The sequence below is a fragment of the Talpa europaea genome, assembly GCF_964194135.1.
Source record: "Talpa europaea genome assembly, chromosome: 11".
In the NCBI taxonomy this organism is placed as follows: Eukaryota; Metazoa; Chordata; class Mammalia; order Eulipotyphla; family Talpidae; genus Talpa; species Talpa europaea.
In genome coordinates, this window is record NC_140078.1 from 9,139,272 (window position 1) to 9,282,039 (window position 142,768).

At 48.7% G+C, this 142,768-nt stretch overlaps 5 protein-coding genes across 6 annotated transcripts; 4 read left to right on the forward strand and 1 right to left on the reverse strand.

Moving 5' to 3' along the window:
- Nucleotides 1-5,016: 5,016 nt before the first annotated feature.
- Nucleotides 5,017-19,474, reverse strand: SLC2A10 (solute carrier family 2 member 10; the record flags this gene model as incomplete). Its single annotated transcript, XM_084246612.1, has 9 exons — nt 5,017-5,095; nt 5,688-5,823; nt 7,241-7,363; nt 7,835-9,121; nt 13,187-13,368; nt 14,637-14,679; nt 14,889-14,940; nt 19,186-19,243; nt 19,338-19,474. The coding sequence occupies 9 exons, from the start codon at nt 19,472-19,474 to the stop codon at nt 5,017-5,019; spliced, it is 2,097 nt and encodes a 698-aa protein (XP_084102738.1).
- On the forward strand, nt 19,425-22,807 carry TP53RK (TP53 regulating kinase; the record flags this gene model as incomplete). The annotated part of the gene is made up of 2 exons (XM_084247530.1): nt 19,425-19,755; nt 22,329-22,807. Exons 1-2 carry the CDS (start codon nt 19,473-19,475, stop codon nt 22,805-22,807), a joined length of 762 nt encoding a protein of 253 aa, XP_084103656.1. The 5' UTR covers nt 19,425-19,472.
- Nucleotides 22,808-34,630: 11,823 nt separating this feature from the next.
- Nucleotides 34,631-95,404, forward strand: SLC13A3 (solute carrier family 13 member 3; the record flags this gene model as incomplete). 2 transcript variants are annotated; one of them, XM_084247528.1, is made up of 13 exons in its annotated part: nt 34,631-34,741; nt 61,112-61,377; nt 63,369-63,532; nt 70,836-70,902; nt 73,433-73,618; nt 75,411-75,536; nt 80,260-80,352; nt 81,058-81,162; nt 84,630-84,727; nt 89,814-89,926; nt 93,864-94,025; nt 94,520-94,657; nt 95,228-95,404. In XM_084247528.1, the coding sequence occupies 13 exons, from the start codon at nt 34,631-34,633 to the stop codon at nt 95,402-95,404; spliced, it is 1,806 nt and encodes a 601-aa protein (XP_084103654.1). The 2 variants fall into 2 exon arrangements, with proteins under 2 accessions (XP_084103654.1, XP_084103655.1); XM_084247529.1 differs by lacking the exon at nt 70,836-70,902 and having other exon boundaries at nt 75,494-75,536.
- An 8,305-nt stretch (nt 95,405-103,709) lies between these two features.
- Nucleotides 103,710-109,665, forward strand: OCSTAMP (osteoclast stimulatory transmembrane protein; the record flags this gene model as incomplete). Its single annotated transcript, XM_084246613.1, has 3 exons — nt 103,710-103,753; nt 106,336-107,338; nt 109,240-109,665. 3 exons carry the CDS (start codon nt 103,710-103,712, stop codon nt 109,663-109,665), a joined length of 1,473 nt encoding a protein of 490 aa, XP_084102739.1.
- An 8,944-nt stretch (nt 109,666-118,609) lies between these two features.
- LOC311179403 (thyrotropin-releasing hormone receptor-like) lies at nt 118,610-123,267 on the forward strand (the record flags this gene model as incomplete). Its single annotated transcript, XM_084246614.1, has 2 exons — nt 118,610-119,395; nt 122,857-123,267. The coding sequence occupies 2 exons, from the start codon at nt 118,610-118,612 to the stop codon at nt 123,265-123,267; spliced, it is 1,197 nt and encodes a 398-aa protein (XP_084102740.1).
- Nucleotides 123,268-142,768: the final 19,501 nt, after the last annotated feature.

Consider the following 142,768-nt stretch of genomic DNA (forward strand, 5'->3'; position numbering starts at 1 on the left):
TTCCAAGGTTTCGCAGAAGAGCAGAGAGAAAGTGGAACCCCAAAATCCAAACAAGTATTGCAGGGGCACAAGAATGCAACTAGATGTGAGAGCAGGACCTTTTGCCTCCAGTTTGGAAGCCCCAAAGGCCAAGAGTAACCCAATGGGTACAAGTGCCTCCCTACACCCCGCCCCCCACCTATAAAGGAATTGCAAAATGGTCAAAGATTGGTTTTGAGAACTTAGTTGAGTGCCTACCCTGAGGAGGTTGGGAAAGCCGGCAGGAGGGCTGGTTTGAGGGGGACATGGCTTTGGAGAATCTGCTGGGAGTCCTTCAGGCATATCCTTGCTACCAGTGCTACCAGTGCGCTCTCTGTGGTGGAGAGAGCGATATTCCAATTTTTTACTTAAAGCCAAGTCAGAGAGATGTGGGAGAGCTGCCTAGAAAGCTTGTCCTATGACTCCTGGGCAGAATGGTGCCAATCCACGTCTAGAAAGGTCTAGAAGTTTGAGATTGTGGCTGCTCAGACTCCACAAATGATGGGCCACTGCCAGCTGCAACAGGAGGTGACTCTAGGGTGCGTCCACAGCATGAGTTTCTTCCAGAGACTGGTTCTGAACCTGAGCAGCTGGCGGGGAGCACCTGGGATTCCTGGCGGGAAGACTGCCGGAAGCAGAGGGACCCTGACACAGGTGTTGGGCCGTGGGATGCCAAGGGTCTGTGGCGAGATGGGAGTGGCCTGTCAGAGGAGACGTGCATCTTTTAGCAACTATTCAGAGCTTCCTGGTGGGAGGGAGGGTATTGTCAAGACCCCCAAACACACACACACACACACACACACACACTAATAATAGAAGGAAGTAACCTCACATACTCGCTGAACCCCGAAAACACAGTGCAAGTCATAACAGCACCAGCAGGTGCCTTCCCTCTGGGGTCAGGTGGGGGTGTGGGGAGAAGCAGTAAGAGTGGGGGAGGAAGGAGGGTAACATGAATGAAGTTTGGAATTTCAACAAGACTCAGTATTTTAGTGATTGAATGTAAACCATTACTCTGGATGTGACTGGCAGACATTTTCCTGTTCTCTTCATGGTGTTGCCATTTACTGTTTACTTGAGAGTGAGCGGAAAGGCCACAGGATCTGCCCAGTGATCACACAGGGCGGTAGAGAGCCAGTCCCGGTGCGTGTGAACAGAGGGAAACAGAGTGGGTAAGTGTGCCCTCTGATGCCAACATCCAGGAAAGTGCAGCCATGAGAGCAAGCTCGCAGACACAGCAGTGAAATGCCACTATTTAACAGGGAGTCTTGGCTTCTCACGTGGCACAGAATGAGGTTTCAGATCAGGTTAGAGACAGCGGGACCCTGGACAGCTGCATTGCTCAGGTGCTCCCTGGGTGTCATTTGGATTGTCTTAAAAACTTAGTCCAGGAAAAGCTGGTCTGACCCTGGGCACAAGGGCGTGAGAAGACTTTTAGTGCTTTTCAGCTCTGAAGACCTCGGTGAAGAGGGCACTGAGGACTTGATTGGGAGTGATAATTGCCTATCTCCTGCCAACGGCTCCCTGAGCAGGTTTCAACAATCAAGGGCGTAGTGAGAACTTATTTTGCACAAAGTGCTGTGAAGATACTTCTCAGAAGTATGGTGGAGAAGCTGGCATATGTCGGGTCTCCCACCCCGTCAGTCACATCTAATGGCGAGATGGCCTCAGACAGAGCTCGCTGGATCACATCTCAGTAACTACCGACCCAGCCTAGCAAACGCAGAGATTTGGGATGGCATGAGACCCCAAATCTGGAAGAACTTAGCAACTACACGGTGCCAAGTCAAGGGAGAAATATGCGCACAGAGAAACCAGAACAGCGAAGAGTGACAGGGAGAAGAAAGGAAGAAAATGAAAACACTCTGTTTCCACTGGCAGATCAGTCTTTGCCAGGAAAACTGGAATGTTGACTTGGTACACACATAATTCAATTTTCTACACACTCAGAAGTAAAGAAAAAGCCAGACACTGGGAGAAATTGCTGATATGATTCTTAACATCTATATGTGAGCTTAGCCTCAAGCCATATGCTTGATAATCTAAAAAAGGCAAATGCCACAGTTTACGTACAGTGTGATCTCAAGGATGTAAAAAAATAGCTCTCTCCAGAAAGGTACCTACATTTTTAACTAACTTGATTTATCATCATCGACAAAAGATTAAGTAACTAGACATACAATGTGGCGAGCCACTGCTGGGCATGAGCAATTTTAATCTTTGATCCTTCCATTTGTCAGTGTTTTGCTATTTTTGCAAAGTGAAAAAATGTCTTTTAAATGATTTTTTAAACTTAACCTAATCCTTTCATTACAGCAACAAGACACATGAGCCTGAACTCACATAATAAAAGTTTCTAAATGGGGAGCAACTCTACTTTCCCATCTCACCAACACTCCAAGATCACGCTGACTTGAAATAACTGCTGCTAGAATTTCTTGTTTCTACTTTTTTTAGGTTGTTGGAATGAGGAGCTGTGTGGCATCTGCAGCCAATCCAGGTCTTATAGGAAGCGGCTGCTACTCTGCGCCACCTAGTGGCTGGACTTCAGAATGCAGGCCCAGCGCGCCCGGATCTTCGTCAAGAGGAGGTAAAAATACAGTTTACATGAAAGATCACAAATTTCAAAAGTGTGTGTGTGTGTGAGTAAATTTTACTGCGATAAATGGTGTGTTTGTTGCACAAAATTTCTAAATTTGCAAATAATAACACTTTATTGTAAATACCCTATTGTAAATTCCACAGAGCCCATTAATTCTCACAGAATGTTTTTGTTGATTTTTTGCCAAAGTCTGGCATGCAAGACAAAGCCATGGTTTGACAAAATTAGATTACAAAACAGTGATTGATAACAATACGACCCAGCACAAAGTTGCTTTCACATCGTGGCAGAATTAGTACAGAATTAGTACATAAATGCTGGTTGAAATTTTTGCTTATGAAACAAGTAAATCCAAAGCAAAACATGGAAGATGTAGCTCGAACTCCCTCAGCAGCAGCACGAGCAACTTGTTTGCTGAATTACATAACAGGGTTTGAATACTGGAAGAAGAGCCCCTCGAATTTTTTTGTGTCTTTCACAAGTTACAGTTACAGACTTGACCCTTCTAAGTTTAATTTGCATTATGGGTTAACATTTTATCCCTCACGTTCTTCATACTGGAAAATCAGCAAAACAATAAATCAAGCCCTCGTGTGTGGTGTGTCCCAATCTGCGTGGAATAAATACTCTCCCACGGCCAGTTTCAAGTGACCAATGTGACGTCATGGAACGCAGACCCCCCACCTTGACGTCACCGAGTGTGGAACAGGGAGGCAATGCTGTCTCCTTTGGTCCCTCCCAAGCTATAATGGATGTACGTAATCTCAGGAGCACAGCTAATAGTAAAATATTTTTAGTACTTATTACCTCTGCTTTTAGTATAATTTATTTGATTTTAAATTTAAATAGTTTATTTTTTTGATGGGTGTGTTTTATGACGAGCTTGCAAAAATCCTGAATGTGTAACAGTCAGCTCTCACAAGGCAGTACAATGGGTCCGCGAATGATGTCTTTTTGTTCAGCGTTGTTTTGTTATATTTGTGGATAAGGAAAAAGCATCCCAAGGACATTGAAGGAAATGGTGATTCGAAAACCTGCTTTTGTGATGTCATTTCCCTACCTGCGTTAGTGAGGACTTGCCCAGGCTACTCCACCCCACCAGGGATGTAAGGGAAGAACCCAGAAAAGAGAGAAGTTGAGGGGCTTGGCAACCCCCAAGAGCAGGCATGGGTGACAAAGCACCTTTTGTCAGTCCTCCTGGATTTACTCTAACTCTTCATCCTCCCAGAACCCAGGATCCCTCCTGCCTGGTCCCTTCTAGCAACCGCTGGCCTGAGCTACCTGCTATGTCTCCATCTGACTCACCTTTGGGAGATGATCCTTTACAGGGTCCAAAGGTGGGGAGCTGGGGGTTGAGGGTGAGCAGAAATCCCCCAGGTCCTGACTAGCTGAATGGGACCAGCTGGAGAAGCTCTTAGAGGGAGTTGGGGATCAAATACACCCCCACATGCATAACCATCACCCTCCTACAGATGTGGAAACTGGGGCTTGGCCTTGATACTTACCGGAGGTCAACAGCTGCCGAAAAAGTGGGGGCAACACCCACAACCGGGTTGATCAGCCTCCAAACACACCTCCTTTCTGCAGAGCCTGGTCGCAGCCTGAGCTCCCTGCATGCACCTTGATGGCTCTTGGATCTCTGAGCACACCACCCTAGAATTCTGCTCCCCTAATTAAGTCTTCCATCCCCCAAAAGGATGACGAGCAGCTGGAGAGCAGGGCCCATGTTGACCATGTGTTGCGCTGCCAGCATTGGGAATCCCAGCTCACTGGTGTCAGAAGGGAGATTCAGAACCACCTGGTCCAGGTCTCCCATTGCCCTTATGGGGGAAACTGAGGCCAGTTTCCCCTGTTTCACAGTAACGACAAGGGCCAAACTAGGACTAGAACTCAAGTGTCCCATCAACTAGTCTGAGTGGCTGGTGAATGATGAATAGTTTCAGTAATATTTACCCAGGGTTGAACAAGACTGAGATGCACGAGTCCAACAGCAGACTTCCCCCTCGCCAGAGAGGGAAGTGAGCAGAGCATGGGGTTTTCAGCTGGACATCTGGGCAATATGGAGAAGCTTCCTGTCACCACTGGTGCCCTAGAGACTCTTTGAGTAGTGCAGGGAGCAATGGAGACTCCATCAGATGTGAAGTGAGGCAGCGATGCAGTCACTGGGGAAACTGAGGCAAGAAGGCAGAGCCTCAGGGACCTTCAGAGTCAGACTGAAAATGAAGATGTAGGTCTTCGTATTCTTCTCCCTTTTCCCCAGCACCACGTGTTCCTCTGGGGGAGGGGTAAGTCTCAAAGGACCACCTGGAGCTTGTGTCCCCAGGCCCAGGGAAGCAGGACATTGGAGATGGGCTACTAAGGCCACGGTTCCGGCATCCTCGGGGCACCTGGCATCCTCAGGGGCCTGCAGAGACCTCGATGCGGCTGTACTGGGCGCCAGCAGAGCTCTGCCTGTGGCCAAAGCTCAGGGTGAGCCTGTCAAATCGAGAGTGAGTGGGATCGGTGAGTGGCAGGGCCCAGGGAAGATGGGAGTGGCCCAGCCCCTGGGGTCCTCACCCCACTCCACCTCCACTCCTACCTGACCCTCCTGTCTTCTCTTGCCTGGACTACCCAGCGGTTCCCCCGGCCTCCCTGTCTACTGTTGCCCCCTACAGCCAGTTCTCCCAACCACCGTCACCCGGGGCAGCTGTGACTCTCCTGCTAGGAAGGGGGACATCCAGCCCCCCACCCTGGTTTCTCCCAGGTCATCCTTATAATATTTTGTTTCTCCAAGCTTCTATGACTCTTACGATTCTGTAGTTTTGGGGTTCTGCTTTTCTAATTCCTATGATTCCATAATTGCATGAGTTGGGTTGAAAGTAGAGGAAACTGCTTTGAAGACACAAGCCAACTCACGCAGAACAGCTCATGTATGAAGACAGGGCGAAACTCAGGGCCCAGGCAGTAAGAGAGCAAGACACAAGAAAAGGGAATGTACGAGAACTGAAATCCTAAAGCAAAGTGCTTGGGGGTTTGATGACACTGTTCTTCGCCCCTCCCCGCCCACCCCTTACCGTGCCCCCCTTACCGTCTCTTCTGGAATTGCTGGTCTATCTCTGCCAATGACTGGCCTTTTGTTTCAGGGACAAACAAATAGATGAAGCCCAGGCCGAGGACAGCAGTCAGCCCGTAGAGCAGGAAGGTCCAGGACAGGCCGATGGTGCCTGGGAAGAGGAGGGCGGGACTGTGGGCAGAGGCACAGCCTGGACCCAACTGGCTGGTTCCAGGCTGAGCACTGAATATCAGTTCATTCAAAGAAGATTCTCCAGAAGGTCGGTTTGCAGAATGACCTGCAGGCTGCTGGCTAAGTCCCTTAGAGCAGGAGTAGGACTGGATGGATGGGGGCAGGGAAGGAGCCGGTACCCAAATCCACAAGCACACCAAGGCGTCCTGTATTTACAGGAAAGCCCACTCACCCGAATCTAAAATGCCAGCAGCAGCATGTGTGTGGGGGTGCAGCCTTAGCAAAGCCCAGCTTTAAAAAAATCTCAAAAACTCCATGAATTGGTTATCCGGTGACTGTGCATTCAGGAAATGAGTTTCAGTCAATTTGGCCTGCTCTGGTCTGGGAGACCGGACACAAACCTCAGCAATCCAGGACAGGGCCCGAAACCAGCGCCCCCTCTTCCTGGAGCTTCAAGTGGGGGCTAGGGGCTATAGGCAGGAAACATGTGAGAGCTCTCCTGCTTCAGAATGGGGACTCAGGGCTGCAGAGAAGAGAATGGCCTTGGAGAGGGTGGCCAGAGCCTACACTGAGGCCTCCAGACACCCTCTGTTCCCTCACCCAGAATCTGTTCCCCTCCCTCCACCACAACCATCAGGGCTGGCTTCCAGGGTGGAGGGAACAGATGGGGGCTGGCATCCAGGGTTAGACCTGGATGCACTGCTTCTCCCCTCCTTCAGCCTTTACTCCCAAGTATGTCAGTCAAGCCAGCCCCCTCCCTGACCAGGCCTAGAAAGACACAGAAGGCTTTCTGGTCATATCTTCTGTTGTGTTTGTTCCACAGCCTCCCCTCTCCCTCTCTCTGACACCAGCACCCCAATTTTCCTTTGGGGAACCCCCCTCATTCTCAGTCCATGGCTGGGGCCTACCTCCTGGCTCCAGGATGGGTATATACCTCAGGCCTGGGCATCAGAATATTCCAGGCCTCCAGCCACAGTGGTTGGTTCAGGGATAAGCAGATGATCTCGCTGAGCCGGTAAGAGTCAGTCCCAAGCCCATGTGAGCGAATCACAGGGGAAGAGACACTCTCCTTCCACAGGGCTGCCAAGCTGAAGAGGTCAGCTGGCAGCCATCTTTGCCACTCGAGGTGGGTCTGCCTGAGAATGCAGCCACAGCAGAGTCGGGGGAGTGAAAGCTGCCAGCAATTTTGTTGCAGCCTCTGGCTCAGCCCTGTCTGAAGCAACCACACTCATCTTAGTGATTTGAGACAAAAACATTCCCTTTGGTTCACAAAGTGGTTAGTACTAGATTTTCTGTCACTTGTCACTCAGCAAGTACAGGAACCCTGGCTCAGTCTGGAAGCAGCTGCTCCTGGATGAGGAAGGAACTGCAGCAAGGAACGAGGTCAGAGGACTCACCGATGAGGTCGAGGAAGGAGAGGCTGATGAAGAGGTTGGCGGCCCAGTTGAAGCTGTTGCAGAAGGCAAAGGCCCTCCCTCGGATCTCTGTGGGGTAGATCTCACTGAGGACCAGCCAGGTCACTAGGACAGGAATGCAGAGAGGGCTCTTAGGCACCCGTAGGGACCTGGGGCCTGGCATCCCTGATCCAGCAGGCTGCCCTCAACCATGTGACCCCAGCGGAATTTCAGGCTCTTGACCCCAAATTCTCCTGGGCTGTTTGCCCACAGTGCTGTAAGAATTCCTATAAGGTAACCAATCTCCTCTGGATCACCCTAGTCATTACATTCCTTTCAAGTAAACCCTTTCGAATGGGGCAAATTCAGGTTTCATGAAGCCAAAGGCTTACATGATTTGGAGGCCCTCATTAAAAAAAAAAACTCATATGTAATTAGGCCTCTCCCTCCGGAGGAGTCTTCAAGCAAGGAGGAGCCCTAAAGAGTAAGCTTCACTGGCATCATGTCAAGCCACTACCCGTGACTGATGTGGCCCCCAAGCTTCCCACTACGAGGGGTAGAAGGTTCTAGAGTCTCTGCAAGAAAACTCCCACTTACCTGGTCCAAACCCGAAGGAGAAGGCGCTCACAAAAACCATCATGCAGATGAGGGCAGCCCAATGCAACAGGGCGTGCTCTGGGGCAAGAGCAGGGGGTGCAGGGGAGGCGGTGCTCAGGGTTGACAGGGGATGATGCGCTGCGGGGTCCCCAGGTATGGGGTGGAACTTGGTTTGCTCAGAGGTTGACAAAACTGGCCCCCTGTGGTTCCCACTGGTTGTTGGCAGCAGAGGTGGAGACTCCTCCCTTGGCAGATCAGAGTCCCCAGGGAGGCTTGACAGCCTGGTGACATTGGGCGTGGCCAGGCAACTTGGGCCTGTGTCCATGGGCATGGCAAAGCTGACGAGGCCTATGCCACTGACCGACAGGGCCATGAGGGCACAGCCAGCTAACAACAGGACCCTGCGGCCAGCTCGGTCCACCAGCCCCATGGCGGTCAGGGTAGCCACTACCTTCACTGCCCCAAGCCCCACAGAGGCCAGCACAGCTGAGGAAGCCCCGAGGAAGCCAACGGAGCGGAAGATGGTGGAGGCGTAGCACAGCACGTTGGGCTGCCCTGTCAGCTGCTGGAAAAGCACCAGCCCCAGCCCCACTGTGGTTCGTCCTCGCATGTTATCCCGTGCCCTGAAGAGGTCCAGAAAGGAGTACCCTGGTCTCCCCAGGCCCCACCTGGGGGCCTCCCCTCCCTGCAGGGGGATGAGGTCCTTCTGGGCTGCAGCCTCAACTGTACCAGCAGGAAGAAACAAGAGGCTGAGGGACTGCAGGAGAGCGGGTGCGGCTGCCCAGCCAAACATATGCCTCCATCCCCAGGGGTCAGCAGCCAGGGCATAGTTGAGTGCGTAGGACAGCAGGATGCCCACAGTGATGCCTGTCTCATAAAGAGACACCAGCACGCCCCGCTGCCGTGGTCCCACCAGTTCTGACACGTAGATACAACAGGCCATGGAGGAGAGAGAGATGGCAAAGCCAACCGCTGAGCGGCCCAGGACCAGCCAGGCTAGGGAGCCAGCCAGGCCCAGGGTCAGGCTGCCCACAAGCAGCACCGCGTTGCTCCCGAGGATGGCTTGCTTCCTGCCGTAGCGGTCGATGAGGAAGCCCCCGGCCAGTGAAGCGAGGAGAGCCCCCAGAAGCAGGCTGCCCACTAAGAACTCCTGCTCCAGGCAGCTTAGTCCAAAGTCAAGTTGTAAAGGCAGGAGGGCACCTGATATGACTGCCAGTTCATAACCAAAGGTCAGGCCACCCAGCAAAGACACAGAGGCACATAGGGGCAGCAGTGGTGGTGGCTGGCCTGGAAAACAAAGTGATATGGGCAGAGTTCAGAATGGTTCCTAGCTGGACCACCCATCCATCCAACCTCCATCTCTTAACCCATCAATCCATCCCTCCACCCACCCCCCATATGCATCCATCTATCCCTCAATGTCATCCATCCATTCACCCATCCACCCACCCAATCATTCACAAATTTATCTAGTACCTACAACATGCCAGGTAATGTTCTTGGGGTTGACAACAGGACCCAGGATGTAAGGTCATGATATTTTAGTAGCAACAGGCATATGATGAACAAATAAATATATGACTTCAGGTGGTGATAGTTATCATTAAAAAAATAGAGGGCAAAAGGGACTGACATGAAGGATGAGTTCCATTTTAAACAGGATAGCCCACTAAGGGATCTCTGAAGAGAGAAAATTTGAGCAGACATCTGAGTAAAGTGAGGGTGAAAGCCATAAAAATCTGGGAGACCATAATAGACAGAGCGGAGAGCAAAAACAGAGGCTCTGAGGCAGGACAGTTTGGGCTGCACTTGAACAATAACTATTATTATTTTTTTTAAGATTTATTTATTTATGCATACAAGAGCTGGGGTGCAGGCCAGAGATGCAGGGGGTGAGAGGATTCACCAGAGACAGAGAGGGGAACAGAACAGGCAGACTGACCGAAGTACACTGCTGAGGGGAGCAGCGGGCGAGGCAGGAGAGGTCTGCTGCGCCATGTGGGTTGCTCCCTGGCTGGCCAGGGATCAAACTCAGGCTGCGGATTGCTTCATAGGGTGGTGCTCCAACCCTTTGCACCACCAGGGAGGCCCGATCAATAACTATTACTATTAATGCCTCGTCCTTATATAGTAGTAAATGCCAGACCCTGTTTTAAGAGCTTTACACGCATTTCTTCCTTTGGTTCTTACAACAACCCTATAACTATAACATAGTATTGTTAGCATCATTCTCCAAGGCACAGAGAGATTTGGAAACTTTCTCATGATTGCACAGCAAGTAAGTCACAGAGCTGATGTGGCTAGAGAGTGCACTCTCCAGAGTGCTGGAGCCCAGTGAGACTGACAGAAGATGGTGATGCGCGGGTCAAGGAGGCAGGAATGGGATCACGTGGGGCTTTGGAGGGCGCGAGGACAGTGATGAGAGGGGTCCGATGATGGTCACCAGCGCATATGGACATGAGGCACTTAAAAGGTGGCTGTTGTGACTGCAAACTACATTTTAAATTTTATTTAATTTTAATTAACGTAAATGTAAAAATAACCACATGTGTCGAAATGGCTACCGTACTGGTTGGCAGTTATGGCGGTTACCCTTAATTTTTTTTAAAGATTTATTTATGCATACAAGAACTGGGGGTACAGGCCAGAGATGTGGGGGTGGTGAGAGGGTTCACCAGAGACAGAGTGGGAAACAAAACAGGCAGAATGACTGAAATACACTGCTGAGGGGAGCAGTGGGCAAGACAGGAGAGGTCTGCTGCACTATGTGGGTGGCTCCCTGGATGGGGATCGAACTCATGCTGCAGTGGCTGCGGATAGCTTCATAAATTGCGTCTCAACCCCTTGCGCCACCAGGGAGGCCCAGTTACCCTTAATTTTTAATTCACATACTTAAATGTAAATACTTCTGGAAGCATCTAGAGTAAACCATTAGTATCTATCTCACCCACTCCCACCCCAGACCTGACGAGTTTATAATACTACATTACCAGGTTTTGGCTTTTCTCTGGAGCAGGCACTATTGTGAGTGCTTTATGTGCAATAACTCATTGAATCCTTACTACTGACTACTGATGAGCTGGGCTTTTGTGTTATTTATGAATGAGTGAGCTCATGATCAAAGAGGTGAATGAGTTGTCCAAGGTCAAGAGTAGCAAGCAGCTGAGCAGAGATTCAAAGCCAGGCAGTCTGGTTGACGGTCCACGGTCCGTTAGCCACTCCACATGGAGATGTTAAAACCTTGGCGTACAAGAGTTTGCTCTGTTCTTTCTCTTTTTTTCTATTTTTAAAGAAGATTTATTTATGTATACATATAAGAACTGGGGTACAGGCCAGAGGTGCGGGGGTGAGATGATTCACCAGAGACAGAGTGGGGAACAGAACAGGCAGACTGACTGAAATACACTGCTGAGGGGAGCAGCAGGTGAGACAGGAGAGATCTGCTGCGCCATGAAGTCAGCTCCCTGCCTGCAGATAGCTTCATAGTGCTGCGACTTAACCCCTTGCGCCACCAGAGAGGCCCTGCTCTGTTCTTTCTTACTGTGCTTCTGTCCTTCCCTGTTAGGCAACATTTTTTACAGGGGGAGGAGTTTCATGGGTGGAAGATTCACCACCCCCCCCCACTTTCTGCTCACCCCTCTCTTCCCCCACCAGTGCCCCCACCCATGGAAATAGCCCTCTACCAGCACTCCCTGGTGGCTTTGTCCTTCCTGTTCATGACCAGCGGTAAGCACTGGGGAGATCCTGCCACCCAGGGCCTGTGCTTTCTAACACCCCAGTGCTCTCCCCACCTTCTTATGTTTCTGGCATTTAATACCAGGAGGGCAGGTTCTTTCAGGTCAAGGGAGGCAATCAAGTGAAAGCACAGAATTTGTTTGCCTTTGCCTGGGTTCCTCTGGAGGTGAAAGGGAACGACGCCAAAGGGTTCAGAGGTGCAGCTGACGCCCACAGGTTCCACTGGAAAACGCATCCGTGCAGATTCGAGTCCCATTGATAGAGGACCCCAGCTCTGCCATAGAAGATGCTTGGTAAGCAGCTCTGGATTAACTTAGGGGGCACAAAGGGATAGGAAGGGCAGGTGCCAACAGCCAGGGCCAGGCTGAATGCCCATTGACCTCTCTGGGCCTCAGTTTCCCTCAGTGCCTTGGTGGTTAACAGTGTGGTCTCTGAGTCAGAGCTGGAACTGCTTTCCAGTTGTGCTATTACCCCCTCCATGAGCAGTCCAGGCGTTGGGGATGCAGCCTGGGGCAGAGTGCTGGAATTCTATCTGGGATTTCCTCTCCAGAGCTGTGTGACCTTGGGCAGCTCGTTTAACCCCTCTGAACCTCATCATCTATAAACGGAGATAACAGTAATACCCACCTCATGTGCCTGTCTACCTTACAGCCCCTGTTAGCTATTACGATTCTCCATCAAACAACCCAGAGCGAATTTTTAAAACACAGTTCAGGCCATGCTTAGTTTAGTTCAGTCCCTCTCCAGTTTAAAGCCCTTCTCTAGTTTTCCATGACATTTGGCATAAAACCCAGATTTCTCACCAAGGTCTACTAATCCCTGCACACTCTGGCCCCACCTACCTGACTGCCTTTCTACCCTTCTCCCTCGCCCACTGTACTCCAGTCCCTGGCTGGGCCACTGCCTCAGGGCCCTTGCACTTGCTGTTCTGCCATCTGGATGCTCTTCTCCCAGGTCTCAGCAAGCCCACTTCTGTGCGCCTCAGCTCCAGTGACTCCTACTCCAGGAAAGGCCCTGTCTGCTCACATACAAAGCCCAGTTGCCGCTTCACTCTCCCTCACGCCACTCTATTTTATGTGTCGCAGAGCACCTCAGTTCTCGAAGGGCATTTGTGTTCATTTATTGAGGCTTTTGAATGCAGAGAGAAAAACAGAAACCGTGGGCCCCTGCAGCAGCACAGCCATTGCCCACCCCCCCCCCCCACGATCCTAGATTCAAATCTTTTCTGTCTCTGCTGAATCACGTCCAGGTCAGCTTTTGCCTGTTTTGTTCTGCAGGCGCCGTGGGCCTAGACCAGTGCCCAGCGCGCAGATGTGCTGCCGAGCTCATGAGCTTCTATTTCTTTAGGTACAAAATAGGATCCGTTTCACGTGCCTGGGACTGAGGACCCCATAAGCACTCAAAGTAAGTAACCAGCCCTCTCGGGTCACTTTTTCTGGGCAGAAAGGAGAGGGGCAGAAGGAGGGAGGAAGGAAGTGCGCCCAAGTTCCTTCCCAGCCCCCAGCCGGGGCCTCCGTCCTGGCTCGGCCGCCGAGTGGGCGGAATCTGATGGGGGAGGGCGCGGGGCGCGCGCTGATGGGGCGCCGGCCCGGGCGAGCAGGGCCACGTTAGACTTACCCATGGCGAGCGGGACGGCGAGGCTGCCGGCTGGGGGGCTGCGCGCATCCCCCGAGGGCGTCCCCACCTCGGCCGCCCCACAAACTTTCCGGCCCGCCTCTCGCCTCGGTCCCTCCCTCCCGCCTGCCCGCGGGTAGAGCCGCTGCCACGTCAACCGGCCTTGGCCCCCGGCTGTCCAGGGGCTGGATGGAGAGACAGGAACACCCCCTGCCCGGCGCGGGGATGGCTGGGGGTCCCCACCTGCTATCCTTCCGGGGGTGCTCCCCCTGCTGTCATCTCTGGTGGTGAGGGTGGGGTGGGGGTCCCCATCAGCTCTCCTTCCTGCAGGAAGAACACGTCCTAATGACCACTGTCCAGTGCAGGCTGCCCGCATGCTGGCTCGCTCTCTCTCTCTCTCTCTCTCTCTCTCTCTCTCCCTCTCCTACACTGACCATGACACTCACACCCTCTCTGACCACTCAGTCTCCCCTGGAGTCACTTCCCTTCACTGGACATTTAGATTTGGGCACCTCCCACTGTCCACATGTGCTGGGCCCTGGGCTTGGACTGAAGAACACGACAAGAGTGGGGTTTTTTTGTTTGTTTGTTTGGTTGGTTTTTTTGTGGAATTTACTTTCTCCTTCAGGAAGAAGAAAAACAAATAAAGAGCCAGAGAAAACGGCAGCTGGTGGTACAGGCCAGGCGGAGAATGAAGGCAGGGTGAGGGGTTCAGGCTGAGGGGGTTGGCAGGTCCAAGCAGCTGCTCTAACTCCGGATCTGGGAAGGGCGCTCTGAGCACGGGATAGCTGAGCTGAGAACTGAAGTTCCCGGCAGAAGGAGCAGCAGAGGCCAGAGCCCAGCGCTGGAACTGAGCTCAGGAATGTAAAGAACAACAGAAAGGAAGCCAGAGCACAGGGTTGACAGCCGTGGAGGGAGCTGGGCCGAGGGAGGGGATGGCGGGGGCTGGGTCATGTAAGGCCTTGAGATGTCAGGAAGGAATGGATTGGATTGGATTTTATTCCAAGTCACACGAGAAGTCATCAGGGAGGTCTCATGGGTTCTAAGGAGCAAGGGCAGAAAGCGGCCCGCCGGGGAGGCTGTTGGGAGGTGAGAGGTGGCGTTCATTTGGACTAAGGTGATGGGAGTAGGGAGAGAAAGGTAGGCAGATGGGAGACAGACTGGAAAAGGACCTACATCCTGGGAGAGGAGTGGCTTGGGGTGGGGAGAGATCTCAGCTCTCTTTCAGAGATCTCAGCTCTCTTTCAGCAGGGTGACCTTTCAGGTGCCCCGTAGGCATCCACGTGGAACTAGGGGGCGGTTTGATTTCTGAACTGGGAGTTCTGGAAAGGAGCCCAGCTGGGGACACCCCCACTAGTTCTTACTTGTTGGCAAAAGCACTGCAGGCTCGGCATTCACGTGGGCACAGACTTATCTACCTTCCCTAGGAGTGTTCACACATCCGCACACGCACCCAAGGGCCTCAGCCAGCACGCCCCGTGCAGCTCGAATGTTGGCTACAGGCCAAACAGGAGAGAGCCAGGCCCAAGCCCAGGGAACCCACATACAGTTCTGCAAGGAATAATAGCTGGAGCAGGTTGAAAACATGGTCCAACGTTCTCTGTCTCTTCCCTTGAATCTAGGTGGGTCTGTGACTATTTCGCCAGTAGGGGACGCAGAGTGACATGGGGTGGCAGCCGAGCCTGGGTCACAGGGACACTGGTACCTGCAACCCCAGGCGTCCAGGTAAGAGGTCCGACTTCCAGGAGGCTGCCATGCTGTAGGGGAAGCCCCACACACACAGAAGGCCATGTGTGAAGGCGTCAGTGGTGGATCCAGACTTTATGTCAGCCCAGCACTGTTTCAGAAGAAGCCTCCAGACATCAGATCTTTGCAGGTGAGGCCTTGGACTTCGTGGAGTTGAGACAAGCCACCCCTACTGTTCCCAGTCTAGATTCTTGACCCAGAAATTCCATGAGTATAATTAAATGGCTGTTTCTAGGTGCAAAGTTTTGGAGGAAATTGGTCTGCAAAATTCTGGAACAATAACTTGGATGGAACAATAATTACAAACTTTGAAGTATGTTACATGTACTAGTTCACTGCTAACTGCCTAGTAAGATGGGACTATTACAATTTACTCCCATTTTATGAATGTTACGGAGGCAAAGGGGGGGAGTAAAGTAACTTGCTTGTGTAATAAACAGAGAATAAGTAAGATGCGTAAACAGTGTGCAAGGACACATACTAGTCCACAGCTGAGCTGGGCATGAAGCCCACCCCAGTTCTGAAGAAATCAGGCCCTGATCTGTCATACCCAACTGCCTTTCTGGCATGGACAGGAGTCCCAGGAGGCCTCCTTCATCTGCAACTCTCTGGAATTGTCCACCAGGAGGCCGGGCACAAGACCTGGGCTCTCCTGTCCTGGGAGACAACCTTCAGAAGTTCTGGAAAAAGGCACGAACTCTCCAAAATTCTTTGTTCTCTCTGGCTTGCGTGAAGTCGTGAGGACGAGGATGTCTGCGTGCTTGTTGCAGAATCTCTAGAGAACAGAGAATCCTTCTTCCTTTGTTGCCCCAAATGACAAAGGAAAAGTTTTAAGGGTACTTTGGTAGGCATCTTCAAAAGTGGCTTCCCCTGAGGGTGGCAAGCTCCAAGCATGTAGCAATTCCTTTCTCATCAATAGAGTGCAATGAAAAAGTGACAATGGCCTTTTAGAGGTCAGGTTATGAAAGACAGCAGTCTCCCTCTTGCTCAGCTGCTCCCGACACTCACTCATTCTCTCTGGTGAAGGCCCCTGCCTGAGGAAAAATTGAGGTGGCCTGGAGGCAACAGCCAGCATGGAACCAAATCCTCCCACTAATCAAACAGTCACACAAGTAAACAACAGATTCTGTAACAATGCAGAAGAAGAGAGAGGTCCAGGGGACACCGCAGCTTATGAAAGTTGAATTTTCCCTTCTCTGAGAAGTCAGGGAGGTCCTCCCTGAGGAGGTGACATTTAAACTGAGAATGGAGGGATGCCTAGATGGATCTAGGCAACAAAGAGAGGAAAGAACACTTCTGGCGTGGGGCAAAAGCTGGTGCAAAAGTCTTGTGCCAAGAGGAGTCTGATAAGAATGAGAAACTAAGAGGAAGCAAATGTGCTTGATGGTCACAGGGCAAAAGGGGTTTCATGGGCAAGGAGTGTGGAAGGGAGATGTAGGGGTCCCCTGGAGGACCATGTGCGTCTCTATTCTAAGCACAATGGGGGCCCATTGAAAGGTTTTAAACTGGGTTTCCTACCATAGAAGCCAGAACCAGTCTGACCATAGGCAGTCTGTTTGCACAGTGTATTTTCCAAAGGAGGGGTTCAGACCTGGTAACCATAGAGATGGTTATATGGATGCTAACAATTGTGATAATGGGGCCACAAACTTGAGAAACTGGATGTTATAAATAGAATTGGTTCTGGTTGAACTCTGAGTCTGGACTGGAAAGCTGCTGGAAACCACCTTGTGCAAACACAAAGGGTCTGGCGTTTGAAACCCTGTGTGTGTACGAGAGGCAGGGGCTGCAGAGCTGAGGGTGATGTCATAGCAACCCTGGCCAAAGGCCTTTCCTCAGTACTTCAAAGAGAGTTCCATGATGGAGCAGGAAAATGAACTTATGAAAATTACCTGCTCTCCACCAGGCACCGCTTATTTCATTTCTATAAGCAATTATGAAAGTAAAATTACTTATTCTCATTCTGAAGATGATGGATTTGAAACTTGAAGAAATGTCTGGCTGCCTCCCCCACAGCTACGGCCAGCTCCTTCCCCCTTGCTCAGAGAGCTGTCTCCAGCTGTAGAGGCTGAAATGCCAGATGCTCACAGTTCCAGCTTCCTGCACAGCCAATGTAAAGACAGGTGAGCCCGGGGTAGTCCAGGCCCTGCCTAGGAAGTCTAATGGGGAGCGGAGGGACCTCCAGAGCAGGTTTTGTCTGAGACAAAGAGAGGTGAATAGGGGAGAGCACCAGCCTTCTTTTTGTGTCTTCTTATGACGCATGGAACTTCAGTGGCCATGTTGTAACCATAAGATGAAAAGGGTAAAGGCCAAAGCAAGATACTGGGGCTGGTGAAGACAATGAATCTACACATGAAGGTGGAAAGATCTTGGGTCCTTCATAAAGTGACTGAAAGATACCAGAGACTCCCTACCTCTTAAAATACTATTCTGTGCGATAAACAATAAATGAATTGCTTATCTACCCCAATTAAGCTAATTGGGTAATCTGTTACTTGCAGCTTAAAATAGCAAACCATGGAGGTCCAGTAATTGTCCCCACTGTCATCATCTTCCAAAGCTGTAGCTAAGTCCATGGCTGCCCTGCTAGAGAATATGTCTTCCAGGCCCCTTTGCAGCTTGGATCACGTGGCTTAGTTCTGACAAACAGGAGGGAGTGGATGTCAGTGTGGCACTTTGGATCAAGTCCTTAACCGCTTGTTCTAAACTGCCTCACCCCTGGCTTCCTTCTTGCCAGCTGGAGTTGGGAGGAGAATAGATTCAGAGAAGACAGCAATGAGTTAAGGATGACAGATCTGGACTGTGATGTAAGAGGAATAAACATCTCATATTCCAGTCACTAGTTTTAGGTTTTTTTATTAAGCAGCTTATTCTGTACCTTAAGTAACATGGTAACAATACACACAGCCTGTCAGTGATAGTAAAGTCAGGTTCTTGTGAACTGCCTTGCTCCTATGTCTGAGCACTGGTGGTCAATGCATGGGATAAAGGAGGGGCTGCTACAATGAGACATGCCTCCAGGGTTCCTCCTGGACAACACACAATAGGGAAGACGCCTTCCTCTCTGTATAGCGCATGTCCCTGCATCTAGCACAGTTAGTGTTCACTCAGTGTATGTTTGCTGAATGAATTAGTAAATATTCACTGGGGCAGATTAGTGATTTGATAGGCAACCTGAGTTTTCATGTGTGCAAAGTTTTGTATTGTATAAATTGTTATAGCCTGTATTAGCTTTCCAACTGATAAAACAGATGCAAACAGTAAAAGTTTGTTGGCTAATCTCTCCCAATTCAGTTAGTTCTGTCTCCTCTGGAAAATTTTCCTGGATCCCACGGCCTCTGCAGCCTCACCATCCCTACCACCCTCTGAGTTTCAACTGTGTTTTTCCTGGAAGATGGTTTTTGTATTTTAGCCCAGTTATTCCTGACTGCACTCCACAGGCTGTAGCTATTATTACCCCAGCAGTAAGATGGTGGTGGCACATGGTGCATTATCTACGTACGCACAGATCTGCCTGGTGTGAGCCTTTTATGGATGGGCATAATTTAGGCAGCAAGAGACTAGGAAAACTTCTGGGGGTTCAGCTCCTCGGGATCAAGCAAGACCCCCGAAAAGACCAAAGATTCCGAAAATGTTCTTCTGAAGAGGCACCAATGTTGTAGAAATAAATTCTAGCCTTTCACCCAGGCAGAGGAAGAACAAGCGGTACTTCAGGAATGGCGAGGCCAGGAGAAGCTTTATTACTCATGCATGAGGTCCCAGACCTGGGTAGCCCCGTAAGGTCTGAGCACCCATTTAAAGACCAAGGGCTCCTTTTATAGTTGTGTCCATATCTGTTGTGTTGATAACATCGTTTTTCAGCAGGCACAACCATGTACAGCAAAGTCTCCAGACTTTGGCGGGGGGGGGGGGGGGGGGGGGCAAGAAAAGGGGGAAAAGATGCAGGCATTGGGGATGGCCTCAGAGACACTGCCCCGCCTCGTAGATAAGAGCGCTGAGGCCCTGGCCATGGCTCTTGAAAGGGAAGGAGCTGCAAGGAAGCAAACTTGTTGATGTTGCCTGCATTGGAATGTTCATTGCACCTGGGCTGGGAGTTCTGCTGGAATCTTCATTCTATTCATTTACTCAATAATATATTTTCTCATCACCAAAACTCTCCTAAAAGAGCCAGAGATTTAGGAGGCGGGGCTCATCAACACCAGTCGCGCCAGTCACCGTGAGCTTCCACAAGCAAAGCGCTGTTAGCCGAGAACTACCGAGGGTTTACGGAGATAGCCGAAGAGCTGGGAGGCGGGGCCCCAGAAGTCTTCGGGGCTGAAAGAGCGGAGAATTTGGGAGGCGGGACCTCTTCTACAGGGCGGAAGTGTCGAAAGGGGCCGAGCAGTTCCGGAGCGGGCCGAAGCCGCACCGACAGCTTCCGGAGAGAGCCGACAGCTTCCGGAGAGAGCCGACAGCTTCCGGAGAGAGCCGACAGATTCCGGAGAGAGCCGACAGCTTCCGGAGAGAGCCGAGCGTGCCCGAGCGGCGGCGCGGCGACGCAATCATGGCGGCGACCGGCGCTTCTGTGACTGAGAAAAACGAGGAGCCGGCGTTGGAGGCCGAGGCACTGGCCGCGGCCCGGGAGCGAAACAGCCGCTTCTTGAGCGGTCTGGAGCTGGTGAAGCAGGGCGCCGAGGCGCGCGTGTTCCGCGGCCGCTTCCAGGGCCGCGCGGCCGTGGTGAAGCACCGCTTCCCCAAGGGCTACCGGCACCCGGCGCTGGAGGCGCGGCTCGGCCGGCGACGGACGGTGCAGGAGGCCCGGGCGCTGCTCCGCTGCCGCCGCGCAGGTGAGGGGGCGCTGCTCCGGGGCGTGGGGGCTCCCCAGTGACGCGGGTACCGCCGCCCCGCTCGGGAGCGCGGTGGGGGCACCCGGAGGCCCCGGGACCTGAACTCCGTGCCTCGATTTACCTCAGTTTCTCTATTTGGAACTTCCCCGTGGCTTTCCACCGAGAAGTGTCATTTTTTTTTAAGATTTATTTATGCATACAAGAGCTGGGGTACAGGCTAGAGGTGTGGTGGGTGAGAGGATTCACCAGAGACAGAGCGGGGAACAGAACAGGCAGATCTACTGAAATACACTGCTGAGGGGAGCAGCGGGCGAGACAGGAGAGGTCTGCCGCGCCATGTGGGTAGCTGCCTGACTGGGGATCGAACTCGTGCTGCCGAGGCTGCAGACAGCTTCAAAGGTTGCGTCTTAACCCCGTGCACCACCAGGAAGGTCCAAAAATGTCGTTCTTTCACACCTCTCTCAATTAAATCTTAAAAAGCTGCTTGGCCTGACAGCTACGCTCATTGGTCCTGGAGTCTTGGCACCAGGCTCACTTCCAGGCCTGCCGCTGTTGCTTCCCGTTGAGCATGTTATTTAACCTGAGCCTCGGTTTCTACGTTTGCACCATCTCAATTTTTGATCATTAGCTCTTCATTATCACTCTTGAGCAGATGTCATAACAAGTATTTGCCCAGAAGTCAGCTTCACTGGGTGCAGACACTGACTGCTGCTTCATATGTAGCCACTCGCTGCAGTTTTCCTCACCTATAAAGGAAAGTCACAGTAGCAGTGCCCCTGCCTCAGGAAGCCGTGATCAGGTAGATAGAAAGGTCTTTGTTTGCCACCTATTATGTTTGAAAGTGTGATTGGCATTTAGTGCTTAGTAACTGCGGAATACATGCACCATAACCCTCAATCTCGACCTCATAGGAGAAACTGAGGCTGAAGTTGAAAATCACTTCCATAAGGTTACAGTGAGTAGGTGACTTAGCCTGACTCTCAGCCCATATCCCTCTGACTCAGACACCGACTTTGTACTCTAATACTTCCTACCTTCCTTTCATTAGTGCTTTTGCTGGAAATCTGGAGGAAGGTCAGTATCGAGTAAGCAGACACATCTCCCTGTTGCTCGGACTTAAGTTGTGTTCATATTTTCTGTTTCACCTCTCTGGGATATAAGTTTATTAAGTAGGGATCATGGCTGCCTGTTTTCCTCCGTATCCCCAATTATGTTTCCAGTATCTAGAAAAGCATCCTGAGCATGATTGACATTCAGTAAAGATTCACTGATTCATCAAACTATTGGAGTTATTGTATTCATGTTATAGAAGCAGAAATGGAGGCTTAGAGGAGTTAATGTTTATGGGTATACAGCTAATAAAGGAGATGGAAGTAGAACCCTCTCTTTTCCTGCACTAGAAGGATGTCATGCAGATGAGTTAGAAGTGAGGCTTCTATTACAAGTGATAGTACACCTTTAACAAAGAGTAGATTGAAGAGAAAATTGCACCTTGGGTTCTTAAGAATGTGTGTGTGTGTGTGTGTGTGTGTGTGTAGAGGGAGATTCTGTTTCAGCATGAGGGACACATAGGGCTCCAGGTTTGGGACAGATTGAAAGTCCTGTAATGTCATTTTTTTTTTAAATAATAAATTTTATTTTTATATTCCCCCATACAATTGCAAACCCCCCATTCTGACCCCAATCCCTCCCCTCCCGCCCACCACCCCCCAAAGTCTCTGGTTCATAGTTTTTTGTTGATTTTGATTTTCACTTTCTTATAGTTATTCATTTTCCTGGTCCCTTATTTAAGTTTTCTAGATTCCTGCTATGAGTGAGACCATCCAGTATTTTTCTTTTTCTTTCTGGCTTATTTTGCTGAGCATGATCCCTCCCAGCGCCATCCATGTTGCTGCAAATTGCATGTGTTTATCTTTTTTGAATGCTGAGTAATATTCCATGGTATATATGTACCACATCTTCTTGATCCAGTCATCTATTTTAGGGCATTTGGGCTGTTTCCAAAGCTTAGCTATTGTAAATAGTGCTGCTATAAACATAGGGGTGCAGGTGTTTGTAATGTCATTTTTAACGTGCAGTTGTTGAATGCAGATATCAAGAGTTTGAACAGACAAGACCCCACCACTAGGAGGATGAGAGTAACTACTAGGACCCCCATGAGTGAGGAGACCCAAGATCACCAGCCTGTAAACTAGTCCCATGGACTTGACATGCCTGCAATTCTGCAGCCTTTTGGAGACAAAGGGGACTGACTGAGTGGTTCAGGAAACAAGGGGCAAAGAGCAAAAGAAGTAAAAATATTCTTACAGTGGCGAGAGGCCCGAATGAGGGTCCCATCCATCGAGACCAATTAGAAAAGGCTTTGTTTGTAATAGGGGTCCTAGGCCAGGATGCAGTTTCTTTAAGGCGTCCTGCCTCCAGGAAGTCTCTCCTTCCTCTCTGTTTTCATTTTCCAGCCGGCCCTGGAGCTCAGCTCAAGGTTGTTGCTATTACTCATCTGTAAATACAAGCCTCCGAGAGAAAGCTGGATAAGTGTTTTTTCTCTTTGTGTAACGCTTATGTCTTGATTGCAGGAATAGCTGCCCCTGTTGTCTTTTTTGTGGACTATGTTTCCAACTGCATATACATGGAAGAAATCAAAGGCTCAGTGACTGTTCGGGATTATATTCAATCCACAATGGAGACTGAAAAAAAACCCCAGAGTCTCTTTGGCTTAGCCAGGACTGTTGGGCAGGTTTTGGCTCGAATGCATGACGAAGACCTCATTCACGGTGATCTCACTACCTCAAACATGCTCCTGAAACCCCCCCTGGAACAGCTGAACATCGTGCTCATAGACTTTGGGCTGAGTTACATCTCAGCCCTTCCAGAAGATAAGGGAGTGGACCTCTATGTGCTGGAGAAAGCCTTCCTCAGTACCCATCCCAACTCCGAGACTGTTTTTGAAGCTTTTCTGAAGAGCTACTCCACCACCTCCAAAAAGGCCCAGCCAGTGCTCAAAAAACTCGATGAAGTGCGCCTGAGAGGAAGGAAGCGGTCCATGGTGGGGTAGAGGCGTGTGGGGCAACCGCGGGCAGTCGAGCTGTTCGCGGGAAGTGCGCGTGCAGGAATGCTGCAAGCCCAGGAGCCCTAAATAAAGGCGTTGCGCTGCTCTTGAGTGCTGTCTGTGACCACGCTTGTAACGGGTCATTATCCTCTGCGGTCGGCTGCGCGGGCACTCACGTGTACATGAGGGATGTGGTAGGCAGAGCCGGGGAACAGACCAGGGCCGGCTTCCTCACTGGGGCATGTGTATCCAGGTATCTGAACATGACTTTAAAAAGCACTGAACCATGTAATGAGAACACCCTTTTTTTCAGTTCTGGTAAGACAAGGACAAAGTCTCATGGGTGACAGCAGGCCTGCGGTAGTCCTCTAACCCAGCTTTTTTTGGGGTGTCTATGATTATCCTCATAAAATCTACATAGTGGGATGTGACCAGCATTTTTAAAATGAACTAGAAACTAGAATCATCAGAATTCTTTACAGGTGGTAGTATTAATACTGTCTTATGGAACTTGTTTCAGATGTATATGGGGATCAGGATATGCCCTGGTTCTGATGTAAAATATATTCCTTTTGGAGCACTGGGATTTGGGGGCACCTGCACGTGGACGATAATCACTGCTGTAAACTAAGAAGGGGAACTCTGGTCTGGTGCCAATAAAATTTTATTTATAAAAACGGTGGTTTGGAGGCCATAGTTTGCCAATTTGATTTTTAAAACTAAAAATACTTTCTCCTTCAGTAATTAGATACCCCCTTAAATTTGTGCTCCAGGCAAGTGCCGCACTTACCTCACCCCAATCTTAACCCAGCTGTTGCCGACAGCTAGAACCTGACCCTGGGAACTCATGTTCTTGCAAGGGCCAGGATGTCCCAGGATGCCTTTGAAAACTGGGACCTTCCCTTGTGTCCTGAATTCTGGACTCTGCGTGTCCAAAGGACGGAATTCCCTTTTCTCCCAACCTAGAGGAGTGGCGCTCTCTTGCCACTAGAGGGCGCCAGTCACTGTTGTTCTCTGCAAAGGAGTCAATGAGCCGCTTTCCTTCCTTTCCTCCTGCACTTCTGTCTGTCTGCTCTCCACCCTCCTTCCCCTCTCTCTTCCCCCCCTCCTTGTGCTCTCTCCTTGCAACCTGATCATTTATTTACTCTACACCTTAGCTGACTAGCCCTATGTGGGGAGCGCCAAGTTAATCACACAGGATGTAGCTGAAGGGCAGACGTGGGTGTGTCTAGTCCTCTCCTGTCTTAGTCTTGTCATTCCTTCTTTCACTTCATCACTCATTCACTCACTGGGTATTTACTGAGCATCTTGGCTCTGCTGGAGCCCGAAGAAACTGCTGCCATCTCGGAGGCCCCCCTGCTTCTTTCTCCAGACGGTGCTGTTGTGGGAGGTTCCCCCACCTCTCCTTCCGCCTCTCTTTTGGGCCCTGCATTCTTCACTCAGCAGTCCCACTGTCATAGCCACATTCTGCTACTTCTCTGTTCAGAAGTGTGGTGGCTCCCCATCCCACATTTCCGTATTGACATGGGCCACCCCTCCACCCAGCACCTCTGAACCTGAGTGTCCTCTGGAAAATGGTGCCTGACAGGGGGAGCTGCTGTGAAGCACTGTCCTGGGTCAGAATCCTCAGGAAGCAGATGCTGAGATGTGGTTGAGTATGTAGAATGTTTAGTAAGGTAGACCCTTGGGATAAACCCCTACACAAGGGAAGGAAGCAAGAAAGAGAGAGGGGAAGTGGTTCATCTGGCTCAAACCAGTTCCAACCAGCTCAAAACTGATTTCAGCCAGATCAAACCAGTTCCAGCTGACTCAAACTATCCAGCAGGATCAAACCAGTTAGTTGGTTCAGAGCAGTTCCAACCAGATCAAACCAGTTATCACTGGTTCAGACAGAAGCAAACCGGTTCCCACTAGTTCAGACTGGCTTCAACCAGATCTGTCTGATTAGAACCAGTTCCAACCAGCTCAAACTGGTTCAAGTCACCCCAATCCCTATCCTTCCCTATTCCTTCTGGATTCATCATCACGCTTTTTCTTCTGTTCCTTTATAGATTTTCAAATGAAAGGGAGGTGTTTATTACTCTCAGACCCCTTCACCCTTAAGCTGCTTGTGTCAGTAGGCACTTGAATTTGCAACCCCTAAAAATAAGGTGGTATCATCTCCAGGTGGTATCATCTCCTTTCCATCTCTAAAGGAAATCTCTGGAACCCAGTGCTGGTTACCAGGTGCATGTGGATCGTAGGCTTCTTCCGGCAGCACGCAGGCTTATGATAGGTGTGCTGTTCTGTGTTGTGAATATGGGATTAGAACTGCCCACTACCTCCTCATCGCCACCCTCTGGCTTAGGCAAGTGATCTTTTGCTTAAATCCTTCCAGCTGCCTCCTTGGTATCCCTGCTTCTGCCCTCATCCCCCCACAGTCTTGCTTTCCACTCAGCATCTTGGAGAATCCTATTTAATCTCAATTCAGATCATGTCATTTCTCTGTTTAAAACATTCCTGTGTTTCTACCTCACTCAGGGCCAACAGACCCACCTGCCCTTACCCAACATTCTTACTTTCGTGAGGCCTGTGCTATCGCTGTGCCCTGGCATGCTCACTTTGGGTCAGCCACCCTGTTCCCCCAATAGCTGGTGGTGCTCCTACCTCAGGGCCTTTGTACTTTCTGTTCCCTTTGTTTGCAACACTGTTCCCCATAGATCACACGACTGCCTCCCTCACTTCCTTGGTGCCTTTGCCAACATTGCTTTGTCTGAAATGCCTCCTAAGAGCAGCCCCTATAAAGGTAATGTAACAGGGTGGTCCCCAGGAAAGGGGGAGGTTCCAGGTTCCCTGCCCCACCCAAGGGAGGGTGGGCTGCCCCTCTCCTTGCCCTATAACAGTAACACTCCCAGCCCCAGCTGTCCATCCACCTCCCCAGCTTTATCTTTGGCCGCTTCACCCCACCTGCTGCCCTTCCTCTTCACTTGTTCCTTTGCTTTCTGTCTTCCCAGGCAGGGCCTTGTTTGCACCACTGCTCTAGCCCCAGCATCTGTAATGTGCCTGGAGTAATAGGTGCTCCATAAACATTTATTGAGTTGAATTCCCTCCTACTAGCCCAGCCTGCTCACTGGAAAGAAAATCAAGGAGCCACATGAATCTTTTTCCCAATGCTGCCCTTCCTCTACCCAGCCCTTCACCCCCCACACACAACCCCTCCTCCACCTACCCACAGTTGTCTCTGCTGGAGGCATAGCAGAGTGTGGTCCTGGCCTGCAGCTTGGAACAAAAAACAGTCAGAACCCTAGGGGACTGGTTCCGATCAAAGACCTCGTCATGTTTGTAAACCTTTACTCTGCCTGCGAGAGGGGGTAGGAGATGACCCAGAACCCGAAGTTAGTCGAAGCTCCAGGCCAGGAAAGTCCCGGGCTTGCCCCCTCGCCACAGTGAGGAAAGGCCCTGCGAGGCTGAGCTGCTGGATGCCCCCCTCCAGGGTATCTAAACGGGTGACTGATCCCAACCCCAGCTGGAGGCCCACTTGCTGGGACCTGCTTCAAAGCCAATATTGCTCTTGGAGCTGCAGAGACCTTGACCGAACTGTCACACTGAAAGATGCTGACATTGGTGCAGGGCTCAGTGGGGGACGGGGGTGGGGGGTGAGGGGGGCACTGAGCCCTTTCTGTGGAGGGGGAGGAGAGACTGTGCCAGCGCTCCCTGCACACTCTCTCCCTGGCCTTATTTGTCTTGAGATACACTATGTATTTCACTCATTTACCTTATTAAAGAATACAGCAGGCTCTTGAGTAACATTTCAGTCAATGTTGTTTCTTATAGTGTAGGGGAGAAAAAAACGAAAACACTCCCTGGGGTCCACCGTCTGAGGGAGTTTGCACCTCCTCCCCAGTCTGCGTGGGTTTCCTCCAGGAACACTGGTGTCTCCCCATCCCCCGGAGATGTGCACGTGCGGGTCATCGGCAGGTGCCAGTCGTACCAGGCCGGGTGAGGGGGGTGGGTGGGATGTGCCCTGAGATGGAAGGTCCCCAGGGTGGGTCCCACCTTGCACCCTGAGCTGCAGGGTAGGTTCCTGACCCCACCTTGACCCAGAATAAGCTGCTTGGGAAATGGGTGAATGAATACATATAAATGATTGTGGATGCTAGCAGTGTTTTGGGTCTTTTTATATAAGTTTGATGTTTTTGTGGCCAGAAGCATGCTGTCAGGACTTAACTCCTGTTTATATGAATTAACCTGCAGTAAAATTGGTTTTGTTTTATTTCATTTTGCTTAAAGTCACACCAACAGGGCCCGTGGCTTGAGGACTCCCTGTACCACGATGGGAGATCTGTGAGAGCAAAGGCTTGTCTTATCGCCCGCACCAGGACCACGCCTGGCACATAGTAGCCGCTGAATTAATATTTGTTGAATGAGTGATGTTCCAGATTTTGCTGGATGTTCATAATAATAAAATGCAATGATAGAGAGCACGTTCGATTACTCAGTATCAATTGAATCTCTGCTATGTCCCAGCCCCTGGGAATGTGGCAGGGGATAATTTGGACCTTGTAGAGTTTAATCTAATGGAGAATCATTTCAGACAGTGAATCACATTGTGAAGAGAACGAATCAGGAGATTTTACACAGAGCGAGTGGTGTAGAATTGAAAAGGCCGTGCTTCCTCCGGTGAGGTGGTTATGGAGGCCCCTCTGATGGCGCCCAAGACCTGAGTGAGGAGAAGGAACTGGCTGCGGGGTGGCGGGGAAGTAGCAGAAAGAGATTCACAGGTAGAGGGAGCAGCCAACGCAATTCAAGTTGCACAACGAACGTCACCACGGGGCGGCACACAGTGATTGAGGGGAGGCTGGTAGGACATGGGGTTGAACTAGGCAGGACCCCATCATTCATGTAAGTGTCCCACACAGTGCTTGGCACGTAGCAAGCCCCTAACAACTGGGCTGATGACTATAATTCATTTATTTGTACACTTTCCGTAGACTGTCCTTTGCTACCAAAAATGGCGGTTAGTGGTGGAATTTCATGGGCATTTCATTGGAATTTCATTGGAATTTCAGCTCTATCATCCACTAGCTATGTGACGTTGGACAAATGTCCTAATCTCTCTGAGCTTCAGTCTCCTCCTCTGTCCAATAGGAATTAAAATAAATGGTTGTCAAACCATCCATTGGCTGTGGAGGATCTTTAAGAATCCCCCTGTACTCTCCTTCCTTTTCCATTTAAAGGAGGAAAAACCAGAAAAGGGGCCCGTGGATCCAGCCCTGGTGCTGCGTTTCCCCTGCAGTGTTTGAAGTCCTTGTCTCCAGCCACATGTGTAACTGACTCTCCTCTTGTGGGAAGCCCTTGGGCAGGGGAGAAAAGTAATAGTGGCAGTGATAGTGGTCTATTGCTGGGTAACAAGTTGTTCCAGAAAGTAATGGTACGAAACAACCATTTATCATGCTCGTGGGCTCTGTGGGTCAGAAGTTTGGACAGGAGCGGTTTTGTCTCTGCTCCACTCACCTGAGACCTCAGCTGAAACAGCCCAAGGTCGGGGGCTGGGGGGGTCTGAAGGCTCATTCGCTCCGCTGCAGGTAGCGAGCTGTTGCTTGCTGGCTGCTGGGAGCTTTGCTTTCTCTAGGTGTGATTTTTCTGCTTCTTTTAGTTTGAACTTCAAATGTGGTCACTGGGGATCAGGGGCGAGTGCCCAAGAGTGAGAGAATCAGGCAAAAGCCGTATCCTTTTTATGGTTTAACCTTGGAAGTCACATTGCATCAATTCTGCCACTTTCTAAAAGTGGGGATATAGATCCCCAGCTCTGAGTGGGGACAGAGCCCATCGCCCCGTAAAAGGAGCATGTGGGATGCACATAGGTTAGCAGGGTCTGCCACCAGCGAAATAATAACAACTGTTGAACACTTCCCTACTACAGCCTTGCCTACAGATCCTGCTAATGCCCCTGTGAGTTACAAAGGATGTTTGCTCCAATTTCAGATAAGAAAGCTGAAGTTGGGCCTCCCCTGGTGGTGCAGCAGTTGAGCACTAGGCTGCGAGGCTGCCAGCAGCCTCTGCAGCACCAGTTCGTTCCACAGCCGCCGTCGAGGGTCCCACAAAAAAAAAAAAAAGAAAAGAAAAGAAAGCTGAGGTTCAGTGGTGTTTAACCTCTTGCCTCAGGATGCGCGACAAGCAAGTGTTCCAGCGAGAATTCGAATATAGCTTTGTTGGCTGCAAGATGGCAGACTCCAAAAGGTAATGCAGATAGAGCAGTGTGAGGATGACTTCATGAGTTAATACACGTGAAGTACTGGAAACTGTGCTAGCACTGCCCAGTATGTGTGTGCTTGACCTGAGGAGGATGATAACCATAATGACATTATATTAGCTGTGTGACTCAAAAAGGCTGTTAGATTATTGTTGTTGTTATTTGTGCCACCAGAGTGAAACATCTACTCTAATACTGAAATAAATATCTCTTAGCTGGTTCCAGAAGAAGGGATCCAGTCCAGAGGCCCTGGGTGTAATAGCCACGGTCCCAGCTGCTTCCATTCAGCCTTTGGAAAATAGGCTAGAATCTCTATGATGTCAGCTGGTCCAAGAGCCCCAGAATGGTTTTTCTGGTTTGCAGGACCTCATCTTCCCACAGTCAGGTCTCCATGGTCCTCAAAGTGCTCCCTTCAGGACCTCATCCTCCACCCAGGGTTTTCTGACACTACCCAGACTGGAACCTTTGGTGAGGCTGATTATTAGGCTGACTCAAGGTCAGGTCTCTGACCTTGAAAGGACATGAAAGAAAGTTTCAGCACAGCCTGGAGGGTCCTTTGGAAATAACTTGCTCTAGGGGTTTATGGGAATGGGGCAGCATGGGGGAGCATGGATAGGAAGGAGCGCTGTACCCTTTCTGGGGTCTTCTTTTGCCATCTCTCCTCTTCCCAAATTTCAGATCTTTGCATTCAATTTTTTGAATTTGCCATAACCATGCATTCCCTGTGTTATGGCCACTTACTATTTTTCTTTGCATTTCTTCACATTGTAAATGTAAGTAGATTTAACTTAAAAAATGATTATTTTTTTCTAAATCACAAGTTTTAAGAAAAGCAAACATTTCACTAGAATGAGTTTTCTTTGGGGGATGATGAAAATTTTCTAAAATTGATGATAGCAATGATTACACAACTTTTTGAGTATTCTGAAAACACTGCAACGCATGAATTGTACGCTAGGTGAATTATAGGTCGATAAACTGTTATTAAAATAATGAAAGCAGAATATGCCCATCTACTTAATCCTGCCATGACTGTCCTTCAGTGTAAAAATACAAAATCTTTGTCAGACTTTCAAGACCTTAAGTCGTCTCATTGCTGGCTGCCCTGCTTGTTGCATCTCTGCACCCCAGTTATCCGATCATGCCAAACCAGTTGTGTCTCTCGCCTCACAGCCATTGTGTTTGGCTTTTCCTTCCTTCTGGAAGGCGCCCTCTCATAGCCAAAGGGTCTACTTGTTTATTTTCCTTAGGTCTCTGCTTAAGTTAGGGTCCTGAATCATCAAGGACACCCCTTGACCCTCCTATCTAAAATGGCACCATCCCAAGCCTCTCAGTTTCCCTTCCTCCTCCATTTTTCTATAAACATAGGGCATCCCTATGTAGTTCTTAAGCCCAGGCTTAGAGCCTGCTGGGAGCTCTTCAAGTTCCTGAAGAACTGGCCATCTCCCAGACAATTCAAGCAGACTGTGTTGTCTACAAGAAACTTACTTCAAATATAATAGGATAGGCATGTTGAAAGTTAAAGGATGGAAAAACAGGTCAGGCAAATGTTAATCAAAAAGAGCAGAAGTATCTATATTAATATCAAATAAGGTAGACCAGAGTAAAAAAGTTATCAGAGGCAGAGAGGGCCTTTGTGTAATACTAAAGGTATCAATTCCCAAAAGATTTAGAATTTGTAGACACTGACCCAACAACAGAACTTGAAGATATATAAAGCAAAAACTGGTAGAAATTAAAGAATAAATAGATGAATCTACAATTATAGTTGGGGACTTTACCACCCCTGTCTCAATAATTGATAGAACAACTAGATGTAGAATTAGCAAGGGTGTAGAAGGACTCAACAATCCCATCAAACTACAGAACGTAGTTGACGCAGATAGAGCCCACCCAGCAACAGCAGAATGTACATTCTTTCAAGTGACTATTCATGATAATCATGAGGGTCACAATACAAACCTCAGCGAAGTTAAAAGAAATCACACAGGGTTATAGTTCTTTGGCTATAGTAGAATCGAATTAGAAATTAATAGCAAAGAGATAATAGGAAAAATCTTCAAACACTTAGAAATTAAACAACTAGTAAATAATCCATGGTCAAAGAAGAAATCTCAAAGGAAAACAAAACATACTTTGAACTCAAATCAATTAATTTAAATTGATTTAATTTAATTCAAAATGATTTAAACTCCTGACTCAAGATCCTCAAAAAGGAAGAGTGAGTGGGAAAAAAGGGGGCGGGGGAGAAATAGGAAAGTTAAAACTAGAAGTCAATGAAGTTGAAAACCAAAAAACAACTTTTAAGAGTTGTTTTTTTTTTTTTTAAAGATAGTTACACTGAAAAATTTCTATGAAGACCAGAAAAGAAAAAGAGCCAGAGAAAATACAAGTTACCAAATGAATGAATAAGGAATGTGTGAATGAATGAATGAAGCAGGGATATCACCAAAGAACATGCGGACATCAAGGGGGATCACTAGAAACTCTAAACACTGACATGTGACAGCTAAAATGAAATGGACCAACGCCTCAAAAAACATAGATGGGGCCTCCCCGGTGGCGCAGCGGTTGAGCGATGGGTTGCGAAGCTGCCCGCGGCCTCTGCGGCGCCGGTTCGATCCCCGGCTGCTCCCCGGCCACCGGAGGAGGGTCCCACATGGCGCGCAGACCTCTCCTGCCGCCCGCTGCTCCCCTCAGCAGTGTACCTCGGTCCTTCTGCCTGCTCTGCTCCCCGCTCTGGCTCTGGTGAATTCTCTCACCCTCCCGCGCTTCTGACTGTACCCAGTGCATGTATAAACAAAACAAACAAACAAAGAAAGAAAGAAAGAAAGAAAGAAAACATGCCTCTATAAAAAAAAAAAAAAAAAAAAAAACATAGATGATCATAATGCATTCAGTATGATGCAGATAATTCAAATAGCCCTAGGATGATTAAAGAAATCAAAATTGTAATTTAAAACCTTTCAAAAAAGAAATCTTCAAGTCTGTATGGCTTAACTGGTGAATCTAACAAACACTTAGGCAAGAATTAACACCAATTCCACATAATCTCTCTTCAAGGGAATAGAACAGAAGGGGATAATTCCCAATTTATAGTATAAGGTTAGTATAAGCCAAATCAGAGAAAGATAGCCAAAAAGGGTAAGCTACAGATACTACGCCTCATGATTACAGATCCTTACAGATGAACATCCTTATTAAAGTATTAGCAAGCAGAAGTCAACAACATATAAAAATAATTGTACATCATGACCAAGTGGTATATAAGACTGGAATATAAGACTGTTTAAATTATTTGAAACCAAGCAATGTGATCCACCATATTAAAAGAAGAAAAACCGCTTGATTATATTAATTGATGTAGAGGGAACAAGTGTTTGATAAAATTCAACATCTGCTCATGATAAAAACTTTCAGAAAAAATAAGGATGGGAACTTTCTCAATTTGATAGGGAGTATATATAAAACAACTACAGCAAACATTACACTTAATGGTGAAAGACTGTTTCTCTTTAAGATCATGAAGCATGTGAGAATACCCATCCTTGCAGTCTTACTCAACCATAGTGTTCTAAGTTCATAGCCAGTGCAATAAAGCAAGAAAAGTAGATTAAAAGCACACAGGTCAGAAAAGAAGAAAAATACTGTCCTAATTTGCGGACATGAGTGTCTATGTAGTGAATCCTAAGGATTTGACAACATAAGTTCAAAGAAATAAAAATAATAAATGAGTTGAACAAGGTTTCAGGACATGAGATAAACATATAAAATTCAACTGTATTTCCATATACTAGTAGTGAGCATTTGAACACTAAAAAATACCACTTACATTGCTTAAATATACTACTTATGTGTAAATATAACATAAAACATATATATGACTTTTAGACCAAAAACTACAAAGTGTTAATGAAAACAAAATAAGAGCTAAATAAATGGAGAGAGCTACCATGTTAATGGGTTAGAAGAGTTAACATAATCATGATGTCAATTCTCCCCAAATCGATACATAGATTTAATGCAATTCCTACCAAAATCCGTGGCAAGGATTGTTGTAGGTATTCTAAAAATTTATGTGGAAAAGCAAAGGAACTAGAATAGTTAGAATAATATTGAAAAAGAAGAATAAAGTAGGAGGAATCAGTCTCCAATTTCAAGCCCCTTTATAGTTGCAGTCAAGACAATGTAGTATTGGGAGATTGATCTAACATGGTGATTAGATCAGTGAAGAGCACAGAAATACCAGAAATAGATCCACCAAATATTTTTCAATTGATTTTTGACAAAAGTGCAAAAGCAATTCAATGGAATAAAGATAACTTTTTTAAACAAACGATGCTGCACTAACTGATCAATAATAGGCAAACAAAAACAAAACCCCACTTCAAATTAAATCTTCTCCCTCATATAAAACTGAACTAACTCATAGACTTAAACATAAAAGATAAAACTACAAACTGTCAAACTTCAAAGGGAAAAAAAAGATGGGAAAATCTTCAGGATCTAGGGCTATGCAAAGTTTTACGCCAAAAAAAAAAAGCATGATCCAAAGATAATTTTTATTTCCCCAAATTGCAAAGTCTGCTGCAGTGTGAAAGGCTTTAACAAGCTGGAAAGACCAACTACTGATTTGGGGGAAATATTTGCAGACAACATATTTGACAAAGGACTGGTATCTAGAATATATAAGATGCGCCCAAAACTCAAAAAGTCCAGTTTTTTAAAAAAAAAAGTCCAGTTTTAAAAAAAGAGGCAACAGGAAGAGAGTTCACTACAGAGAAAATACTGACAGCAAGAGTTGTTAAACATCATTAGTCACTGAGGCAGCACAGATTAAAGCCACGGTGAGTTATCACCACGCTTTATCTGAAAGGCTACAATAAAACTAGCGACAACACTAAATGCTGACAAGAACGCACAGAAACTGGATCATTCACAACCGTTAATAGAAATGTAACAGGAGGCAAACACTTTGGAAAACAATTTGGCAGATTCTTTAAAAACTTAAGGATGCAACTTGCAGACAACCAGCACTTGCACTCAGCCCTACAGATGCCTCGCCCACCCTGGGAGAAAATCAGGGTAACTCTCTGCACCGGGGAGCAGCTCCCAGGAGCTTGCCCGGCAGCCGGGCGCTGCGCTCAAAGCCCGTCTCGTGTCTTTAAACTTCCCAGCAGATCATTATCATCACCCCGCCATCTGGATGGTCGAAGAAGATGCAGAGGCCATGGCTCAAGGTCACGACCCCAGCAGTACCAGTAAGTGCTGAGGGCCTCGCGTCCTTCCTGCCCACCGCACAGGCGGGTGAGCCGCCTTGGGCCCCGAGCTGGGCATCTGACAACCTGAAACCCGAGGCCGCGCAGCCTCCAGGGGTGGACTCTGGGTCCTGGGGTCTGGTGCCTGCCTTCTCCCGACTTCTCCAGGCTCCTTCCCCCGTCCCCGGGGAGCAGGCCCCACCCTTCCCTCCGGGAGGCCCGGGGAGAGGGCGGGACCCCTGCGCTGTCCCTCCCCGCTCCTCCCCCGGCCTTAAGCGGGCGCGGGGCGGGCGCGGGCAGTCGGGTGCTCCAGCTCGGCCGCCGCCGGGCGATCGCGCGATGGCGGCGCTGGCGGCCGTGGCCAAGAAGGTGTGGAGCGCGCGGCGGCTGCTGGTGCTGCTGCTCACGCCGCTCGCGCTGCTGCCGGTGCTCTTCGCCCTCCCGCCCAAGGTAATGTCCCCTCCGCCCGCGCCCCTCCGTGCCCGGGCCCGCGCCCGAGGCTGGGGACCTCCGAAGGCTGCGTCTAGACCCACCTCTCCAAACCACCGCCCCGTTCCCTGCCCGGGGCTGCTGTGGACACCCCAAACCTCTGTGCCCCTTTTCCAGCAGCTGCTTAGAGCCTGAGCCCCATTCAGCCTGCTGAGTCTCCTCTCTGGGGAGATGGTGTCTCTGTTCAGCTCTGCGCGCTGGCGTCGTGCGGGCGCACTCGCTTGCTGATCACCACGGATGAAGCCAAGCTGTGTGACGGGGGCAAGTCACTTCACCTCTCTGAACTTCAGTGTCCTCATAAGTAAAAGCGGAGAAAGTGACAGTGCCAGCCTACAGGGCTGTAAATATAGGTGAGGCCACGGTGTGGATCTCGCAGACCCCGCCGGTGCAGAGTAAGTGCCCTGGCGGGTCCCTGCCAAGGTTTATGGCTGCAGCAAGGTGCGGTGCTAAACTTTGCCTGACCACACCACCTTACTTAATCCTCTCAGTGCCCCCCGGGGGAGGGGGGGGCGGATTATTTATCCCATTTTCCAGAGAAAAAAAGTGAGGCTCAGAGAGATGAAGTGACTCGCTCAGAATCACAGCAGGCGGCTGAGTGAGGGGTGCTTCAGCCCCTGGCTTGCCAGAATCCCTCGCAGAGCCGTTTCTAGGCTCTCAAAGTAACCCCTAGAAGATCAAAGGCTGCAGGCTGAGGTCAGGAGAGTCATGACAAAGTCAACACCAATGGGGGCTGGAAGAAGATGGTCCCGTAGGTCTCTGCTGGGTTCCTTGCCTGTGCCCAGTCCACCCTGGGCATCGTGGGAAGCCACCAGGCTCATCGGACAAGGTTTCTATCTCCAGCACTTGCGTCACCTTGCCTCAACAAGATAGTCAATGTTCATTAAAATAAAAATAGAGGGTGCAATTTATTGGTGCTTTACGTAGCAGAGACCAGGGGAGCTTGAAGAGGTGTTCAGAGAGGGCCGCTGGAGGAGGGCACAGGCATGAGGAGGTTGGTACTGTGTGGTGCCAAGGAGATCCAGGGCTAATACCCAGGCAAGGTCTTGCTTGTGCAAATGTCCACTCTTTTAGACTTTCTTGCCATCGAAGAGAAAAATAATAGATGCTGGAATAAGGATTAGGTCACCTCTTCAAAAACTGGCCCATCTGGGCTATTCCGGCTGACCTCAGGACCGCGGAGTGACCTCCTTTCTCCTCTGGGTCTCACTTTGCTTGTCTGAAAAATGGGTCAATCAGCAATGCTGGCTTCTGAGAAGTGATGGGAGGGGTGGAGCCAGGAGTCACCCAGCTTTGTGAGGCATCATTGGTGGAAGGATGGTGGGTCTGCAGGCCCCAGGCTGCGCTCAGGGAGAAGAGAGGCAACACACAGGGTCCCTCTCCCCAGCAGCCTTCTGAAAGCTTCTCTCTGCTCTGCCCTCTAGCAAGATCTGTGAACCCAGGGGCAGAGCCAAGTGTTATAAAGCCTGAAGCATGGACGGTCATGTGCCCCTTAGCCTCGTTTTTTGGTTAATGACAGTCTGCGTAGATGACAGTGGTCCCAGTGGCCTTAGTTGTGTCACAGTCTACAACACCTAGGTGCGTGTCATTACACTCTGACGTTCACACAACCACAAAAAACACCTAAGGACACGTTCCTCAGAACATATCCCGCTGTTAAGCCAGGCATGACTGCAGCATTTGAAGGACTGTGTTTAAGAAAAATTGTACAGATTTACAAATACAGACTCCAGCACAGGCCTCGGAAAGGGCCTTACCAGCCTCAGAGTGATTATGCTTCCATATAAGCCCCATTATGTGCAGGTAACAGGGTGCCTATAGCCCCTGCAATGGCGGGGAGCCTGATAAGGAGGGAGTTTTATTGAACACTTGATTCTTCTCTGTGCCTGGCGCCATGCTAAGATTCTCAGGCACTGTCCCACGTACTGGCCACAACCAGGGAGGCAGCTCCAATTGCATTCCTGTACTGAGGAAACGAAAGCGCAGCAAGGTAGGTGACTTGTCCAAGTGCAGACCCGGAGTGCAAGGTCTGCTCATTGAACCCTTGCATTTTACACCCTTTCCTTAGTTATAATTCATTAAGAACCTTGCCTGCTTCCCTCTGGCTCCCTGGTGGGGACCTTTTGGGTAGCCCAAGATGTCACTGCCGCTTTAAGTGACTGATCAACCAGGGTCTCTTTCCAGGAGACAGGTCCTGCTTCTTAGTCTCCCTCAAAATCTCTGTCAGCACATTCAAAGCACCCCCCCACCTAGGAGAGATATATATATATATATATGTCCTTGGATATGAATAGCTGACATGTTTCTCATGAATAAAAACATCCTTAGAGAACATTAAACAGAGAACATCGCAGTTTTTATTGCTCTGTGACATACATATAAAGCGAACTGAGTGAGTTTGCTATGCAAACTCAAGACAATTCTTGTAATCTAAATCAGTTTTAACCCTGTGATAACCTCTGCCAAACAAAGGCTGGAGACTAACAGCACAGCAAAAAATGCTTGCTGTGCAACTGTAGCTTCAGAGCAAGAGCCCTCGGTGCCCACATCAGATTCCACTTCCAAGCCTCTTTGACCTCAAACTTCTGGAACTACCAGTGCAGGTTGCATTGTACATATGGATTCCCAAAAATGTTCACCTGTTTGCATATAGCAGATCAGGAAACCTGTCCAAGACTCTTCGGTCTTTGCCATTTGCCCCTGGCTGGGTCCTGGTCTTCCAGCTGCACCTTGACGCCTGACCGCTGTGGCTCTGCTGTCCTGGGTGTCTGTGTAGCTGGAAGGGTTGCCCTCAAGCACCTGTCCCTTGGCGACTGGTGAGCTGGGCTGTGGGGAGGCTGGAGTTAATCTGAAGGGCAGATGGGCAGGGGGGAACAATTCTTACATTATGTCCTCCTGGCTAGGGAAGGCTGTCAGCAGGCATGAAAAGAAGTGGGATGCACTTCTGGAATGCAGTGGTTGCAATTTCCAACACCACTAGGGATCCCAGCTCTTGCTTGGAGTGCCAGAGGCTTCGAAGTCAGGGTGCTGCTGGAGGAACCGCACGTTTTCCAAAACACAAGTTTTCCAAAAATGGCCACCCATGGGTTGGAAGTTTGGAGACTAGCCTCGGACACCAGTGGGGACAAACAAGATGGTTAAAGCTTGTGAATACCAGCCTCGTGTGTGCCCCTTTTCCTGCCTGTACCCACTGCAAGCAAATGAAGCTGGACGACCATCTGGCCAAGATGAGTTCTTACACTGGGTGTTCACAGGGGACTTTCTAAGGATGCTTTCAGGAGGAGGAGTTTGGGGTGTTCTAGGCAGGACTGCCACCGGGCGTTGTATGGGTTGTGCAGTGTGCAAAGGGCCTGGAGTTGGCTGGAGGTGAGACTGACCATCCTGTATGCCACATGTCAAGCTGTCCCCTGGCGCAGCGCTGCATCTCCCGAGGAAGGGCTCCTTGTCCTAATTTGCACAAAGGTATCGAGCCGACTTGCTCTGGGGTGGTGAATCTTTTTAGGGGATGGTAGTGCACCTGTAAGGTCAGAGGCCCACTTTCTTGCATTTGCCTAATTCTTGTGTCAGGGATTAGGGGTGCAATTTAGGTGGATGACCCCCCAAAATGGTCATTTTATTCCATTTGAAGTCTTTGGAATCAGATCTGGATTCTCATCCACATACTTGCTCTGTGACCTTGGACATGGTATTCTCTGGGCCTCGGCTTTTACATGTATAACATGGCCCTAAGAGCACCTTCTTCCCTGGTTTTTATTTGGGTCCAGTGAGATCATATATGTGGCTGCACCACTACGTCTTGCTTTTTACTCAGCGCTCAGAGCATGCGCATTCTGCAGATGAGGAAACAAACTCACAGAAGCTAAATGGTGAACAGAGGATGTGCCCGGGAGCTGAGAAGAATTGGGTTTGGGTCTCGGTGCTGAAACTACGTACGAGACAGGGGATCCTGGGTTAGAGACTCCTCATTTCTAAGTCTCAGTTTACTCATTTGTGAAGTGGGAAGAATTCACACCTTCCCAAAGGGCTGTTGTGAGATTTAATTAGAAGATAGAGACATTGTCTAGTGGGGCCCAAAGCTTACTGGGTACTTATAAAAATATCAGCTCAGCTTTTTCTTATTTATTCTGTTTTACATGCCTTTCATATTTTAGCTCATTTACTCTTCACATCAGCTTTAAGATGTAGGAATAACGGTGATCCCCACTTTTTTTTTACAGAGGAGGAAGATGAGGCACAGAGAAGTTAAGTAGTGTTCCTGAGGTTACACAGCGACTTCAACCACTTCTTTCCTGTCCTCTCCGTCCTGGGCTTTGGGAGATAGGGTGGACAGGATTCTGAAAGGCCCTTGAGTCTTCTCTAGTAGGAATATCCCGGAAGAAAGCACAAGTCCAGCCCCTTGAGTCAAATACCTTCTCTGGCCAGACACTGCCTAGTGCTTTTAACTTTATTATCACATTGAGCCAAGAGAGCTTGGCCAGGGAATCTGTCGACATCCACCAAAAGTGTCTGATTTGGTTTCAATCATCCAAATACCATCCATGTCATTTTTCCTCTTCTTGATATTATATACTTGATTACATTCCTATCATACATCTGCTTTTTAAACACTGATGCCTTATTGCCTTCCCCCCACTTTAAAAACAAATACAATGACTTGGGCTTCCCCGGTGGCGCAGTGGTTGAGCGCTGGGTTTCGAAGCTGCCCGCGGCCTCTGCCACGCCGGTTCGATCCCCGGCTGCTCCCCGGCCACCGGAGGAGGGTCCCGCATGGCGCGCAGACCTCTCCTGCCGCCCGCTGCTCCCCTCAGCAGTGGACTTCGGTCCTTCTGCCTGCTCTGCTCCCCGCTCTGGCTCTGGTGAATTCTCTCACCCTCCCGTGCTTCTGACTGTACCCAGTGCATGTATAAACGAACAAACAAACAAACAAATAAATAAATAAAACATGCCTCTATTTAAAAAAAAAAAAAAAAAAAAACAAATACAATGACTTAAATCAGAAGGGGAAAAAAAAGGGAATTTTATTTTAGGACCTTGTCTGAAAATCTAGGAATCTGAATAATTAATAGAAGAAAACCAGCAACAAATAAACAATTACTAAGTGCTGGCTTTTTCTGACACCTTGTGCAACTTACTTGATGCTGAGGGCCTGAGAGCAGCCCTTTCTTTGTTAAAGGAGAGAAAAATGGCCAGGAGGGACTTAAGACAAGCTAGCACCAAACTGAGACTTTGTTCTGGAAGGAAGGAGAAGGAGGACAGAATCAGAAACGGATTCTTTGTTTTTCTTCTGTGAATGATGCGAAGTGTTCTGGGGTTGACCTCTTTCACCTCAAGAAATACTGGACCAGTCCCCTGCCTAGGTGCTTTGTCTGGAGATCCATGAACCCAGCAGCCAGCCAGCCATGAAGGCCTGGTCTTGCCTGTAGAATGAGAGGGCACCTGAATGACCTTCTTTCCACCTTAACACTTAGTGGTGATTAAGTAAAGGAAGCTCCCTGGCCAGTGATGTACCAAAAGCTGTGTGTCCCAATCCCCTGAGCCTGTATGTCTCTGATGCCACCTTACATGGAAAGGGGTCTTTGCAGATGTGATCAGGTAAGGGGCTTGAGATGAGGAGATTATCCGGGTGGACCCCATGTGATCACTGGGGTCCTTACAAGAGAGCAACAGAGGGTCAGGCAGTAAGTTTAGGGGTAGGGGAAGTTTGGGAGGCGCCCTGAGGCAAGGGAGGCAGGTGGCTTCTAGAAGCTGGCAAAGGCAAGGAGTGGATCCCTTGGAGAGCCTCTAGGAGGAACCAGCCCTGATGACACCTTGACTTTAGCACAGTGACAATGATTTCAGACTTCTGATCTGTAAGAGAAAATTCTTGTTTTAGCCACAACAAAAATGCTTGTTTAGCTGGGGGTCATTTGTTGTTACTTGTTTCAGTGGCAGCAGGAAATCATAGCTGGCAGCCCCACCTGTGGGGTCGGTTCTTCTGAATCTTGGTGCACAATTTGCCCATCATTCACAGGTGTATCCTGTGCTGGGGTCCCTTAGTGCTGGGGTGCAGGCTCTGATGTTCAGGAGGGACCCTGCCTTGGTGAAAAGTTCCTGGCTTTGGGCTCCTTTAGCTGCAGCCTGCCCTGATGAGCTGTGTGATCCGGGAAGCTGCACTTCTCTGAACTGGTTTCCCCTTCTGCAAGATGGAGATGTTCATGGTCCCCTCCTCATAGGCTTTTGTGAGGAAGCAATAAGTTCATGTATGCAAAATATATACATCAGGGATACGTACATTTTGTTTCCTGGCAACCCAATCTTCACGCATGTTTTTCGGGGGGGGGGGGCTCTTTGAAGCCAATTTCAGGGAAATGGGAGACACTTTGTGGAATGAGCTTTGTTGTAATCGTGGGTTCTCGGTTTGTCATTTGGAGACTGGGTCTAATCATAGCCCACGCCCCAGTGTTGCATTTGGGGTGAATGCCTATATTTAAGTCACTTGGTGAAGTGAACACTTGGCAAATACTAGCTATTGTTTTTGCAGTCACAGCATTTCAAAACCTGATGATCATTTTAGTTTGATTTGCATAAAGAGGACCCTGAGGCCCACAGAAGAAAGGGAGGTGCCTGAAGCCTCACGGTGGGTAAGTGGCAGGTGGGGATGAGCACCTCCTGCCCTCTTTCCTTGTCCAGTGACCACCGCCCCCCACCATCTCAGGCTCCCAGCCGTCAATGCTGTATTCTAGCGACTGCTCACGTCCTCTCTGAATCCAAGTGTGGATAAGAGGTGAGGGGGGCCAGAGGTCAAGCTTCCTTATTCCTGTTCAGAGCATCTTAGGCCCTGAGCGGAGGGAGGAAAGAACAGCCACTGTTTATAGACTATTTGCTAGGAGCCTGGCCGCCTCACTCCCTCTGCTCCACACCGCCCTTCTTGCTGTTTCTCAATTATCAGGAGCTTGCTCACACCCCAGGACTCTTGCACTTCCTGTGGCCTGTGCCTCACTGCTCTTCCCCAGGTACCAGCAAGGTTTGCCCCTTGCTTCATGCATCTTAGTTCAAAGATGAACTTCCTCAAAGGCCTTCCCTGACCACCCTGTCTACAATGGAAAATGAAAAATCTTTTACATTCTCTTCCCTGCCTTATCTTTCTTCATGGTCTTTATCACTACCTGGCCATAGATTAAACATTTAAGGAATGGGAGAGGCAGGGTGAGCAGACTGCCGGACTGGCTGGGTTGTTTGAATGATTTCTGTGTGCCCTGGGGGCTCTCTCTGGTCACCTGGGGCTGTCCCTGGGGTGATTTGGACAGGTGGATAGTGACCTGGGATGAGACAGCCTAGTGAAAGCGGTATCTAGGGGTGTGGGCTCTGGATTGGTTGGTTTACATTGGAAGCGCATGCACGTAGGCCAGTTGTTTATTCTCTCTGGTGAGTGGCCAGCCCTGGGAGGGGCTGATGCTTGAGGGTCAGCAAGGTCCCAGGATGTCAGAACATCAAATGCAAGATTAGAGACTGTGGTTGTTACAACCTCCCATGCGCTTCTCCTTTCGTAGTGCTCCAGCCTTAGAGGCCTGCTTTTGTTTCTTCAAGCTTTGCAAGCTTGTTCTCACCACAGGCAGTTAGTCTTTGCTTCAACGACCCCTCCTCTGAAGTGTCATCCTTGTTTACTCTTTCTCAAGAACACTTGTCCACCTCAGCCCCACAAAACACTTTTAAACAACTTCCTATTTTATCTCCTTTATGGCAGTCATGCCAATTAAAATTATTGGTTCACAGTCCCTCCCCAACTAGACTGTGAGCAACGCAAAGGTAGGACTCACATCTGACTTGTTTTCTGCAGCATCCCAGGTGCCTAGGATGGTGTTGACACATAGTAGGTACTCAGTAAACAAGTGCTGAATGAATGAATTATATTTAAACTCAGGTATCACTGATTTCAAAAACATGCGCCTTCTGAAACCCCAGACTACCACCCACTTGGGTGAGGTTTGGGGTGGATTCAGGCCTTCTAGTTCTTACATTTTTCAGCTGGGAAAACTGAGCCCCAGAGTGGGCCTGGAGAGACTTTCCCAGACTCTCCAAGTCTCCAGAACCCTCATCTGTGCCCCCAGGCTCTCCCCGCCAGCCCTGTCGCCCCACAGCCCCCTGGCTGTGGGGCCATTCCTCTGAGGCTCCGCCAACTTTCCACTTTCCCCAAGCTCCTGCCAGGTGTGTAAACAGGCCGATGTGCTTCCCGGGGAGGCTGCAGGGAGCAAGATCGCGTTTCCTGACCCTGCTCCACAGGACAGTGCCCTCAGGGCTGATGAGCCGGCTTTTCTGGCACCCCCAGACCGTGAAGACACAAAGTCAGCACCTTAACTCGGCCAGACCTGGCCAGGGCCCCAAACAAGTCACACACTTGACTTGCGCTCGAACCACTCTTGAGTGGGGATGAGTTGGGGAAGAGACACACCAGGTCTCAGCATGTCCTGACAAGTGTTTCCTCCCCTGCACCTTGATTTCCTCATCCAGAAAGTGGGCATAAAGAAACCTGGGAAGACCTGAAAGTGCCTGCCACATAGTAGGTGCTGCTGTTGCTCTTTTCCATAGTAGGTGCTGCTGTTGCTCTTTTCTGCAAAAGAGGGACACTAGGCTCTCTGCTCTGTGTGCTTGTCCCTGAAGTCCACATGGGAGGGCAGCCTACGGGGATGGGCCTGTGCTGAGGGGCCGGCTCGACTCACTGGACAGTGCCCCCCTCCCCAGGTGGATAAAGACTTTGGAGAAAGGCTGGGGAGGCCAGCACGCCCCTGCCAGCCGGCCCGGTGGACCCTCTGCTGCTCCTTGCGCTGTCCCTCCTGTGGGGGTCCTTATCAGCAGCCTGGGCTGAGAGGGGGATTTGATATCAGCTGTATCAAGCTCTCCCACAGGAATGTGCTGGTGCCCGTGAGGCAGCAGGAAGTGATTCAACTTTGTTGACATCCTGGATCATATGCCTTATTCGTGCTCTCTCCCTGACCCCCAAGGGGCCTCTTAAGAGCCCTCGCCAGCGTCTCACATAGGCATGGTTCAAAGCCCTGCAGATGCAGTCTCTCCTGGGGCTCTGCAGGAATGAGGAAACTGAGGCAGAGCGGTTCGGTCACTTGTTCATTGCCCAAGGCTTGGAAGTGGCAGTGCCAGGATTCACACCCTGGCATTCTGCTCCCGAGTCTGTGGTCTGGAAGATGCTGTGTGACACGGGCTATGCCCCATTTACAGAGCAGAAGGCTGAGGCTCCTTGCTCAGCATCTCACAGCCACTGAGTGAGTGGGGGGTCCCTTGTTAGAGCCTATGTCTGCCTCGTTGAAAGCTCATCCTCCTTCATGGTTGAGTGGAGGCAAAGGCCGAGGGGAGCGTTGTTCTGGATGGAGGGAGGAAGGCAGAGAGGCTTCTCGGAGGAAAGACATGCCATGCTGACACTAGAGCAGGAGATCAGAAGTTTGGGGAGCTCTCTGAAGACAAACTAACATGGGTGGTCAAGCAAGTGGATGGGAACTTGGATTTAGCTGCTTGGGTTTAAATCCTGACTTTTAAGCCAGCTGTGTGACCTTGTGTCGGTTACTAAACCACTCTATGCCTCCATCTCCTCATCTGTTGTGGGTAGGATAATAATCAATGAAAATGCTTGTAAAGGGCTCAAAGAATGTTGGTTTCCAACCTTCATGGTCAAAGCACCTACTGGGTGCACACATTTTGCTCCCCAGGTAACAGATGGCAAGGTCTGGAGACATCTTTCCGGTCACAACTTGATGGAGGTGCTATTGGCATCCAGTAGGTAGAGGCCAGGGGTAAAGACCCTGCAATGTGCAGAACAGCCCCCAGCACACAGAACGTTCAGGCCCCCAAGCCAGTGGCCCCCTGAACCCTGTTCCAGATGCACTAAATCCTTTCTGCTCCGGCAAACCCGTGAGGCAGGCAGGCAGCTTTCTGTTAAGGAGGCCAAAGCCCAGAGAGGGCAGGTGCTTACCCGCAGCCACATAGCCTCCAGATGAGCCGAACCACTGCCCCAGCCAGCTTGGAGGCCAGCTCCTCGCGGGATAGAGCTGACCCGTCCCCCTGCCCCCTGGGCGCTCAGCTGGCTGGCACAGCGCCTCCCAGCTTGGCTGGGAGAAGTAACAAGAGAAGCCCTTGTTCTCCGCCACCCACAGCCCATTGTCCCCTCGCTTTCACATGCTGCGCTCACCTTTCTCTCAAGACCAGCCCTTTGCTTTTCTGCCGCCCTGGAAGGCTGGAGGAGAGGGAGAGAGGGAAGGAAAATTCTCCCAGCTCGTTTTAACCATTTCCTACCCCCATCCCGTCTGTAGCCCCCCGGACTTCTCTAGCAAGGGCTTGGACTCAGCAAACCTCTGTAGTGTGAGGGCAGAGCGTTTTACAGAAGAGTCTAGAAAACAGATGCTTGGGCAGATCTCAGAGCTGGGAGACCTGGGAACATGTCTGCTCTGTCGACTAGAGTCTGCCTGGGGCTGGAATCATGAGGTGTCTGGGCCTGACAGCACCTGGTAGAGCCTGGTGGGTGCCTTGCCTTGGCCTAGCGGCTCCCTCTCGCAGAGGGCGCTAGAGGTGTTGAGTCCGGTCCTGAGAGAGTCTTCTCACGCCTCTGTAACCGGCACATCAGTCCATGAAAACTGGCGGTTCCTCCTCCTGATCTTTCTCCTCCGTGGACCTCTGGACCTCATTTTTCCTGCTCTGGAAAACTGGGCTGGTGTGTGTTCCCCAGAATCACTTGATCTCTAGCACCAGATTTCCTCGGTTCCAGTCTTGCTCTCTGACTTCCTGGCTGTGTGACCTTGGGCAAATTTCTTAACCTCTCTGTGCTTCAGTTTCCTTCTCTATAAAATGAGGGCACTGGTGGGGCCTACCTCCTAGAAATGTTATGAAGATTGGTTCAAGTTCCTAAAAAACATTGGGCTTTGCCTGGATTCTGAGAGGTACTAGCTAAATGCTATTATCACTATTGGTGGTAGTAACAGAGGTGTTATTGGCATTACAAGTAAGTGGTGTGTCCAGGGGTCTCTGGTTTATTGGGAACGAGGCTTCCTTCTGAATATTCTTGGCCTCCTCTTTTACTTACTATGTGGGTGCTTGAATTCTCTAAGTCTCTATTTCCTCCACTAGAAAATGGAATAAAGCCTGTTTCTAGGGGCTGCTGGGAAGATTAAATGAGATAGTGCTTATTCAGAGAAGAGCTACAGATTCATATTCTTGGCCTGAGTCCCAGAGCCCTAGGGGTCCGAGAAGTGAGGGATTGTGGGCAGTGAAGGGTCATTGTCAAAGGGGACTTGAAAACTGCACAGTTGGGTCTCAGAGCAGGAGCCAGTGTCCCACTGCTATGGCATTGGCTCTTGGATGCCTGGGACAGGGCAGGCTGGACAAGAGGGGAAGTGAGGTGATGGGAAACAGTAAGAAATTGGGAATGTCGGGGGCAGGGCAGATGCTCAGTGCCCGAGAAAAGTCAGGCAAAGTAGTGGGCACCAGGCTGTGACCTCAGATGACCTGGAGGGATCCCAGATGGATCCTGGTCATGCCAAGAGCTAAGAGCAGGCACTTCCCTTGCCAGCCTGTTTCCTCATCTCTCTCATGGTTCTGCCTACCTTGTGGGGCTTGGGAGGAGCCAGGGAAGCCTGGTGTTTAACTGGTAAATATAACGAGGAATCCCGCCCATCTTGCCCCTAGTGCCTGGCACATAGTGGGTGCTTAATGAATATATCCAGAATGACATTTGGAATCAAAATGGGTATTTTTTCAGTGTTTCCTGTGTGCCAGGCACTGTCCACAAGTAATTAATACATTCGGTGAAAAAAAAAAAAGCATTAATTGAGCACCTACTACATGCCAGCTGTTATTCTAAGGGACATAGTGGGGACCAATAGTAAGGGACCAATAGTAAGACACACAAGCAAATGGATAAATAAATAAGATCTATAGTATGTTGGATGATAGTGCTATGGCGAATAACAGCAAAGACAGAGTGGGGTATCAGGAAGGTTTCACTGAAAAGGGAGCATTTGAGCAAATACCTGAAGAAAATCACATTTGTGCAAAAACCCAAAGGAGGTAAGGGAGCCAGCCCTGAACACATATAAAACAAGAGCTTTCCATGTGGGGGAACAGCAAGTGCAAAGGTCCTGAGGTGGAAGCGTCGTGGGTGTTTAAAAAACGTCCAATTATTTTCCTTGTTGCTGATGATAACAGTCCTAGAGGCAGACCCCTGCCTCCCTGATCATGGAGAAACTAAGCTCAAGAGCCCGATGGAATTGCGGAATGGATTTCGCTCCAACCTGAGAAAGGCGTAAGGGGACTGTAAGCAGCAGTGGGAGGTGGAAATTCCTGGAGGGGGCCTTTAGATACACCCCCACCCCATGTTAGGAATTGGAAGGACCCTCTGAACAGATGAGGACACTGAGGAGGGAAGGAGCTGCCCAAGGTCACAGTGAGTGACCTACCCTCCTAGCTGAGCCGGGCCCCTGGGGGCTCCGAGTTCAGTGCAGTCCCCCTGCCCCTGACCCTCCTGGGTGGTTCATGAATGATTAGTGAAGCCAGGGCAGCTCTGACTTATAAGCTGGCCCAGGAACATTTTTAATGAATAGCTCCAAGAACTTGAACCTGTTACAACATCTGCTAATGAATCCAGGGGTCTAACATCCTCCACTGAAGCTGGGGGGATGGGGCGACCAGCCAGAGACCTCCTGGGGCCAGATGATGGACCCTCTCCACCCGCCTCTTCCTTGCCCCAGGGAGTCCTGGGCCCAGATGCATGCAGGTGGCCCCCAACAGCTCTCTGAGTGTTTCCAGGCCCAGGAGAGGGTAGGAGGGAGTGCTGGTTGGAAATTAGAGAGCAAACTTCTGGGCTGCCGCAACTCTTCCCCTCTGGGCTGCCCTGGGCTCCTTTCTGGCTTTACCCGCCATGCGTCAGCCTTCTCTCTGGAAAATGGGCACTGAAGTCAGCTCTCCTCACTCTCCAGACTGAACAGATCCAGAGAGGATGCGGAAGGGCCTTCACATGCTTTTCTGTTGAGCACACGTCCTTCCATTTCCTTTGCTAGCACCCCCGGAGTGTGTGAGGAGTAGAAGTCAAAAGGACTGCAGAGGACTTAGCCGGCAGTAGGACTGCTGAATAAACACCGACTTTGCTCCCCACTGGGCTGGGAACTGGCGCTGCAGGCTCAGCCCACCGCGGGGGGCCTCACAGCTCGTCCCCTGCTGGACGTGTGCACAGATGAAGAGGTAGCTGAACCTCCCTGCGCCTCAGTCTCTCATTTCTGAACAGGGTCATGGGACGAGTGAGTGAGCTGACGCTGCGGCACCTCGGTGCCTGGCCAGAGTAAGCCCTCAGTGAATGGCATCTTCTTTGTCCTCATGTCCCCTTCACATTGGGCAAGTCACGCAGCTCTCTGGGTCATGTAAACTGAGCCCCACATGCTCTGGGGACAGCACTTGCAGCTGCCTCCTGCGGTTGTGGGTGGTTTCACCTGGGGATCCAGGAGCCAGGCCTGGCAAGTCATAGGTGCTCATCGCTTGCCGTGGTGTTGCTCTGGGGCAGGGAGGGATGTTGATTGAAAGGCCAGGGTGGAAGAGCTCCCAGCACTCACACAGCGTGAACATCCACATCCATTTCCCCTTTGATGGCCTCTGGCTCTCGGAGTGGGGCAACACGCATCCCAACTTGCCCATGGGAACACCGAGGCTCGGAAAGGCCAACCAGCCAGCCCAAATTTGCAGCTTGTAAGGACCAGATCTGCACCCAGGACGGTGTGATTCCTTCTGGCCTTGTCCGCATGAGCCTCAGCTGCCCACCCTGGCCAAGCCCTCCATGTCTGCACCGGTGCGCAGGGGGGACGCCAAACTCCTTGAGGGGCTGCCAATCACACTGTGATTTAGGTGAAGGGAACACCCTGGAGCTGGCCGTGCATGACGTGAGAAATCTTGGGTGGGGTTCCCTTTTGCCAGACTGGGTGCTGTGCCTGGGACTGCTGTTTGGTGTTCCAAACTCCTTTCTTTCTGGGGAGGGGAGTGGGGTGGTGGGCACATCTGTCCCCCTGGAATCATTGCCTTCATGCCCCGCCTGGCAGGCCTGAAATGCCTTTTCTAAGATAAAGAGGACAAGAGATGGTTCAAAGAGCCCATCCGTGGCGGGTAACATGTTACCTCTTGCTCATTCTGCCCCCCACATTGTGCCCAGCACTTAACCTGCAGTAATTTTTGTTCTTTGCGACAATACCTCTATGAGGTCGAAAGTCTTATCATCATCCCCTATTTTCAGATGAGGAAACAGAGGAACAGAGTCAAGTCACTGGTTCTGTGGGCCAGTGAGGTGCTGGATGCTGGATGCCAAGTTCGTAGGCTCCTCTGCTTCTTGGCATTGGGTCCAGATTTCAAGCCCCACCTCCAGCTTCCTGATTATTGCCCCTTCCACTCATCCCAACAGCTCCTGCCTCTCAGGGGCTGTCTCTCCTCGAGGCGCTGCCCCGCTTGGTGGCTCTGGATGCTGTGGTTGGTGTGCTATCCCTGAGCAACAGAGTCTGCGAGCTGGGATGAGGCTGCCTAAGGTCGCCCCCACCAGCAGTGAGGACCTGAGCCAAGATTTTTCAAACCCTCAGTGGCTTCAGTGGTTTTGACCACTGCACAGGCCCAGCCACGGGCTGGGGTGGGAGGGGGTTCAGAGGGAGGTTTAAGGCATGGCTTTGGCCTTGCTAGAGTTCGAAGTTCATGCTGCCCCACAAGCCAGGCCCTGGACACCCCTGGGAACAGGCCTCTAGTGGATAGTAGGAGAGCACCACAGTGGGCAGCTGGCCCCTGTCCTGCTCCCCAAGGGCTGGCCATGCTTTCTCCTGGCATGGAGCCAATGGTGCCCGCTGAGAACCTGGCCACAGCCCAGTGCCCTGGCAGAAATGCCTGTTGCAACCCTGCAGGGCGACGGGGCTGGAAGGATGGTGGTGGAGGATGTGGTTTCTGACAGCTTCTGCCCCCACTCTGGGAGATGGTGCCACTTTCTTTCCTGTCCTGGGTGAGGGGACCAGATTGGAAGCACCAGGGAGAAGTTGTCTTATGTCTGCCTGGAAATCATTCCTCAGCTCAAAAATTAACCATCTGACACGGCATTTTCTTCCTTCTCTCGCCTCACCTCTGCGTGCTTTGCTTGCAGACTTTGATCCCTGTGGTAATGTAATGGCTAAACCCGAGACGCTGGGATTTCTTTAGCGAGGGATTATAAGGCTTCTGGTAAGAAATGTCTGGGTTGGGTTGGCATGAATTGGGCTGGTCAGGGATTGTGGGAATACCCCCGCCCCCATTCTTGCTCCCAGCCATGGCAAAGACCCATTTGAGCCAACAGGGTTATTAAACAGGGGCTCATGGGCAGGCCTGTCCAATTGCCTCAGCCTAGTTCCAGTTCTACTCCCAACCCTGATAAAGCTCAGGGCACAATGGTCTTTCAGCGAAATAAGGTAAAACAAGTTCCCATCTGTGACTAGCTGTGTGACCTCGGGAAGGTCACACACTTTCCTCTTTGGGCAACATTCTCTGTGACTGCTCTATGGGTTGTGGTAAGCCAGGGTTTCTCCGCTGGGGCTCTATGGCATGGACACCACTGGCAATGAAGAATTCTGTGAGGCGGGGCCTGTCCTATGCGTTGTAGGATGTTTAGCAGCTCCCCAACCCCAACCCACTAGCTGGCAGCAGCAACCCTAAGTGACCCCAGACAAATGTCCCCAGGGGACAAAATCACCCTCATCCAGAACCAATAATTAAATAATCTCAGATTCACTCTAGCCCTCATGTTTTAAGATTTAAGAACAGAAATTTTTAAGTCTAACTTTAGGAAAGTAAATGTGTATTAAGAATAAAGTAACGTTGATATATGACGATTAATAATTCCTATAACATTCACAATAGCTCACAGTTATGTGTTGTTTAATGACCAGGTATGTTCTGAGAAAAGCGTTGTTAGGCGATTTTGTTGTGCGAATGCATAATTGCACAAACCTGAATGGTACAATGTCCTACACGAGACATTTATCTCACGGTATCACTCTGTGTACACACACATAGCTTCCAAGGCCATGGATGGGGACACTTTTGTATATGTGATCCGTCATTCACCTAAATGTCATTATGTGACTCACAACTGTGTTTATTAGCATTCCCATGTATTAATTTCTGGGTCAGTAGTATCTTACATGAAATAAATCACTCTCCAAGGTGGTACTACAATTTTGTGCAAAGAAGGAAGCAGAAGGTGAGGAAAGATAAATAACTGATCCAGGATCTCACCACTGGAGCATGGAGGAATTGTGTTTCCAATTCAGACTTGTCTAATTCCAAAGGTCATGGTGTTTCTGCTCTGCATGTTTATAGTAGAAAGACTGAAAAATACAAATAAACAAAAGGAAATATAGTCCTTTTTGAGGACAAAATTACTAAGTAGAAGGTACTTCTTTAAGTTGGTGGAATCCAGACTTTTCTGTTCCATTCACTTTTCTGAAATAGTCCAGAAGCAGCAACAAAAAGCTACAAAGGGAGGAGAAAAGGCCATATCTGATGCAAGGAGGTGAGACCACAAACTCCCCCACTCCCTGGAGTGTGAAAAACAGCTGACGTGGCAGTGGGTTTGGACCAAACTAGCTCCTGGACAGACTGCTGACTTCTTCAGAAGTTTTTTTTTTTTTCCTTCCCAAGAAAAAACTCTGTGAGCCCTTCTTAATCTTGGCAAAGCCTGAAGCATGCACAGGGGTGAGGGCACATCCTTGAGATCTGTGTAACAATAGAGAGTTCAGATAACCATCTGAGGAGGGCTTCGGGAAGAAGCAGGATGTTGGGGAGGTAGGTGGAAGAGAAGGACGGGTGGTGATGGGCTCTGTGATTGTTATTTTCTGGTTTTCTCTTTCGGCCAATCAGAGAGACATAAAAGTTAATAGAAACACCAAGAAGCTATGACATTCTTGAGTCTACACAGCAAGTCTATTGCTAAAAGAAGGGATGTATTTCAGGGCAGTGTTGGGAGGAAGGTCTCTGAGATGACCAACAGAGCTGGTGCTTAGACACCCCTGCCCCACATCCTCCACACCTTTCCCCACACTTCCTTCTAACAATGGACTGCTCTTAGAAAAATGCCAGAATCCTGTGATGAGTGGTCAGCATGGGACCTACCAAAAAAAGAGTGTGAGAAATAAGAAGAAAGGGAACATCAAATAAAAAGTAATCAAAGAATAAATACTGGAAGAACTGTGGATGAAGGAGGAAAAACTACTGAACAGATACTTTTCTGTGAATTTAAAAAATATATATATAGCAATGATGGCCTTCTTCAAATAAGTCTCAAGCTAGAAATAAAGGACTCAAAAAGAGACCATAAAAAGTAGGAGATGAAAAGAATCAGTGTTTTGGAAAGTAGGTGTAAGGGAAAAATAGAGCCACACTATAACAAAGACTTTATTTGGAACCGTATAATGGAGAAATAGCAAAAACATAGTCAGGGGCATGACATACAAGCTACAGAAGACTGACCAAAGTGAAGTGGGAAAGGAATGGTAAGAAAGGATGACAGAAAAATAATCAATATGGAAGACAAAGGAAGTCCAACTTCTGCATAATTGGTGTTGCTGAAGAAGAGAGCAAAGCAAATAAAACAGAAAGTAATATTGGTATCTTTTATAGTAGAAAATGTTTCTGAACCTCTCTGTAGGTGATCTAACTCCCATAATTAACTTTCAGCAACTCTTCAACACTGAATTTTACTGTATCTTGAGACGCTGGTGCTGGTGTATTAAGTAGATGCAGACACTTGCCGGATGAGGGTACCAGTCTTGGCAAGTGGCTCCCTCAACATCCAGCATCTGAGCTCCCAGGATTGTTTTGATTGGAGGCTCATTTTCAGTACAAACCCACAGAGGATGTAGAGTCATGAGATTTATTACTCATAGATCCCAAAGTTGGGGTCAGCAGGGTGTGTGGGCACCAGTGAGCAGGAGAAAGACAGCAGAGTAGCAAGCACCTATTCTTACCAGATGATTGGGACAGAGGTCACTAAATTTTCAGGGACTTAATTCTATGTGATTAACTTAAAATGTGTCCCAGTACAAGCAAAATGAGAACTTGCATGGCATCCTAGACTCAAGTCCTTATCTAACTATCCAGACTCTGTGTGTGATGCTGAGGTTGTGAAATGCCTAAGCAGCAGCTCAGAAAAACAAAGATTGTTTTCCTCATCACACATGATAACGTTAATGGACTTGAAGGTTACACAAAAGAATCTTACAACACTCCAGGCCAAAAATTTCAAATGAGCTATAAGGAGGAAGAAATTAGACTGGCCTCAATTTTCCACTAGTTAACAATGAAATATTTACTGAGTCTCAGAGAAGGAGAGCATAACCCAAGAATAGTACTGATTCATTACTTTCAAATTCAGAGAATGTTCTCTTTTTTTTTATATGCATATTTATGGATGGTCTTTGGGAAATAGAACGCACAGAGAAGAGATTGAATGTATTCACAATCTCTCTCCTGAGATAGTGCATACTTCAAGCTTATTTCAGAATGCTTTCATGTACATGAACTTGAATAGGACCCTCTTTGATGTCATGACTTTCCTTTAAGAACTCAGTTGCAAAACCACTGCACCCAGGCTCCTGGGCCCTCAGGCCTGAATTCTCTAGGGCAGCTCAAGGACTTTCTGTGATGATGGAGATGTTCTATACCCTCCATGTCCAGAATGGCGGACACTGGGAGTGTGGCTAGTATGACTGAGAAACAGGAATTGGCCATTTCCTAGAATTTGAATGGCTTAAAAGTAGCCACAGGTGGCCTGAAGCTACTCCTCCACACCTCTCCCCCAACACTCCTCACCCTGTCCTCACCCTAACCCCCCAACCGGCACCCCAGGTGTCAGCAGGTCCTGATGTCCCCTCTGATGCTTTAGGGGAGAGGCTGGGGAATTGAGAGATGGTTCAGCTGGAGCCACAACTCCTCCTACCCCGGGTCACCTTAGCAGGCATCTCTTTCCTGAAGCAGAAGCAAACTGCTGACCTTGAGATGACCCAGACAGTGAGCCTGCAAGATCAGACTCCTCCCCCAACCTCTGAACTGCAGAAGTTAAATTTCAAAGGAACAGGGCCTTAGGATCATATGATGCTGCCCTTCTGTCCTAACTTGCCCTTGAGGGATCAAGAGAAACTTCCATTTTGCAAACACTCAGACTGAACCTGCGCAAGGCTAGGCAGTTGCACTGAGGTTACCAAGCAGGGCCCTGCAGCAGAGGTGGGACAGATGTTCTGTGGGTTGAGGTAGAATCATGGGTTGGCCTGGACTCCACTCCTGGTCTACTATGTGAGCAGTAACCAGGATTGGGAGTCATGAGTCCACCCTTGTGTTTTGCTTGGTCCTGCGTTTTGGATTTCAGTTTCTATACCTTTAAAATGGGGATGTTTAAAGGGAGTGGGAATTTTTAACACAACATCCTGTGATCCCTAGTAATCTGTGAACAAGTTGATCTTAGATTCAGAGAGTTGTGTATATTGGAGCATTTTCAGGGGGGTTCCAATTTAAAACCACTTAAATGGGAGTTCTAAATGGATTTACCTGCAAATGTACATTTTTGGCCCACATTTTCCTCATATTAAGCAATTTTTAAAACTGAGATTTTACATAGAAGCACATTTTTAAATTTCTCTTGAAAATCCTAATCTGGTGTCATGTGGTCCATGTCCTCCAAGGCAACAAGCAGGAGCTCAGCAGCAATTGCTCTTCTTAGAAAGATCTGTACTCTCCTCTTAGCCACAGTCACCATTCCTCCCTATTGCCCCCATGACACTGAAGCCTAATACCAGTTGTAGTGCCTCATCAAACTTGGGCATTTTTTTCCCACTGTTAAAACAACTGCACTCTCAGAAATGCCAATCACATTCAAGAAAACAACCACTTCACTCATTATATCATCCCCTGCATTTGAGATTGTAATGCTTGACTTAGATAATTTATTCATTCATTTAACAAATATCCCTTGAGGCCCTGGGGATAGAGGTGAACAAAAACAGATAAGGGCCCTATTTGCAAGGAGCTCGTAATGGTCTAGGTGCAGGGAGAGAGAACATGTGAACAAACAAGAAACACTTCAGCTATTAATAAGTGCTTGAGACAACAGACAATGAGGATCAGACCATAATTGACAGTGTGATCAGAGAAGGACTCCTTGAAAGGTGACCTTTAAGATGAAGCTGAGCAATGAGAAGGAGCTGGCCAGGCAGGTGGGAGGGGGCCAGGCAGAGGGGACAGCAGGTGCCATGAGCAGTGCAGAGGGAAGGGCTTGGCCTACTTGTTTCCTGAGAACTCACCCCTCAGCTTTTGAAGGCCCCACTCCCTACTCTTGCCCTCAAGCCTTCTCGGAGAGTTTGGCTCTCTGGAAGTCAGTTTTGTCCTCAAGGCAGGGATTGGGGGGCACAAGGGGCAGCTATACTTATTTCCCCACCAGATGTCTGACTAGCAATTCTGAATCCAAACAGCAATTCTGAATCCATTTGCCCACGGGAAGCTCATCTGGGGCGGGGAAGCTATTTGGGTCAGCTCGGCCCTGCTTCAGTCCTTAACCAGCAAGGTAGTGAAACACACTCTTAATCCATGTACTGCCAAAACCCCGTGCTGGCCAAGGACTGGCCTCCCAGCCCCTGCATTTCCTGCGGGTCACCTCCCTAGCTGACACAGACCGTTTGCAGGCATTCTCCCACAAAGGGCTGATGGAACATCTTGGCAAGAGGACCTGGAGAGGGAACAGGGAGCAAAAGAGAAAGGGAGAATGAGGAGGGAGAGGGTAGAGAGGAAGAGAAAGAAAATCCTGGGGAGAGGGAGAGGCGAGTAGAGGCCTGGGACTCAGAGTCAGGAAGGGCAATGCTTGCTGTCAGAATTTGACAGTTCCCTTCTCCCCCACGTGTAGAATTGATGCACTACACAAAGGACTCATAGGATGTCACCCCCAAAGCAGATGTATCTGAAATGATCCAACTGTGAAAATAGGTGGTGGTATGGTCGCAGAATGGAATACCACTTGGCAACAAAAAAAAGGTGAAGTACTGATGCACGCAGTTACATGGGTGAATCCCATCGGCACCATCCGGAGCAGAGGTGTATCCTGTGTGATTCTACCTACATAAATTCCAAGGGCTGGAGAAACCAATCTAGAGTGATGGAAATTATAGCTGCATTTTGGAGAGAGCATGAGGATCACCTGAAAGGCTCAAAAAGAACCTTTCTGGGGTGATGGAAATGTTTTCTATCTTCATGGGGGTGGTGGTTATGTGGGTATGGACATTTGTTAAAACTCAGTCAAACTGTACCCTTATAAAGGATGCATTTCTTGTATGTAACATAGCTCATAAAGCTATTGTTTCTTTCTCAAAGTTTTATTTATTTTGTAAATTAATCAATTGATTGTTAAATGAGTTTATATTTGGATACCCCTATCAGGTATTGCGACCATCATGCACCCACCACCAAATTACTCAGGGTCCACCACCATAGCCCATTGTGCTAACTTAACTCTTTTGCCTCAGTTGTGCCATCAGTCCAATGGGGAGAAATACCTGTCTCAAAGGGTGGCTCTGAGACAAAGTGCAGTAATGCATGTCAGTTACTAGGAAATATGCCTGGCCAGTAGTAATGCTTAGTCATTGTAGGCGACTAGCATACTCAGAGTCCCTAAATGTTTAGGGGAGGGCCTCCCTGGTGGCACAGGTGGTTGAGCGCAGCGCTGTGAATCTGTCCGCAGCCTCTGCAGTGCTGGTTTGATCCCCGCCGGCCTCGGAGCAACCCAAATGGCGAGCAGACCTCTCCTCTCGCCCGCTGCTCCCTTCAGCAGTGTATTTCGTCAGTCTGCCTGTTCTGTTCCCCGCTCTGTCTCTGGTGAATCCTCTCACCCTCCTGTGCATCTGGCCTGTACCCCGGTTCTTGTATCAATAATTAAAATCTTAAAAAAAAATGTTTAGGGGAAAAGAATTCGAACATTGGAATTCCTGTTTAGACTATGCACACTCACGTGGGACTGAGTTACCTGGTCACAGTTTTATATGCATGACCTGAATAATTGTGTTTTATAACACCCCTTGAAAAGTGGGGAGGGTAATAGTACCCCTCCTCTAATGAGTTAATATGTGTAAAAGCGCCCAGAACTTATTACTCAAAAATTGTAGGTGGTGGTGGTTGTTGTTATCACCTTGGTTATTCTGCACAATGATGACAGGAAGAAAGGAAAGCAGAGCTTCTCGTCCAAATTTCCCAGGGGACTTTCTTTGCCACTGACGTCAGCCATGGTGTTCCCAGGGAATGGGGCTATCCCGACCTCAAAAAGCAAATTGGGACGTGTTTCCTTTTTCTCTGTTCTCTGTAAGAGCCTGTGTAAGATGGGTATTATGATTTTTTCTAAGTGCCTGGTCATTTCCACTGAAATCAACAGGCCTTTGTGGTTTTGGCAGGAAGGTTTTTAACGACTGACTCAGTTTCTTTAAGACACTGAAATAGCCAGCTTTTCTTTTTCTGAGAGTTGAGTAAGTTGTTTTTGAAGAAATGCTGCTATTCCTCTAACTTATCAAATGTCTTGGTATAAAGTTGTTGCTACTATTCTTTTACAAGCATTTCACAAACTTCTGGAACAGTAGAGGGCTCTGAGCATTCTCCTGTGTCAACAGGCTCTGTTCCACGTGTGTGTGTGTGTGTGTGTGTGTTTGTGCGCGTGTGTGGTGGGGACACACCCATGTGTGGCACCATTAAACATTTAAGCATATAATAGAGCTTTCCTGAGAGTGACACTCGAAGATCATTGCTGAGAGGAACTGTCCTTTTGAAGCTGTCACATCTGCAGTCATATCTTTTTTTTCCTTGTCATGGGTTAAGTTCTGATCTTTGAGTGCCACTCTCAGCAAAGCTGTATTATTTGCTTAAATGTTTAACTTTGGTGTTATTCATGAATATAACCCACATACAGATGAGTGTGCACACACACTTACACACATGCACACACACAGATGTACATGCATGCCTGAACAGTTCCTGCTGAAAGAGGCCCGTCCTCTGCTGGTCTGGAAAGGTGCCCTCAGGTCGAAAAGACAAACGCCCAAATGCCCACTGACAACGGGAGGGTGTGAGCTGAGAGCTCTGTAAAAGGCTTCTTTCACTAGGATCTAGGTAAACTGGCTCCTGAGTGAAGTATTTCTTGCTCTTCTCCTTTGTCCTCGAAGCTGCCTTAGTGACTGTGCCCTACGTGCTCCTGGCTCGGCGCCACACCGACCATAGGGCATTTTGCTCTATGCGGCGCTGATTTGATTCTGGCTCCTCCTCCCCGCCCCCACCTTGAGCTCCTGCGGGAAGGTGTCCACTTTTCATCTCTCTATCCTAAACACCCAGCTGCATCCTAGTGAAGAGTGAGGTCGTAAACCCTTCCTTCCTTCACCCATTCTGCACAGACCCCAAGCTCCTACAATATGTTGGGCAATATGCTAGGTGCTGAGGATGCAGAAATGAATGAGACGAAATAAGCAGGGGCCCCCTATGGAACTCTGGTTCCACACAGGGGAACAGTAAGCTAATAAATAATTTTGAATGTATGAACCAAAAGTTGCAGTTTGGCGGCCTACCCTCCCAGTTCTGATCCGATAGTGTCTCTCCCAGGAAAACTCTATTATTTGCTTAGAGATTTAACTTTGGTGCCATTCATGCCATTAGCGTGGGCCAGGAGTCATGTTTGCTGAGTGGGTGGATGCATGGATGATAGTCTGTGTCATCATAGATGATAGAAGTGAGCATTTTCTCTGAACTGCAGACACTTGCATTAGTTCTTCTACATTGTGAGTGCCTACTCTGTGCCCTCACACTATATGCCCTGTCCTCCTGGAATCTGCATTCTGTGTGGGTGGGGAAGCGGGGGGATCACTAAGCTATCAAATCTATCTTCAGGTGGTATGATGGGTCATTTTATGTGTCAACTTGACAGGGCAAAGGGATGCCCAGATGACGGTTGAAACATCATTTCTGGGTGTGTGTATGTGTGTGTGTTTGTGTGTGTGGCTGTCTCTGGAAGAGGTCACATTTGAATCAGCAGGCCGAGGAGGAAGATCCCTGCCTAGTGTGGGCATCCTGCAATCACTGAGGGCTAGAGTAGAACAAAAAAGGGAGGAAGAGCAAATCCCTCTTTTTCTGCTTTGATCTGAGGCATCCTTCTTCTTCTGTCCAGCACACACCCCTGGTTCTTGGGCTTTCAAACTCAGGTTAGGAGTTACACCAGCAGCCCCTTGACTCTCAGACCTTTGGACTTGAACTGAATTTCCCCACCAGCTTTCCTGGACCTCCAGCGTGCAGATGCCAAGTCACGGGACTGGTTGGCCTTCAAAACTGTGTGAGCCAATCCTGAAATAGATCTCTCATGTGTGTCTACACATATCCTCTGGTTCTGTTTCTCTGGAGAAAGCGGAATGCAGGTGGTGACTGGTTACTTGAAAAGGGAAGCAGGGAGAGGAGATGGAGACACCTCACCTCTGCTGTGTCTGCTGTCAGGATTCAGGCTTCTGCATTAAACCTGGTTCTATCACTCAGAAGCTGTGTGTCTTTGGGAAAGCTACTTTGCTTCTCTGTGCTGTAGAAATACAGTCTTCAGCTGATGTTTGGGTCTCTCTGCAGACCACAGGTTCCCAGGCCTACCCATGGTCAAATACATTCTGAGCCTTTGGATGCTTTGGGCCTCCAGGGAGTTTCTGAAATCCTGCTGGCAGAGTGTGGGGATTCCAGGAGCTTCTGTAAGCAGGTGCTGTTTACTGTCCCACCACTTTCCCACATCTCTGTTTGCTGTACTGGGAGTACTGGGATGGCAAACTCTGTTTGCCTCCATGGAGCCCTCAGATGATGCCCTTTGGTTTGAAGTACCCACTGAGGCTACAAGTGTCTTTTCCATAAAGCATCTAGATGTAGGAACTCAGCTGCCTGTATGTTTATTTACTTTGATGATTAAGACAAAAGAGAAATATATGTCAGATTTGCATTTCCCTGATGATTAGTGATGGGGAACATCTTTTCGTGAGCACTCAACAAGCTACTAACAGAAGGAAACTACCTCAACATAACAATTTATTTCATGGGACCCTGAATTGCTAAAACACACTTGAAAAAGAAGAACAAAGCTGGAGGGCTCATCTTTCTTGATTTCAAATTGCATTTGGGTTTAGAGAAATTGGAGGTGGGTGAAAGCAGAGAGGGAGGTAAACTTTGAAAATCAAAAGTAATTTTTCCTGCCAATATTGCATAAAACTTTTCAATCAAGACCTGTATTTGGAAGAAAATGTAATTAATAACCATTTTAATAATAAAAGCCAAATTTTTCTATTAAAAAAAGCTTACCGCAAATTTACAATAATCAAAAAAAGGGTGATACTGGCCTATAAACAGACATATAGACCAATGGACCAAAATAGAAAGTACAGAAGTAAACCCTCACCCCTTTGGTCATGACTTTTGACAACAATGCCAAGACTATTCAGTGGGGGAAAGACAGTCTCTTTGCCAAACGATGTGCTGGGAAAATTGGATAGCCACTTGCAAAAGATTGAAGTTGGACCCTTTTCTAATAGCACTACAAAAATTAACGCAAAATGGATCCATGACCTAAGTGTAAGACTTAAAACTATGTGAAAAATCTTAGAAGAAAACCATAAACAAAAGCTTCAGGACACTGGATTTGGCAATGATTTCTTGGTTATGACACCAAGGTACAGGCAACAGAAGACAAAATAGACAAGTAGGGAAATGGGATTTGTTGCACAGAAATTCCCTCTGCAGGAGGCCTTTTTTTTTTTTAAAGATTTATTTACTTATGCATACAAGAGCTGGGGTGCAGGCCAGAGGTGTGGGGAGTGAGAGGATTCACCAGAGACAGAGTGGGGAACAGAACAGGCAGATCGACCAAAGTACACTGCTGAGGGGAGCAGCGGGCGAGACAGGAGAGGTCTGCTGCACTATGTGGGTTGCTCCCTGGCCGGCTGGGGATCGAACTTGTGCTGCAGAGGCTGCGGGAAGCTTCACAGGCTGTATCTTAACCCCTTGCGCCACCAGGGAGGCCCTGCAGGAGACTTTTGATAAGCCTGTAAATGTCATGAGTGAATGTGAGCACCAAGACAAAAGCTAAAGCACTCGGGAAATGGAAATTTTCCAAGGCAGGGTGTGTTAAGCAGAGATTCAGGGTCTGTTTTCAAGGTATGTAAATGAATGTGTGTGTCTGACATTGTCTCCCCATCAAAGACAACCCCACTTGGCCCTTTTCTCCCCCTGCCACTCCGAGCTCCCCTGACCCTCCTGAGTCTGCATCTTCCCCTGCAGGAAGGTCGCTGCCTGTTTGTCATCCTGCTCATGGCTGTGTACTGGTGCTCCGAGGCGCTGCCCCTCTCAGTGACGGCCCTGCTGCCCATCATTCTCTTCCCCTTCCTGGGCATCCTGCCCTCCCACAAGGTCTGTCCCCAGTACTTCCTGGATACCAACTTCCTCTTTCTCAGCGGCCTGATCATGGCCAGTGCCATTGAGGAGTGGAACCTGCACCGGAGAATTGCCCTCAAGATTCTGATGCTCGTCGGGGTCCAGCCAGCCAGGTAAGGCCAGGTACCAGGTCCAGCTCCAAAGTGGGGAGGCAAAGGCATCAAGTCTCTTGGGGCCCCCAACCAACTCTTTTTGCCCTTGTTACCAAGCAAAGGTTCACTGCCTTAAGTACACAGAAGCCAATGCTACAGCCCACCAGCTTTTGAGAAAAGAAGGAGCTTTATGGAAGTGTCAACCAGCAAGAAGACAGGAGGCAAGGCTCATATCTGGTTTTGCCTCTCTGAGGCTAAGATCTGTTTTATAGGGGTATAGGGAGGAGGAAAAAAGGCTAGGGATGGCATGGCAAAGTTTGATTGATTAGACATGAATTAGATCTTCCTTGTGAATGAATCCTTCCTTTTTACAAGGTGTCATTGCCAGTTACGCATGCTTATCTTGCAGCTTTGCTTAGTTGTATCTGTGGAGAACTTGTAGTTTAGCTGCATCTGTGGACAACAAGCCTCAAAAGGGAAATTCCATAAGTTGAATTACAGCAGCTGTTGTGTGGTGTGATGGTCTGAGGGCAGGTTGACATTGGCGTCAGTTTGGTCATCCAAGCTGACAAATTCAGCATGTCCTGAAATCTGCTCAGTTATTCATTCCTCAAATATTTAGTGCTTCCACTCTGTGTGCCAGACACAGTGCTAGGCTCTCAGGCAGTTCTCAAAAGTGCATAAGAATCACCTGGAAAGTTGATTGGAATTCCTGGGGCCCCACCCTTAGGGGTTCATGTCTAGGAGTTTTTTTTGGTGGGGTGATATTAGCTGTATGACTCATTGTGTTGAAGGCTGAATCCTAAATGGCATGCTCTGGAAAATAACTTAACCTCTTTCTGTCTGTACCATAAAGATATAATATCTTAAACCATGCAGCAAATGCTGGGGGAGCAGATGAGGAGGGAGTAACTGGATGCAGTGCCACTAGGAGACTGTTCTCAGTGTTCAGATAAGAGCTGATGATAGCTTGAATGAGAGCGAGAGCAGTGGAGACAGAAAGGGGAGATCTGAGGGCTCCTTTGAGGTGGGGTAGGGATGGTGGTGAGGAAGAAGAGGCCGTGCATAACTCCTAGGTTTCTAGCATCTACTCTACGCCAAGCACTCATCTAGACTCCAGATGAGTTTCCCCATGGAGGAGCCAACCATCCTGTGGGAGAGATTACATCTATAAAACTGATTCTAATGCAAAGTAGAATTTGACACTCCAGGGGCATGTGTGGTGTGTGAGCCCACAGGAGAAGGAGGAGGTGACTTCATGGGGTGAGACATTTGAAAAATGGGTGAGACTTGTTGCCCATTTGCATATGGATCAGACATATTATAAAGTTACAACAATGAAAACTGTATGGCACTAGTTCAGAAATGGATTTTTGAAGAAATCTAAATCAGGGAAAGGGAATAGTGGTAGGTGTCAGAATAGTTGACTTATTCTTTTTGAAAAAAAAATTACTGAGATCTAATTTTCTTATTTCCTACTTACACATTTAAATAAATTCCAGGTGGATTAAGGGTTTAATGCAAAGCAAAAAGATCATGAACCTCATGTTCCTGCTGGTGGGTGGGACCAGGCAGAAGGTCTGGGTATGCCTGAGTGTCCTTCTGAAGTTCAAGGGAGTCTGGAAAGAGTGTCTGGTGGAAGTGGGCAAGCAAGTAGGGGAGGAGCCTGGGAGGGCCACTTGGGGTGAAGAGGTGGACTGTCTTGGTGCCAAATCAAGGCAATTTTATCCTGCTGCAGGAGTCATCAAGGCTTTGGGAGTATGAGAGAGAAAATTTTAGAGCTGGTATGTCTTTGGAACTGCTTTGCCTTAGGTACCTGTGGTCAGTTCTCTTAACAATTGAGTGAATGTCTTTAGATCTAAAATAAGCCTAGTGCGTGAATTAGTCCCCACTCGGTCAATGGTTTTTCATTTGTGAAAAGAGAGGCCTGGATTCCTCAGTGGTGGTGAATTGGGACCACAGGACTCTGGGGCTCTGCTTCTGCATCTGCCTATCACTCCCTCTGCTCCCAGGCTCATCCTGGGGATGATGGTGACCACCTCCTTCCTGTCAATGTGGCTGAGCAACACCGCCTCCACCGCCATGATGCTGCCCATCGCCAATGCCATTCTGAAGAGTCTCTTTGGCTCCAAGGAGACTCAGAAGGACCCCAGCAGGGAGAGTGAAGAGCACACAGGTAAGGCTGTGAAAGGGACTGGGGGCCAGCCCCACCAATGTGGAGGAGCAGGGATGTCCAAAGGGGGTGGTGGGCCATGAAGGGCACCCACTACAGGCCAAGTGTTTCGATGATGGTCATGATAACACCTGAGAACTAAGTAAAGCATGGAACCTTGCTTTTTTACAAATGTGCAGATATTGAATGTTTGGTATATATGCTCCGATGAGAGTTAAACCCTTTATATAGTCTTCCCTATCTCTCAAAATAACCATCTAAAGTAGGTGCTAAGATAAAATCTGATTTTAAATCATTTGAAGAGATTGCCAAGATCACTAATACCCAGAGAAATGCAAATTGAAACAACTATGAAATTTACTTCAACAAGGTTGGCCAAAATGAGAAAACTGGATAATGCCTGGTCTTGGCAGGAATGCGGGGGCCGTTGGAGAGAATGTAGACTGGCTCAGCCTTTCTTCAAGGCATCCTGCAAATCTTTAATCAAATTCAATGTGCATAGACTGGGTTTTGCTCCTGGATGCAAATACCAAAGGAAACCTGACTCAGGCCCACGAGGGGACACGGGTGCTGATGTGCCTGCAGCATTGTGGTGTGGTGCTCGCTGCCAAAGGGTGCACACGCACCCCTGAGACTCACACTGCTTTCAGGATCTCATAATACATAGCTGTGATGGGGGTGGGGGTGCAGAATGAGGCAGCATCCCACACAGTCATGTAAGTTAAAAATACATACAAACGACCAGACATTTCACAAGAACATTAAACCTACCAGAAAGGTCGATCTGGGGAGGGTGGGAGTGGGAAATGGAGGTCAAAGAGACTAAATAAATCAATATGTAAAGCAAGAGGGCCTTGTGCAATAGATAGTGAGAATGGCTGTGCCCCTGCTGTGCCATTTGCTTAGCCCTCTGTGCGCTAAACAAAACACAAGTCAAGATGCTTGTGACAAGTGAGTAAAGGAAGGCTCAGGGAGCGGAAGTGACTTCCCCAAGTCACACAGCAGGCAAGCGCCTGAGTCCGACTCCGCACCCAGGCTGTCTGCTCCAGACACCACTGTTTTACCCATGGAATCAGCTGTATTGGCTGCAGTGATTTGCTTGCAAGTAAAAGAATGCCTTGTCTACAAGTGGCTTGAGGAATCAGAGTTTATTTCCTCAAGTGTATAGAAATCAGAGAAAGGCAGTTCCTTCCATTCAGAGGCACAAAGATGTCAGGGCTTTGCATCGGCATTGCTGTAACTCCCCCCATCTTTGTCTTTTTTTTTTTTTATAAAGAGGTACGTATTTTATTTATTTATTTATTTGTTTGTTTGTTTATAGAAGCACTGGGTACAGTCAGAAGCACGGGAGGGTGAGAGAATTCACCAGAGCCAGAGCAGGGAGCAGAGCAGGCGGGGAGCAGCTGGGGATTGAACTGGCGCCGCAGAGGCCGCGGGGAACTTCACAACCCAGCACTCAACCGCTGCGCCACTGGGGAGGCCCCATCTTTGTCTTTTTTTAATTGGGCTTGCTGGACAAGCCCCCGGGGTCCTGCCTTGGAAGGACCTCCGTTTCTTTACCGAGCGCTGCTGCTTGCGCTGCCCCAGAAGTCCAGGGGCCACGTGGGCAGTGGCTTCCCCACACCCCTTCACATCCCCTTCTGGTTAGATCCAACATCTGACCTGGCAGCCCCGGGGGGGTGTCTCTGTCACCCTGTCCACCTGACACAGGAGGAAGCTGAAGTTCAAAGTGGTGAAATATTTGCTTAATGTCCCTCAGCCGGTAAGTCCTTCCCCCTCTTTTGATTCTAAACTTGATCACCACTATTTCCCTTTATTCTCTGCCCGCAGAAGGCTGGCTGCCACCATTCCTTTAGGAATGTCCAGAAAGCAATTTTTTAGGTTGGGTTAGCATTACCCTCCCTCCCGCTTCCTTTCATGTACATTGTTGCGATGCTCACCTAACACAGGAGAGCCTGGCGTCTGAGCGGTGGCTGATAGGCTCTAAAAGCGCTGGGTTTCTAGGAGTTGGGAGAAGCAGGGACTCAGTCCCTACACCTTGATGTGTGGTTTCTTAAGACTCCTAGTAGGAGGGGATTTATTGGCTTGTCGCTTGTCTCCTCCATGGGACCATGTTAATCTCTTTTGTGGCTGTGGACAACCTACACTGGTGTAGTCTTGTCCACCTGGAATCCTGTTTGAGCACATAGTAGGTGTTCAATAAATGTATGGAATGAATGAGTGGACCAGTCACTTAACTGTTCTAAGTTTCAGTTTCCTCATATATAAAATGGGGGGTATTAATACTGAAATCTGCGTGGTTGGAGTGCTAAATGAATTCATGGACGTCAATCTGCTTGATGGGGGCCTTTGGCCTTCCATCAGGTGCTCCATACCTAATTTAATACAAGAACTCTTTCCTCAAGGCCTTCTGTGTGCCCAACTTCAAGTGACACCAGGGAGGTGTGACGAGTTAGTGCCCAGGTGGGGGCCTTTGCTCTCCACACTGAGATGGGAAGATACAGACGGTGGGCTATCAGCAGACTGGGAACAAGTTTGAGCCTGCCCCAACCCACCCAGTCACCTTGATCCAGACTGTCACCCATCTCTCTGGGACTCAGTTTCCCCACACATACAGAGGAAGGTCAACCCCCCAGCCTAGCTCTCCCAGACTGTTTCCAGGCTGCTGTAGGGTTACAAATGTGAAAGCTCTCCGTCCCTGCCTGATACAAACTCAGGGACTGGTCTTATTTGAATAAGATCTTATGTAAGCACCAAACTCTCAACCAGCCAGTGATTTCTGGACGTGGCAAAGTCAGAACCTTTGGAGACTTTGCCCCACTGGCCTGTTTTCCCCTGGTCACTTGGGGCACTGTGGTCACAGGAGGCTTGGGGTGGGCCCTCGGTAAACAGTTAAGAACACCCAGCACGTATTTTTTTCAACTTCATGTGCTTTGGCTTTATCATCATCATCATGAGCATAGGAAAAAAAATGCTTAGTATAAATTTGTTGATATCACCAATCTGCATAAAGAAACGTGAAAATGCCTCCTTCTGAATTTCATGTGCTGTTACAAATTGCTGCGTACAGTAGTGTGTGTGCTTCTGCCCTGTGTCTCGCATGCGCAGCCTCATTGCGGGCTCTCCAGCTCAAATGTTGGCAACAACCAGTTTCCATGGATGAGTAAATAGGGGCCATGTGGGGACTGTGGCAAACTGGCAAGCACACGCCCCCTCCCGGAGATGGGCAGCCCTGGCCGCTTCAGTTTCCCCATCTGTAGCTTCAGATGATTCTGTTCAATGCTGGTTGCATGAAAGAATCACCCGCAGAACTTTTTAAAAGCACTTGGGTCTGTGCCCACTCCAGAGCCACTAAGCCAGAACCTCTAGGGTGGAGCTGGGCTCTCCCATGAAATTCTGAGCTCACCCAGGGCTGTGAGTACCCAGCCTTGGGCCATACCTGGATGCTGGTGAGCTTTTGTGGTCATCTGATGCTATGTGACAGGGGTGGCCCAGACCCCTGGGTACAGAGTGAGCTGGAGATGGTCACAGGGGCTGGGGGTCACTGGGTCAGAGTTCTTCCTGTCTGACCATCCCCTGGGGAGCGACTTTGCCCACTGGCACCGGTGTCCTATTAACAGCCTTCACTTCCTGCTCCAGTGCCTTGGCCCCGGGTCTCGTGCCTTGCATGTGGACTTGTGCATCACAGGAGCCCTGAGGTCCTCATCCTGGTGGCCCAGGGTGAACCGATCTGACGTTTAGTTTTCAGACCCCTGCTTGTGGTCAGCAGGAATAGCCTCAGGCCCAGGGAAGATGGCAGCCAGCCCCCAAGCACTCCCATGCCTTCGGGGGACCAATAGGGGAGGAGCAGCCAGAATGGAGAGAATGAGAGGGACATTCCCCCGTCCGCAGCTGAGACAGGAAAGAGCTGAGGCTGGGGGTCCAGATTCTTCCTCCCCGCCCATGTGGCTAAAATGCCCAAGAACACACCTGTAGTGCTTTGAGCAGGTTGAGTTTCTTATTCTATTATCATGGTGGCGGTGAGAGAGTGCACACACCCTGGGCAGCCTCAGTTGTCTAGGTGAGAGGGTGCCAGAAAGGATCTATGGCAGGATTTGGGCTGGGATGGGCCCCCCGGGGAGGGAGGTCAACAGAAGCAGGGTTTGCTCTAGGTTAGTGCGTCGAAAATCCAGGCCGTTCTAAGATTAGGTAAAGAAGTAGACATCCACTTAGCAAGGGCAGGTGGTTGTGCCTGGCAGGTAACTTTGTGCTTAGACAACACTAGGAGCCCCACAAGGATGTCCTTGCTTCCTTTACCATCTCAGAGCAACTTTGCCTGAGGCGTAAGATTATTTAGGTCTAACGAGAGAGCAACATGTAGGTCAGGCCAGGTACAGACGTCCAGGGCCCCTTTCTTATTCTTTTCAAGAGAAAGCCATATTTATTATATCCTTGGGAGTACTCAGCTTCCTGCTAAATTATCTAAATCAGGGGCTGACAAACCGGCTCATCAAGTTCAGGCTGCAGCCTCTGAGCTAAGAATAGTTTTTATCTTTTTAAATGGTAGAAGAATATTCTGTGACATGTGGAAATTATATGAAATTCCACTTCACTGTCCAACTGCAAAGGTTCAGCTACACCTGTTTGCTTACGTGTGTCTGTGGCTGCTGTCGTGAGCTCATGGTAGAGCTCAGTCATTGCGACAGAGACTATATCCCCCCCTCAAGCCTAAAATCTTTAATCGCTGACCTTTTCTAGAGGCTTCTCAGTCCCTGCATTCAATATACCACTCCAGTCAGGCAGCTATAACAAAAACACCATCAGCTGCATGACTTAAGGGGCTAGCATCTGTCAGTTGTGGTTCTGGAACCAGGGAGTTGAAGACCACAGCATGGGGATTCTGGTCTCCTTCCTGTGTCCTCACTTGGCAGAAGAGGCAAGGGGAGCTCGCTGAGGCCTCTTTTAAAAGGGCACTCATCTCATTCGTAAGCCCTCTGCTCTCATGACCTAATCACTTCCCAGTGACCCCACACTCCCAATACCAGCTCGTGGGGGGTTAGCTTTCAACATGTGGATTTGGAGGGGATGTAAACATTCAATCTATAACAAATGAACTCACTTTTTAATCCTCTTGACAACCCTAGGAGGATTGTTGCTTTCCCTTTATGAATTAAAGAACTGCAGTACCAGGAGATTAAGGGATTTATGTGAACAAAGGATCTGTCTAAACCAAGCAAAGCCAGTACTACTGATATTTTGGGTAGGATGATTCTTTGTTGTGGGGACTGACTTATATGTATTACAGGATGTTTCGCAGCATCCCTGGCCTCTACCAACTAGATGCCAGTAGTTCCCCTCTTCCAGGCTGATACCCCAAATGTCTCCAGACATTGCCAATGTCCCTTGGAGGTGGAATTGGCCCCAGTTGGGAACCACTGGTCTGAGGTCACATAGTGAGTGGTGACACTATGACCTGAACCTGGAACCCATGTGTGTGGCTGCCAGTCACACCCCAATGCCCAGAGTTGGGTCTTTTCTTCTCAGTGAGGATTTCAGCTGCAGAGACTTTTAATTCCTTCATCTAGTCTTGTCTCCAAATCATTGTCAAAGGCTCCTGGGGAGATTGACTTATCAAGCAAGGGATACTTTTTAAATGAAGTCAGATCCTGTCCTGACTCTCCTCTGCACAAACTCTCCCTTGGCTCCACTTCCATCTGACTCAGAGGAGTCCTCACTGTTAGCCCCAAGATCCCTGCACAATCCAGCCTGCTTCCTGCCACCCCCAGCTTCTGCCACTCCTCTCCCTTCACCTCTTGCTACTCTCCCCGACGCTTCTGCCCCGCCAGGCCCACTGGTGTCCCTTCTGCTTCCTTTCTTACAGCAGACATACTGTGACCTCAGGACATTTGCATCTGCTCTTTATTGTCCCAGATGTTTGACCCACGTCCCCCTTCCAGTTCTCTGTTCAATGTTATCTTCTCAGTCAGACTTGTCCCAACCATCCTTTAAAAGAGGGGTCCCACCCACAACACTGTCCTTCTCCCTGCTTTATTTTTCTCCATGACAGCCCTTTCCATCAGACATGGATATTATGTTTAGAGTGTGTTGCCCCAGCAGAAGAGAAGCCCCACGAGGACATGGATTTTCATTTCTCTTGTCATTCAGCGGCATTATTGATGGACTGACTGGCTGGACTTCTGTGACTGAGCTCTGCGAGTTGCTCCCAGTTGCACCAAGCTCTTATCTCAGAGAAAAAACTGAAACACAACGTCTATACTCTTAGCATCTCTTCAGCTACCAGCCCAGTCCAGCCACCATCATCTTATCTGGGAAATGTGATACATTCTGAACTGGTCTCCTCAATTCCATTTTACCCCCTGTAGGTGCAGAGATGTTTGCACAATGTGGATCAAATGATATTCCTCTTGGGGGCAATATCTGGCAGTGGTTCGCCAGCTTGACTTGACTTCTGTTGACCTCTGCCTACTCCACCCTGCTCCATGTCTCTCCCTAGGCCTTCTCTGTTCACTACTCCCCGAACAGCAGCCTTCTTATGGTACCTCACCTGTGCCAGGATTCTTACCCAATCCTTACAAGAATCCTTTTGCAATATTCTTATGCTTATATAAAAGCAAAGACCTTTTCACTTGTTATTCCTGTTGCCAGGAACCCTCTTTCCATGGTCTTCCTGAGACTGGTTCTTTTTACTCGAAGTTGTACATCAAATGCCATCAGCTCTTGTGTCTTCTCTGTTGGCCTGACCACAGTAGGCCACTTGCTTCCCCTCCCCATTCTGCCCCCACTTTCCATTCCATTGCCCAGTTTTATTTTCTTCACTACTTTTCATCACTATCTGACGACTTATCTTTATTTATTTGTTGTCTGTCTCTTCTTCTAGAATATAACCTTAATAGGTTTAGGGATTTTGAATTATATTGTTCACCTTTGTACCCCAAGCTCCTTGTCAATAGCACATGGGTGCTCGGTCCTTTCTTGAAAGAATGAGTGGGAGACCAGGGTCACCCATCTCCTTGCTGGCCCATTACCACTCACCTAGCTTTTCCCAAACATCCTTTGGCAATGACTGCTCAGGGGAGCCTAGGCTTGCTATGAGTTGTCAAGCAGCAACTCTCTGCCCACAGGCCTGGGCCATCTCCAAGCAGGGATGGGAGGGACAAGAAGAGGGAATGTTGGGTGCCTTTTTTTTTTCTTGGTTCTGAATAGTGTGGGGTCTTGGCAAGGAGGGGAGCACTCTTGACAGGCTCCACACGATGGGACTCCTGTCCCACGCACATCACACTAAAGACATCATGCTCTTCCCTCCTAGCTGCTGTGCGGAGAAATGGCCTGCACACTGTGCCCACGGAGATGCAGTTTCTTGCCAGCACAGAAGAGTGAGTTCCTGGTGAAAATCATAGAGGAGCCAGTGCTTGTCCAGGAGACGAACAAGAAAGCAGAGCTGCAAGCAACCCCTTCCCACCCCAGATTTTTCTCCAAATGACCCAATGTCCAACTTCCCACTATTCATCTCTTTGACTTAGCCTGGACCTCTGCTTCTCCTTTAAACAAATGCATGTATGGAAAAGGCAGGGAGCATGTTAAATCCCTGCAGGCCTAGTGCAGTTGAGGGTCCGAAAGGAAGGCCCCAAAGAGCAGGAGAACACAGACTACATGGCAGCGAGGAGGAGGGGCATGAGCCAGGGCAGGGGGCTCTAAAGACCAAAGTATCCTATGACAACAGCCGTCCTTCCCGCGTGTGTGACTTAGGAAGCATCTCCACACTGACAGCACATTCAGGCTCTGGCGCCCTTTGCATAGGGCGGCGTGGTTAAGACCTTGGGATCTGGAGCGGTGAAGGCCTGACTGAACACTCGCTCTGGCATTTACCTGCTGTGTGATGTGGACGAGTGACTTAACCACTCTGAGTCTCAGTTTCCCCACCAACTGGACCTGATATTGAAACCCACCTTAGAGGGTTGTTTTGAGATTAAGTGAGATAATGTTGTTCAAGCAGGTTGTTGGCCCCGCATGTGTGGATGGTGGCCCTGCTATTAATGGCATCATGATCTCTATTTAATGGTGATCAAAGGGTAGGCTGTAAAGTGTCTTGGTCAAGGCGTTGCTGAGTATCGATCAGGTCTGCTTCATGCATCTGACAAATATTTATAGAGTTTACACTGAGGCATGCGTGGCAGGGGATAGAGCAACAAACAGACAGAACCGCAGCCTAGGGAGCTAGTGTCCCACAGAGGAAAAAACTAGTACAGGAACAAACTCCATAGCATTGTTTATGAGTGCTATTCAAGAGAACAAAGCACAAAGTGGGCCTGAGTAGGGGATGCTGGGGCTGGGATGGGAGTTTTTAAATGGGCGGCTGGGGAAGACCTGACTAAGAAGGTCAGGCTTGAGCAAACATCTGTGTGAGGTGAGGGGTCTGTACAAAGAGTGTTCTCAGCAGAGGGACCAGCAGGTGCAAAGGTCCTGAGACTTGAAAGCAGCCAGGAGGCCAGTGTGGCTGGAGAGCATATGGTAGGAGGCAGGGTCAGAGAGCGTGTTGTGGGAGAGGGTACCGGTGGAGGGACAGAGCATGAGGGACCTCATGGGCCTTCGCTTTGAATGAGAGGGAGCCAACAGAGGGCTTTAGCAGAGGAGAGAGGTGATCGGCTGACTCTGTCGGTACAGAGCTGGCTGGGTCTATGGAAAAGACCCAGCCCCCACTCTCTGGATCTCCATGTTCCTTGGATACAAACCCCATCTGCTGTCTGGGCCTCAGTTTCCCCGTCTGAGCAAAAAAGAGATTATGTTAGAGGGGTCTTTTCTGCTCTCTCGTCCTTATTGTAAGCTCAGTCTGGTTGGTTCCCCAGGTCTGAGTGCAGACACGGTTTCCGACCAGGGCCTCTCCCCTGACTCTGCCTCTGGCCGTGACACTGATCTCCAGCTGCTTCCAGATGCCAGGTCACATCAGGCATTGCCCTCTGGACGGGAGCTTCTATAGTCATAAAGGCCAGAGATGTTTGGGGAATCTTTCATTCTTTAAAAATATTTTTGTTTTGTTTTGTTATACAGGAGCAATTCTTCATTTCATCCACTTATAAATATTTTATAATTGCATAAGTCAAAAAAAAACTTTTAAAAAGAAAAATGTACTTAGCCTCTTACGCCCAAAGATAGATTAAAACAGGTGAATACCATTCTAATTATTTTTTGATATCTCTCTATATACTTTCATGCCTTTGTAAAATAAAAACCATAGGTAAGGCCACATACGTGAGCTCGCTTAACAGAGTATAGTGCAGATGTTTCACCTCAATAAATTTATGTCAGCATCATTATCTTTTAATTCTACAGCTATTCAAGGAAAACCACCAGAAAAATACAAATAATAACAATGAAAAAAATCCATAATTCCACCCCTGAGTAAAACACCATATAGCTTTGTACATACCATTCTAGATTTTTCTTCATACTCATAGTCATAACATATGTGAATATTTTTAAAATTAAAAAACTAGTGCTGTGACTTACCTTCCTGCTTTATATAGTGGACATCTTCATCTTCATCAGTAGCTGTTTAAACCATCCTTTTAAAATATCTGTATTGGCGGTCCAGCCAGAAAAAGGGTCGTCTTTTTTAGAAAATCCCTTTTTAAAGGAGATTTAAGTTGTTGATTTAATTTATATTGACTGCCATGGTGAACTCTCTGTGCCCAACACCAGGGGCATTTACCCGAGTATTTCTTTAGGGTAAATTCTTAGAGTAGAACATCTGTACTGAAGGGCTGAATGTCTTCAGAGGTTCTTCATGCCTGTGCCAAGTTGCCTTCTAGAAAGACCACTTAGCCCTCCCAACACAAACTGTATTTGCATGCAAAACCAGGAATTCCAAGTGTGTCCTCAACAGCTTCTGTTTGGGTTTGTTTAAAGCAAAGACTGTCCCGAGGAGGTGGAGGCGCCTTTGGATCTTCCAGCTGACTCTAAGAAGGAGGAGGAATATCGCAGGAACATCTGGAAGGGCTTCCTCATCTCCATCCCCTACTCTGCCAGCATCGGGGGCACCGCCACCCTCACCGGCACAGCCCCCAACCTCATCCTGCTTGGCCAGCTCAAGAGGTAAAAAGCACATGTCCCCCGCCTGGCTGGAGTTTCTGCTCCTTCACTCCTCTTACCCTTCTTCACTCAGCAACCAGGACATGTGTATCCAGTGCCTCCTACTGGCTCTGGGGACTCAGCGGTGCAAGTCCCTGCCCCGGGGGAACCTCCATTCTGCTGGGGGGACACCCAAGAAACAAATGAAAACAAAAAGCAAATGAATATATGATATGGTCTTCCAATAGTTATGAAATAAAATAAAGCAGAATAAAGTGGTAGACGTGGCAAGGGTGGGTGCTATTGTATGATTATAAGCTGGTCAGGGATGCACAGCCTCTCATGTGTGATATTTGAGCAGAGTGAGGGGCTCTGTGGTCTCAGCAGGGAGGAGCTTTCCAGACTGGGAACAGCTGTCCCAAGGGTGGAAACCGCCAAGACTGGAGCACAGCAGAAGGCAAGGGCAGTGTGGGAGGAGGTGAGGTAAGGAGACCCCGAGGAAGGCCACCTCTGTGAGGTCCCAGCCTTCCCTTCAACCGAAATAGGGAGTCGGCTTCCCCGTTCTGGTGTGAGCACTGCTTTGTTTCAACTCGCAAAGAGATTAGGGGGAAAGTGCAGGAGCTGTAAGTAAAAAGATGGAATAGGTAGGATTTTGAATGCACATGCAAATCACATGCAAATCACATGCAATGTTTGATTGCACAAGCTTGGACAGTCCAGAGGGGATTAAAAGTCATGCCAAGTAATTGGGGGGGCTTCTGATTCTCCAGCCGATTCAGGGGGTCAGGGAAATGACTGCCCTGAGTCCCCGCGGCCTTGTTTCCCAAATAGATTTTACTAGTTTATTGTGATTATCCATGATACAGGCACATACAGAACACTCAGGAAATACAGAAAAAAGTTTAAAATGTGGAATGTCTTCAGTCCCACAGTTAATATTTTCTTCTAGCCTTTTTACAATATATACATATATATTTCATTGTATTGTTATTATACTCTTTATGCTGTCTTACAGCCTTATTTTGTCATTAATTTTTTTTCCAAAAAAGCATTCTTTTTAATAGTTATAAATTATCCTATTTGGGGTGTCATACTTTATTCATCATAGCCATTTAGATCATTTGCACTTATTATATCACTGTTATTTTGCTATAATAAATACAGTGACTGGTCATATACCTGCTGATATTTTAATGTTTTTAAAAATATTGTTACTTTGTTTTATTTCTGAAGCTGTGCTTGTTTATTATAGAAAATTTAGAAAATACAGGTAAGAAGTAAATGTGGTTGACACCTTCCGTCTGGAAGACGTCTGAGCAAAGCTGAGGTTGGCGACAGTGGCGGAGAAAGAACCCACAGACATCAGCGCTGTTTGGGGACAGCCTTCAGGGGCTGTGAGAACATAGGGGGAGCAGGGCAGAGGTGGCGATCCACCCACACATGGTCATTTAAAAAATTTAATGGATTGCCGACATTGAACAGCACGTGGTTTCAAATAGCTGTGGCTCTCTGGCCCTGCACGCCTGGGTAGTGACCATATGGGAGCAAATAGCAGCTGCTTCTTTCATGGCGGAGGTGGGACCCCAATTCACCATGGTCCTCACGCTTTCAGGAACCCGTCTGTCCCCAGGGCTCTGAGATTTTGACCATCTCAGTGCAATCCCACTAGATCAGAAGTCCAGGATCTCCCCTGAATGAAGAGAAAAGCGTCTTTTATGAGAAGGGATGAACACTGACTCCTGCGGGGTCCCTCTGCCACCCCCCCACCGCCCCACCACAGCTGACTTGACTGCTCTCACCTCCCTCTTCTCTCCAGCTTCTTCCCGCAGTGTGACGTGGTGAATTTCGGCTCCTGGTTCATTTTCGCCTTCCCGCTCATGCTGCTGTTCCTGCTGGTGGGCTGGCTCTGGATCTCCTTCCTGTATGGGGGGATCAGCCTCAGGTACCCTCGGGTTTATCTTGGGGAGTGGCAGGGGAGGGGTTGGGGAGACACAGAAAAGCCTGAGCTCTGAGAAAGACAACTGTATCGGGGTCCCTGCTTCCATCTCACCAGGGAGCCGCCGTGCTCAGCCTCCTGCTTCCCGGAGGCTCAGGAGCAGACAGTGGCTCGGACCCCTCAGTGTGTGAGCATCAGGTGGGCCTGCCCCTCCACCACGCCCTCCACTCCTGCGCCATCAGCAGCAATTGCTCTTTCAGTAAGGCGAGCCCTTGTACCGGAGGAGGGGAGAGCACCTTCCCATTTTAAGGGGCCTGGAACAGGAAATAAATTGGGGTGGCCTGAAGACAAGGTATTAAGTCACATGAATCTCACAGTGAGAGAAATATTCCCACATCAACTTTTTCTTTTAGCTGAGGTAATGTTGGTTTACAGCACTGTCTGTGACTCAGGGGTTTAGGGTCACGCCTCGGGTGTGTGCTACCAGGTCACACCTGCCCACAAGCAGCCACCATCCTTTCATAGACCACTAGGCTCCCCACCCAGGCTCCCGTCGAGTAGCCTTCATTCCGCAGTCCCATTTCTAGGGCTTGTTTGGTTTAGTTCAGTCAGTTGCCTTTTGGGGGAGCAACTTGAACAACTCTCCGACATTCTAAGATCAACTTTATGTATTATATAAAAGCACAAAGCACACACCTGGCGCTTCGGTCAGTGGTGTCTGCACAGCATGGAACAACGCTGCTTTGCTTTCATATATTATTTTATGTTTTCTTTCCATTCATGACAAGTGATTCTCATTTTTCCATTGAAGGAATGATAGGAAGTTTTCTTTCTAAATACATTTTGTAATTAAAATGGTGAGTATATTTGGAGGAAAATATTGAGCATCTATGAGCTGTGTGGCCTATGGGTCTAGGGACGTTTGAGAAGGTAGGTTATGATCGCCTGGAGTTCAGGAAATGCTGAACTAGGGCTGCAGCTGAGGCGGGGTAGCCAGGGTAGTCATTCCCTGACTCAGTCTCCTCATCTCCCTGAGCCTCAGTTTGCTCGTCTGTGAGATGGGACCAGTAGAAACAACTCTGGATCGAAGAGATGTGAAAACACCTTGTGACTAGAAAGGCTCTGGTCCTGGTGTTCCTTGGGGTATTCAACACCCCATGAATGTCCTCACAGCAGCAACTCGGCTACCAGGCCCAGCTTGGCCCAGGGACGCAAACCCAGACTTTGGACTCAGATGGATCAGAGTTCAGGTCGTGGTTCCCTGTGATCCTGAGCAGCTCTGCCATCTCCCGGGACTCTCACTTGGTTTACTGGTCGGGGCTAAGAAAAATGAGCTACAGCTGAAGTTGAAGCTAAAAGAGGAAGAATGTGTAAACTGGAAGGTCAGGAGAGCTTCCCTGGGGAAGTGACTTTTGAACTGGGATATGAAGAATGAGTAGACTAATTCAGTAAAGGGGGGCATAAGGAAAATGAAGTAAAAATCAGGCTTTTTTCCGCCCTCCTGCTGCTCATGTGGATGTGGGTCCTGAAGGGCATGGCCGGCAGCCCTGTGATTGTGGACACCTGGGCCTGGGGAGCACGGGAGTGTCCATGTATAAGTGCAGGTTCCTATGCCAAGAGGTGGGGATAGAGGGCAGTGCCACTCAGAGATGGGACCACGGCCGAGGGAGGGCTGCTCTGAGGCGAGAACACTAGATAAGAACACCAGAGGGAAAGCCAGAGAAACATTCTTAGCCGGGAGCCGTGCCTGCCCCTGGTGTGCCAGACTCCCTGCCTGGTGTGCCTGTGTACCTGGTTCCCTGAGAGGGCATTAAATCCACCGAGGGCTCCAGGACTCTATTTACTCATTTGCCCAAATCCACAGTGAACCTGCCCTGTGCTTGCTTGCAAAACAGGGAATGCTACGGCAGGGCAGGGGGAGGTGGGAGGGAGGAAGAGCAATTCTAGGGAGATGGAACAGCAAGTGCGAAGGGCCTGAGGTCTTTCTGGATGTTCTGGAACTGGACTGAGTAAGATGACTGAGTTCAGGTTTGAGGGAGAGTAGTAGGAGGTCAGGCCAGGGAATGAGACAGGAATTTCCAACTGGGCCTGAGTTTTGCCCCTATGTGGGGACAGGGCAAATGTCTGAGACACTTGGGTTGTCACCACTGAGGAAGGACTACTGGCATTTAGTGAGGAGAGGGCAGGGATTCCACTAACTGTTCTATAAAGCACAGGACAGCCCCTATGCCAAGAATTATCCCACCTCCCAATAAAGAATGATCCCGCCCCAATATGTCAGAAGTTCCAATACTGAGAAATCTGAGCTAGGTCACTGAGTGTTTAAGGGAGTTTGATCTTTACATAATAGTCAGTGTGAGGTTTTTTGTTTTTTTTTTTAAGATTTTATTTATTTATTTATACAAGCACTGGGCACAGTCAGAAGCGCGGGAGGGTGAGAGAATTCATCAGAGCCAGAGTGGGGAGCAGAACAGGTAGACGATGAAATACACTGCTGAGGGGAGCAGCGGGCGCGGCAGGAGAGGTCTGTCACACCATGTGGGACCCTCACCGGTGACCGGGGATCAAACCGGTGCTGCAGAGGCTACAGGCAGCTTCGCAGCCCAGCGCTCAACCGCTGCGCCACCAGGGGAAGCCCCTGTGAGGTGTTTTTTTTTTTTTTTTTCCCTGAATGTTCATTTGTTTATTTAATTTGGAGAAGTGATATATATCATGGTTAAAAAAATTAAAACACTTTAATCCCAATAAATGTATTTTGCCTTAAAAAAAAAATACAGAGACCTACAATAGGAATTCTCCTTTTTCACCCATGCCTGCATTTGCCTGTTCATTCCATGTCCCAAATGGGGACCCACTTTTATCTATCTTGGGTAATCTTTTTTTTTTTTTAATTTTTTTTTTTTTTAATAGAGGCATGTTTTATTTATTTATTTGTTTGGTTGGTTGTTCTGTTTACACATGCACTGGGTACAGTCAGAAGTGCGGGAGGGTGAGAGAATTCACCAGAGCCAGAGCGGGGAGCAGAGCAGGCAGAAGGACCGAAGTACACTGCTGAGGGGAGCAGCGGGCGGCAGGAGAGGTCTGCGCGCCATGTGGGATCCTCCTCCGGTGGCCGGGGAGCAGCCGGGGATCGAACCGGCGCCGCAGAGGCCGCGGGCAGCTTCGCAACCCAGCGCTCAACCGCTGCGCCACCGGGGAGGCCCTATCTTGGGTAATCTACCAGCATCTCCTTATGCAAATGCAAACCAGTGCAGATACAAACATGTTTTCCAGAAATCTGACACGGAAACAGGTATTTTTGTAGGATAAACTATAAAAAGGTAATTTTGTAGGATAAATTTCCATAGGTGCAACTACCGTGTCAGAGAATAAACACATTTTAATTTTAATAGATATGTCAAATTGTCCCCCTTGGGAATTTTACTAATTTACTCTCCCATTTACAGGCTATGAGAATGTCTGTTTCCAGATAGTGAAGTGATTTTTGCTACTCTAATAAGAGAAAAAAAATTGTATTTTATTAAGAACGATTTTTGAGCAACATTTCATATTGAGGAGTAAAATGAAAAGTTTTTGTATATTCTTGGGGGTTGCTGGTATTTCCTTTCTTGCAAGTTGTTTAACTGTGTTTGTGTCCTTTGCATATTTTTTCAAATGGATTGTTGGTCTTTTTGATTTCTAATGTTCTTTAGATACTGAAAGATTAGTGCTTCTTCTCAATGTGAGTTTCAGATATTTTTTCATGATTCATGTTTTACTTTGCCCACAGTGCTTTCCTCTAGGCAGAAATGCTCAGAAATATTTTATGTAGATGAACTTGTCAATCTGTCCCCATATGGCTTCTGAATTTTCAGTTACAGTTAGAAAAAATTTTCTATTACAGGAGCTATATTTTTAAGATCTCATGTTTTCTCCCAGTATTTTTATGTTTTTTACAATTAAATCTTTGCTATGCTTGAAATTTATCCTTAGGGTACAGGATGAAGTTTGGATCCAGCTTCATTTTTTGGTTCCAAATGGCCACCCAGCTGTCTCAACACTGTCAACATACAAAAGTCTTTAATTTTGATGAAGTCCAATTTATCTTTAGTTGTATGTGCTTTTGGTAGCATATCTAACAAAGAGTTGCCTAACTCAAGGTCATGAAAAATTTCCCCTATGTTTTCTTATCTCTTATATTTAAATCTTTGGTGCATTGGAGCTCAATTTTATACACTGTAGGAAGTAGGCGCCCACGTTCATTATTTTGCATGTGACTGTCCCATTGTCCTGGCACGATTTGTTGACTCTTCTTTCCCTACTGAATGGTTCTGGTCCCCTTGTCACAATCCACTGATCATCAAAGTCTGGGTTTATTTCTGGACTCTCAAGCCTATTCCTCTGACCTCTGTGTTCAACACCACGAACTGGGTAATCCATTTTTCCCACAACTTTACCATGGACTAAATCTCATTTGTGTTTTGGGTGTATTTCTGGATTTGCTATATTGTTCCATTAATTTGTCTGCTTGAGACCTAAAGGATTTTAAACCTGTGAGTCTTATGATCACATTTACATATTTAGAAGTCCATCCAGTCAGTAGGTGGGGAGAGCAGATTTTAGAAAGGGGTCATCAGGCCGCTGCAGTCTCCAGAACAGAGATGTGTGGCCTGGCCAGCTGACAGGGGTGGGGAGAAGGCAGTCGTGTACCTGACGCAGGCACTTCTAACCTCCGCACTTTCTATTCCAGGGGCTGGAGGAAGAAGTCTGAGATCAGAACTGATGCAGAAAATAGGGCTCGAGCAGTGATTCGAGAGGAATTCCAGAATCTGGGGCCCATCAAGTGCGTGATATGGGGGTCCTCAGGGTGGGGAGATCAAGGCATTCGATTCTCAGGAGAACTACCCTGGCCTGACTCCTGCGGTCCTGGGGACTGATTCCCACTTCAGGACCAATGGCTTTAGAGCCCAGAGATGGGGGTTAGGTAAGGAGGTGGCTTACATGGTCAGCTTCTTGTTCTGGTGCTGGGGTCCAGAAAGCCCCTCCTCGTCCCCTGATGTACCCCTTCCTCCTCACTGGTTGCCTCATTGGATGCCTGATACTGCCGTGGGCACCTCAGGAGGATCAGTGCACAACATCGGGGATCCTCTCTGTCTACCCTTCTGTCTCCCCCATCAGGGTCTTTCCCTCTCTGTATCTATTTAACTGTTTCTCTCCTTGTCCACTTGTTTCTATACAGCTGTTTACTTTCTTTTTGCTTGTCTGACTCTGTTTCACCGTTCTTTCTCTCTTGATTCTCCTTAGGACCCTTGCAGCTAAGAATGATATATGGGGGAAGGGGTGCCTTTTGCTCAGAAAGCATCCTGGGGCGAAGGGCATGTGGAAGGAGCCGCTTACACCGCGGGTCACGCCTTCCCTCCTTCTGGAGGCTCTCTGGGGTATGATTACTTTCCCCAGCTTCTCAGAGGAAGGGCCTGTCCCAGTGACACCCAGTGGGCACCTGCAGGGACTTCCCGTGCCCATGGTCACCCCCATATTTGTGCCACAGGTTTGCTGAGCAGGCCGTTTTCATCCTTTTCTGCATGTTCGCCATCCTCCTCTTCTCCCGGGACCCGAAGTTCATCCCTGGCTGGGCCAGCTTCTTCACCCCTGGGTGAGACTCTGGGGATCTGGGGGACAGAGGCCGGTGGGGCAGGTGCTGGGGGTCCAGCTAGCACCGGGGAGCTAGCCAGCTGGGGAGACCTGGGAGGGTTTACAACTCTTGTCCCAAGTAATTAGTAACAGCTGCTGCTTCTACTCTCAATATAATTTAGGCTTGGATGATAAAATATTTGGTTCCTCATGTGTCCGGAGCTTTGGCTTTGGACAAAACTGCGTTTGATTCCAGCTCTGCCACTCCCACGCTGTGCGACCCAAAGCCAATCATCCATTCACTTGGTCCATCCATCGACACTGAGAGCCTGTGATGTGCTAAGCGTGATGCTAGACGCTGGGGCACAGACACACACAAGTGGTTAGACAACCAAATTACTGCGGCTTGTAATGAGTGCAATGAAATAAGGAGTGAGAGCGCCTTATTGAAGAATGGAGTGAGGGATAGATTTGGGTCGTTCGGGAAAGAACCAAGGCTAGGAAGAGGAGAGGTAAAAGCTGGAGACTCCTGGGAATGTCTGCTGAAAGCCTGGGTAGGAACCTCCTTGGCACATCTGAAGAATTGAAGGGAGTGGATCCTTCAGGTATAGTGGGTTATGCAGAGGAGGTATCAGGTTGCAAAGATCAATCTGGAAGTCATGTAAATTTGGAATTTAAATCCCTAAAAATCGGTGGGTCCACCCATTAGAAGGCTCTAAGCATCCCAGTACTTAGGAGCTTGGTGGAGGAAAAATAGAGAAGAAACCATCATTGGGAAAGCCTGGAGCAATGGACTAGCAAAGTGCAAGAGAAGGGGTGCCTCAGGAAGGGTGAGGGGGCAACCGTGTCAGGCACCATCCCGCAGAGAAATAACATGAGCCACATCTGTAATTTTAAACTTTCTTCTTTTTTAAAAAAAGATTTATTTGCTTATGTATACAAGAGCTGGGGTACAGGCCAGAGGTGTGGGAGGTGAGAGGATTCACCAGAGACAGAGTGGGGAGCAGAACAGGCAGACTGACTGAAATACACTGCTGAGGGGAGCAGCGGGCGCGACAGGAGAGGTCTGCTGTGCCATGTGGGTATCTCCCTGGCCGGCCGGGGATCAAACTTGCACTGCAGAGGCTTCAGACAGCTTCACAGTGCTGTGCCTAACCCCTTGCACCACCAGGGAGGCCCTGTAATTTAAACTTTCTACTAATCACATTTAAAAAGTCAAAAGATACAAATGAAATTAATTTTAAAAATATATTTAACACAGCGTATTATTGCAATAGGGAATCACATACTAAACTATTATTGAGATCTTCTACCTTCTTTCCCCATTCTGAATCTTCAAAATGCGGTGTGTATTTCACCCTTCAACCACATCTCCGCTCAGTCTTGGCAGATGCAAGTGTCCACCGGCCATCTGTGGCTCTGGGTTTAGAGAACAGCTCTGCACACTTCACCCCTGCACCCTCAGACCCCGCACCTCTAGGGAAATGGGTGAGAGAAGTTTTGATCTCACAAGGGATGGTATGAGAAAGAAACAATACCAGTTCACGGAGGCAAAAAATATTTTTTATTTTTCAAAAATGTAGGTGCTCTATTTTTTCCAGTGAAAAATGGGTGTTCTAAACATTGCAACAATACAAAGAGAGTAAGAACTGCCTAGCATCTCAGGCTCCAGTTCTGATATACATCTTTTCTGATTTGAAAAATGCCTGCTGAGAGCTGTCGTACATTTTGGTGGCTGCCTACAGGACTGAACGTTAGTCAAACGCAGGGAACAATAGCCTTAAAACAGGTGCATTTTATTGCACGTTAATTATACTTAATTAAACTTCATCAGTAAAATTAAGTTAAAAAACACATGCCAACTAGCTAAACACAAACCGATCTAAATGAAAGATTTTTCAAACAGATATGTGATTGCATTAAACATATTATTTGTAATCTGCTTTTTTCTTTAATTATAAAAGTGGTGATGCATCCTCACTATAATAAATTCAAATGCCAACTTGGAAAAGTAAAAGCTGTTTGCTCTTTACCTGCTTTCTGTCCCCTCGTCTGACATGACCACAATGAACAGTTTGGCAAATAATATTCCAGAAATGCGCTCACACACGCAGCTTAAACATGCACATATACCTAGAACCCCAAATTGCAAAATACAATAATACAACCTAGACAATTTGCTCTTTCTGGCCTGCTTCATCCTTTTCACACACTGCATAATGTTCTATAGACGGGAGCATCTTAGCCAGTTCCTTTGTGGGTTGTGTCCAATCCTGCAAATAAGAAAAACCAACTTGCTTTTTAAAAAAAAATTGCAAAGTATCTTGGTTGCATTTTCATGTCAACACATAAAGATTGATGTCTTGTTTTTTTTTAAACAAATGTAGCATATTTCAAAATATATACTAGTATATATATATATATACACATATATACCTTGCTATGCGCAATATATTTTAAAATCTTCCTTTTCTTAACTCTTGTTGAGAATAAACATCCCTGTACATAATCTGTGTGCAAGAGTGCAATTATTTTCTGAGGCTAAATCCCTGGAAGTATAACTGGATCCAGGCTTTTCTACACAGAAGGTCTTGAAACACATTGCTGACCACCCTCCAGATGGCTGACCTGGTGTCTTTCCCTGCTGGTGCGGGTTTCTCTCTACCCTCATGAGGTGTTCCCACCCTTTCCATGTTTGCCACCCAGTGCAGATGAATCGTCCCATATGAGGGTATCCACTTCTCTTTCTCCAGTTATGAGGGATATTGACCGTCTTTTCTAGTTCTTGGCCATTCAGATTCTCTCCTTCCCAAATATGTGGGCTGAAAGGGCTTTGGTTAGCCATAGGCTCTGGGCTCCACTGAACTGGGAGCCAGAAATCTGGCTCTTGAATATGCCAGTCTCCACAGACCTGGTCTGGTCTTGAGGAAGTTGCTTCTGCTCTCTGGGTCTCAGATTCCTGAAATAGCAGGTGCCTGCCCTTGAGGGCTGTTTCTGAAACTTCTGTGAGCTCAACATCTGTCCAAGACATGCTGTAGCTCCTTGAAAGGTGGGCTTTAGGACTGGAGGGGCAGTGAGGCTGGCTCCATCTGGCTCTGTGGTGTAAATGGCCAGCCGCCCATCCCAGGAGAAAGGCAGAAGCTGAACAGATGCACATAGGACTCTAACGGGAGCCCTGGTTACAGGGATTCATGGGCATTCTTTTGGGGCTCTCAGATTCTTCCTTCTCCCTAGGATCTTTCAGTTGGGAGAATAAGCGTTTGTCTGGCTCAAGCAGCATCTAAACACCCCAGGGAGCATGGAGAAGGGTTTTGCCTGGTGGATGGCGGCGTCTATGCTGAGTGTGGTGCAGGAAGGACCCCCTGCCTGCCGTAATGCCCCCTTGACAGCAGGCCTGATTCCCTCTCACAGATCCTCCCTGGTAAACCTGCCAAACTCTGAGCTGCTGAGATGTCTGGGGTCATGTGCTGTGGGGCCTTGTCATTGTAGGTTTCTTTCTGATGCTGTCACCGGCGTGGCCATTGTCACCATTTTGTTCTTCTTCCCGTCTCAAAGGCCCTCCTTCAAGTGGTGGTTTGACTTTAAAGGTAAGATGATCAGGGCTGGGGTCGCAACAGGGGGGTTCCCTGAAGACTGTGGTCAGGAGGAGGGCCCACGCCAGGGGCCTGACCACCCCACTGTACTAGCCACACGGTTCTGCTTCGTCCCCTTCCCCTGAGCCTTCACCTTCTCTGGGTGCTCAGGCTGCTCCGGGGCAGGACCAGCAACCATAGTGGGCAGCCAAGCCCAGCTGGCCAAGCCCATGTGACCATCTACACAGCCCATGAGCTGAGAATAGTGTTCGCACATTTAAATGGTTGCGAAGACTCAAAAGAAAAATATTTCATGACATGACCCATGAACTTCAAATTTCAGTGTCCATAAATAAAGTCTTCAAATTTTTTCAATAAGAACTTTGTGGGCATTTCTTTTCATAGGTTATACAAGTGTCTACACCATAGCCTTAACCTTGCCTCTTGGCCCACAAAGCCCAAAATACTTATTTCTGATAGAAAACTTTCTACCCCAGGGCCCAACGTAAGAGTTGTAACTCAGTGGCCTACAGAGCCAGGCTAGAAAGAACAGGACGTGTGAGGACCAAAGGCTCCAAGTCCATTTGCCAAATCCTCCAAACCAAATATCACCAGTGGGGGACCGCCCTGATTTCCAGCAGGTGTCTGTCAGCTGACCCTGTCACCTGTGACAGGCTGGGGTGACGTATCACCACGTGGAGGGCAGATGAACCCTGGGCAGAAGTAAGAACTAGGGGCCTTAGTCCGTCTTTCACTGTGGAAAATGGAGTATTACATGACTATTTCCATGGTCAGGGGAATGGAGGGCGGGGTGCAGGGAGGCCCTGTAAGGTCAGCAAGGAGACCACCTCACAAGCACCCAGAGTCACTGCAGTAGCTGCCTTGAGGAGGCTGGCTCAGGGCCTGTGGGGGCCTGGCCTGAGGGCTTTGCACTCTGCGGTTAAACCTCATTCTCCCCACCTCTGCTTCCCATACGTCCCACCAGCTTCCCTTCTACCCACTCCAGGTATTATTTCTTGGTCTCTTCTTGGTTTCCGCTGCTTCTTAGCTTTGGGGTCTTTATAGCGTCTCCTTCATCATAGTTCCTGCCCTTTCTTTCATACCTTCTATTCCCTTACAGCACCTTTCCCCACCTCATGCCCACCCTCACATCTGCTCCCACAGCTTCTGCTGCTTCCTGTCTCCTCAGCTTCTGTCCCTCGTAGCTTCAAGTCCCACACACTTCCTCAGAGCCCCACTCCCTTAAAGTGTTTATCCCTCCATGGTGTCTGCTGCTCCCTGTGAGTCTGCCTCCTCCTCGCCTTCAATTCCTTACAGTTTCTGCTTCCTCAGTGTCTATTTCCTCCTAATTTCTGTGGCTCACAGTTTCTGCTTCCTCCTTGTATCATTTCCTCCTACGTCCTGCTTCCTCTTGGCATCCACCTCCTCAGAGTCTCTGCTCCCTCACGGAACCTCAGCCCACTCACGCTCTCCTGTGCCTTATGGCCTCTTTGTGTGTCACCATTACTGTCTCTTTTCTTCACCCGATCATCTCTCTACTTCCCACGGACACTTCTGAGAGAAAACATCTGCCTGCTCTGGCAGATCTGCACCCAGCAGGCCCCCTTGCAGCCTGAGATTTCCGGCCAGCCTGGAGCCTGCCCTGGCCAGTCATCCACCTGCTTCCTCTGACACGCTGCTTGAGCCCGGCTGCGGCAGTTCTGTAGACCAGGGCTGGAAGCTCGCCTGCCTGCCGAGGGCAACGTTGCGTGCTCAGCAGGCAGAAGAACGTACGTCACGAAACATGGTGCTCCCTGTCCATCTTCCCTGTCACACTTTTGAAACAGGCGCCAGTTTCTGTACTAGAAGGGAATTGGCAGAGGATGAGACTAAGTGGCAGGACATGGCGGGGTCTGTGGCAAACTGGCCAGTCACTGCCCATCAAGGAGCAGCTGTTACTGAGTTCCCCCGGGGTGTTGCCATACAGGAAAGCAGGGCGTGTTTTGCTGGATTTGCTGGTTTTTCAAGAGAAGCAAAAAATCTGGAATTTTATGAAACCTCCCTGATTTTAAATATTGGCAACTGATTTGAATTAAGAAATACACTCGGTGTGGGCCAACAGCTGGGGTTTTTGAACGCCCCTGTTGTTGGGTGAGGCCCGTGTTGTTGCTGAGGGATCTATGAGCTGGACTTCCCAGGGTGGCCTGGTGCCTGGGAGAGGGGCTCTGGAGCATGGCCTCTCCTCTGGCCACCTGTGGGCTGTGCAGGCCGACATGCTGCCTCCTGGTACCCAGCACTCGGGACTGACACAGAACCTTGGAGAATGATCACAGTTTCCATGGAAGAAAGTCACCTCATCAAGGTCATGTAGTTAAGAGACCAGAGGCAGAACCCAAGCAGCTGGGCAACCTTGAATTGCTTGTCATGCCCACTGTCCTCCATTATCCTGTGGGTCTGCATTTCTCTTGCTTTGTGGCCACTCAGCAAGTATTGATGCTGTGCCTACCATGTGCAGGGAACATGCTGGTGGCTGACCGTGATGATGACAATGGTGATGACTTCCATTTCCTCTCTGCCCTTTTTCCAGATCTCTGCCTGCCTGGCTCACTCCATCACTCAGTTCAAACTCTGCCCAACTGTCACCTCCCCAGAGAAGTCTCCCCAGACTACACCATCTATAAAAGCACCACTCCTTTGTCATTCTCTATTCTATTTTCTTTCTCTTCACAGCATGTACTATTTCCTGACAATATCTGTTTGCTGGCTTATCGCCTGCCTTCTCACTCCATCTAAGTTCCCCTACGGGAGGCATTTCCTCTCGTTTGGCCACTTCTGAAGGCCCGGTGTCTAGAAGAGGGCTTGATACGTTGTAAGTCCTCCATTTGTATTTGTTTAGTTAATGACTGAGGACGTGCTCTTTGTACACATGGGTCCACTTTGTCTCCTCAGCAGGTCTGAGGAGGTTGTATTGCTCCCTTGTGCAGATGAGACACTGAAGCTCAGAGAGGCAGAGTCACTAGCATAGGTCACACAGCAAAGCAACAGAGATAGGACAGATCCAGTTCAACTTCACAGCCTGTGCTGTCAGCCACTGTCTAGACAGTCTGCGGCCGTAAAATGGAGGAAGAAAGTGAGAAATTCACATTCTTAGAGGCAAGGCTCATCAGCCTGGCAAGGACAGAAGTAGATGGGGAAAAAAAAAGACAATGGCAACTGAGGTTAATTGGTGCTGACTGCATTGCCGCAGTCTTAGAAGCGCTCGCTATTTCACCATTTAATCTGCATTATCTTGAAGTCAAGTTCAGGGCCTTGCCACGCCCTGTCCCACTCTTCTGTCTTTCTGAGACCTTGGCTGCCTCGCTAATGAAATAATATTTTGTCAGCTAAAGGCAGAGGGCTGGGCCTGCCGACATCTGCAGCAGTCTCTTCCAGTTTGGGCCAAAATGTTACATGGCACAAAGGAGACTTGGACACCAGGGCTAACAAGAAGCAGGTTTAATTGCACTGGTGCTGACTCAGCAGATTCGCATCCAAAGGCTGAGCCCTGTTTGTAGGAAGTCAGGGGCTTATGTACACTTTCAGTTTCTACAAGGTTCCAGGTGGGTTTGCATTGGCAGCTCTATGTGGTCAGATATGACGTGGCTACAAACCAAGAGGTGAGTCGTATGCCAAGGAGTGAGGAAAGGGTCAGAAGTCATGGGACCACCCCTTTTCCCCCAGGTCCATATTGCTTCATGGTTAACAGCTGACAAGATTCCTCCCAGGAACTAAGTTGCATACCAGGAACTGAGCAAAAGGCCATTACTAATACCCCCGCCTGCTTATCTCAGGCCGCCATGCTTCCATTCTGTATATTTCCTTTGGTCCTAGAACCCCCTGACAAGGCCGACATCTGAACTGAGTGTCTACACCCTCAGGCTGCATGCCAGCTGGTGGAAGGATTTTATTAAGTGGCTTTTATTGATGTTATTTTCTGGTGATAAATTTCTGCTTTAGATAACACTATAAAAATTTGGAGACACCAAATGTCAGTGGTTGCATGACCAGGAAGTGTCCTGAGAGGTGGAGAACCGCCACGGACTGGGCCACACCTGTCCCCATGGCTGCCCGCAATGAAATGTCCCATTTCAGGAGTGTGTATTTAGCATTGGGCCAAACGTGCCACATACATTATTTGACAAGTGTTTATGGGGGTGCCCAGGGCGGGGCAGCACTCTAGCTGCTAGGAGTCTGCTGGAACTGAACAAAAATGGCCCTGCCAGCTCCATCAGTGCCTCGCAGATGGTCACAGGACCCTGCGGCTGCTAATAATATGCCACCAGAAAATGGGGGGTAGAAAGGCAAGGTGGGGTGTCAAGGGCATGCAGGAAGCTGGTGCCGAGGAGGGTCTGCAGGCCTAAGCTTCCAAGGCAGAAACAACAGAGTCTCACCCACCAGCCCAATGTGGTCCCCTTACCCACCTCTGAGTGCATCTTAGGGGCTCTGCCCTGCCTGCCAGGCCTGAGTGGTCTTCGATGTCCCCACGCACAGCAGTGGCAGCCCAGAAGTGCTAGGACTGGCCAAGCCTTTAACCCTTTGCAGATAATGTCCATTAGGCCCCCATGCCAACCAGGGCAGGCACAACTCTCTTAATTGGAAATAAAACTGTTAAGGAAATAAAAACCTTCCCATAATTCAATAAGCCAAAAATACCCCGTGTCTCTATTCTCCTGAATTTCCTTCCTCTCTTTCCCCCTCTCTGCGCACATTAGTTACAAAGAGAGCCTTTTCTCTTGTAAATGAGGATGGCAGTAGCACTTACCCAGAGGGCTGCTGTGAGGTTTAGAAGATGTTCTGCCTGCACAGTGCCTGCTTCCAGAAATTCTCAGCTGCGGGAGCCATGAAAATTATTCTAAATAGAGCAGACTTGTGGGTTTGTTTCTTTCCCTAAAGCTCCAAAAGCAGATGCTAAAGCCAGACTGTGACTCCCTGGAAGTCCCCCCAGCAACCTCCCCCACAAAGATGGGGCTGCAGGCCAGGTGTCCCCTCCCCAGGCTGAGTGTCCGAATGTGTGTGGGGTCCTTCTCTGCCCAGCAGGGGCTGGTGTCCCCTCCTCAGGCTGAAAAGTGCTCTCTCTGCCCAGCTCCCAACACAGAGACAGAGCCATTGCTGACGTGGAAGAAGGCCCAGGACACGGTGCCCTGGAACATCATTCTCCTCCTGGGAGGGGGCTTCGCCATGGCCAAAGGCTGTGAGGTAAGAGCGGCAGGGGCGCTGCAGGCCTGGAGGCGTGTCCCAGGCCCATTCCCCGCTGCAGCTCAGGACCAGAGGGGCGGACCACAGGGGCCCTTCATTTGCCAAACAGGGCTCTCCTAGTTCCTATCTCAGTTACTGGGGCTGCAAAGAAAGAGCAGGAAAAGGTATGACTGGACCTTCAAGTGTCTTATTGAATATAATACTAATAATAGCGATACTAATTCTAATACGAATACAATTGAGCGGTAACAGTTCTGTGAGCTCAGAGGAAGAACTACATACTATGCTCTGTGTTCAACGCACTTTACACATATCAGCTCATTTAAACTTCCCAAAGAGCCTCTTCAGTAAAGGCCATTATCATTCCCCATCCATAGATCAGGATATGGAGGCACAGAGAGGTAAAGTAACCTGCCTAAGGTCACACAGCTGCGTCTTCAGCTGCGGAAGTTTGGCTCCAGGGCCTATGCTCTTAACCACTAAGATAGAAACATTCGTTTTTTTTTATTAAAACTAATTAGTGTTATTATTAGTGTTATTCCAGAGGACTCTGGATGCTCAGAGGTGGAGCTGGCCTGCGGGATAGCTGAGCAGCAGTACAGTTTTTGCCTGCATGTTAGGAATCCTGAGACAGAGAAGTTAACTGACTGATTCTAGGTAACACAGGTCATAGGTGGCAGAGTTGGAATTTGAACTTGTGTTTGTCTGATTGTTCTCATTACTGCCTTCTCCTGGGAGTGTATCAGGGAAGGCTTCCAGAAGGAGGTGACTTGTTATTGGGGTTTTGAGGAGGTCAAGGACAGCTGCGGTAAGAAGCATGGGCAGTGGAACCAGAATAGTTGGGTTGGAGTCGCAGATCTTCTACCTCTTGGTTGTGTGCCTCAGTTTCCTCATCCATAAAATGGAAACAGCAATGGTGCCCATCTCATAGAGTTGTTACAATGATTAAATGAGTTGACAGGTGTTGAGAACTTAAAACATAGCCAGACATAGCTGGTGGATATGACTGGATGTGGGGGATGGGAAATCAGAGCCAAGGGATGACAGGAAAAATTAGCCAAGGCACTGGGTAGAAATGATGCCATTGACCAAGATGATATGAACCACGCCTGACCCACAGGCAGGGAGAGGGCATGACCCCCCCACCCAAGAGGCTTCTCGGAACCAGGGGTAGTGGGAAAGCCCCAGAACTCCATGGGGGCTGCCACCGCGAAGCTGAGCCTGACAGGAGGCCCACTCTGGCTCCCAGCCCAAGCCTGGATGGCCGCTGGGCTTCTATTCAACAGGGCTTTGTGTGGCAACTGCCCTTGTCCCCTGGCTCCTGCTGGCACCATACCCTCAACAGTAACCTTCTGCCATAGGCACTATATTCTCTCCAGTTTACAGATAAGGAAATTGAGGCACAGAGAGGTTAAATGACTTTCCGGGATGACACAGGATTATGTCGAGGGCAGGCAGACTAAGTCTTACTCCGAAGTCCTTTCTCCTCACCCTCAGGCTTTGCCCTCTGATTTTGCCAGCTGCTGGTCCTGGAGTGCCTGAGACACTCTGGGGCTGTGTGTTTCAAAGGAAACAGAGCTTCTGATCCCTAAGGGACTGGAAAAGAGCAGGTAAAACCCTTCAGAGTCCCCAAGAGAGCCCCTGCAGTTGGGGGTTTTCCTCCCTGGTGAAGCTGCCGGTCTCCATCCTGCTGAGAAGCTCAGCCTTGGCTCTCGGTGTCTGCTGGGGCATTGGCTGGGGGCCCATCACCCAGAGGCAAGTCACCCAGAGGCCGGGCTGCAGGGAAGCTCTTGGCTTCTCACCCATCCAAGTCATTAATATTCCCGCTCACGAGCCCCTCTCCACCCGGGCACATACACTACTGTCAGGCTCTTTGCCCAGGCGCTGGACTCTGGGGAAAAAACCAGTGGCCCCATTTTTTCCTTTCAGGGTTCCTGGGGCCAGGGGAGGGCCTGGGGCCTTGATGCCAGCCTATGCCTTCACTGTGCTCTCACAGTGGCTGGGCAGATGTGAAAAAGCAGTCATTTTGCAAGAGTTCTTCTAGAAGAATGAATTTTCAGTATTACTTTATTTGTTCATTGGAGATAAACTGTTAAGTTAAATTGTAGGAGCAAGTGTATTGTTTTATTTATAAAGAAACAGTATGCTGTGTTCTAGAATCCGTTAGGAAATGCTAAGTTCTAGATAAACAGTGAACTTTCTCTTAAGCATAAAAGAAATACATAAAGTCTGTTTTGTCTGGTAAACTGTTTTGGCACTAGAAGACACTAGGTTGATAAAAAGTGTGATAAAAAGTGTGGTAGACCTACACCTGATTCCAAAGGTTAGAGGACTGGATCAGCTCCTAAAGCCCCTGGTTGATATCTTTGTTAAGAAAACCACCTACACCAAGTGCCCTTGTAGCTTTATGGCAACATTGCTGCATGACACCACCAGGAGGTAGCATAGAGCTCAATATGCGCTACAGCTGCGCCTCCTTGGGGTCTTAAAAGTGTTGAATTCTGGGGGATGAAGGGTACATTGGGTGGCAGGAGGGTGGGTGTGGGGGAGAGTTATACTGGTGAATAAAGTAACTCCTGGAGCGCATGCAGATAATTCTGCAACTTTGATGCCTGTTGGGGTCTAAGGCCAGGGAGGAATCTTCCAACCTTTCCTTCCTCTGTCCGGGAGAAACCCTGTCAGCTCTGGGCATGTTCTTTTTTTTTTTTTTTTTTTTAAGATTTATTTATTTATTTATACAAGCACTGGGTACAGTCAGAAGCACGGGAGGGTGAGAGAATTCACCAGAGCCAGAGCGGGGAGCAGAGCAGGCAGAAGGACCGAAGTACACTGCTGAGGGGAGCAGCGGGCGGCAGCAGAGGGCTGCGCGCCATGTGGGACCCTCCTCCGGTGGCCGGGGAGCAGGTGGGGATGGAACCGGCCCTGCAGAGGCTGCGGGCAGCTTCGCAACCCAGCGCTCAACCCAGCTGCACCACTGGGGAGGCCCTGGGCATGTTCTTAAGAGGTGCAGGGACAGACTGGTGTGTCCAGGGGAGGGTGCTGTCTCCTTTCCAGGGTGGCTGCGAGGAATCAAGGAAGGCATGGGCTCAGGTGCCTGGCACCTGCCAAGCCTCGCTAAGGGTGATTCTTAGGCTAATGAATAATAATAATACGTTGTTAATGTTGTTGATATTTGTATTATTATCGCTGTAATGATCATCCTCATTGTTGATCACCAATATCTTTATTACCGATAATCATATTGATTGTGTTGTATTTGCTATACACCCAACACACGTTTTGTATTACATAGGATGTATGTTTGTATATCTTAACTGTTTGCCACCTATTTCGTACAATAGGAATAATAATGGATGTTTTGAGTGAATGATTGTGTTCTCACTGCAGCTTTCTCCTGAAATCAATCAGTCAATCAATAACAAGTCAGAGAAATGATCAGTGGGAATTGCAGGTGAACATGTCGCTAGGAAGGGTGACCAACGCAGGGCTCATTGATCGAGGCAACCCACAGACACGTTGATCCACTGAGCCTTAGAAATCTGGAAACACTTGGCCCCCGATGCTATGTTGAGCTCTCTTTTGGGGAGGGAATCGGAAGATTCAGCGTGGAGGGTGCAAGTCCTGTCTCCCACTCCAGTTAGAAGTAAATGCACTATTTGCAGAACCAAGTGGATTACTTGAGGGGTTTGAGCCTGGGCCTGTCCAAGGTGGAGTCAAGAGCAGGTCAAGGAGCAGAGAGGCTGGTTCAATTCCAGGCTTGAAGCTGTGACCTTGGGCAGGTCACTTACCCTCCCTGAGCCCTGAGCCCCAGCCTCTTGTGGGTGAAGGGGCAGGCTTGTCACTGATGGCAAGGATCCTAACCCTCCCTCCTGGGCCCTGGCCCCGGGAGTGGCGGGCTGCGGTGTGAAGAGGTGCCCTTGCTCCCTCCCCCCTGCAGGAGTCGGGGTTGTCTGCATGGATCGGGGGGCAGCTGCACCCGCTGGAGAACGTGCCCCCTGTGCTGGCCGTGCTGCTCATTACCGTGGTGATCGCCTTCTTCACTGAATTTGCCAGCAACACGGCCACTATCATCATCTTCCTGCCCGTCCTGGCGGAGCTGGTGAGGGTCCTTCCCGGGGGGCGGGGGGGGGGCGGGGAGGAAGAGCACCCGCCCCCTGGCAGCTTCAGTGGACCATTGGACATCCCCGATAGCAGCATGGGAGAGGGTGCCACATCCTCTTGCAAGGGCCTGCTGTTGAGAGATGGGGTGCTGGGGGTGCCTGGGGACAGCAAGGCAGCTCTGACCTGGTCTGAAGGAACAGATTTTGCTGGAGAAGACACTGGCAAAGGACACTTTCTGTGAAATGTTGATTATCATCAAGAATCTCACAAAGAGGTGATTTTAGGGATTTTTGAGAAAATTTCCATGCTTTGGTTTGCAAAATTCCTGAAAGGGACCAAAAAGTCCCATCTGAGGTAAGATGCCAGAGAAATGATCCCCATGAACTGTGGGTGACTAGGGCACTTGGGAGAGATGATGCACCCACGACTTGCTGACTGAGGCCAACCCACAGATGGCCTCTTGTGATTTCTCTGCATTGCTCCCCTCACCAGGCCATCCGCCTGAGAGTGCACCCCCTCTATTTGATGATTCCTGGCACCGTGGGCTGCTCCTATGCCTTCATGCTCCCAGTCTCGACGCCCCCCAACTCAATTGCCTTCGCCTCTGGACACTTGCTGGTGAAAGACATGGTGAGTCTGGGCATTTTCTAGCCGAGGCCGGAGAAGGAGGTGGACACCAGCTGCCGGGCAGGCATCCAGGCAGGACTTCTGTGTCCCCTCCCCGCCACGGCTGCTGCCCCCAGTTTCTTTCTAGGCCCTTCTGAGTGGGACCGGGGAATACATTTGCACACTGCGGCGGGTAGCCTGAGGCAGTTTCAGAACATGCTGCCTACTGACCACGCCCCTCAGCCAGCTCCAGGGATCTGGGGCCCGCCTCCCTCCAGCACACCTCGTTCTCTCTCCCTTGTTGGGCCAACTGCCTGGTGGCGTCCAGCATCTTTTGGAGAGAGGCTCACAGCCCACTCCCTGAGTGTGATGTCAGGTGAACGCCACAGCCACAGCCCTGCAGCAACTGCAAGGATGGTAGCTGGCACCCAGAAACCACTTGAGGGATGGGACATGGGGGCAGCCTGGGGCAGTGCAAAGATGGGGGGACTTTGTGTCCAGATGGAGATCTCGGGTGAGCGACTTCCTGTCTCTGACCTTGGGTTTTTCCCATCTGGATGGTGGGCCTCCTCCCTCAGTTGGCGTCTATTTCAGGTGCGGACGGGCCTCCTGATGAACCTGATGGGCGTCCTGCTGCTCAGCTTGGCCATAAATACTTGGGCACAGACCATCTTCCAGCTGGGTACCTTCCCAGACTGGGCCGACAGCCACTCGGTCAATGTCACAGCACTGCCATCCACCTTGGCCAACGACACCTTTCGGACCCTCTGAGTCCCCCTTGGGGACACACTTTGGGCTGGGCCCTCCCCAAAGGCCTTCGCCATCAGCTGCTGCTGGGACCCCACGGGACGGTCGGGCGGTCCTCTCTCTCATCCAGTTTGCGGCAAAAGAGGGTGACCTCCAGGGCTCCACTTGGGCCCACATTTTCACTATCTGGGGCACCTTCTCCTTCTCTCTTGAGGTTCAGGCCCCAGACGTCTCCCAGACCTGCCACGCGAGAGACAAGCTCCTTTGTCTCTGAGCTGTTGTGTGGTTAGGATGCCATTTCAGACACAATAAGCAAATCTGTGATGACATTTGTCTGGATGGTTGGAATGGGGGGAGCCGTCCTAGGGGCACAGCTAACATCCCCCACAGCCAATACCCCACCAGGGTACCCTCTGGAGAGACCGCCTTCCTCAGAGGGTGTTGGCAGCTGCAGTGCTGCAGTCCAGCTGTTCCAGCTGTTCACAGCCGGGGTTTGTGCTGCTTAGTTGGTGCCCACTGGTATTTGACTGTTATCCCTGCTGACACGCAGCAGCCAGAGCTACTTGCAATCCTGAGACAGGAAGTGACAGATGACTCCCCAAAGCTATGGGGACCAGGCAGAGGCTCCTTGCTGTTTCTCTGCATTCCCAAGCACACCGGGGAGTTCTCCAAACTCCAGCTGACACCTCTATTCACGCTTTTAGGATTTTTCCATTTAATCTGATTCAGTTTGGCCATAATGCTGGAACCAGGCCAGGATCCTTCTGCCGTGGGGATCTCTGTGGCTGCCAGCTGCCTCTGGTTCCAGTGGCTGGTCTTCGCCTCCCCAGGCCTCCCCCAGGGGGAAGCATGTTAGATTCTCAAAGGCACATTTTTCAGATGTGGGAGAAAAGTCAAAAGCCAAATTGGGGCCTTATAAATGTCTCAAGCAGGCAAAGATGGCAAGCGGGGACAGCCGAGGCTCCCCTGAGCCAGGGACTGGCAGGACTGTCCCGGAGGATGAGGTCCTTCCTGGCTTCCCCGGGGGACTGCATAGCATGGGGCCAGTGGCCCTCAGGAAGGGTCTAGCCATTGAGGCCAGTGCGCTCAGCATCAGAGCAGGCGCCAACTGAGGGGCCCAGCCTCATTTCCCCTCCTAGGCCTCTGAGGGAGGAGGTTCCTGGGAGGCAGTACCCAGGCCCTGGGCTTGTTCTGGGTCTAGTACAAGTAACTGGTGATGTTTCCCTGACAACGAGGGTGGGGGGAGGAGAAAGCAGAGGCCTCCGGTTGGAAGATGGGCCGCACTTCCTTCCCACGTGAGTACTTCAGTATTTAGTCACTTGTTACAGCCCTTGGGGATTGAGGGGGGCGGCCTCCTGTGGGACGGAGAAGGGAGAAGTCCATGCACAGGGAAGCCCATGGGACATGTCACCAGATGAATTGTGATTTCAAATACCGATTGAAAATGCTATGCAATAAAGAATGTTAATCACCGCTGGGCCTGGGGATTATTTGCCTTTCTGGACTTATGAGAACTCCAAAGCCCCAAGTTTCTGAGCTGGGGGTTCCACAGAATTGATGTCCCTGACATCACTCCTCTACTGCTCTCTCCTTTCTGTACCACTTCAGCCACTCACTCAAACTTTCCTGCCTCAGGGCCTTTGCATGTGCTCTTCCTGCTTCCTAAGACTTTTCTCCCAAGTATGTGTCTGTTTCCTCGTTTTTATTCCAGTTTCTGCTCAAATGTCACATTCCAGGAGGATCTTCCTTAAGCATCTGACTTAGACTATCACCCTTATCACTCGCCATCCCTTTTCCCTGCTATCCATTCTTCTTAGTATGTAGTCAGGACACTGTATTATTTACTTTATTGTTTATTAACTTTCCCTCTAGAATATAAACTTATTGGAATACAAGCTTTATTTTGCTCACTGCTATAATTCTGGGGCTTAGGATAGTTTCTGGCTCATACTAGGTTCCAGTAAATATTTGTTAAACGAATCCAGGCCAGGACTTATAAGAAAGCAATGTCACTCTCTGATCTGGGGTCTGCTTGATCCATTTTTTTGCTTGTTTATTCATTCTCCCACTTATTCATTCAATGACATTTATTTAGAACCTGTTATGTGCTGGCTTACTGTCCCCATGACATAGAACTTCTAGCCAAGGCAGTAGGCAGATAAGCAAATAAATAAAATGTCTGGGTCATGACTTGGGCTTAGAAGAAAATGAGACTGGCTGATGTGACAAACTGACTCAGAAGCTATTTTAGCTGGTGGTCAGGGAGGGCTTCTCTGAGGAGGTGGCACTGGACTGAGACTGGAAAGAATCAGCTACCTTCTCATGGGGTGTGGGAGGAAGGGCGCTGCCTGGGGTGGTGCAGTTATTGGCAATACACCCAGGACTCATGTCTGGGATATAGGGAACTCGGAAGCCAGAAAGGACAATACTAAAGCAAAAACACCCATTTTAAGGACCTGTGGCTGTAACAAAGCAGCCCCACCCAGCACCTTGCAACACAGCAGTTGTTAGCTCAGGCTTCTGCATTTGGGGCAGCTCTGCAAGGATGGTCTCTGCTCTCCATAGTGTGACCAGGGGCACTCAGCTGGGAGTTTAGCTAGAGCTGGACTGTCCACAAAGACTGCGGCCCCCTGGGGGTCATGTGGCTTATTCAGGAGTGAATCTCTTCAGGTGACGGCGGGCTTCTAGGAAGGCAAAATCAGAGCTCTCGGGCTCCTTAAGACCTGGGCTTGGGGGGTCCAAGAGCATCCATTCAACCACATGGCACTGGTCAAAGCAAGTTCCAAGGTTAGGCTGGCTCAAGAGAGGGAAATAGATGTCAGTCTCGGACAGGGAGAGCAGCCCCACGGACAGAGCTGGGAGACAGCTGGCCACCATCTTTGGAAACCTTCTGTCATAATCCCCAAGAGAAAATGGAGCGCAAGATGATGAAGCCATTCTGAAAAGAAATATCTAAATAGCCAGCAGCTTTGCGGAGAGACGCTCAAACCCATGTGTAATCAGGTCAGTGCAAGTTCAAACAAGACTCGTGCCCATCCAAATGGCCAAGAGCTAGAAAACTGCACAGGAAGCAAAGGTGAGGCAGAAGGAAGCAGAACTCCCGTCTCTGCTGGCGCCTGAAGCTGTCACCATCGGCCCTTTAAGCAAATTGCAAGAATTTGGGTGATTCATTACCTGAATTCCTAGAACGCTCTTATCCTGCTCGCAGACTTATGTCCCAGCAAAGGATCCCCTGGGTCCCTAAGGAGACAGTGAAGGAGAATGCCTGTGCCACTGTTGTTTGAGGTACTAAGGTGCAGGAGGCCCTCTAGAGGGGTTCGGGGAGGGGGGGTGTAATAAAATGTGGTGTAATAAAATGCTCCCCGGTGGCGCAGCGGTTGAGCGCTGGGTTGCGAAGCTGCCCGCAGCCTCTGCAGTGCAGGTTCGATCCCCGGCTGCTCCCGGGCCACCGGAGGAGGGTCCCACATGGCGCGCAGACCTCTCCTGCCGCCCGCTGCTCCCCTCAGCAGTGTACTTCGGTCCTTCTGCCTGCTCTGCTCCCCGCTCTGGCTCTGGTGAATTCTCTCACCCTCCCGCGCTTCTGACTATACCCAGTGCTTGCATAAACAAACAAACAAATAAACAAATAAATAAATAAATCTTTTAAAAAAAAAGTGCGCTGAGACATGCAGGTGATGGGGGCCGCGGAGTAACAGTACAGTTGTGTGCCAAACTGTACGTAGAAAGAGGTGAGCTGAGGAAAGGAGGCGGCCCTGGTGAGATGAAGTGCTAGCAATTGAATCCGGGGTGCCCTCAGCCACACTGGATCCCCGCTCCCCTTCCACACACCGTGCGGTCAGTGCACTTCTTTTGCTGTCTTGGACTTGAGTTTCCTCATCTGAGATGGTGTCAAAAGGAAAGAGGAAGCACGTAAACTAGTAAAGTCAAGGAGCATTTAATAAAGGATCCAGTTACAGGGTGTGGGCAGAGCATAGAGAAAGCACAAGCCCCAGGTGTGGGGGTGGCTTGGGAGGGAGAAGCACCCCCCAGCCCAACATCTAAGGAAGAGAAAACACCTACGGGACACGTCACCTTCCACCCAGGGATACCCCCAGCCCTGGATGACTTCAGAGAGAGAGTCCCTCTGGACCTTTCTCTCTTTTGCCCTCAGCTTTCCCGTTGGGGGTCCCCAAGAACCAAAACAATTATGTTAGTTGTGGTTCTAAGGGAAATAGAGCAAACAAGATGTGTATATGTGTATGTGTACCTGGAAAAGAGTTGCACTTGAGTGCAAAGGTTGTCTGTGAGCAGAATTCCCTCTTCCTGCAGGGGGAGTCACTCTTTGTTGGATTCAGGCCTTCAACTGATTGTCTGAGACCCCCCCCCCATGCTTTGTAGAACAATCTGCTTTACTCAGATGCCATGGATTTAAATTTAAATCTCATCCAAATTGCCCTCACAGAAACATCCAGAATAATGTTGGACTAACTAACTGGACATTGTGGCCTGGTCAAGTGACATGTAAAACTAACTACCACACCAAGAGAAAGCAGAAGCAAGGCAGACCTTTGATGCAGCCCATCCAGGTCCACCTCCAGGGGCTCAGGGTGGAGAGAAGATAGAGACTGAATTTAGAGAAAATGTGGCATGGAAAATTCCATGCCACATGGAAAATGTGGCATGTGGCTCTGGTTACACTGAGCCAGAGCTTCTAAGCTAGTGGTCTCCAGGTCTACAACCAGCCCACAATCAGGTTTTTGTTTATGCTTCCCATCCCAAGAGTTTTAAATTTATAACTGATTGCTTGTACTCATAATGCAGCAGATTTTATGTAAAAGCCCGGATTTGTGCTTCGCTTAGAAAAGAAAATACCAGATCTGGCAACACGGGACTCTCATTGCTGCCTGTTACTGTTGGTTTGGAGCTGAGTAGTTAGTGGGGGTAAGCTAATCCAAGTTGGAGCATGAACTTTCTTGTTGCCACCATCCCCACCAGGCCATAATGTCTTACACTGGTTCTCTTTATTTGACTGTGTTCCCCACCTGATCTCCAAGGGCAATTGAATCTGTGACTCCTGAGCTGCATGATCTGGAAGATCAATTTCAGCTTTAGTGATTGTGGGTTCTAATGGCCTAGAGCAATCCTATGGGATAGAAATTTCTGTGATGATGGTAATGGTCTGTATCTACCTTATCCAATATAGTAGCCGCTAGCTTTGTGTCACTATCGAACACTTGAAATGTAGCCAGTCTGCTCTGACATGTGATGTATTGAAAACACTGGATTTTTGAAAACTGAGGATGAAAAAAATGAATATAAGTGATCCATGAATAATTTTTATATCAATTACATGTTAGAAAGGTAACATATTAGCAATGTGGGGTTGAAAAAAATATTTTATTAAAATTAACTTTAGGGCCTCCCCGGTGGCACAGCGGTTGAGCGCTGGGTTGTGAAGCTGCCCGCAGCCTCTGCACCAACGGTTCGATCCCCGGCTGCTCCCCGGCCACCGGAGGAGGATCCCACATGGCACGCAGACCTCCCCTGCCGCCCGCTGCTCCCCTCAGCAGTGTACTTCGGTCCTTCTGCCTGTTCTGCTCCCAGCTCCGGCTCTGGTGAATCCTCTCACCCTCCCGCGCTTCTGACTGTACCCAGTGCTTGTATAAATAAATAAAAATAAATCTTAAAAAATAAATAAATAAAAAGGATGAAATAACTTTTAAAAAAAGTAACTTTAATTTTTAGTGTGGCTACTAGAAAATTTTGAAACGCATGTTTATTTCACTTTCTGTTTCTACTGGATAGGGCAGCCCCCTGGCACATTCAGATTTTAGTCACTTCGCCACGTTCTCAAACCATCTGGACAGTGACAACATTCACACCCACAGGCGTGCAAGTCCATACTCCTGTGCTCCGAGGCCTCTGAGTCCGATTCCGACTCACCACTTCCCCTTCCTGCGCTGTCTTATGGCTCTGAATCCTCCACCCTGAAATTCCCCTCCATAAAACTGATTCTATATTTGGGGATTCAGAAGCCCCTTCCGGAAGTTGTGGGCCTTGGAGACAGGCCAGCTTCTATAGGCAGAAGTGACTGTCTGTATGCGCTGAGAAATGCCAAAACACCGCCACCCTTTCCCCTCTATGCTCCTCTCTTCCTAGATCTCACCACCCCACCCCCGCAGGGGCCTTGCAGAAATGCCCCGATGGTCCTTAACCTACCCACTCCCTGATGCCTATGCAGAAACCAGGCAAATTCTGGGGTCTTCCAAGACCACTCTCCAGTAACACAGTTCCCCCAAGTTTCCTGTGTGATGGGACCAGGGAGCTGGTCCTGAGAGTGTTGCGGAGGCCTGGACAAGCAGCAGAGGGCTGAGGGCAGCAGCATTTAACTGCTGTTTACTGGGATTTCGGGGTACATTATCTCACTAAGCCTCAAATAACTCCGAGAAGCAGGTGTAGCATTCTCATTAGAGCAGTGTACACACGAGCTCAGAGAGGGACGGTGTCCCGTCCAAGGTCACACAGCACAGCAAACAGCAACACAGGTCAAGTCCAGATCAGCTGCCTGCAGCCCAGGGTCCCTGTGGTACAGAGGAACAGCTAGACAGACCCTCCTCCCCCAGCCCCTGCAGACGTAAATCAGCAGTCCTCAGCTGGCTTTGGTCTACAGACTGGTCTGCATCATGGTCTTTCTTTTTGTTTTAATTTTGACTTTAAAAACTTGGAGACTTGGGCCTCCCCTGGTGGCGCAGCAGTTGAGCGCTGGGCTGCGAAGCTGCCAGCAGCCTCTACAGCGCTGGTTTGATACCCGGCTGCTGGCAAGGGTCCCGCATGGCGCGCAGACCTCTCCTGCCACCCGCTGCTCCCCTCAGCAGTGTACTTCCTCAGTCTGCCTGTTCTGCTCCCCACTCTGGCTCTGGTGAATTCTCTTACCCTCCCACGCTTCTGACTGTACCCAGTGCTTGTATAAATAAGTTAAAAAAAAAAAAACCAACTTGGAGACTTTTTCATAAAAATGGAAACAACTGGTACCTTTGAAAAAATTGGAAAATCTGGGACTGCCTGACCTCTTTTTTAACCCTCAGTTGCAGCAAAGTAGCCATTTTCCTGTGGAACAGGTCTACACCTGGAGTCCCCCCCCACCCCCGGCCCCAGCCTGCTCTGCTCCTTTCCCTCACCTGCCCACCTGTGGGTACACGAACCTCCTATTCCTGGTCTATTTCTTGTGTCCCTTTGTGGACTTTGCAGCTGGCTTCCTAGGGGGCTCATGATCTGGGAAGGGTGCTAGACCCTCTGACACACAGGTGTCTCAATGTGTGACAGTGAAAATGTCACTTCCCTTCTAGGCCTCAGATACCCTTCTTCAGACCTGAGCAGGTGACCCAGGCAAAATGTCCTTCCAAGGGGAAATGACCAGGCACCTAGAACACTGCCCTCAAGGGCTGTCCTGTGGGCCTCCAGGAGCAGAGATGCTTATGGCAAAGGTCAGCTCTCCAGGAGGAACTGGCTTCCAGAACTGCCTGGAGTGCACCTGCAGGGCAATATTGGCAGCAGGGTATGTAGACAGGGAATTCACTTTTATTGAGTGCCTACTGCGTGCAGAGCCAGGTGCTTTGCATGTCATCATAGGCCTCAGAGCTGATGGCTTGGTCAAGGGGCTGAACCCTCTGGGTCTCAGTTTTCACAGCTGAAGAATAGTATAATGACCGCAAAGGGCAGTAAATTTGTGTGGTAAATTGGCAGTAAATTTGCATACTACACACACCTGCTGCGTAGTAAGTATGTGGTAAATGTTGACGGTTATTAGGGCTCTTTAGGAGCCTCTTTTGTAGGCAGAGGAAACAGACCAAGACGCGAGTCTCCCCCTCCAGGTCACACAGCTGTGACCCAAAGCCTCAGGATGTCCCTCCCCACCCCCTAGAGTTAGGATCCAGGCTCCTCCTGGGGCACACAGCTTTGCAAGGAGAAGAAGAGGGGCAGGCGAGCAGGGTGCTGGTCCCAGCACTACCCCTAAAATCGGAAGGCTTCTCAGAGCCTCAGTTTCCTGCTCTGTAAAATGGGGCCAGTTCTACCTTCCTGCTGTGAGCACGACATGTTCCTCGCAGCAGGTTCTTCCTCTCCTCCCACACCTCCACACCCTCCGGCTGGAGGCTGGGGAAGTGGGTGAGGCAGCTTGCCCAACACCCTGGGAGGTGGGCCCAGCAGGGCAGGATGAGGACACCAGAGGATTCATTTAAAGGGTGGAAAAGCAGAAGTGACGGGGTTTCCCTAGTCCTAGAGTGTCCTCTAGGACACTCCCCAACCTACTCTTCACCAGCCATCGCTGCCCAGGCCGAGCTTTCCGGAAAGCATGAGGGTGCCCCAGGAGGCAGCTGAGCGGATCTTCAGGACCTGGTAAGTCCAGGACCTTGGACCCGGGGCCACAGTGGTCAATGGTTGGGCATGAGGGGTCTGCGCCTAGGTCTCAGGTTCTGCCACTCCCTGGTTGCACGACCTTGGGTCAGTCCTCACCTCTTTGAGCCTCAGTTTCCCCATCTGTGAAGCAAGAGTAATAATAATGTCTGTAAGCATCGGAGAACTGAACCCACATGTGCCCCTCTGAGGCTCAGAGGGAGCCCTCGATGAACAGCAGCTGGCTTCCTTGTCCTTCCAACTCGACCCAGCCCACACCACTCTGAACTGGCTTTCCATGCTCGTGTTGCCTGTATTTTTAGCTGTTACCTTAACAGTCTCCATGTTCCAAATTCCAATTCTTTTTTTTTTTAAGATTTATTTATGCATACAAGAACTGGGGTACAGGCCAGAGGTGTGGGGGGTGAGAGAACTCACTAGAGACAGAGTGGGGAACAGAACAGGCAGATTGACTGAAATACACTGCTGAGGGGAGCAGCAGGCGAGACAGGAGAGGTCTGCTGCGCCTTATGTGTTGCTTCCTGTCCAGCTGGGGATCAAACTCGTGCTGCAGTGGCTGCGGACAGCCTCACAGGCTTCTTAACCCCTTGCGCCACCAGGGAGGCCCCTCCAAATACCAATTCTGCAGTGGAGGGGCTTTAGTCCTAAATTCAACTGCCTGCAAAGTATAGAAGGGAGGCCACTGGGGTTGCCTGCAGCGCCCAGTGAGTGGGAGGTATCATCTGCAGAGTGAACCCCTGTTTAAGGGGGTAGTGGATACTCGGCTCCATATTCTGCCACAAAGGTGGGAACTCCTTCAACCTAGGTCCTCCACTTTCTTAAGGGAAGCTGGAAATCTGGATTTTAATGTGAAATTTCCTGATTTCCAAATGGGAGGCAGCTAATACACACACACACACACACACACACACGCACGCACGCATGGAGAACTTTCAATTGTGATCTCTGCTCTTGCCCTACAGGCCTCATCCCCCTCAGCTCCCCTCTGTGAGCTAATCCCCCCAACTCCCTATTTCCTTTGAGGGGAAGGATGAAATAGAGCTCAGGGCCTTCAGGTGCCTTACTCCTCCTGTTGGGGATGCCCAATCTCCCTTTCACACTAAGAACTGATATTTATCCTGCCAGACCCAGCTTTAATGTCACCTCTTCCAAGTAGCCTTCCTGGCTTTCCAGGTAAAATTTAGTTACTCTCCTCTTACCCTGCCCAGACCCAGGTGTATCACAATGAGGGATCTTCTTTCATGGAATTAAGCTCCAATGAGCTGGCGTGTCTTGTCTTCTCAATCAGGCTGTGTAAAGACAGGCGAGTGTCTATGGACATGACTTGATTCACAGGGGTTAACACAGAGTCTGGTACAAAGGGAATGATAAGAATATTTACATCATCATTATTATCATCAACAGCAATATAATTTGCTCAGGGTCCTTCCTCTGTGCCAGACTCTGTCTGGGGTCCTTTACATCGTTCCTTCATGTTATTGTCTCAGGACCCCTGTGTCAAAGATTCCGTATTAATCAGGACTCAGTTGCGCCAAATATTCATTTCAGATTGACTTAAGAGAAAAAGTTCTCTCCCCCTTGCTGCCGCATGAGGCAGGGCAGAGCTGGCTTCGGGTGTGTCCTGATCCAGGGCCACACGTGGTTCCCTTGGATGCTCCAGCTCCGTTTCTTAGCTCTGCCTTCCTGAGTCCTCTTCATCCCAGGCAGACTCACACTATGTGGGGGACCCCAAAGTTCCAAGCATCTCTCCTGCCACCAGCTTCGCTCTCCAGACAATAAAGAGTTCTTTCCCAGTATTCCAGCAAACCCTCCGGTGGGTTTTCGTTGGTCCATCTTGGGTGAGGTGTCAATCCCTGCGCCAGTCACTGTGGCCAGGAGTTGTGGTCCTCGGATGGGCTAGGGGTCATGTGCTCACCCTCTAGTTGGAGGATGATGGAAGAAGTCAGGGGCTTTGCCTGTAACCAACATGGGAACTGCCTCCCCATGACTTTCCCTCCCAGCAGAGTCCTATCACTCCATATAACCACCGTGCCTGGTCTTTCACCTCAAGTGGGTCCTCAGTACCATTTCTGTAGCTCATTTCCTCTCCCACTTTCCTGAAGACTTACTTACGCCTTCTTCTTTGTCTATAACCTCCGTCCCCGTGTCCGTCCCACCCCCACCCCCCCCAGCATCTTCACCATCAGTGCTGATCTCGCTCCCTGGCCCCCTGAGCAAACAGAGACAATTATGCTACAGTTGACAAATATTTATGCAGGATCTGCCACATGCCAGACACTATTCTAGGAACCTGAGATATAGAAAAGAGACCAGTCCCTTCCCTGATAGAACTGGTGCTTCAGTGACAGATTAAAAACTGTCATTATCTCACCACCAACAGCTGTTGCTTACTATGTCCAGACACGTGACTCGATGAGGCACTGCATTTACTGCACCGTTTTACAGATGAGAAAACTGAAGCACAGAGAGGTTAAGAAACTTAACCAAGGTCACACAGACAGTAAGTAGGGGACAGGATTTGAACCCAAGCAGTTAATAGAGCTTCTCCAATTTCCTCGGCACAGGTGGAGATTCTGGCGCATGGGGCTCTGCAGGGCCCTGGCCCCGCTGCAGGCCGCCTGGGTTGCTTTCTCTCGGCCTGTCCCAGCCAGCCGTGGCCAGCTGCTGACCCAGATCCTCCTGTGCGGATCCCTGGCTGTCGTTGCCACAGGCCTGGCCCATCACTGGATGGCGTCCTCATGGTTTTATCCCCTCTGGCCCTCGGACATGGTGGCAGCTGTCTGTGGCCTCCTGGTCTTCCTGGGTCTGCTCCTGGTGCCCCCCGCCCGCTGCCTGTTTGCGCTCAGTGTGCCCGCCTTGTGCATGGCCCAGGGCCGCCGCCTGCTCCTCTCCTGTAGCACCGCCATCCTGGCTATCACCGTGGTGCCCAATGTCCTGGCCAACATGGGTGCAGCTGGGCAGGTGCTGAAATGCGTCACTGAGGGCTCCCTGGAGAGTCTACTCAACACCACTCACCACCTGCAAATGGCATCCAGGGCTCTGGGTCCCGGTGGCCATGCAGGCAGCAAGGGCCTTATGTTCCAGGCCCAGGGCAATGGCTCCGCCCTCCGGCTGCACATGCTCAAGGTGACTCAGCAGGTCCTGGAGGACTTCTCTGGCCTGGAGTCCCTAGCCCGGGTGGCAGAGTGGGGGACCCAGCAGGTGGTCACGGGGTTATTCATGCTGGGCCTCCCTCTGGACTCGGCCTGGTACCTCCATCGCTACCTGACCGACCTGCAGTTCGATAATACCTATGCAACACGGCAGCTGGCCCGGCGCCTGGCAGAGACCCAGGCCACACATCTGGTGGCCTCCCCACCAGCCTGGCTGCTCTGGGCCACCCGGCCCAGGCTGTCCCAGGGGGAGCTGCCGAGCTGTCTCCTGAAGCTGGGGCTGCTCACCCTGCTCCTGCTGGCCACCGCTATGATGGTGGCCACAGACCACATGGCCTTCCTCCTGGCCCAGGCGACTGTGGACTGGGCTCAGAAGCTGCCCGTTGTGCCCATCACGCTCACGGCCAAGTATGATGTAAGTGCTGTTGTGGGAAGTTGGGCAGGAGTCATTTCCTTGAGGGAAGGGGTAGGGTTGGTTAAACCCTTGACTTGACACTGGAGTTTTCTCACCTCCAAGCCAAGCTAAGGGGATAAACTGGCAGCCCCAGCACATCCTCAGATGAGTTCATTTCACACCCACAACAGCCCGACACCGCTGTGGGTTCTGTCCACCCCCATGCAGGTGAGGACACTGACCCCCAGAGATGTTACAATACTCTGCCCCCTAAGGTCACGCTTCCCAAGTGGCAACATGTCCTTGCCTTACTTTCCTCTTGTGCAAATTGGATCAATCCTTTTTGCCTTTCCAGGTCATTGAGTCTTAAAATGTGTTTACCTCTGAAGTGTATGGTAAGTTCCCTATCACCTAGGAGATATTTAATAATCAGTCAAAAGCTCACATCTGCACATATCAGGCTGGAGGAGGGCTGAGAATGGTCTAGATCAAAGTTCCACCCCCTACAACCCAGGGCCAAGTCCTGTTTTTGCAAATTAAGTTTTATTTATTTAATAAGTGACACTGCCATGTCATTTGCGTGTATGTTCTCCGTGGCTGTTCTGTGAAGATGAGGCTGGGTGGTTATAGCAGGGACTTAGGCCTAAAACACTTACTATTTTATTTTATTTTATTTTTTAAAGATTTATTTATTTATACAAGAACTGGGGTACAGGCCTGATGCACGGGAGGGCGAGAGGATTCACCAGAGACAGAGCGGGGAACAGAACAGGCAGACTGACGAAATACACTGCTGAGGGGAGCAGCGGGCGAGACAGGAGAGATCTGCCGTGCCATGTGGGACCCTCGCCGGCCGGCCGACCGGGATCAAACTGACGCTGCAGAGGCTGTGGACAGCTTCACAGTGCGGTGCTCAACCGCCTGCGCCACCAGAGGAGGCCCCACTTATTATTTTAATTGTGATATGTTAGCTATTTACTGCCAGTTTGATATGGGATATATTTACTACCTGATCAAGATTTGTGGTTTTCAATCGTTTCTGTTAGCTCAATCCTTTTTATTTTTAATGGTGAGCTCTCATGTAACAGCCATTGACCCTGAGCTGATAGTAACTAATATTTACAGAGTGCTTGTTGTATAAGAGGAACGTGGTGTTCAGGCAGCACAAAATCCATTGAGGAGGGTCACAGCCAGCTTTAAAAAAATGAAATAGATTAGACTAGGAATGGATTAGAGTATATAATAAGTGACAGTGGTATGTATTATTGTATGTACTCTTCCCTCAATCACACTATAATCCATGGTTAGAATGTGCCCTAAGAGGTATTTCTTGCAGCCGAGAACAGTGACAGGCAGCGTCTGAGGTGCGTGTCACCTGATTCCTGGATCTCATCGTGTCTAAAGTGCCATTTGCTCTTGAATCACATCGTCATTCTGTGTGTTCCTGGGACAGGGAATGTTGCCTGTTAAGACACAATGTCTTCTCGTCACTTAGAGTTTTAACTGGATACATGCAAAATAGTTCACCTATTTCACATGGATTTAGCTCATCAAATCTTTCTCATGGTGGAGAAAAAGAAAAATAGTGAGGTCAATTCGGGAAGCTTCCCCAGGAACATCTCAACTGTTCGCTGAGGGAGGCTCAGCAAACACCCTTCCAAACGGATGCGTTTCCTTGAAATAATCTGAGTAATAGTCAAAACCACATTTTCATGGTGCTTTTTATTTTGCCAAAAGCCCCCTCTCAGACTCCTGAGCTTATCTGCCCGTCCTCAATCCCCATGGGCAGGGTTGCTTCTGTCCCCAGCTTGCAGATGAGGGCAGGCAAAGTTCTGTCCTGTCCCGCCAGCACCGCACGTCGTGGTGGACGGTGCAGAGAAGGGGGTGTCTGTGTGTTGATGGGATTTTTCTCCTTTTTGAAGGCTGCGTACACCGTCCTGAGCTTCATCCCCTTCCTCTTCAACCAGCCGCCTCCAGAGAGCCCCTTCCTCTCCACCCACAGCTCCTTCTCCTGGGAGCTCCGCTTCACCTCCTCGGACTGCCCGCTGCTGCCCGCCCAGCGCCCCCGCTGGGCTGCGCCCCTGGCCGTGGGGGCCCTGCAGCTGGTGGCTGGATCCACCATCCTCCTGGAGACCTATGCCCGCCGCCTGCGGCACAGCATCGCCGCCTCCTTCTTCACGGCTCAGGAGGCGAGGAGGGCCGGCTACCTGCATGCCCGGCTCCAGCAAAGACACGACAGGGACCGAGGCCAGCAGCTGCCCCCGGGGATGCCCCCTGCTCCTGACACGCGGGGCCTGCCCGCAAGCGCCCTCGAGGGTCAACAGACTACAGCTGGCAGGTCACTTTGAAGAACAGAGAGCAGTGAGGTGTGGAGAAGGAGCTTGGGCATCCCATGGAGCTGAGAGGTAATCTTGTCCCTTCTGCTGCTTTCCTGTGTGACTTTGGGTGCGTTGCTTCCCCTCTCTGAATCTTCAGAGGGACCGCCCGGTAGCAATCGCTGCACCTGCCACCCACACGGGACTGTGGTAAGGATAGAGTGAGATGTTGGGCAAGACGGGTCTTGGTGAAGAGACGAGAAGGAGACATAGGGGAAGCAAGGAAGGGCAGAGAAGCCGGGGGGCCTGGCCACGGAGGTCCATCACGGTTCTCTCTGCTCCAGCTCCTTTACCTTGTAGCTCAGACTTGGTATCACGAAAGTGTCTAAATACTTTGGAATTTATTGATGGGCTCCTGAGCCCTCTGAACGTATTCATGATAGCTTAAATTTTTTGTGACTATAGAAATGTATTTATTAGACCCCAAATTAGATTATGTTCTGCCTTTGCTTCACTTTCCCTTCCAGGGGGTTCCTGCCTAGGGGTTGCCAGGGTTAGCACGTGGAAATATGGGACACCAAGCTGGATTTGAATTTCAGGTCAACACAGACACAGGTTTAGGGCCTATTGATGCTAACACACTAAACCCGTTGTTTGTCTGAAATTCAGATTGAACTGGGGAACCTTTGTTTTATCGGGCACCTCTGTTCCCACTGAAGTCAGAACGCACTCACGACTCTCTGTGCTGTGGGTCTGATTCTCCTGCAGGTCCTTCTCAGCCCTTCTGCGGCCTGCTCTCTTCTGGCAGGGTCTGTGGGGCTGCAGCAGGACGACAGCTTCCATGACTTCTGGTGTCTTTCCTTAACTGAGTCCTCACCTCTGTGCCTTCACGCGACTCGCTGTCCCATCCTTGGGGACTTCCCTGCCCTGACTGTCGTGTCCCGGGTCACAGAGCCCCGGCTGGCCAGCCTCTTCCGGTTCCCTTGGCAAACACGCCTCCCTCCTCCACTGCCCTCTGCTCCCCTTCAGAGTCCAGCGAGAGTGGATCCGAGGACCATACACCCTAGATGGTCACTGTAAAACCCCAAATTTTGCTTTGTTGTCATTTTTGCAACAGGGATGAGAAAAGATAAGAAGGAGTTTGTAATCTTTTCATCACCCATCCTACGCAAGCAGAAAAATGGTTTTTTGCTTGCAGAAAACGTTTTCAGCTTCCAGGTCTTTCTTGCTGTGGAATCTGAGAAATGGGTGAAGAAGGAAATTTTTAAAAAGTGAAATTCTAAGTTGTAAAAGGAATGCATGAGAGCTGTCTGGGCACCCCACAGGGCTCTATTACAGGCAGGAGGCATTGCTCTAGAGAGTTTAAGCCAGGGGAGGTTTCATGCAGGGAATTATAAAACATTTGGAAGCGCTGCAGGAGGGGGCACCGGGAACGAAGCCCCAGGACTGACTTCACCATGGAGGTCCCTGGGCTGCCATGAGGAAGGTAGGAAGTCAGGAGGCCATCGTGAGAAGAGCCGGAGATCTCAGCTGTGCCCACATGAGAAAGATGCCAGGGACAGAACCAGCTGCCTGTTTTAGACATGGCTCAGTTAAATGTGCCACTCACTCGGAGCCGGGGCTCTAAGCTGAGATCTGCTTGCACATGCCCAGCCCCTGCAGCTGGGATGCCCTTCACGTCACAAGCCAGTGAATGACCTTCCCCCCCAGCCCCCATGAGATGCAGGGCGCCCCTCAGCCTGCAGGGCGTCGACAGCCACAGTCACAGAAGCTGAACATCTGCTTCCTTCCAGCACCCAAATCTGCCCCAGATTCATGGGATGTGGAACCCCCAGCACCCTGAACCCCAGCTGCCAGGAAGTCCTAGAAATGTCATTTTTCTGCTTTCTAGCCTCTGGAAATATTTCCACCTGTGGAAAGACAGGCCAAAACAATGCCTTTGAAATTTTTTCAACTTCCACCCACAGGAAATATAACTTTACCTTTGCAAAGAAGAAAAAAGATGTATACACATGCCCGGTGGAAGTAAAAAAATGGATGAAAAACACTATTTCTTAAGTTGAGCAATGTAGCTGGATATTTTCTAGCCCTACTGCTCTACCCCACCCCATTGAATCAATCTGGTCCTAATCCACTCTAGTCCACTCTATTAAAAAAAAAAATCACACATTGTACAAAGTGAATAACAATGTAAGAAAATAAAAAAGTTCTATCCCCAAAAAATCACATTGTTGGTTACATTGCTAAAACTATGTTATCTTTTTTGCCTTTGAATTATTGATATTAAATTTGATATGGTAGTCAGAAAAACGTGTGTATGCTACAGATCTTTACATTTTTCTTGGGATTATCTTTCTGGATTCTTTTATCATTCATATTTTTATTTTTTTAAAGATTTATCCATTCATACAAGAACTGGGGTACAGGCCAGATGCGTGGGAGGGCGAGAGGACTCACCAGAGAGGGAGTGGGGAACAGAACAGGCAGACTGACTGAAATACACTGTTGAGGGGAGCAGCGGGCGCGACAGGAGAGGTCTGCTATGCCATATGGGATTCTCACCAGCCAGTTGGGATCAAACCCAGGCTGCAGAGGCTGTGGACAGCGTCACAGTGCGCTGCGCAACCACCTGCGCCACCAGGGAGGCCCCATTCATATTTTTAAATGTACAATGTGCTTTTGGACAAATGTTCATTTGTTGGGTGCAGAGTACTATAAATGCTAGTTAAATTGCTTAATTACATGGTTAAAAAAAACCTCACTGGCTAGGACGTAGCAAATTAAAAAGGAGATTGGATCAGGGGTCACACTGGCCTGGAGATGGAGCAGTGTCAGCAGGCAGGTCAGAGATAAGGAAAGAAAGAGGGGCCCCCAGTAGGAGCCACTGCCAGGAGGATACGTATTTGTGCTGTTACCCCACTTAGGGTTTTCTTAAGAAACGCAGTAAAAATAAAATTGCCCTCCTTTTGGTTTATGTTGCTGCAAAGTGTTTAATTGAAGGCGGGACTCCGAGGAGCCACCTGACAGAGCTCCCTGTAGGTCACCTGAGCTCCGGGGGAAGGGCACGCAGGTGGGGTGCCATCCCAGGTCTTCCCCCCTCCCCCACCAGCCCACGCTTTACTGGACTACACCCAGGGCACATCCAGGTGACTGGGTTTGCAGAGGGATGGAGCAGAGACCCCAGCCCACTTCTTCCTCTCCTAGCCCCCAACTCAGGAATTTTTAGGCTGTGAGTCACCCCACAGAGGTGAGCTGGGCCAGCTCCAGCCACTTTCCCACCTACCCCCAGAGGTGCTGGTGCTCATGGCAGGGGGCGCACCCCCCCACACACACACACACAAAGCTGCTTGTTTGTTCAGTGGTGACTCATCTGCACATTTTTTTTAATTGCACAAGTGATACATGAGTCCTTCTCTTTAGAAGAGTTAGAGCGTCACCGATAATAATAGCCGGTTCTTGCCGGGCACTTATGAGGTGCTGGAGTGTGCACAGCAATGCTTAACAACTGCTCCTAAAAATAAACCCAAACACCCTCGTGTGTAGTGTCGGCTGATTTCCATGGTGTAAATCCTCCCACCAGGCAATGTCAAGCCACCCACGGATGTCACCGGATGGGGCTGTGAAGAGCGTGCACAACCGCTCGCTCTCATGGGCTGAAGGGGCTGCCTCAGCCCACCGTTAGATGCCCCCCAAACCCCACTAAAAGCTTTATGTGCGTCATCGTATTTAAACCTTATTTAAACCATCTCATGTAAGCCTCAAGTATATGAGAGGATGTTACTGCTGAGGTGAAGAAACTGAAATTCAGAGAGGAGAAGTACTTTGCCCAAAGTCTCACAGTTCATAGAAACGCTGTAGAACCAGGATTGAAACCCAGGTCATGAGACACGAAGAGCCCACGGTCCTAACCGGCTTCTCCAGTAAGCGTCAAGTCCACCTGCATTCTGTTTTTGTTTTTCTTTATTCTTCATTTTCTTGAGGCAACATTCGTTTACAACACTGTAGAGGCTCCGGAAGGACATTTTCTTACCAGATGGCCAGTCACCCTCCACCCCCGGCCCCTGGGCCTCCTCTGCCTTCCCCTCCCCTCCCGGTGGCCCCCATTCTGTCACCAGAATCTAAGGGTTTGGTTTGTTCATTTGCTTTTGGGTGAAGTCCCCCTTGGCCAGCACCCTCTGTTTGCCTCCTCACCCCACAGACACACCATTTCAGAGGGTCGGCACCATCCGGATATTTGTCTATGCAGGCATGTGCACACAGAATGCAGAAGTAGAAAAAATAGTGTGTTGAATTTTAAATGATACATGCAATTCTGTAGCTTCTTTATTTTCCCAACCTATTTAGCAAGTGTACAAAAATGCATGAGAATGAAAACCCCCCAAGTCTCTAGCAGAACCTCCTTCCTGACATCAGCAGCAGCAGTCCCCTCCCAACCACCCCCCCACTCTCCCACCCTCCCCCCACCACCCAGCACACCTCATGCCCACAGTTGCCCTCTGGCCCCAAATTCTGTGTCAGGCTGGAAGCGCTGACTGGGCTTTCCCAGGAAGATGGATGCCTCCCTCCCAAGAGGACCTGGCCTGGAGCCTGAGGTTGGGCCAGGTTTGGGACAAGTCCTTCTGAATCAGCAGCTCAGCTTGGCCAAATAACTTTTCCTGTTTGGTCCTCCTTCCAGGGCAGGAACAGCTTCTCATGTGGAAGGAGCTCGTGTCCAAGCGCCTGGCCTGACTGTGCTTGGTTAAGTTGGTCCCTTTCCCGTCTGAGCCTGTGTCTGCATCTAGATACACCTGAGGGTGGATGGTGCAGCATGTATTTAATTACTGCTCTAAAAGTCATTTCCATCCTTCCTTGCTAATTGAACTCTAATTTTATTCAAGTATCTGGTGGCAGTAATTTATTTAGGAAAAGTAAGCCCCTCTCTCACTCCAAGAATGGATTATGATTGGCTTAAAATAGAACTTCTCAACCCTAGCACTTAGTAGAATCTAGGATCCTTTTAAAAAATACTCAAGTTGTAATTATTCTGATTTAGTTGGACCAGAGTTGGATCCGGCCATTTGTGTCTTTTAAAAAAAAAAAAAAAGATTTATTTATTTATGCATACAAGAGCTGGGGTACAGGCCGGAGGTGTGAGGGGGTGGTGGTGAGAGGATACACCAGAGACAGAATGGGGAACAGAATAGTCAGATCCTGAAACATACTGCTGAGAAGAGGTCTGCTGCACCATGTGGGTAGCTCCCTGGCTGGGGATCGAACTCATGCTGCAGTGGCTGCGGATAGCTTCATAGGTTGTACCACCTTGCACCACCACTTGTAACCCCTTGCACCACCAGGGAGGTCCCATTTGTGTCTTTTAAAAGCTCCTCAGGTGATTCTAATATGCAGCCAGACTTGTTTGAGGACCCTGAGCCTAGGACAATGGAGGCCTCGCAATGGCAGACATTCATTTTCCCAGCCTCCTTTGCACCTAGGAGAGCCACGTGACGCCCTTCTGACCAATGGGGCTTTCAGATAGTCTCCTGGTTGCTGCCAGGAAATAATGTGCTGACAGATAAAGACATCTGTTGCGTCAAGCAACACCACACTGACAAAGACACGGGAGTCGTAGAGCAGGCTGCACAAGGCAGGATGCTGCTGAGAGGAAAATCCTGGCTGTTTTTATTGATAGAATAATCACAGAGCATCAGCTACGGGTGTCAGGAAGACAAGGGGAAAAGATGGTGAAACTCAGGAGTGTCATCTAGGGCTTGAGGGGACACAAGTCTGCTGACCATGTTATCAGCTTGATGACCAAGTGTTGTCATCGAAACTACACCCCAGACCTCAGGCCACAGTCCTAATCTTATCAACAAGGCATTCCACTGATCAGCTTCTGGGGTCCCTTGTCATACATCGATCCTCGGCCCCCGGGGCATTCCCGGACATACCTCCTGATGTATGAGTCGGGAGTAAGTTTGTGCATCTGTCCTCAGCCCCCCGGGCGTTCCCGGACATACCTCCTGATGCACACCCTTCCCAGAGTGAGCAAGCTTTCTGCTCTTGATTGATATGAAAGGCACCTGGTAAGGTTTGGCTCACATAAATGATTGACCCGTTCTGAAGGGCAGTTCTGACCTTGTGTAGGAATACAGAACTGCAGGTAACCATAATGGTGGCTGAGCAGGCCACTTAAGTCTAGCAGCCCCACAGACATCAGTGAGGAAAACTTTTCCTTTGTCCCTTCATCTGGCCTTGAATGTGGTGAGATGCGCAAAATGGAGGCACAGCAGCCATTTTGTGATGAGACTAAGAGTGCGAAGGCAACACATGGAAGCTGACAGAGAAGAAGGACAGAGATGCCAGAGGCCAAGTGCCCTGGGGAGTGGCTGAGGTGACTCTCAAACAGCAAGCAAGTGACAGCTCCCACCTGGGGACACATCCAGGTGCCAACACCATCCATCATTTGCTGGCTGCTGTCATCAAGGAAAAGCATATTTCTCGGCATCTCTGATTCCATGCCCAGTTGGAAGAATCGTACATCTGTTCTGCCTGGAGCCAAGATAGGAGGCAACTGTGGCTCCTTCCATCATGTCCAGGGTCACCTAGGGTGACAGTTGCTAGTCCTAGGAAAGGGAAGGGAGGCAGAGGCAGGGGCAGGAGATCAGGAAGAGAGGGAATTTGAGGTGAGCAAATCCTACTTGTGTGGTTGGTATTTACATGGAGACTTAGATGACAATTGCCAAGCTTGAGTCATGTGTACACTTTCAAATACTTCTTCGGCTCTGGGTGCCATTAACACTTATAAATGTAACGTGCTCTTTATTATTTCATTATTTTCATTATTTCCTTTTTTCAGTACATTTAGCTTTGACTACGTGTAGCCAAAATGAATTTCCATCAGTTATAAATACGTCATCGTCCACCTTCCACGACTGGTGAGGCTGGGCCCGGGGGCGGCTGCCCTCTGCCATGGTCACAAGTGTACCCAAAAAAATCGAACATACATGAGGCATAAAAATAAAAATAATGACAAGTAAATCTACCAGGGTTCACACCTTTTTGTATGTATCACCTTCAGTTTCCTCATGGGTCAAGCAGGAATAATCACCCCCTAGCCAGGGCTGGGGGAAACAGAATAACGAATGTGAAGGCCTCGTGTGGTATTGGGCTCAGAGCAGGGTGCTTTGCCATTGCACTTGCTGAAGCCCCCAAGGGCACTGTAGGTCACTGTAGTGCGGCAGCTGTCGTTGAGGAGGGAGAGGGATGTATTTACAACAGCTAATCAGGAATGCATTCACCCCTTGTCAGCGGCCAGCACAGACCTAAGCAATTTATATGGATTTTCCTCACATCACTCATGAAAACCTCCCCAGGACCCTGCGGTGACTTCTGTTATTATCGTTATTCCATTTCATGGATGGAAAATACTTTCCACCATATTTCCACATAGTCACAGAGCGCACAATAGATGAATCAGCAGCAATTTTGTACCATCTGCTGTGCGCAGGCATCGAGCAAGGCTCCCTGGGAAGCCACCTTGAAGCCTTTCCAGAAGCTCAGTGTGGCCTCATCTCCAGGGAGCTTCTTCCAGGGCAGAAACAAGTTCTTTCATTCACTCGGGACCATTATGCACCTTTTTAGGCAGACACAGGGCTATAGATTGCTAACTGGTGTGTGCGTGGGCGCGGCAGTATCTTAGAGATACGAGATGGCCTGTGGGAAGGCACCGACCACCCTTCAAGAAAGTGTAGCTCCGGCTTCGTGAGGAAGTGAAGAGGACTGGGGAAGGCAAGCAGGAGAGGGTGAAAAGCTGAACTGGAGACAGAAGTTTAAGAGGAGCCAGGAAACCCCCAGTCTAGATGGGCAAATGCCTCCTCTTCTCCCAGTGCTGGGCCTCAAGGCCCACCTTGTGAATGGGGGGCTAAGATTTCTGGCAGTGGAGGCCTCCCTGGTGGCGCAAGGGGTTAATAAGCACTGCACTATGAAGCAACCCGCAGCCTCTGCAGCACGAGTTCAATCCCCAGCCGGCCAGGGAGCTACCCACATGGCGCAGCAGACCTCTCCTGACTCGCTCGCTGCGCTGCTCCCCTCAGCAGTGTATTTCAGTAGATCCACCTGCTCTGCTCCCCACTGTCTCTGGTGAATCCTCTGACCCCCGCGCATCTCTGGCCTGTGCCCCAGTTCTTCATGCATAAATAAATAAATCTTAAATAATAATTAAAAAAAAGATTTCTGCCAGTGGAAACAGGTCGGTTTCCTGGATCCTGTCGAAGCCAGAGGGTCGCTGACTCCGTCCCCACCCCAGGTGCTGCCCGCGTCGACCCAGGAGAGCAGGGAGGGAGGGAGCGGAGGCCCGGGGCGAAGGCGCGAGCGGAGGCCAGGTGCCCCCGCTTCCTTTGGCACCCCGGCCTCCCCGGCCCCCAGAGTCCAGGCTGCGGCTCCCGGAGCGGGCGGGGAGGAGCTGGCGCTGGGCTGGGGCCACCGGAATCAGGCGAGCGGCATCGGCGGGGCAGGCGGAGGAGCGGCCCGCGGTGGGCGCGAAAGCAGAGCCAAGAGAGCAGCTCCGAGGTGGAGATGCCGCGCCACGCGCTGCGCCTCATTGGCTGGACTTTCGCTTCGGAGTCCAGAGCCTGCGGAGCTGGAGAGGGCGGGGGCAGCCGGCCCTGGAGGAGGCGGCTCCGGGGCTCCCAGTCCATTGTTGGGGTCCACTCTGCAGTCCAGACACGCCCGGGCCGCAAGCCCCACGCCGGGGGAGCCCGCTCCAACTCGGGCAGAGAGTCTTCTTGGCGATCAGGCAGCGCGCGCGGATCCCGGATTCCTCCTCTGGGGGCCCCAGGGTCCCGCGCCCACCCCGTGAGAGCGCACAGAGCTGGAGAAACCTGTTCAGCTGGGGACTGCTGCGGCACCCGCGGCTTCCCGCGCCCAGAGCGCCCCCAGATCCCTTCGAAGTCGCCTGGGCAGCTGGGAGTCATTCTCCAACTCGCCGCTGCTTAGGCGCATGGAGAACCCCACCGAGCGCCCCGAGCAAGCGAACTCCTCGGACCTTGGCACGATGCCCCGGCCTCCGGTGGCAGTGCAAGCGGTGACCTTGACCCTGGTGCCCCTCGTGTGCGCCGTGGGTGTGGCCGGCAACGTCATGGTGGTCCTGGTGGTGGTCCGGGGCCGCCAAATGGTCACACCCACCAACTGTTACCTGGTGAGCCTGGCCGCCGCCGACCTGCTGGTGCTCCTGGCAGCCGGAGTGCCCACCGTGGCCGAGGCGGCGTCCACCCGGGTTTGGGTCTTCGGCCACGCAGGCTGCCTGGGCATCACCTACCTGCAGTACGTGGGCATTAATGCGTCCACAGGGTCCATCACCGCGTTCACGGTGGAGCGCTACCTCGCCATCTGCCGCCCTCTGCGCGCCCAGGCTCTGTGCACCGTGGCGCGGGCCAAGCGCATCGCGGCGCTGGTATGGGTGGGCACCGGTGCCTACTGCGCGCTGTGGCTCTTCCTGGTAGACACGCGCGAGCAGGCGTTCGCCGACGGGGTGCAAGTGCGGTGCGACTACCGCGTGTCGCGCTCTCTCTACCTGCCCGTCTACTTTCTGGACTTCACACTTTTCTATGCGCTGCCCTTGGGCCTCGCCACCGTGTTCTACTCCCTCATAGCGCGCGTCCTCTTCGTGGGGCCGCTGCCGCCTGGAGACCTGGGGCGCGCTGGCTCCGTGCACCAGGGAGGCCCCGCAGGCCAAGTGCGCGTCTCCTCCCGGAGCAAAAGAGGCGCCCTCAACTCCAGGAAGCAGGTAGGGACCTCCAGCCTCAGTGGGACCCCAGTTTTGAGCCAGCAGATGGATGGACGCTGGGCCCTTCTGGAGTCAAACCCCTTAAGTTCATATCCTTGTTGTGCCATTGCCTGGGCTTGTGTTGGGAGATACCACTCGCTGAGCCTCAGTTTCCTCTTCTGGTATTGGGTGATGACAGTGCCCACCACTCTGCAGAAGTGAGATTAACCAAGGGTCTAGCCCACTGCATGCGGCAAGCTAAATGTGCAGTTAATGTTCGTTAATCGTCTGCAGGGAGGAGCTGCCCAGGAGCCGGCATTCTCTTTCCTTTTTTTTTTTTTTTTATAGGGCATGTTTTTATTTATTTATTTGTTTGTTTGTTTGTTTGTTTATACATGCACTGGGTACAGTCAGAAGCGCAGGAGGTTGAGAGAATTCACCAGAGCCAGAGCGGGGAGCAGAGCAGGCAGAAGGACCGAAGTACACTGCTGAGGGGAGCAGCGGGCGGCAGGAGAGGTCTGTGCGCCATGTGGGACCCTCCTCCAGTGGCCGGGGAGCAGCCGGGGATCGAACCGGCGCTGTAGAGGCTGTGGGCAGCTTCGCAACCCAGCGCTCAACCACTGCGCCACCGGGGAGGCCCCATTCTCTTTCTTTTCCCAGGGAAATAGGGGTTCAGAAAGGTGAAGTGATTTCCCCAAGCCCATGTCACTCCATCTGACACTGAAGCTGCCTCAGTGGACCGAGAACCAGGGAGCCCAGGGAGGCGATGGGTTGTGGGGAGGTTGGGAGAGACCCAGATTCACTGAGCACTTACTGTGTCCCTGATTCTGTGACTGGTCCTGATATTATTTTTATGGATAAGGAAACATATTCAGAAGGGTCAAGGGAATGTTCAAGATGACAATTAGGGCTGGAACCCAAGTGTGTACCTGTGTCCTACACACACACACACACACACACACACACACACACACACCATGCAGGGTGGCCTTCCTAGGTTTTCCAGGAACACAGCTAGGGGGAGCCCTCTCTCTGGACCCAACTGGTCTTTATCCTCAGCCTCTGGCCCCAGCCCTCAGCTTGTGGAGGAGGAAGGCAGACACCTCGCCCTGCTGAATCACTCCTGACCCAGGCTGGAGCCATCTGTGCCGTCTCCCTGGGTGGGTACACTGTTGGGGGGCTCTCCCGGCACCTCAAACAGCCCCTCTGGTTCATCCTGCTGGCAAGCACAAGATAGTTTTATAGGGGTGGAGGCAGGGAACAGGCTGAGCAGGTCTGAAATCTTCACCTCTGGCTATTGGCCCATCACCACCTGCGGCCCCAGACAATAGCTCATTCTTCCATCATCTGCTTACTGTTCCCTGTACCTTCTGGCTCAACCTAGAAGGGCTGAGATCAAGTCCCACCCTGACCTAGGCTTTGGGTAGCTTGAATGTTTAGCCTTGGGACTGTCTTGCTGGGTGGCTTGGGGTAACTCACTTCACCTCCCTGAGCCTTAATTTCCTCCTCTATAAAAGAGTCATGACAGGACCCATCTACATCAGTGGATGGTGGTGAATGTTAGGCATCTGGCATAAGGTGAATGTTCCATATAGGGTGCCTATTATGAGTGTTTTGTTGGAGCATTAATGTCTTTTTTGGCAGTGGAGAGTTGATGACCTGAGCTCCCTTTCATGCCCCAGAGCGCCCTTACAGAATGCAATGTACAGTTGCCATGGAAAGAGGCATTAAATTGAAGCAGGACATCAAGGAATACGAGGTGGAGAATAGTGATAGTGACCCTAGTCATAACATGGCTAGCATTCACTGGACATTTGCTACACGCCAGGCATACCTTACAGAGTTAGTGTATTGAATTTTTATAGCAACCCTATAATTCCTTTCCTTGAGGTTATCAACTCAGTTTGACAGGTGGTAAACCTTCATCAAAGGGGCTTTCCAAGGTTTCGGTGCTTGTAAGCCCTGGGCAGCCTGGCCCCAGGGACCACACACTGCTGTTCAGTAATTATCACCCAGATGAGCCTAAAATGGAATGAATTGAATCCAAATTTGGTAAAATCAGACTGACTAGGGCACTCCTGAGGCTTCATGGCTTCTGGGCTCAAGTTTGTTGACTTAGGGCCGGGCCTCTTTGGAGCGATCACTCTGAGGAACTAAATTCACGGACTCTGAGACGCCATCCCGTTCTCCATGAGAAAGTTGTGTCATGTTTCTTGGAGCTGATTGAGCGTATCCAAGGTTTTCTGGGCAGAGCCAATGCCAGGGCCCTTTGAGCAACATCAGCTCTAGTAAGAACCTCTGGCCTGGGTCTGGAAGGGGCAGTGGGCTCCTGCAGTAGCAGCAAGTCTGGGGGGTGCGCTCTGCTCCCCATTGTAGCAGATGCCCCCTGAGGGTTTCTCATTCCAGAATTTAGAATCAATGGTCTTTTGAAACACCTTCTAGCAGGTACCACCTCTAGGAAACTTTGTTTAAACTCTGCTTTCAGGGGACACCCTGGTGGTGCAGCGGTTTGGGACGCAGCCTATGAAGCTATCCACAGCCACTGCAGCACAAGTTCAATCCCCGGCCGGCCAGGGAGCTACTCACATGGCGCAGCAGACCTCTCCTGACTCGCTCGCTGCGCTGCTCCCCTCAGCAGTGTATTTCAGTAGATCTGCCTGTGTCTGCTCCCAACTCTGTCTCTGGTGAATCCTCTCACCCCCCACACCTCTGGCCTGAACCCAGTTCTTGTGTGCATAAATAAATAAATCTGTAAAAAAAAAAAAATAAAGTCTGCTTTCAGGAAAGTGCTGGCTGAGATCTGAAAAGTTAGGAAGGTCTGGGAGGAGGAAAGGCAGACAAGGGCCAGTGCAGAAGGAGCATCAGGAGAGAGGGAATGGAGAGAACAGAAGTCCCAGAGGGAGGTGTGGCTGCGAGTATCCAGAGAGGACGCTACAGTCTGAGAGGCATGTCCGCAGCTAAACAGCTGGTTCGCAGTGGAACCAGGGTTCCGACCGGACTCTGCCCAAATGGGAACTGCATGCAACTGTACTAGAAGCAGCAGCAAAGGCTGTGACAGCAGTGGTAGCAGCAGCTACCGCCTACATCACATTCTGTGCCTGCAACTCTTCTGCCTCCCTTCCCTGCATTAACTCCTGTCATTCTCATGCCCACTGTGGTGAGGCTGTCTGTGTCTCCATCACACAGAGAGCCCGGGGCTCAGTGCATCAGTGAATTTGATCCCAGTGAGTTCTGAACCATCCAAGGGCTTTGGAGGTAGAGTGGAGCAGGGAAGCTTTCCTAGCAAAAATGAGCCGGACATGGAAGGATGCACAGCAGTTTTTTAGCTGGGGATGGAGTTGGCAGGGAGGGCTCGTGTGAGGGCACAGCTTGGCAAGGGCCCGGGTGCTCTTTGGCTCTTTCCTTACAAGTTCGCAGAGACCCAGGGCTCAGGCGTCTCCTGTGGCACCCATGTGTTCCTTTTTTCCTTTCTCACCTGGCAGGTCACCAAGATGCTGGCCGTGGTGGTGGTCCTTTTCGCTCTGCTGTGGCTGCCCTACCGCACCCTGGTGGTGGTGAATTCCTTCCTGAACCCTCCCTACCTTGACCTCGGCTTCCTTCTCTTCTGCCGCCTCTGCATCTACCTGAACAGCGCAGCCAACCCCATCATTTACGCCCTCATGTCCCAGCGCTTCCGGGAGGCCTTCCGCAGGCTCGTTCAGTGCTGGCTGGCCCGGCCCAAGCGCCTGCCCCAGGAGGGCACTCCTGTGCACCGCAGTGTCGTCAGAGACTATTCCCTGCATGGGGTGGGCTCTTGGAAGGAGGCAGGGAGCATGATGTCCAGTCAGGGAGGAGATCCTGGCATCTCAGAACCAGGATCTTCAGATGTCAGCGCACCACCTTATCCCTACTGAGTGCAGTGTAGGCATGGCTGTCAGAGGGGGCTGGAGTGGCATCCAGGCTGCTCAGCAGATGTGCACAGGTTGTGCGCTGTCCACCCTTATGGGGTCACATTCACATCACACCTAGCCGAGATTTGTATGCTTAATTTTAAAAAAACCTTCAGTTGAATAAATACACAAATCTAAGGGGCACCTTTTAAAAATTTACAAAAATGGATTCTATGGACTAGTGGCAGCTGGGTGCGTCAGCATTCTCAAAAAGTTGCCAGGGGTCCCCTGGAAATCTCTTGGCCCTTTCCTGGGAATTTTGGGGGTCTTTGCCCTGACAAACTGCCTCCCTCTGGTGAACCTGCTGGCTCCTTATCCAGTGGTGATAATGAGGCTTCCCCAGCCTCACTGGACAGCTAGATTTGTGGGGCACTCTCCCTGCCCAGAGCAGAGGGTAAGGCCAGCTGGGTTGAGGAACAAACATATCCTGCAAAAGTAGCACCTTAAATTTTTTTTTATGTGTAGCCATGACCTTTTAGACTATGGTGAAGAGATGTGTGCATTAGTCAGGATGGGCTAGGTTTGGGTGCCACAACAAGTGACCCCAAGCATTACTGATTTAATGCTGGCTCATCCAAAGTCACCTTTCAAGGCCAGCTTTCTTCCATCTTGTCACCACTTCATCTTGTGCGCCAGCTTCTCAGCATGGGCTGCCATGTCCCTTGCAGCAGAGGGAAAATGCTGCAGTCAGCAAGGGACACAGGTCACTGTTGCTCACAACCATAGCGCGGCAGCTTCGTTGCAAGGGGACAGAGGATCTGAGGACCCAAAGGTAAGGAGAGCTGGGTCCGGGTGAGCACTCCCACGCTCTTGAATGCAAGACCAGAGCGCAGAGGTCGACAAAGGAGGCTTCTATTTGGCCCCTCCCATCAGTGGGGCAGCAGGCCCTGCCCCCTAAGCCACTCCCCAAGGCTACTGTCTCGCTGTAATGAAGGCGGATAGCTAGAAGAGGGGTTTTGTTGCTTTCCTGAAGCTGCTCAACTCCTCAGAAACCATTCAAAGGACTTGAGACTCCCCACAGGAAGGTGGGAGCTGTCCAGCTGAGCTGAGTTCTGAATCTCCGCCCAGGAGTGCGATGGGGCGCCTGCGGATGAGAGCATTGTGCTTTGCGAGACTGTCAGCTTCTGCCTTCCCAGGTTTGACACCACAAGAGAGACAAGATCAAGAGAATTTCAGGGTGAACCTAGTAGAATAAGCAGCATGAGATTAAAAAAAAAAGTTACTTGGAGCTTGAGGCATAGGTATGACTTCCAGCTCTGCCATTAACCCCCACGTGATCATGGACATATTGGCCAAGTTCTCTTGGCCTCAGTTTCCTCGTCTAGAAATCAATAATTAGACATGATTTTCCAGCTCTGTTGTTCTGTGACTCAGGCTATTGGTTTTGGGGATCTGTGACTCCCTTGCAGATGTCAAAGACCCAAATGCTTAGCGTAACAGTTAACCCTGTGGGGGTTAACCTCTATGGAGGACTCCCCAGCCTTTCTCTAGGATTTCCTGGGGTTGTCCCTGAGCCCCTTCACTCCTGCCTAGTGCCTGCTCTGTGTCCCCGCTAATGTGCCCACCATGTGGCCATGGTTATGAAGAGAGCACCGGCTTTTCCAGAGCCCCCACACTGAAAGAGCAGCCTTCAGAAGGCCTGTCCTTACTCCCCCGTGCTCCCTGGTGAATTCATTCTCCCCCACACTGTCTTTAGTGACCCTGGAGGGCTGAACCCAGAGCCCAGGTGTTCAGGGTGGAGCAGAAGATGTGGTTATGAAGATGTTTTCCACATCTTCCCAGTCTTGGCACCATTTTTGAAGTCTGTCCCTCATAGTTAAGAGGTTCTCATGCTTTGTTTCCATCAGGAGGAAAAAAGGGACTTTTTTTTTTTTTTGTTCCATCAAAAACAGGCTGGATTCCCAGGTGTTTCTGGAGAGGTAACAGAGACAGCAGCCCTTGTCCCTCCACCTGGGTGAGGAGTAAAGGCCAGATGCCTCTCTGAGGTTTCAACAATCCCTCCTAGTCTCTCAATTCATTCTGCTCCCCTGATAAGGAATTGCTTACACACAGCCTAAAATAAAAATCTCTTTAAAAATATCTTCAACAGGGCCTCCCCGGTGGCGCAGCGGTTGAGCGCTGGGTTGCAAAGCTGCCCGCAGCCTCTGCAGCGCCAGTTCAATCCCCGGCTGCTCCCCGGCCACTGGAGGAGGGTCCCTCATGGCGCACAGACCTCTCCTGCCGCCCGCTGCTCCCCTCAGCAGTGCACTTCGGTCCTTCTGCCTGCTCTGCTCCCCGCTCTGACTCTGGTGAATTCTCTCACCCTCCTGCGCTTCTGACTGTACCCAGTGCTTGTATAAATAAATAAAAATAAATCTTTAAAAAAATATATATATATCTTCAACAAAGCCACCTATTCTTTCCTGCACGTCAGTCCTCACAATTTGGAACTCTAGCCGTTTGTGATTATCGGTCTGTTATGATCTTCTCACCAGGTTCTGATGAAGATTCCATGAAGGCAGGGAGCATTTTCCCTGCTGTTTCTCAGAGTGTAGAACAGGGCCGGGCACATAACAGTTACCCAAAAGATTAGGTAGGAGAATACATGAGTGGATAACGAATAAAGGCTTTAATCATAAAAATCAAGACCCTTGGCTGAGATCTGGCTTCCATTTTGAGCAAGATTTGAGATGTAGGTCGTGATTTGTTAGGGTTCTTAGTCGGCAACTGTAGGGTCAGGAATGGACCACAGTGCAGGTTTTCTGATCCAGCAGACCGGGTAGAGGAGGAGTCAGAGAGTCCTGGAGCCCACGGTGGTTTTTTTTACAGGCTTTTATTGGGATTTGCCTGGTACACAGCAGGCAAGGATGCTGGTGGGCCGGGAGGCTGGCAGGCCTCCCAGCTCCCAGCAAGTCTTCACTTTATCTGGGCTCTCCGGCCTTCTCTGCTTCTCTCTCGGCTTTTGCTGCTTCTTTCTCGGCTTCTCTTTCAGTTTCTCTGCTTCTGTTCATTCTTGGCTTCTTCTGGTGTCCCCGCGACGCCGCCCTTATAAACTCAGGTGTATCCACTCCAGGTGCCCGCCATCAGGCATGCATTCAGGACCACAGGGTTCCTCATCTATCCTAATGGCGGAAGGGCAGAAAAGCCTGACATTTTTTCCCTATCCTACAGCAACAGAAATCCTCTCTGGCAGGCTGAGATGGGCTAGAGTTGGAAAGAAGCAGAGGCAGGGGAGCTGCAGGGGTGCACGTGGCAAAAATGCATGGGACCCATGTTAGAAAGGGGCGGTTCCACGTAGGCCAGGTGTAGGGCGGGCAGCTCATTAAACCATCATTACCACTGGAAGGGTTGCATTGCTTAATTCCGTGGGTACCTCTCAGCAGTCAAAATGGGGGATCCTCTGGAGTTGGGCAGCACTCAGCCCATGTGAGGGTATGTGGCCAACATAATGGGAGTGAATAGTTTCTCAAAGGAAAACAGAAGTGCTTGTTATCAGAAAAAGGCAGTATGGACGGCCAGGGGCCAAACCCCAAAATAATCAAAGACAAAACAGGTGCCACCATGAAGAGCTGCTCAGGTAGACGGTAGCAGTAGAACTGGCATTTGCTGTATGAAGATCTTGGCCTGGGGACCGGAGTGGGGGGGTCTCGGCAAGGCCTTCTTGGTTTGTAGACCCTGAGACCTCCTGAAGGTCAACAAAGGTCGACCTGTGGTCATCGTGGCCCGTGTGAATGCTGCCACCTCGTGGTCAAGACAGAATTGCGCCATCCCACAGCAGGCCGGTCTGCCTTTTTAGGTTATTGTCTTCTTTCTCCTCAGCCTCCCACGCGCCTCCGCGTCCACATACCTTCCTCCGGCTGTGTGTCAAGCCCTGACCTAGACACAGCTGCGAAGGGTTATTTTAATGTAATTAAGGGCCCACGAGATGACCTGGCGATCGGAGATCACCCAGTGGGCCTGGCCTATTTGCACTAGCGGTCTAGCAGAGCTTTCTCCAGCCGTCACGAGAGAGAAGCCTGAAGCCTGTCCCCGAGGGTCCGGAGAAAGGACACCCCAGAGGGGGCACGTAGCAAGGGCCAGTTGACATCAGTGAGCAGGTATTGGAAAGTGGGGAGCCAGCCCTGCACCCTTGAGGAAATGAATTCTGCACAGTGAGCTTGAAAGATTAAGCGGAATGTTCCAGCTGGCAGGTATAGTTATGCACCTGTGCATTTAGCAATGCTCTCTTTCTCCCTGTGGGCTTGTGAGGGCCTTCCGCTGCCTTAAAAAAATAGTCTATACTTTTTATCTCTACTTCTAGTATATTCTCAATCATGATCACTAGCATCCACTTCAGTCCACAGATGATTCAAAGTCACTGTATCTTATCAACTGTTGCTTTTGATCCCCACTCTCTTCCTGTCCTGTGAGCTCCAGGAGTGAATGGCCACCTGCCAGCTGGGCATCTCTTTTGTGAATCCCACTGGGTTTATATTCGCAATGGAATTTTGGCTAAAAGAATGAGGAGATAATTAGGCTTTGCTACTATTAATGTATAATCAACACAGCATCCTAAATATCCTCGCATTCGCTTCCCAGGGGCCCTTCCTTTTTGGTTTCTTTTCCTAATCTGAGCGTGTGGTACTGGCATCTACCCAGCTGATCAGACAAAATAATGTGGCCGTCACACCTCACACAGCACCACCAGCTCACGGCCAACTCTTCTAGCTACTCATCATATAGGGTTGATTCCCTCCCCACTGGTGCTACCTACAGCCATGGCTCAGTGATGGCTAATTTTCTTCTCTTTTTATTTGACATTTAAGTCCTTTCCCATTTTTCTAGGACTGGGGACAACAAACAGTTCCTTAAAATGGCCAGATAATAACCACTTTGGCTTTGCTGGCCGGAGAGCCTCTGTCAGATCTACTCAACACAGCTGTTGTAGTGTGAAAACTGTGTCGATCATGTGCAAACACAAAGACCAACTTGGGGTCTCTGGGGGTGGATTTGCCCACAGGCTGGAGCTTGCCAAGCTCTATGGCAAGAGTTTCTAAAACCTGGTTTCTAAAAACACAAATTGGATCCCAAAACTCCAGCTGGCTAACAAACATTCATGGATTCCCATCATGCACAGCAGTGGTCCCTAAAGTGGAGAACAGGGGCCTCCCTGGTGGTGCAGGGATTGAAGACACAGCACTATCAAGATATCAGCAGCCACGCAACATGATTTCAATCCCCGGTCAGGGAGGGAGTTAACTCACATGGTGCAGCAGACCTCTCCTGTCTCGCCCGCTGCTCCCCTCAGCAGTGTATTTCAGTAGATCTTCCTTTTCTGCTCCCCACACTGTCTCTGGTGAATCCTGTCACCAACCCACACTTCTGGCCTGCACCCCAGTTCTTATATGCATAAATAAATCTTTAAAAATAAAGTGGAGACCAGGGAGCTCCCTGCGGATCCACAGGGCATATATTCACACTGGCATTTTGGCTGAAAGAATGAGAAAATAATTAAGCTTTCTTGCTATTAATATATAGTTTAAAGTAACTGAGTTTCTAAGTAAACATACATGATAGTTGTATGTGCAAGGTTGTTTTACCATCTAAAAATGTAAAGACTCATCAAAATAAAGGCTTCTTTTTCTCTGCCCCCTGTCCAACCCTCATTACCCTTTTATATCGAGGCATTGTAGTTTTCTGAATTCCCCACACATGTTTTAGGCCCTCATATATGTCTTAATGCTCATATTCCTACAAAAACACACTGTGTTTTAGGAATAAAATTGTTACCCCCTCAAAGAATTCTAATAACACAAAAACTTTCCTTTTGGGATCCCTCTTCACCTTGTGCATGTGCTCTTTACTGAAGATATTATTTCTTGGTCTGCCACCCTGTCGTTGGGGAGCATGTATTTAATGTGAGCTAGTAATCTGAAAAATTAGCATAATCCCAGGAACCTGGTACAAACTCTAACTTTTTAAATTTTCTGAAAAGAACACAGTGCTGAGCTGTTTCTAATCTCTTACCCTCCCATAAATAGATCTCTTTATATCGCTCCATTAGGCACAACAGTCCTAAAGACACTTGTTAGATCATGCCCATCCCCCCTGACTGGTCAGGGGTAACTTGCACAGATGATTATGGGAACACTAAAGTACAATTAGAATTCTGGTAAGAGCCCCAAATGTATTAGACATGATACACCACTAGCATCAACTTGAATACTTAGCATTTATTCACGATAACAATTAGGAAAGCAACTTTATTAAATAAACTGAAATGATAAGCAAAAGATCAGCTGTTCGGAATCCAGGCTCCAGAATTATTACAATTCACCCATCTCCTTGGTTCTTGAGACAGTCGAGCAAAGGTGCTAACCCTTCAGGGAATTAGCCATTCAAGGAGCAAGGAGACTAAATGTCATGTCCAGTTACACAAGGCAACAACAGCAACTGTCTTCTCTCCCACCGGCTCATGACCTTTGAATTTCTTGTGCCCACTCTCTTAACTCTTTATCTTTTCATTTGATTCATGATCCACTTTGGGTTTTGCACTGTCCACTGGCAGAGAATGATCAGAGAGAGGAAGTGAAATGGCTTTTCTTTTTCTTACTTACGCTTCAATTGAGGTTGCATCCTCTTCCTGCAGAAGCTCACAGCTTTTGAGTGCTGCCTCTACTAAAATATGATTTTATTCACCCAGTAAAAATACATTATGAACAAATAGCAGAATGAATATGTTCTTTTGCATGACAGCTGCCCAGCTGCCTCTTAGCATACTTTCCACCATACGAGCTGCCTTATCTAATGTCAGGTTTTGGCACTTAGACATGTTTAGCCACTTGGCCTCAAAGATGCAATTCAAGCTGTACAGAGCGCATTTCTGATCAGATCTCCGTGTTTCCTCAACATTTGTATTTCTAGTTCTAAAACATTCCATGAATTCATGCAAAAGAACGGGCTTGACTAAAAACTCGCCCACCTTGATCTCTGTGGTTTAAATGTCCAGTTTCCAGTAAAAAGCATCTTCCAAATATTTAGGGTTTATCATGAGTTTTCTGATGTCGAGACAGTTTTGAATTTAGGCTAAAAGCTTTTCCACATTGATTACATACAAAGGATTTCTCCCCTGTATGAATTTTCTTGTGTTTATTAAGATTTGAAACATGGTTAAAAAGTTTTCCGCATACATTACATTTATAGGGTTTCTCTTCAGTATGAATTTTCTTATGCCGATTAAGGTCTGAGCAATAACGGAAGGTCTTTTCACATTCATTACATTTGAAGGGCTTCTCTTCAGAATGAATTTTCTGATGTTTAGCAACATTTGAACGATAGCTAAAGGCTTTTCCACAAACATTGCATGCGTAGGGTTTCTCTCCTGTGTGAGATCTTTGATGGTAAATTAGATCTGAGAAGCGGACGAAGGTCTTTTTACAGTCAGTGCATAGGAAACATTTCTCTCCAGTATGTTTCTGTTGATGACGAGTCAGATCTATAAGCTGGGTGAAGGTCTTCTTACATTTATCACATGAAAAAGGCTTTTCTCCAATATGAATTTTCTGATGTTTATTAAGATTTGAAATGGTTTTAAAGGATTTTTCACAATCATTACATTTGTAGGGTCTCTCTCCAGTGTGAACTCTTTGATGCAGGATAAATTTCGAGAATGGACTGATGTTCTTTTTGCAGTATTTACATGTATAGTATTTCTTTCGAACATGAATTTTTTGGTGTTGAATTTTTTTGGAGAAACTGCAAAAGGCCCTTCCACAAAACTGACAGGCAAAGAGCTTCTTTTGAGTGTGAATTTTTTTAGACTGAGTCAAGTTTGCTCTGCTGCTGGCATGCAACCTCTGATGTATAGTCAAGGATGAGAGAAACCTAAAGGTCTTCTGACACACATCACATCTATACGGCTTCAGGGCGCTGTGCCTGGTCTGATGCTCAACAAGCTTTGAAGCTCTGTTAAAGGTGATGCCACACTGGTGACATTCAAAGAGTCTGTCTAGAACATGCATTCTTTGGAGTGTCGCAAATGAGGAACAGTGCCTAAAAGCCTCCGCATTTTCATGATATTGGGGGGGTTGCTCTACCTTGTGAATCCTCTGATGTCCAGTGAGTTGCGAGATATGGCTAAAAACCATACTGCAGTCATCGCATTCATAGCGCTGGGTTAAAGTACAAAGTCCCCGATATTTAGCATGGTGAGAAATCTGTCTGAGACTATTTGCAGATTCATTAAGGGGGTGATAATTTGCCAGTGCTGGCTGACATGCTAGTAGGAAGAGAAGAAAAAGTAGATGGTTAGAGCATGCACAGCAACAAACAGCAAGCTAATTAGTAAGTGGTTGGGGAGAAAAGCGTTCAGATACTGAAATTTTGAGAGAGGTGGGGTGAAAAGTAAGAGTTTTTGGGGCTAGGAGAGAGAGAGAGAGTACTCTCCCAGTACAGGAGTAATTCATGTGATCAACATGTGGCCAGTGAAAATTTTCTTTAAACTTGAAATGCTTATATTTGTGACTGTAAAGAAAATCTTGTTGAAATTTTAATTACCTAAATAGAAAATTTTAAAGCACTTAAAAAGAATCATATGGGGGCCTCCCTGGTGGTGCAAGGGGTTGAGCACGGCACTATGAAGCAATCCACAGACTCTGCAGCATGAGTTTGATCCCCAGCCGGCCCGAGAGAAACCCACATAGCACAGACCTCTCCTGTCTCGCCTGCTGCTCCCCTCAGCAGTGTATCTCAGTCAGTCTGCCTGTTCTGTTCCCTGCTCTGTCTCTGGGGAACCCTCTCACCCCCCCACATCTCTGGCCTCTACCCCAGCTCTTGTATGCATAAATAAATAAATCTTTAAAAAGAAAATCACATGGAATTCCAAGCAGGGAGTCATGTTTTCTTTTCATTAAGGGCCTTTAAAATCTCTCTATATATATAAACATAGCGATTGGTGATTATACTTTTTCCTTTTTTTTTTAATAGAGGCATGTTTTATTTATTTATTTATTTGTTTGTTTGTTTGTTTTTTGTTTATACAAGCACTGGGTACAGTCAGAAGCGCGGGAGGGTGAGAGAATTCACCAGAGCCAGAGCGGGGAGCAGAGCAGGCAGAAGGACCGAAGTACACTGCCAAGGGGAGCGGCAGGCGGCAGGAGAGGTCTGCGCGCCATGTGGGACCCTCCTCTGGTGGCCGAGGAGCAGCTGGGGATCGAACCGGCACCACAGAGGCTGTGGGCAGCATCGCAACCCAGCGCTCAACCGCTGCGCCACCGGGGAGGCCCCATATTTTTTCCTTTTAACAACAAAATTGGAGATCTTTAGTAATTATAAATCTGGTTTGTCAATTTTACTGACATTGAATCTACATGATAGAGTATTTACTGAATGGTGGCCCCATTCTTGATTGGGCTACTGCTCTATTTGGATATCTGAGTTGTATTTAGTCTTGTTATTGCTATGAACACTAACAATAATCTTATATATGTGTGTATATCTTTGTTAATTTGTTGAAATCTAGTTGGTGAGGAATGAGAGTCCTTAAATATACACACACTACACTCAAGTATGTCCTTATATGAACATCATGATTTTCTAGTATCTTGATAACCCTAGAGTCTAGCCTAGACTATCAAACTTCTGACTTCACATTTTGATAAAAAGTTCTAAATAAAATCTAAATAGAAATTAGTTAACTGCTAAGAAAAAAATTGACCATACAAAATATTATAGATAAGCTAATAAGTACCCCAAAAATCTACCATTGGCAAGATGGAGAACTAGCATCAGTTTGTTACTTTCCTTAATTCTAGACCTTGGGATGCTACTCTAGTGATTAGAAAGTGGATTAAAATATCCATGAATAATATTTTCTAAACATTCAACATAAGACAGAATCAAGTGGTAATAAAAAAGGAACAAAATAGAAATAATAGGTTTGAGTCTATGTTTAAATAAATTTAGTCATTAACATTTGTTGAAGGAAGAGCAGAGGTATTTTGTTACTTAAAGGGCTGGCATGAAAGTAGCTAAAATAGCGATGTAACCTGTTAAAGACAGATGGGATATGAAGAATTATGGGAAGAATTGCATAAAAACAACAAAAAGTTTGTTTAAAAAATGGAGATTTCAGGGGAGATGGCTCACCAAGAAAAATTGTTAGAATAACACCTGGTGTAATTAATGTAGCAGGAGATTTTTCCTTTTTTCCAGAGATTTGGGAGATGAATTAATGACCTGTAGCTAAAAAATGAGGAAAAAAGCTAAAGGAAATATAAGCCCCAGGAAGAATTATAAGTCACCCAACCTGCCTCAAATGAGAATAACAGTAGCCTTATAAAGTCAGTCATAATTGTGTAGACACTGAAAACCAATTTAATAAGAAGTGATCATATAGCATATTGGGGGATGGAAAAGGGGTATGAGTGTAATGAGGGAGTCAATATCTAAAATAGCAAAGTCAGGAAAAAGTAGTAAAAATATTTTATTTTAAAAAAACAGAGATAGGGGGCCTCCCCGGTGGCGCAGCGGTTGAGCGCTGGGTTGCGAAACTGCGCGCGGCCTCTGCGGCGCCGGTTCTATCCCCGGCTGCTCCCCGGCCACCAGAGGAGGGTCCCACATGGCGCGCAGACCTCTCCTGCCGCCCGCTGCTCCCCTCAGCAGTGTACTTCGGTCCTTCTGCCTGCTCTGCTCCCCGCTCTGGCTCTGGTGAATTCTCTCACCCTCCCGCGCTTCTGACTGTACCCAGTGCATGTATAAACAAAAACAAACAAACAAACCAGCAAACAAATAAATAAAGCATGCCTTTATAAAAAAAAAAAAAAAAAAAACAGAGATAGGGTCTCCCTGGTGGTGCAGTGGGTCGAGTGAAGCTGTCCACAGCCTCTGTGGTGCAGGTTCAATTCCCGGCCAGCCAGGGAGCTCCCCACATGGCACGGCAGACCTCTCCTGTCTCGCCCGCTGCTCCCCTCAGCAGTGCTTTCGGTCATCTGCCTATTCTGCTCCCCGCTCCATCTCTGGGGAATTCTCTCACCCTCCCTCGACTCTGGCCTATACCCCAGCTCTTCTATAAATAAAAATAAATCTTTTTAAAAAAATTTTTAAAAAACAGATAATCCCCAGCTATTTCTTAATAAGGTGTTTGTCAATTACCTGGGCATGGAGTACTTGTTCCCTCGCTCACCATCATCCAGGGATAGTTCTTTTCCTTCAAAGATGAGATAACTTTTGCCTTAAAAGTCCATTGTCCTGCATATAGGAAAATAAAATGATCTTTTCAATGCTTTACCTATCAGAATTTAAATCTAATCTTTTGATCATAAGCCAGGTGACTTCTGGGTTCAGTTTGCTTTAGTTATTCCAGGGCAATTTATAACACTCCCTTTCATGTTCAGCCCCCACCTAAGCGATGTATGGACAGTAGGTAAGGAAAGCAGGATCACGCAGGAAGCCTGGGGGCAGTATTCTCTCATACAAATGCCCACAAATCATCTGTTTTTTAAAAATAGTTCTCCAGCAAATTTGGGGGCCCACAGTAGCCAGAGGATTCTCATATCTGAGAAAGGTGTGAAATCTGAGATGTGGGTACATGAAGTTGAGTGTCGGAGATGGCTGTCCCCATGTCCCCCTGCAGAAAGGCCCATGGCTTACACAGGAAATCAGAAGTTAGGTGAGAATTTCAGGAGTTCTGGGCACATCAAAATAGGCAGCTTATCCACCAGCAGGAAAATACATTCTTACCCAAAGTCATCATATGTTTGTAGTTGTCCAATATCACCTTCTTGTACAGATTTTTTTGATCAACAGCTAGGGATTCCCACTGCTCCTGAGACAAGTCGACGAACACATCTCCAAGTGTCACTGACCCCTGCAATTAACAGGTACCTTGATTTTCCAATTGCCTGTACAGCCGAGTAGCCCTAGAGAGGTTGGGCTTAGTCACTTGAATTATGCCAAATGGGAACTTGAGTGTGAGAATAAATTTGGTAGCAAGTTTGAGAACAAACACAAAGTGTCAGTATCAGGAATGAAATAGTGACTAACCACTGCAGACTCCCCACACATCAGAAGGAGGAGGGATTCTATGAATAACCCTACACACACATTTGACAACTTAGATGAAACGATTCCTCAAAAAGCACAAGCACAGTAAGAAATAGGTAGGTTGAAGGGCCCGATAACTGGTAAGCAAATTGAACTCATGGACAATCCACCAAAAGCAAGGTGATTGCAAAACCTGGAGATGTTTGCATAGGGTAAAGCCAAAATTAATCAGAATATATACACAGATAACCAAGAAAAGGAGAGGCTTAAAAAAAGTAAAAAATCTTTTAAAAGGAGAAACTATTCACCAAATGAATGGGATTCGTGAACAATTCATTTTTAAAATGCAGACAAGTGGCTAGTAAAGGTGACAGACCCAAAGGAATCAGGGAAATACAATTATTTTTAAATAATAATGAGCTGAGACTAATCAAATTCACAGCTTGGTATCCATTGAGAACAACAAAGTCACATCACCTAAACATAGATAATATGTACTGTTGTCAGGCTGTAGAACCCAAGAATTCTCCAAGACTGGAAATGAGTTTTAAAACTGGCCTATGTTTTTCAAAGTAGAGCTTGGTAAGACCTCTGAAAGCAGTACTAGTGCATATCTTGAACTAAGTAGTAATATTTGCACACACACAACACTTAGAGTAGACTACAATAGATAATTACAACAGTAAAGTATTGCACACACTAATCATTTAAGGAATCGTTTAACTACGGAATAATCACACTGTAGAATTGCATGTGGATATTGTAAGAATTAGAGATCTCTACGGACAGCCACAGAAATATCTCTAGAACATTTTGAAGTTCAAAAACAATATTTACAGGTTATCACATAGATGATTCCCTTTATCTATAAATACCTGAAAATGTACTAATTCTATGCATAGATATATATACGCAGATGTAGTAACTAAAAGTGCAGTTTATGAAACTCAGAATAAGATAGGTTTAGAAATTAAGAATTTTACTTTTATTCTGAAATTTTTCATTAATGCGAGAAATTTATTATTTCTTACAATTTTTAGAGGAAAAAGAGATGTGTGATATCCCAGAATCATTTAGCTTTGTGTGTCAAGATTGAATCTAATAACCACTGCATTGTACTCTCAAGTGTCACATGTATTAGATTCAAGAAAATCACTTACACATTCTAAGGAATATTTTGATCAAATTAAGTGTGATTTAATGCGGCCCTTTCTTCTATATGTGGGTGTTCTGTTTGTTTCCGATCTTTACTGTCAGGCATTGACTAAACTCTGTCCTCTTGTTAAATACAACTTTCATTATTTGCCCAATCTTTTTGTCTGCATTGATTTGTTTCTGAACTTTCACTGTTGCTGTGCTTACCTCTCTACATAAAGACTAATTTCACATTCCTTCGCTGCTGTACCCTGGTGGCATGCATAGGATAATTAGCCCTACATGTAATCCCTGCATTTCTTTTCTTATCCTGTTGTGTCCTGGTATTATTGCATTCTCATCACATCACTCCACACTGACCATTTGTTATTCTCCAGATAGTCAGGAAGTTTCAGAGCAACAGATGCAACCTCTGGCCTGAGCATTTGCAACTCTAATAAGTTCTAACAATTCTAACAAGCTCCCTGATGATGCTGCTGGTGCAGGAGCCACACATTGACCCTTACAAAGCAGAACAAAGCAGGCACCTGAATCACCTGGAGAACTTGTTAAGACCCAAGAGCAGCAGGGGACACCTCCGGAGTATCTGATTCAGTAGGGTGGGAGGGGCCCAAGAATTTGCAATTCTAACAAGTTCCCAGGGGAGACTGACCTTTCTGACCAGCACTTGCTGTCCACCTCCACCCCCAGCTCAGATGGCTCGACTGCACTGCACAGCCAAAGTCTTAATAAACTTCCTCCCTGCTCTTGGAGGTACATCTTCTGGAGCCTCTTGGTCAGTACCTCCTTGAGTGATTTGTTGAATGAATCTGTGAATATTTCGAGAGGAAAGGCAGAGAAGAGAACTTGTTTGCTGACTAGTTTCATCTGAATACAGACTGGCAAGGAAGCAAATGTGTAAGGAACAGACTATCAGCATTTCCGAAAAAGAGACAAGTTAACTCACCTGGACCATCACTTGGGACATGATTTTTAAAAATGAAAGAGCCATTTTATCCTCCACTCTTCTCAGGTCCCCCCGGAGGAGAGTGGGTCTCTGAGAAAAAACACGTCGGAGCTGGAAAGAAAATCGGGAGAGACCAGGACTCCCACACCCTCTTCCGGACACGCAGAAGGGAAGCAGACTGAGCAACAGCCTCCCCAGCTTGCACCTCTGATTCCCCTCTTCACCCGATCCTTGCAATTACACCACTGGGCTGCTGCTGCCAGAATTTGGGGTAGAGCACATGACCCCAACGATTTAGCGTCTGAAACTTCTCAGCCAATAGGCAGCCAATAGGCTGGGAGCAAACTCCCCTTCTCAGAGATGGAAATGCACCAACTCCAGCAGCCCCAGCCCAGGCCAGAGCCTGCTTATCTGGAGTCAGATAAACAGGCCCAGGCTCTTCTGGTTTCTCAATCAGGATCAGTCACCTGCCTCCCTGTATCCCAACCCTCCTGGCCCCTGGTGTGAAGGGGAATGTGAGGACAGTGATTCTCAAAAACTCATACTGGACATTCATGGACAATGCTGCTGACTAATTGTTACTTCTCTTACAAGCTTGTTTATGACCCTTTTCTGTGGGTCCCCACTGGAAGATGCTTTAGACTTGTGGCAGGCCTTGGGGCCTTGCTCTGGGTCAATCCCATTTGGATGGACTTTTACCCACGAGGGGACGGGTAACTTTGGGTGCTTCACTTAGAAACTAGACTCTTTGCCTTACCTGTATTGTTTCCTAGTTTTATTAAAGTTCCTTCCCATTAAAGTCTCATATGTTTTGTGTTGGTGCGGCGGATGGCAGAATCCATTTAGAATAGGCAGGTTTGCGGGGTTTTGGGCTGCCCCTCTCCCTGTCCTATAACATAAGCATGTCCCCTAATCACCTGGAGGGCTTAATACAGCAGCGATACCCCCGGACTTTTTGATTCAGTAGGTCAGGTGCAGGGTCCACGTGTCCAGAGTGCTAGAACGTTTCCAGGTGAGGCCAGTTGTGCTGCTTGAGGACTGCACTTTGAAAGCCAGTGGATTAAGGAATAAACAAGGATTAGGTTGAAAATTTAGGAGTATTCTTTCATCACACCTGCTATGTGACTCACTTGTGATGTTAATAAGACACACATCCGGTGGGGCTTGTAACCAATTTTCCACTGGAATTGTTACAGAGCAGCCCTGACATAAAAACAGGTTGCCTGACTGTGGGCCCTCACCCGCGTGCTTAAAAGGGACTTATTAATAATCCACTATAGGCACACACAAAAGATTAATAAAAGGTTTATTTACAAGGGAAAGGGAAATAAGGAAATGTACAACTCAGGGAGAAAATAGGGATATAAAGTCTTTAATGCGTCCTACCCGATCTGCTGACCTGAAAACCCAAAGGCACTATGAGAGCTGGCCCAGAGCGCTGTGAGGTGGCAGAGAGCCAAAAAAAAGGAACACCCCCCCCTCCCCAAAAGCCCACGTGTCTGGTTTTTATACAAAACCTGGCTGCTTAACCCCACCCTCAGGTCCCAGCAACCTTCCCTTTGGTGGTGATGGGATTTGTCTCTCCCAATGTCCTGATGGCTTTGGTCTGAAGTGGGGGTGGAGTCCACAAAGCCTGTATGGAATTAGCTTTAGGACATCCTTTTACCCCTAACAGAATCAGTGAAAGGAAGGGTCTCCTTTGGTGATGTTCCTGATCCCCACAAGGGAGCTGCAGCGGAGGAGAGACTACTTGGCACCAACAGTCATGGAGATGGCACGAACAGCAGCTCCTTCCACCATAATTTCAGGGAGAGGAGGGAGCAGCAAAGTTGATTGTGATGGAAGGGTCGGAGCCTGAGTGGTCTGGGTAAGAATGAGGTGGATATAGATGGATGACTGGGCCAGAAGCCATAGAAAGGGTGTCAGACCCAAACAATCACTTGTACCCAAAGACCAGGCAAGCAAGTGACACCAGCAATAAATGCAGCAAACAGACGTCAGAAGCAAAGACCAAGCAGGACTAGATGATCTTGGCACAGGTAAGCAATAAACAGTAGGTGGTGCTGGACTGAAATTTTTGAGTTACCTAAATCTTGTTCTTGGTTTAAAGTAGCAATAAAATTAGGGTAGAATGAGTAAGTAGCTTGTCTAGGATAATATATATGGTCTAGGATCATATATATAGACAAAAACTAGAAATTGAGAGAATACCGGTGTTTTTAAATGAGTAGATGAAGTTCTAGAAAAGCATCAGTTACCAAAACTGACAACAGAAGAAATAGAAATTCTTCATAGTTAGCTAATTATTTAAAATTATTTTCGAAATTGAATGCATAATTTAAAATTTAGGGACCCATATATTATTACTGGTTAATCCTATTAAATGTATAAAGAAAATTAAATCAATCTTATAGAAATTGTTCTAGACAATATAAAAAGAGGGACTATACCCCAATTAATTTTATTGGCCAGCATAAGCTTGATATAAAAATCAAATAACGATATTTCATATTCTTAAGAATGAAACATTCTTGATAAAAGTGAATCTCATTCACGAACAAGAGTTCTAAACAAAACATTAGCAAATAAAATTGAGCAACATTTTTTCCAGTCTTGAAATATAATTGACATATAGCACTGCATAAATTTAAGGTGTACAGCAGAATGACTTGACATTCCTATACTGTGAAATGATTACCACAATTAGTTTAGTTAACATCCATCATCTCATATAGATACAAAAAAAGGCAATATTTTTTAAAAGTAAGATCTCATCACCAAGTTGGATTTAGTCCAGGAATGCAGTTTAACTCTATAAAATTAACCAGTGAAGTGAGTATTAGCAAAATAAAGGTCATATTACTAAGTTAGAAAATGGATCTGATAAACTTTAGATTCTACTTAGGAACAGAAAGAAATTTCCTAAATATGATTGACAAGGAAATCTATAAAAAATCTAAAGCAAGTGTGCTAATGTTTCCAATTTGGTGCAAATTTCAATATAATACAAGTCTTCCAAGGTTTCCAAAAATTGTAAGGAACCACATAACACGCAAACAGCAAGGAACTCTAGTTGCGAACTGTGCTTATAGTATTGAAATTTAATTATATCTCTTTAGCAGACAGATTAAAATTTATACATTTAACTCTCAAGCCCAGGGTTGTTAGTGCCCTCAAATGAACACACTGTTACTCATGCTTTAGAATATTATGAATGATTTTATAACTTGGGCAGTTATATTAACATTCACTGTTGTTAACATTTTAAATCTTTTAATTAATACACTAGTCTTATCCAAATATTCATTAAATGATAGCACTCTTAAGGGCTTTCAAAATTTGTGAAAACCAATTACTTTCAAGTGGAAATTGATGTTATAATACACTACAAAAGACACCAAGCTCCAGAATGCACCGTGCAGTTAATTTAATGAGAACACTCAATTCAGCATCAGAACACCGAGAGGGGCTCAAAGACAGCATGAGAAATTTCCACAATGAGTGCAATTTTGTACTCCCTGAGACTATTCCTCCCTATTCTTAGTCTATTCTTGTGGGGATAGTTGTATTGAATGATGCAGATTCTGAATTTTTCCAGGTCTGTGTAAACAAAATTCTTGCATACCCTGCTCTATTATTATGTATGAGAGCAATTTTTAATTTTTTGGTTCAAATTTTGGCTTTTACCTTTGTTTTCAAGCCCTTAGGGAACATGTCTGATTTTTAAAAATAGATCAATCCCTACTATTCCTGTTTTATAATTGTTAATGGTTATCTAATTCCCCACCTTGTGGCATCCTATAAGCTATTGCTGTTTTCCTTACATTTAGATTTTTGACAATGTGTTGCTATGAACATAAACTGTAAGCGAAGTACTTACACTTGTATCTTAGGACAATTATTTGCTTAGATCATATTTCTAAGAATATAATTGCTACATTAAAGTGCATGTTCTGTTTAAATCTTGGTACAGAGTGGCCTCCAAATTGTTTTACAAATTATATTTCAAACAGAAATTTATGGGAATGAGCATTTCCCCAAACTTATGCCCATCCTGGCTATCATTTTTCTTTATAATCTTTGCTAACTGTAAAGGCCAAAAAATGTATTTAAACATTTGCATATTTTATTTGTAGTTTATGGACTGTTTTCACATATTTATTGCTCATTTGCATTTTCCTTTTTATTACTTTCCCCCTCATATCCATAAATCATTTTTATGGTGGTATGATGCTCTTATAAATGTGAAAGAGATAATTAAATGAAGTCAATAAACCATTTCTTTCACATGCTTAACCCATATATTTTCCAAGTGTGTTTTCACTTGATTTTTCTTTTGAAACTAAGATCTGAATTTTTTACAATAAAATTCGGCAGTCATTTCTTTCATGGTTTGACCAGAGATTAAATAAGAAAATTATTTTCTATTTTCTCTAGACACTTGATGGTTTACTGTTAAAATGTTAATCGCCCCTTCCCACAATGCCTTACTTGGAAATCCCTCCTTGATCGTACTGTGAATTCTTAAGAACCCCTGGATTTGGCCTGTTCTCCTAAGATGCTAGAAGCAATCTTTTGAACACTATATTAACATCATACATATTCATGTCTGGTAGGAAACAATTTAAATTTTTTTAAGTCTTGGCTGTTACCCTTAGGTTTTTGTTTTGTTGTTTTTTTTTTTCCAGGTGAAATTTAGAGGCATTCCATTAAGTAAAATAAAAGAGAAAGAGAAAAATCATGCAATGTATTGTGATTTTGATTAGAATTTTGCTGGAGTGTTGAGCTCCCCACCCCCCAAAGCAGGGTGTCTCCACTCTTCCCTGTACACAGTAGCTTGCAATAGTTTCTTTTGTGTAAGTTCTGCCAATTTCTCATTAAGGCAGTTCTAGACACTGTCAGCTACCATGAATGGAACTTATTTCCCATGACTGTCATTGGCATTTAAAAAAAAAAATAAAATGACCTTCACATCATCTTAACCATGAGATCAAAGTTAACAATGCCAAAAATGGGACAAACTGACATCATTGTATAAAACTGACCTGAGATGAATAAGACATCCTTTATGTAGGATTCCGGCCCCAAAATGTATAATTTGAATCTAATTGTAAGGAAGCAAGCAGACAAATCCAAATGAAGACCCATTCTTGCAGTTAGTCTTTCCTCTTCCAAACTACTGATGTCCATGAAAGGTGAAAAAAAGTCTGTGAAACTAAATTACAGGAATCTAAATGATAGGATCAGCCGATATAAGCAATGACCCTGAATTGGATCCTGGCTCAGAAAAAAAAAAAGTCCCAAAATATTTTGGGAACAATGGTAAAAAGTGGTCTACATACTAGATGATAACATTATACCCGA